General features: G+C 38.7%; 8 protein-coding genes and 1 pseudogene across 14 annotated transcripts; 6 read left to right on the plus strand and 3 right to left on the minus strand.

The window, feature by feature from the left end:
- Positions 1 to 819: 819 nt before the first annotated feature.
- On the minus strand, positions 820 to 5,103 carry nudt9 (nudix (nucleoside diphosphate linked moiety X)-type motif 9). Its single transcript, XM_052132406.1, has 8 exons — positions 4,960 to 5,103; positions 4,465 to 4,689; positions 3,443 to 3,532; positions 3,240 to 3,326; positions 2,848 to 2,959; positions 1,719 to 1,865; positions 1,561 to 1,645; positions 820 to 1,477 (listed from the first exon to the last, which is right to left on the minus strand). Exons 1-8 carry the CDS (start codon positions 5,049 to 5,051, stop codon positions 1,332 to 1,334), a joined length of 984 nt encoding a protein of 327 aa, XP_051988366.1. The 5' UTR covers positions 5,052 to 5,103; the 3' UTR covers positions 820 to 1,331.
- A 2,577-nt stretch (positions 5,104 to 7,680) lies between these two features.
- Positions 7,681 to 19,545, plus strand: mapk3 (mitogen-activated protein kinase 3). Its single transcript, XM_052131833.1, has 9 exons — positions 7,681 to 8,102; positions 13,422 to 13,604; positions 14,250 to 14,439; positions 14,533 to 14,649; positions 14,735 to 14,849; positions 15,374 to 15,505; positions 15,895 to 16,004; positions 16,155 to 16,283; positions 16,956 to 19,545. Exons 1-8 carry the CDS (start codon positions 7,891 to 7,893, stop codon positions 16,272 to 16,274), a joined length of 1,179 nt encoding a protein of 392 aa, XP_051987793.1. The 5' UTR covers positions 7,681 to 7,890; the 3' UTR covers positions 16,275 to 16,283; positions 16,956 to 19,545.
- A 5,477-nt stretch (positions 19,546 to 25,022) lies between these two features.
- Positions 25,023 to 31,266, plus strand: gdpd3a (glycerophosphodiester phosphodiesterase domain containing 3a). Its single transcript, XM_052132471.1, has 11 exons — positions 25,023 to 25,644; positions 25,788 to 25,974; positions 27,911 to 27,953; positions 28,703 to 28,838; positions 29,216 to 29,261; positions 29,361 to 29,479; positions 29,625 to 29,714; positions 29,868 to 30,001; positions 30,109 to 30,168; positions 30,284 to 30,335; positions 30,979 to 31,266. The coding sequence occupies exons 2-11, from the start codon at positions 25,836 to 25,838 to the stop codon at positions 31,105 to 31,107; spliced, it is 948 nt and encodes a 315-aa protein (XP_051988431.1). The 5' UTR covers positions 25,023 to 25,644; positions 25,788 to 25,835; the 3' UTR covers positions 31,108 to 31,266.
- A 2,361-nt stretch (positions 31,267 to 33,627) lies between these two features.
- ypel3 (yippee-like 3) lies at positions 33,628 to 38,179 on the plus strand. Of its 3 annotated transcripts, none has more exons than XM_052131981.1 (5): positions 33,628 to 34,272; positions 34,936 to 35,054; positions 35,154 to 35,197; positions 36,846 to 36,954; positions 37,104 to 38,179. In XM_052131981.1, exons 1-5 carry the CDS (start codon positions 34,239 to 34,241, stop codon positions 37,191 to 37,193), a joined length of 396 nt encoding a protein of 131 aa, XP_051987941.1. In that variant the 5' UTR covers positions 33,628 to 34,238; the 3' UTR covers positions 37,194 to 38,179. The 3 variants fall into 3 exon arrangements, with proteins under 3 accessions (XP_051987941.1, XP_051987940.1, XP_051987942.1); XM_052131982.1 differs by having other exon boundaries at positions 33,742 to 34,105; XM_052131980.1 differs by having other exon boundaries at positions 33,741 to 35,054.
- Positions 38,180 to 40,921: 2,742 nt separating this feature from the next.
- Positions 40,922 to 50,839, plus strand: si:ch211-11k18.4 (uncharacterized). Its single transcript, XM_052132513.1, has 13 exons — positions 40,922 to 40,978; positions 41,074 to 41,210; positions 41,766 to 41,877; positions 42,489 to 42,582; positions 42,937 to 42,991; positions 43,070 to 43,210; positions 43,367 to 43,527; positions 43,620 to 43,718; positions 45,120 to 45,265; positions 45,699 to 45,870; positions 45,955 to 46,067; positions 46,207 to 46,291; positions 50,330 to 50,839. The coding sequence occupies exons 2-13, from the start codon at positions 41,093 to 41,095 to the stop codon at positions 50,384 to 50,386; spliced, it is 1,353 nt and encodes a 450-aa protein (XP_051988473.1). The 5' UTR covers positions 40,922 to 40,978; positions 41,074 to 41,092; the 3' UTR covers positions 50,387 to 50,839.
- Positions 50,840 to 52,515: 1,676 nt separating this feature from the next.
- LOC127647513 (rab GTPase-binding effector protein 2-like) lies at positions 52,516 to 71,633 on the plus strand. 2 transcript variants are annotated; one of them, XM_052131783.1, is made up of 13 exons: positions 52,516 to 52,838; positions 53,659 to 53,811; positions 62,063 to 62,151; positions 62,320 to 62,688; positions 62,826 to 62,921; positions 63,268 to 63,366; positions 64,523 to 64,642; positions 64,780 to 64,858; positions 65,108 to 65,119; positions 65,631 to 65,686; positions 69,346 to 69,444; positions 69,548 to 69,664; positions 71,004 to 71,633. In XM_052131783.1, exons 1-13 carry the CDS (start codon positions 52,793 to 52,795, stop codon positions 71,106 to 71,108), a joined length of 1,440 nt encoding a protein of 479 aa, XP_051987743.1. In that variant the 5' UTR covers positions 52,516 to 52,792; the 3' UTR covers positions 71,109 to 71,633. The 2 variants fall into 2 exon arrangements, 1 of the variants encoding a protein (XP_051987743.1); XR_007971070.1 differs by lacking the exons at positions 69,346 to 69,444; positions 69,548 to 69,664; positions 71,004 to 71,633 and adding exons at positions 66,754 to 66,930; positions 67,058 to 67,588 and having other exon boundaries at positions 64,780 to 65,119.
- Positions 71,634 to 71,769: 136 nt separating this feature from the next.
- atp2a1 (ATPase sarcoplasmic/endoplasmic reticulum Ca2+ transporting 1) lies at positions 71,770 to 88,175 on the minus strand. Of its 2 annotated transcripts, none has more exons than XM_052131781.1 (24): positions 88,054 to 88,175; positions 87,775 to 87,913; positions 87,192 to 87,209; positions 86,607 to 86,689; positions 84,943 to 85,047; positions 84,366 to 84,504; positions 82,322 to 82,402; positions 82,114 to 82,199; positions 81,504 to 81,801; positions 80,293 to 80,459; positions 79,882 to 79,970; positions 79,633 to 79,735; positions 79,394 to 79,525; positions 79,096 to 79,221; positions 78,772 to 78,990; positions 76,803 to 76,914; positions 76,246 to 76,469; positions 75,726 to 75,946; positions 75,417 to 75,619; positions 75,069 to 75,154; positions 73,722 to 73,855; positions 73,490 to 73,607; positions 73,096 to 73,213; positions 71,770 to 72,311 (listed from the first exon to the last, which is right to left on the minus strand). In XM_052131781.1, exons 2-24 carry the CDS (start codon positions 87,890 to 87,892, stop codon positions 72,274 to 72,276), a joined length of 3,018 nt encoding a protein of 1,005 aa, XP_051987741.1. In that variant the 5' UTR covers positions 87,893 to 87,913; positions 88,054 to 88,175; the 3' UTR covers positions 71,770 to 72,273. The 2 variants fall into 2 exon arrangements, with proteins under 2 accessions (XP_051987741.1, XP_051987742.1); XM_052131782.1 differs by lacking the exon at positions 71,770 to 72,311 and adding an exon at positions 72,678 to 72,703.
- An 11,796-nt stretch (positions 88,176 to 99,971) lies between these two features.
- On the minus strand, positions 99,972 to 104,337 carry LOC127648138 (heat shock 70 kDa protein-like; annotated as a pseudogene).
- Positions 104,338 to 105,256: 919 nt separating this feature from the next.
- On the plus strand, positions 105,257 to 112,964 carry LOC127648461 (coenzyme Q-binding protein COQ10 homolog, mitochondrial-like). 3 transcript variants are annotated; one of them, XM_052133142.1, is made up of 6 exons: positions 105,257 to 105,405; positions 106,033 to 108,724; positions 109,881 to 110,033; positions 110,200 to 110,392; positions 111,028 to 111,129; positions 111,915 to 112,964. In XM_052133142.1, the coding sequence occupies exons 2-6, from the start codon at positions 108,627 to 108,629 to the stop codon at positions 112,071 to 112,073; spliced, it is 705 nt and encodes a 234-aa protein (XP_051989102.1). In that variant the 5' UTR covers positions 105,257 to 105,405; positions 106,033 to 108,626; the 3' UTR covers positions 112,074 to 112,964. The 3 variants fall into 3 exon arrangements, with proteins under 3 accessions (XP_051989102.1, XP_051989099.1, XP_051989101.1); XM_052133139.1 differs by lacking the exon at positions 105,257 to 105,405 and adding an exon at positions 105,582 to 105,727; XM_052133141.1 differs by lacking the exon at positions 105,257 to 105,405 and adding an exon at positions 105,583 to 105,769.
- The last annotated feature ends 2,360 nt before the right edge of the window (positions 112,965 to 115,324 follow it).

Below are 115,324 nucleotides of genomic sequence, written 5' to 3' on the forward strand. Positions count from 1 at the left end.
TAATTCTTTCTGTTTAACAGTTAATTCTTAAGGAGTTTACTTGTTGGTTAACAAAATACATTGCTACTTTGTTTAAGATTTTTTTAATCTAGATGTCTGAGTATATGATGAAAATAAAAAGTGCTTCAACCACTTTCAATTAATTGACCTTAAAATACTGAAACATGGCATACCTGGCAAAAGGTAAAATAATATGCAGAATGAGTGTTTATTCCTTTGGTTATTACAGAGAAATGTCATATTTAAGCTGACCATATTCTTACTAGGGGAGTAGTGTTCAGTGATGAGTAACAGTAAGAATTTTATGCCTTCATTTACAGTCCTCATACTTTATAGATTTTAAGAAAGTGCACAAATATATGAGTAATAAGTAACCCATATTGGGTTTCAACTTCAAAGCAACAGGGTAGGGTTGCACCAGCTGTGCGTAAGGTCTCACTTAAGTTGAGACGTAATGTTCACACTTAAGGCTTAGTAACAACTAATTTGTTTGTGCTTAATTTGGTTGCACCGCCTGTTCTTAATGCAAAATTTGGCTAGTAGGTTGTAAGCTCTCTGTAAAGTAATGTGTAGTCACATAATATGACATTTACCTGTATTTATCCAATAAGCAGCCTTCAAAAAACACAGAACATTTAAAAAGCTGGGAACTTTAGTTTGATCATGTTACGGTTGAACTGCTGTAATAAATGTTATCCCCATTGAAATACAATACGTAATAAAACAAGACTTAATTAATAGTATATTTAGCTTATGTAAATAACTATATTTGATAACAGTAGAAAGGAACAATAAATAAATACAACAGGCTGGAAAAAATTGACATTTATTATTTTTAATATTTTATATATTTCGTATATGTTGAAACTTGACACTGGGAGGAGTACACAGGAAAGTGCACCATTAGATCGGTTTAATCCTGAAGAGGTTTTTTACATAATGTTTTCTCCTGTAAATGTAAATGAGTGTAAATGCCAACGTCATCATATATGCAAAAGGATTGAAGACTGTCAGCCAAAACATGAACTCACTGATGTCATTAAATAAGTATGCTTTTTTATTCCATCCATTACTCCTGGTCAGAGGCTTCGGTAAACATTTAGTTTATACATAGGGTTATGTCCTACCTAAATATAATGGTGGAATGCTCATTTACTCTCATCAAGTGCCCATTTACAACCACAACTAGGCTAAGTTGTAATGTACGTATACCTGGTGAAACCGGCCCCAGGACCGGACTGATTTTCTTCACATTAGGCTTCTGTTAAATAAGATTTCCCTTCAGTTATTTCCTGACAGAGGACAGAAAGGCACTTTTTAAAATTTCCTCTTTACCAGTGGGCATTTTTTTCCTTGGCAACTGTCTCCAAGAAATGCGAGTGACTTGCATAAAGGGCCAGGGATGAGTCAACGTCAATCCAACTCACTTGACCTGCATCATCGCCTGCTTGCAATGGAAGCTCACTAACACTATTACCTAGGTGAAAATGGTTTAATTAAATATCTGGGGAAGAAGAGCATATTTTAAAAAAAAATCAATATACTGTTTTTGACAATTACCTGATTCATCATGGAAGTTTACTGCAACTGTCTCCATCCAAGCATTATCTGTGTTTCTTGGATCATCTACATAACCTTTATACACCTAATGGGAAAATACATTTTGTGTTTTATAGCACATAAACAATTTGGGTTTTCATAATTTCACACAGTCTCACCTGAAGACCGGGTGAGTTGAAAAGCTCAGTGATCTGCTTTTGGATCTCTTGCCTATTACTTGGAGATGCTTGCAGAGAGTTCATTGCCTCTTCTGAGAACTCCCGCTGCAATGTTTGAGAAATGCGCTCTCCAGGGTCCACCATACCCTGAACACAAGATAACAAATGTGATAACCATAACACGAAGCATATAAGTCAGACTGATTCAAACTGATAACTAGTGAGTCATTTTGAGCCATCTGTTAAAAGAACCAGCTCATAAGTGTCAGTTTTCCATGATTGAAACAACACTAGTTGCACATAATCTTTGTTTTAGAGTGCAGCCAGTAAACACAACTTAATAGAAAGACATGTTGGCATAATTTCGTGGTACACACTTTTTCTTATCTCGTCACATTCAATTCAGACTGCAAGCTCGCAACTTTGGTAAAACAAATTTTTGCCATGGTGGTGGAGATTCAGTAGCGGAGGAGCACTGCCATAAATACATGTCTGGCAATGAGCACTCCATTTTATACCAGAGCCCTTTACCAAGGGAAGCCTACAAAGTTAGCAATGCATAAAGCAGCAGTCCCATAGACATTATATGGGTGGTACACTGGCAAGGAGACACGAAGCCATTTTGTATTGGATGTCTATGGAGGAGATGATTGAGTGTGCTGAATAAACTGCTTTTGTGAGGAAACCGCTCATCACTAAATAAGTCGACCGCCTGTCCGCTAATCTTCAACGTGTTTCACACTAAACAATCTTTCTGGAATGAACTATGTGTGAAGTTTACGATGATAAAATTGCTGGTTGATAAGAGAAGACAGATTTTGCAATAGGTAGTTGTCATTTTACAGCTCTCACAATTAATTTGCGTGGTATCCACAAATGGTGACGCTAGTTGACCGTTACACTCTCTCTTAAAGTAAAAACATAGAAGTTGAAGATCTTTGTTTATACTGCCCTAAAGCCAAAATGCTGTAACTATGGCAACACTGAAAGTGAGAAAAATGGCTTTGCAGTTCTTTGAATGTCCCCTCCAGCCAAATTTGGAATATTAATTGTCACAGTCTGTTTTCACAAATCAATTAAATAAATTGTGTAGTTACTGCGATTTGCTTTTATATGGCAGTATACTCACCCCTGGGATGGCCCATTCCCCACAGTCAATCCTCTTGATGGACACAAACTGAAGCAAAGGTAGCTGAGAGTTAATGTGGTGGACAGGCAGTCCTGCAGAGTCTCTCTTCCACCTGTAGGAGTCCACAGGAAAGATGATAATGTAATGGGTTTATGAAGAGAGCTTAAAGTGGGAGTGTTTGAAGCATCTAATCCTAACCCATTGCACAATGAGTGCCTGGCATGCATGACTGCATACAAGGCTTAAAATACAGAAAGCAATACATGGAATTAAGTTTGGCCGGTCCCATGGGAGAGTTCCAGGTGAAAGGTTACAGAATATCAGGTAGGTGAAATGAGTGTGAAAGTGGAGCCTACCAGTTTTACTATGCATAATGTCACACACTTCAGTACCTGGTAACTATTGGGTCAGCAGCATGGTTAGGACCCCACCTGCCCAATAGTCCTCGGCCTTCTAGTCCAGTTCTTCCATGTGGATTACTGAGAGTGATTTGCATTGAATAAAGACACTAATAAGAAAGGCAGTAGGTTTATAGTGTAAATGTTATAAATACTCAAATAACTGGGATGACATGCACTATTAATGTTTCACTCACAGTGGACTGCCATTCTTTATACGATATGGGCCCTTGTGGCTTTTCCTCTCGACAGATCCATCCAAAGAATTGAACTGCAGGGAAAATGCCCTTAAGGAAGTGTAAATAGGTTAATTGATTAAACAATTTTTTTTAATAAAAAATATATGGTCAACCACTATCGTTATAGGGTACGACAAGGTTAAAGGCACACCTCAAGGAAAATTTCATTTTTTTCTAATCACAAAGTTTATCAAGATTCAGGAAATACATTTAGTCTTAATGTTCATATCAACCATCAGAATGAGTAAAAAAAAATATCTCCGCATATTTTATCATGTGGCTTGTTGAGCGCGTTACGGCGGAGACGTAGCACATGTGGAGGCTTCACGCTATTCTCCGCGGCATCCACACACAACTCAACGCACGCCCCAACGAGAGCGAACCACATTATGGCGACCACGAGGAGGTTACCCCATGTGACTCTACCCTCCCTAGCACCGGGCCAATTTGGTTGCTTCGGAGGCCTGTCTGGAGTGACTCAGCACTCCCTGGATTCGAACTCGTAACTCCAGGGGTGGTAGTCAGTGTCTTTAATTTAATATATATTGACAGAGAGTACATTAACAAATTATAATATGTATTTTGTCTCAAAATAAAATGTAATCATTTCCAGGATATTAATGAGCTACATAAATTTGCAACATTTTAAAAATGATTAAATATTAGATTATATTATCTCAAAATCAAACTTTAGACATTGCACGCAATGATCTCATGGAACAGAACAAATTAGTAGTGCATAGTGACACACAGGTGTTTAGGAAATTGCTGTGGTAGTTGTTGATGCCATTTAGTCTTTTGGAAGAAAATAACATTAACAGTGCCTTTTACCTCAGGGGCCTTTAGCCCTATTGTACCCTACTTCTGTTACTTGTTGTGCACATCTAGTGTATTCTTAAATTAGTAAGAAAAAGTGCAGTCCAATGTAATATTTCACTACGGGTGTTTTTACGTTTTGTCCTATAATACTTTTTACTCACCCAATATCTGGGTCAGCCCAAACAGGCTTATTCAGCACAACTGGGGCGGTGTAGTTAACAGGGTTATACTGGGGCCAGTCTGTCTCCCAGTCCACTTTGTCATCAGGGACTGGAAAGCGTCTTGTGTCTGAGCCGGGATATACTGGGCAACGAGCCTTGATGTGCGCGGCTGAAGACATGAAGGCAGATCTGGATGCACAGAAACTGGAAATGCTGTTTTTCCAGCTGAAAACAAGTGTAAAGAAACTATACATTTAAACCTGAAGGGGAAATTGCACAAGATATATAAGAAATCTACTACTACCACCACGGAACCTGCCTGTCACTTACTCTACAGAAGAAGAGTAGTCTACCACACGAGAGAGTCCAATAAGCGCGAATATTAAGAACAGTCAAGCTATTTCGCGAATACACCTGCCAATCTCGATGTCACAGTGTTTTATTACTACTACAGCTTCAACATTGAACTGAATATTTAAACATGTATTTACATACCAGGTCCCACTTGTGCCAACGGCGTATGGAAGCCCAATAAGACTCAACGCTAAATGCACCGACGCAACCCAGTGCTGGGAAAGCGCTTTCATTCCAAATCAGTCCACAACACATTCAAAGCTGCAGCAACCAGGAAGCGAGCGATCTCTGCCCAGCCTTTGCAGTGACGTAATGCATGCGACCAGATAATGATCATGAGCACTGGCGTAACAGATTTCGGCAACGCTTTAAAATACTGTCGCATTTGTTAACATGAACTGACAACGATATTGTATATGTTAAAATCAGTTAATGCGTTATGAACTAACAATGAACAATTGTATTTTATTAACAAACATCAACAAATAATAATAAATAGACCTACTGTAAAAAAAATCTATTGTTCATTGTTTGTTCATGATATACAGGGTTGTGAGGGTTACTTTTGAAATGTACTCCACTACAGATTAAAGAATACATGCTGTAAAATGTAATTTGTAACGTATTTCATTAGATTACTCAAGGTCAGTAACGTATTCAAAATTATGATCCAACGTGAATTTTCTTGATAAACAAATATGACTGTGTCTGTAATATGTGCATGTAAAATGGCTAGAAATAGCATTTTAGCTTAGCGTAGAGCTGACAATTTACACCTATTTCTTCTGCTCCAAACTTACTTCTCTGTCTGCTCGTATGAATGTAACATCATAAGAAAGTGTTTCACCTCTGTTCAAATTCACTTTGGATCGCATCATTTATATGGATAAATGTTTTCCATCTGAAATGACTAAATATTAAATTAAATAAATTACAATAAAATGCAAAGTAATCGCTTCAGTAATCAAAATACTTTTTGAATTTAACTGTATTATAATTAACAATTATTTAAATAGTAATTGTAGTGGAATACAGTTACTTATATTTTGTATTTTAAATACATAATCCTGTTACATTGTATTCCGTTACTCCCCAACACTGATGATACCTAACATGTTTTCTAATGTTAACAAATGTAAACTTATTATAAAGTGTTATCCATATTTCTTACCTGCTTGTAGGCTGTAAGCTTTTGGAATAACAGATTGAATTATACAAAATGGAAAGAATTCTGGCTTCTTCGGAAAATGTTTCTTCTGTAGTTAGAGTCTCTCTTAAGTTTATTTGTAATGGTTAAACTGTAAATTACTAACAAAGTTAAATGACTTTTGGATAATTGTTCCTTTTGTCATCACTATGAAGTAACAGTTGACCACTTATTTTGTATTGACTTTTAAAATTTTGTGAAAAGGAATATATCCCCAAACTTCTGTATCAGCCCAACATTTGTATTTTTTTTTGGTGATTCTGTAAAGTTAGACCCTTTTTATATTAGTTTTACAATTTATTATTATTTATAATAATATGTTATATTGTCAAATATATGTCAAAATGTTATATTGATACCTGTAAATTCTCAAAGAAAATCTATTTTCAAGAAATATGTTAAATAGTAATTAAATTCTTAAAAAAGATAGTAATACTCTTTTATGGTGTATTATATAAGATAGAATATGCTTAATATTGCTTAATGTAAGAGCACTGGCATAAACTGTGAGAGGTCATGATTTGCAATCTCACTAGTAGATGTTTATATCTCTTGTGAAGTCAGTATACTGTTGTAAACATCGGCCCCAAATAATGGATTTTGTATAAACCATGACATGCATTGGTGCCTAATGCAGTACTTTCAGTCGGAGAGTCCTATTTTACTCCATAATAATAATAAAAAAATTTAAAAATATAAGTTATATTTAACATATAAATAATGAAATGGCGCAAAATTGGAAGCCGTCGCCAAACTCTACTTCTAAATTCATTGAAACATCCCAATCATGACAGTTATTCATAATTTACCCCCAACTCTCATTATGACAATGTGAAAAAATTATAGATTATACAAATTGTGAATTATTAAAAAAAAAAAAAGCAGTGCTCTCCTGGAATTTCATTTCTTTCTTTTTTTTTACCACTACAACAGAATCTTTTCTGTAGTAAAGTAAAAACAAAAATGAACGTGTTACAGTAATTACAATCATTATTTAAAACAATGGGTCTGCCTCATTTTTGAAGTCAAATTCCAGATGCGTTACGGTAATGAGAATTGGTGGGTAAATTTTACATAACTCATGTCCTGAAAATATTGCCTCAACACAAAAATCTTGTCTAAATGTAGGCTTTATTTTCTTTATGCAAAACATAATTTCTTATATAGTATATATATATATATATATATATAGATATATGGATTAGAGGTTAAATACCCAGCATACCCTATGTGTGAATATATCTATACGTATTTCATGATATAGGCCTAGCCTATACATGAGACAAATGAATTAATAATTTGGCCCTATAAAAAAAATGATATAACTAATCTTTAAAGTAAATTTTTTTAAACAATCATAATTGTAGTATGTGCAGTTATTAACTACATCGTTTTTGTGTCTGCTTTATTTTGTTCCAGTGCTTGCCGATTTGGAGTATTTATCTTGCATCTTCAACATGTACCCTCTTCTTCCTATTGTAGGTTCCAACCACAAACTGTAAATCACGGCAGAGGGGCTGTAACCGTGGGAGGCAATCTGCACACCCACTCCAGCATTTCCAGCGCCTCTCGCTGCGCGCGCTGTGTATAAACGCGTCTGCTTTTGGGCCTGTCACGCGCGCGCACACGAATGTTGCACAGGACAAATGCGCGCTCGCGCCCCCGATCCGTTTGCATGCACTCTCGATCCGCACTCAGTCGCATCCAAAAGGGGGCCCTTAACTGTCTACTCTTCGACTGTCAGGGAAGTGCAAAGTAAAACGGCAGCTTTTGCTATCCGATAAACCTGTCGTTGATACGACACGCGATACGAGCCCCCCTCCCCCTCAAACTGTGCGAAAGCGACTGATTTTTGGACAGAAACGATGGCGGAATCGGGCAGTAGCGCGGCGGTAGCCGGAGCAGCGGGCTCGAATAGCAGCGCCGCCGGAGCCGGAGGAGCGGTCGCGCCCGGGGGAGCGAATGGAGCAGCGGGATCCAAGCCTGGCCTGGAATCTGTGAAGGGACAGAATTTTGACGTCGGCCCCCGCTACACCGATCTACAGTACATCGGGGAGGGGGCCTACGGGATGGTCTGGTAAGAGAAAACTGTTTGTGTTTGCAGTCGTACTCTTTAGTTGTGACACTGCTAGATCAGGGCGATGTTTAGTGGGCTGTTCCCGATTAGCGCCTCCGTAGTATAGAAAAAAGGGTGTTGATTTGATGCTCTCATGCCCATTTCAAAGATGACAACATGGAAGATATAAACGATGTTTTTCAGCGCAACATCAAAGCAACAATAATTTGGTCGGCTCAACAAGTTTCCTCCCTGCATATCCTTCCCAGAATCTCAAGTTGGCAACAAATTGCGAGTAATAGACCTTTTTTCACCGACTGTGATGACGCGTTTCCGCCTTTATCTATCAGCGTTAATCTCGCAATTTTTTTGAATATTAGCCATTTTTTAAATGTATAGTGTAAATTTATAACATTATGCTTATTGTTATATTAACCGGGAATTAGTTTAAAAAAATTAATTACCACAGCTGTGAGGTGGTTTCGATGACAGTTGCTGAGAGAGTGTCCGTAAATTTGGCATCTTCTCCCAACGTAAGTCTTCATCCACTACTCTCTCTATTTTTTTCCTCTTCTGGAAAGTCATTCAAACGTAATAGTGTATTTCTTTCTTTTGGTCTTTGAGCAAATGGGAAATGAAAATACAGGTCCTTCTCAAAAAATTAGCATATTGTGATAAAGGTCATTATTTTCCATAATGTAATGATAAAAATTAAACTTTCATATATTTTAGATTCATTGCACACCAACTGAAATATTTCAGGTCTTTTATTGTTTTAATACTGATGATTTTGGCATACAGCTCATGAAAAATTAGCATATCATGAAAAGGGTCTCTAAACAAGCTATTAACCTAATCATCTGAATCAACTAATTAACTCTAAACACCTGCAAAAGATTCCTGAGGCTTTTAAAAACTCTCAGCCTGTTTCATTACTCAAAACCGCAATCATGGGTAAGACTGCCGACCTGACTGCTGTCCAGAAGGCCATCATTGACACCCTCAAGCAAGAGGGTAAGACACAGAAAGAAATTTCTGAATAAATAGGCTGTTCCCAGAGTGCTGTATCAAGGCACCTCAGTGGGAAGTCTGTGGGAAGGCAAAAGTGTGGCAAAAAACGCTGCACAACGAGAAGAGGTGACCGGACCCTGAGGAAGATTGTGGAGAAGGACCGATTCCAGACCTTGGGGACCTGCGGAAGCAGTGGACTGAGTCTGGAGTAGAAACATCCCCGCATTCCCCAGGTCAAGCCACTTTTGAACCAGAAACAGCGGCAGAAGCGCCTGACCTGGGCTACAGAGAAGCAGCACTGGACTGTTGCTCAGTGGTCCAAAGTACTTTTTTCGGATGAAAGCAAATTTTGCATGTCATTCGAAATCAAGGTGCCAGAGTCTGGAGGAAGACTGGGGAGAAGGAAATGCCAAAATGCCTGAAGTCCAGTGTCAAGTACCCACAGTCAGTGATGGTCTGGGGTGCCATGTCAGTTGCTGGTGTTGGTCCACTGTGTTTTATCAAGGGCAGGGTCAATGCAGCTAGCTATCAGGAGATTTTGGAGCACTTCATGCTTCCATCTGCTGAAAAGCTTTATGGAGATGAAGATTTCATTTTTCAGCACGACCTGGCACCTGCTCACAGTGCCAAAACCACTGGTAAATGGTTTACTGACCATGGTATTACTGTGCTCAATTGGCCTGCCAACTCTCCTGACCTGAACCCCATAGAGAATCTGTGGGATATTGTGAAGAGAAAGTTGAGAGACGCAAGACCCAACACTCTGGATGAGCTTAAGGCCGCTATCGAAGCATCCTAGGCCTCCATAACACCTCAGCAGTGCCACAGGCTGATTGCCTCCATGCCACGCCGCATTGAAGCAGTCATTTCTGCAAAAGGATTCCCGATCAAGTATTGAGTGCATAACTGAACATAATTATTTGAAGGTTGACTTTTTTTTTGGTATTAAAAACACTTCTTTTATTAGTCGGATGAAATATGCTAATTTTTTGAGATAGGAATTTTGGGTTTTCATGAGCTGTATGCCAAAATCATCAGTATTAAAACAATAAAAGACCTGAAATATTTCAGTTGGTGTGCAATGAATCTAAAATATATGAAAGTTTAATTTTTATCATTACATTATGGAAAATAATGACCTTTATCAATTTTATTTTATTGGAGAAATTGTATTTAATCCAGCATGGCTGTTGCTCGGAGTCTGCGTGTTTGGGCATTATAGACGCGTTTGAATGCTCGATAAGTTAAAGAATGGGCAGCACACTAGGCTTGAGACTTGGCCACTATCTCCACTACACGTGAATCCGTGTTACCGAGAACACTCGTTCAAAGAAGCCCGTTTGATGTTGAACGTCACACGTGAATTTAGGGGGAGGGGTTCGGCGTTTATTTGAGTTTGTAGGCTGAAACCGCATGCTAAGGCTGTTAGCTTCACCACTAGCAGTCTTGACATCTCAGTCCGAGCAGCTCATAAAACAGGCGTGGTTAAGATGCGGCCAAATGGGGCTGCAAAATTTCGGCGGTTTTGAACTAACACTTGCTAACCATTTTCAAGATGCACTGTCTACTGATAAAAAGATCTGAAGATGGGCGGTTAAATGATGGTAAACAGAGTAGATACGCTGCAAAATTACGAGCTGAGAGCTTTGCTCTGTCCTACATCCTCATGATGACTGTCAGGTTTAGCTAGAGAGTGTAAACAAAGCCCCCAGTAATATTAATAATAAAAAGGGCCATCTGTGGTTAGACAAATGTTTAACAAAAGGATATTAGGCATGTACAAAACACTTTGCATTATTTACTTATTGCGTTCTTAATGTGATATTTCACCAGTCAATTACGTGCTCTCATCATTTACTCACCCTCATGCTATCCCAGATGTGTATGAGTTCTGCTGAACACAAACTAAAATCTTTAGAAGAATATCTCAGCTCTGTAGTTCCATAAAATGCAAGTGAATGGGTACCAACATTTTGAGCTCTAAAAGCACATAAAGGCAGCATAAAAGTAATCCACACAACTCCAGTTGTTAAATCCATGTTTTCAGGCGCGATATGATAGATGTTGCTGAGAAACAGATCGATAAGTCCTTTTAACTATAAATTCTCCTCCCTGCCCAATAGGTGTCTATCTGCACTAAGAATGTGAATCACTGAAAGCAAAAGAAAAGGGCTGAAACGTTTGGTTGACGTTATCGTCAATATAGATGTCGTTTAATCTCATTTAACGTAAAATAATATCATATGAAACTCTAATGATGGTGTGAGAGGAGCACGTCAGTTCGTGCCTGACTGTGGAGAGGAAGTACACAGCTCACATTCCAGATACACTCCAAACTTTCCAAACAGCTTCAGGTGATGTAGATCGCATGAGAGTACAGAAGCACTCTCATTGTGAAATGAAGAAGAGTAAACAAGGAAAACCCCAGTGTTATATCTTTAATGCAGCCTTTATTAAGCAGGTCATGTAAATAAGTATAAACTCTTAACTGGCATTTCTCTGTGCGCACAGTCACGTGAAGTGACCCGATCTAAGGGGAGAGAGATTGAAACTGCACCCGGCTGAGGCACACTGGGGTGGGCACGCTCGTCCATTGCGCGTACACTCACTGCAGCTAGATTATAACATGATGGCTTGTGAATTATTGAATAAGTTGCAACTTATTACATAATATACAGTATGTGTCATTGTGTGTGTCTTATCAGCAAAGGGCAGCTTTATTAAGAGCATTTTTGTGAGTTAAATATGGGTCAAAGTGAACAAGGAGACAGTGTAGTCTTCTCCCCATGTAACTTGCAACAAGTTACGTTTTTGAAATATCTTAAACTCCTTAAAAGATTAATTCACCTGAGAGCAGCATTTAAGATTGCAGAGATTTCAGCGAATATATTATCTTGAATAAAAGTATATTTTATCTTTAATGCACTTGCAGAAGTATAACCATGTGAAAAAATACACTTGTATACAAAATACATTTATATTTAAGAAACGTTCTCTTAAACCAATCTAAATATCTTATGTTGCTTAAGTAAAATATATCTTGTTTGAAAGATTTGTGGACTATTTTAAATGGAAAAGACAAACACTTGATAACAATAACTTTTATGCAGTGAATTTTTTTTTTTACAGAATTAAACTTGGTGTTTTTTTCTTCTTAAATTCAATTATATATTTTAGATCTATTTTTAAAAGATTTTTTTTTCCTCTTTATTGTTAGTAAGCACGTTTACAACCTTTTAAGTTGGGGCACAAGATGAATAGTCGGTTAAGAGCAAATGATTCATCGTTGCAATAATTGACGAATAATCGTTCTAATAATCATTAGATTAGTCGATTATCAAAATGATTGTTATTTGCAGCTCTACAAAATTCTTCTAATACAGTGTCCTAACCAGCTGTGACGCACAAGCGACTGGGTTTTCTGTTTTTGTAATGGTTTCCATTTCTGTGCCACGCAGCCAACAAATGGGTCTAAAATTTTCCTTTTTTACAGTATATTAAAGCCACCATATCACTAACCGGCTCAGAACAACTTGATTTTGGCCGAGGATGTCGCACACTTTCCGAATGTTGTGCTTGAGGTCTTGTTCACTTCACTATGGGCTTGCAGTAGAAAGCGTTATGGTGCTTTCTACTGCAAGATGCATTCAATAAACAGACTTTTCCATCTGTGATTGCTCAGTTTTCTGGATTTTATTGTCAATTATCCTCATTTTAGTGTATGAATATCACGGTGTTGTGTCTGGTTAGGACAAAGTGTAAAATGTTTGTGTTCAGCAGATTAATTAAAGTCATACACATCCATCTGGGATGACATGAGAGTGAGTAAATGATGAGAATTTTCATTTATGGGTGAACTATTCCTTTAAGAATGCTGTCTTTCTCTTTTTAGCTTATATATTTTTTTAATGAGCAAATATGGTGTAATATATTTAAGCTAATGCACATGATATGAACTTTAACTGAACATTTACTTGAAAAAAATACTCATTCACCAATAATAATTTAAAACCGTCCTCCTCACAGGACAACAGTCCTCAACTGACTGATGAGGTACGTAGTTTATTGGGCATTATGTACTAAATGTTATACTCTGCATTATCTATTTTGTTGGAAGTATGCAGTCTTCCTTTTGTTAGCTGAAATCAGCTGCAGAGAAATGTCTCAATATAGCACAGTTGTTTGCAGTTTAGGATCTGTTTCTGATTTTTGATCCTTTTAAATTTTAATTGTTCAACATTATTCATGAATTAGCTGCAAAAACAAGCTTGTCTCCATTGATTTTTTTTACACATACTTCTTCCCACTGTTTCTCATCGCTGCCTGCAGCTCCGCTTTTGATCATGTGAATAAGATCCGAGTGGCCATTAAGAAGATCAGTCCATTTGAACACCAGACCTACTGCCAGCGCACCCTGAGGGAGATCAAAATTCTCCTGCGGTTCCGCCATGAGAACATCATCGGCATCAATGACATCTTGAGAGCACGCCGCATCGATTATATGAGGGATGTGTATCCTTAAACATGCACGCCAATAGGCCCATAATTTACTATGATGAATAATTGCATACACCAATGCATTTTGTAGGCAGTACTAGTGATTGATGGGTATATGATATGGATTTTTTTTTATGTAAGGTATCTAGAATGCAAGGTTGCTGATATATGCATATCCTGAAATATAGATAAAGCACATGAGACGAACATTACATTTGCTAAAATTTATTGAAATCTTATTTTACACAATATTTACTCAATTTACCAAAAATAGCTAAAAATTGCATTATCAAAGATTTTGGAACTGACGGAAGGGAAAGGAAACTCTTCCATGAATTAACCAACCAGGCCATTATTAGTCAATAGCAATAACCCGAAAATGGCCATATATTGGCAAAGATGCATCGTAATAAATTCGAAGTCTTTGAAATGGACAGACTTGTCTCTGGATTATCTGAAAATAGGATTAAAAGACGGGATGTATAGTGATCGACATATTGCATGAAAAAGGTGGTGTTTGTTTTTGAGCTAGTGTTTTTTTTAAATGGCAGTTGTCTCTGAAACTAATGTGGGTTCTTTACAAGCCACTTTTCCAATTTCAACCCCTTTCCATTTAAGATTTGTTCTGTGAGGTGTTGTAATTCTTTAACTGCACTTTAGCTATATCGTACAGGACCTGATGGAGACCGACCTTTACAAATTGCTGAAGACACAGCAACTCAGCAATGATCATATCTGCTACTTTCTGTACCAGATACTGCGAGGGCTGAAATACATTCACTCTGCCAATGTGCTGCACAGAGACCTGAAGCCCTCGAACCTTCTCATCAACACCACTTGCGACCTCAAGGTCAGAATCAAGGCCTGGAGCCAGACAGATATTTTTCTTGAAATTGTGTATTGAGTGTGTATTTGAAGTGTAATTTTTCTTCCTCATGCTTAGATCTGTGACTTTGGACTGGCAAGGATAGCCGACCCAGAGCATGATCATACCGGATTCCTTACGGAGTATGTGGCTACTCGCTGGTACCGTGCCCCTGAGATCATGCTTAACTCCAAGGTGTGTCCACATATTTGATTGTGTCTTCAGCATTTAAAGTCTTCACTGAATAGGTCTCTTGACTTTCTCTCTCTTTATCTTTCAGGGCTACACTAAGTCCATTGATATCTGGTCCGTGGGATGCATCCTTGCTGAGATGTTGTCAAACAGACCCATCTTCCCGGGGAAGCACTATCTGGACCAACTCAACCACATATTGGGTAAGTACAATGGGATCGCAGGAATTTCCGTTTTGTAGCATCTACACTGATGTCACTCTCATCCTCAAATCGCCATAACTTAAAGCATAAAAATTAAACTCCTGTATTTAGGTGTCATTTTAAAGCACAGTCCTGGTTTATTCTGACCTAAATAAGTTGCTAGAGTGTAGACAAGCCTGAGATGAACACAGCCATTTAAATATCTTCAGCCTTGTGTTATGACAAAGTGGCATGCTGTATATCAGTAATGGGAGGAAACTATGAATGGAGAATGAATGGATTAATGGACTTCGCTTCTACGGCTTGCAATGTCCTTATCAGCTAACAGCCTTGAACATAATCAGCCTAGGTTCAGAAATAATGCAACATGGTATACTTTCAAAAAAAAATATTTTACATATAGAATGCACATATAAAAAAAATCATATTTTGTTAAACTTTCTGCAGCACATGTTCATTGTAGCATTATGTGTGTGCATGTTAATTGTGGAATTCTGTGTTCATTTTCTTGCACAACTGGACAGGTATTTTGGGTTCCCCCTCTCAAGATGATCTCAATTGCATCATCAACATGAAGGCTAGGAATTACCTTCAGTCTTTACCCCAGAAACCAAAAATCCCATGGAACAAGCTGTTCCCCAAAGCAGACAACAAAGGTAAATGCACAGATTGGGGAATTAGGATGTGTAGGGTTATGAGAGGGGAAATTATATGTAGAGTACACACAGTGTGTGTGTGTGTGTGTGTGCGCGCGTGACCGTGTAGGAGTGTGGAACAAATGTGGGTGTGAACAAATGGTCTTCGATGGTCTGGCTGCGTTATGCAAGTATGTTCAAACAAAATATTGACAGGGAAATCAGAAAAAATGAACTCTTATTTTTCTGTTACATCTTGCATATCCTGCCTATACACATCTTCTGTGCCTATGAAATTGTGTTTTGAAATGTCTATTGTGCCTGATTGTGTGCTGTACTTCTGAATATAATGTGTCATTGTAAATTCAACATAGGAGTGTTAAACTTCTGCATGTGCTCTGCCTTTACAGCTCTGGATTTGTTGGACCGTATGTTAACCTTTAACCCCATCAAACGTATAACCGTGGAGGAAGCACTGGCCCACCCCTACCTGGAACAGTACTTTGACCCCTCTGATGAGGTATGTCTCTCTCTCTCTCTCTGTCGATATCCATTCATCTCTCGGTTTCCTTGAGTCTTTATCTCTCTCACACCCTGACCAATCTATCAGCTGTAAAATTCCATAACTTTTGTTAAGCCTGACAGTGGTTTACATTGTTTGCACATTTAGCCAGTTGCTGAAGAACCCTTCACTTTCAACATGGAGCTGGACGACCTTCCTAAAGAGAAGCTGAAAGAACTCATCTTTGAGGAGACTGCACGCTTCCAGGCCAACTACCAGGGATCCTGAAAGAGACTGGTACAAAAAACATATACACGTAGCTCTCAAAACTTTATATGATAGATCAATATTAGTGTGAGGGGCTCACCAATATTGAGTATTTTTTTTTGTACAGTTGAAGACAAAATTATTAGCCCCCCTATGAAATTTCAATTATTTTTCAAATATTTCCCAAGTGATGTTTTACAGAGCAAGGGGATTTTAACACAGTATTTCTTATTATATTATTATTATTATTATTTATTTCAATTTGCCTGGAATCAAATAATTATTTAAAAAAGGTCAATATTATTTGCCCCCTTAAGAAATTATCGGTTTGATTGGCTATGGAACAAAACACTTATCCAATGACTCACCTAATTAATACCCCAAGCCTTGAAATTGCACTTCAAACTGAGGATTAGTATCTTGCAAAACAACTAGTGAAGTAATATAAAACTGTCATCATGGCAAAGACAAAATTAATTAATTAATCCCATTAATTTAAGTCATAATATTTGACTGAAACCCTAAAACTAAGATCCTAACATTTTCAATCCCAGATTTTCCAGACTTTTATACCTCACTGTAATGTTTTCTGGTTTGAGAAGTTAGACAGTGTACATGAATTAGCTCTGGAATTATCTTGACAAGTAATGTCCTCTGTACACAGTTCAGTAATCCTGAATCTTTTTTTCATTTTTTTTTCAGCCATCACGGAGAATGACCAAGCAGTGTGAAGTCTAAGATTACGATAACTACAGGCAACCTGCGAAAACATATATACATTACAAGACAAAAATTATTAAAAAAAAGAATTTACATTTAAAACTTCAGCTTTCTATTATCTGTCCATCTCTCTTGCTGGGAAGCTGTGTACTAGTTTGGGCTTATAACCTCTTATCATAAATCCATTAATGGGGGCTGTCAGACTCTCTATTCTCATTGCATACTGCACAGCTCCTACTCTCTGAAACAATTGCATCTTTCACCCTTTCTGTCGAAACCCTCTCTCTCTCTTTCTCTTAATGTCTCTCTAGAGGGTGTCTCTTTACTGGTCTGTGTTGTTCTGGGTGTTTTTTTCATTCCATCAGAGGTGGAGAGAGAAAGAGATTCTTTACGATAGGCACTGACTTGTGTGTGTGTGTGTGTGTGTATATAAGTGGTTTTGAATTTCATTGGAGTATTGTACGTTTGAGATCTGTTTGTACACTGTAATTTGAATGTTACGATCAGTTACAAATCGTGTTTTGTAATGTTGGAAATTTATATTTGAATATCTTTTGAAAATATGTCATTGCTTGTTTCATTTTTTTTTTTTATTAATTCAAAGACAAATGTTACATAATGAGCTTGGACTTTTTATCTTTTTTTTTTTTTATTGTGAGAAAGAGGTATTGTTTTAATTATTGATGATAAATATTTCACGTTAAAGAGAAATGGCAGGATAAAAAGAGGAAAGATTGCCAGTTATGGAATAATATCCCGGATATCATCTGCTGTAAAATATCATGTTCTGTGTTAGAACTGTGACTTTTCTTGGCAGTGCTCTTGGAAAATTAAGCCATCCGTATCATCTTTTATATGCTGGCTTTCTTTCCCTCTTTCTCTCTTTCTTCAACCTGTTAGATGATTTCTCCTCATTTGTTCATTTCATGGTGGCTCTTTGCTGTGCAGACCTTCATCATGCATTCTTTTCCCCTTTTATTGGGGGGGGGTGATACTGATTTCTTTGAAAATAACAATAGTTGCCATTGGTTACTATGTCCATGGCAACTGTTGCCATGATTCCTTTATAATAAGTCACGCATAGCTCCCCACCATCCATCTTTGTTCTTATTGCAAATATTGGTCCCTCACTCTACGTTAAGACTGTTCTTTTTTTTGCGTCATCCTTTGTTCTTCACTTGTCCTGGATCAATTGAGGAATCATAGCCAAGCTTAACTCTTTCAGAGCCATAGAAAATTTTTCTCATTCCCTCCCTGTGATGTCAGAACTTTTCAAAGGGCTTTTCCACAGGGCTTGCTGACCTCATGCCTCTCTTGCCTGTGATTGGCTAACCTTGTGTTTATCTAGTCTCCGATTGGCTGACTCTGCATGCATTGCGTCACAGGTAAAATCAAATTTTTTTCTCCCTCTTGCAAAAATGACTTGGCTTTCTTGCATTTTTAAGTAAATAACCCCCCCCCATACTGTTTTTTGCAAAATCCCCATTGGCCAATCATGGCTGAGAAAAGCATGTTTAAGTGGGAAGAGTAAAAATTGCACAGTGTGAACCTGTTTTGCATAAATACAGGGTGTTATTTGCATAAATTAATGCACCCCCCTGTGTAAAATCCCATTGAGTCGAGCCCTGACTGCAGAGCAAGTTCACCTGGTGAAAGCACTCGCACGTCAATCATGTGAAATTACTCAATCAGTGCACCTGCTCTTTGTGTCTCCATGACCAAACTTTTTGTTTCGGTTTTTAGTGCAATTTCGTTCTGTTTCTGTTATACCTATTCCTGTGTCAGGGGTGGACACATTGTTATCCTCCCTTTCTGTCCGTTTTCTTTCTATGCTTCTGTCTTCATCTTTTTCCTCAGTCCCCCACCTCACTTATTATTAGGGTGATGTGTAACGGACAATGATGGTCATTTGCTTCCCATGCCTGTCTGTTCCAACCTGAAGCTGCTCTTCTCTGCTTCCCCATGAGGAGGGAGATCATACCATTCTTTGACCTGAGGGAAACAATTAATTACCAAGGCAAAGGTTAATTATATTACTGTATTCTTGGCAATTGCTTATGAATGGACCATGGGGACCGTAAACAGTCTTATTACACAGAAACACACTCGTGCACACATACATGCTACTGATTTACACAACACATTTACGGATGTATTTCTCACATGTAAACCTGCACGCATACAGTATATGATTTGAAAACCTACAAAGGAGGCAGATATCATAATGTCCTTTTAATGGCTGTTATTATGATTATTGCTGGTGTTATGTTGTTGTTTTTTTTTAAACTGAAAAGGGATTTCGAACTTTTGTCCTTTTTAAAGTATGTTTTGCGTTTCATTTTTTTTTTTCGCTTTGGGTGTGAAAAATAATTGGCTGTTATCTCTTTCTGAAATCTATTTTTCCCTGAATCTTATAAGGAATTATTTTACAAGATCATTAAAATATATGGCTAGATTGTCAAGAGAAATGAGCTATGGACGGTTTTAGTCTATGTATATGCTTATGGTATAATAAATTAAACAATTAACAAAAACAGAATTATATGCATATATATTAAATAAAATTCCTGATACTGTAAGACTTTGTGTGTGCTGTTTCTTTTAATACTGTCTGAATGCTTTCTTACTAAAAAAGAAAATGCTATATCAACAGATATTCAGCTCAATGCATGGTTGAAAAGCAGATAGATTAGTTAAAAAGGTGGAAATTGCACATTTTGCTTAATCTAATTTTCCACATGCCAACTTTAAATCTGCATGACTCATTACCAGAGCAATCTTCCATCTTTTCACTGTGTGCACATTTACGACAGGAAATTTGTTGGCTTCATTTGGATTTTTTTTTTTAGCACTGAATCAATTATTAGCTTCAGTGTTTCTCTCACAAAGTATGTTAATGATCTGTTTGATAGATAATTATGACCTCAACTTGCATCAGTCTTGAAAGTAGCTTTATGGCTCATTCCAAACATTATACCTGTCCATTAAGAATAAATTAAACAGCCACAGTAACCCTTGCCTGCAGTCATATTCCCATTATTTATTCTTGGAATCATATGAATGGAGTTGCTATGTTGTTTCCTGGCAAAGGAGTTGTAATGGCAATAAAAGATTTCTTAATTTTCCTTGGCACTGAACAAAATAAAAATGTCATCAAGTACAAGTATAGTCTTTACAAACTTTACTGGAAAGTTTAATTATTTTATTTTTAATGAATGGACTTTGTAGATACTTCAGATCTAAATTATATAACTTTTTCCCATGTTCCTGTTTCATGGGAAAATTTTCTCTAGTTTACAATTAGCCGAGTTGCCTGTCCAGTTGGACCAGCAGAACTTGTAACAGCATGGACTGAGAATTCTTCTGCCAGGCATTCTACTTTTAAAGACACTGAACGGTTTAGGTTGTGGGCGTGCTTGCATATAGTCTCATACGAAACTAAACTCATAAACCGTGAAAGCTGTGTTCTTATAAAAACAAATTATATTAGATTGAGGTGATCTAGTATTCTGAACAGTGTTGGGAAAGATCCTTCAATACTGTAGCTTTCTAAACTACAAGCTACTCATTAGTAGCTAAGCTACAGTCAAACTACTAGTACGAGTACTACAAGCTAATAACAAAACGTAGTTAACTACATTTAAGCTTTTTATAGAAAATATTTAAAGAATTAAATATTGTCTTGTAGATTAGTCCAAATTGACTTAAATAGGCAGGGTTGGGGAGTAACGGGATTACGTATTTAAAATACAAAATATAAGTAACTGAATTCCACTGCAGTTACAATTTAAATAATTGATAATTATAAAAGTTCATTCAAAAAGTATTTTGATTACTGAAGAGATTTCTTTGCATTTTATTGTAATTTGTTTCATTTAATATTTAATCCTTTCAAATGGAAAACATTTGTACATGATGCGATCCAAAGTGCATTTGAACAGAGGTGAAACACTTTATTATGATGTTACATTCATACGAGCAGACAGAGACGTTTGACGTAAGTTTGGCACAGAAGAAATAGAAATAAACTTGTGTAAATTGTCAGGTTTATGCTAAGCTAAAATGCTATTTCTAGCCATTTTACATGCACGTCTTACCAGGCACGATCATATATTTTTAATCAAGAAAATTCAGGAATCATAATTTCTTTTTTTCTAGTAAGACTTTTGATATTAGCACAAAAATCATATTCTTGATAATAATTTTTTTGTTGTTTTCATGTAAAAATATCTAAAAAAAACATTAAAACAAGATTAATTTGATTTTACTTGTTTTAGAAACAACACTGCATAAGATATTTCGGTTTATCAGAGAAAGTATTTTTAACATGTGTATTTTGTCTTACTGTACTGGAAAAGTTTTTTTAGTCAAAACAAGTGAAACAATCTACCAGTGCTGAAGAAGTAATCCAAAGTATTTTGAATACGTTACTGATCTTGAGTAATCTAATGAAATACGTTACAAATTACATTTTACAGCATGTATTCTGTAATCTGTAGTGGAGTACATTTCAAAAGTAACACTCCCAACCCTGTAAATAGGCCTATAGTAATATTTATAGTTTTCTATCATATTATAGTTAAATATTTAAAAATTATCTTTATTGCTTTTGTGCCACACACTGTTCTGATTCTGAATAATTTAACTAGAAAACATCCTACTTTATATAATTAAGTAGAAAACGTAGTAATAAACACAAGCACAATACTAAATATTTCACTTCAAAACAGACATTATTTAGGCTGAGACTGATCACTGGTGTTAAAGGTGTCATGACATGAGGAATCAAATATTCCTTGATCTTTTGATATACAGGTGAAACTCGAAAAATTAGAATATCGTGCAAAAGTTCATTAATTTCAGTAATTCAACTTAAAAGGTGAAACTAATATATTATATAGACTCATTACAAGCAAAGTAAGATATTTCAAGCCTTTATTTGATATAATTTAGATGATTATGGCTTACAGCTTATGAAAACCCCAAATTCAGAATCTCAGAAAATTAGAATATTGTGAAAAGGTTCAGTATTGTAGGCTCAAAGTGTCACACTCTAATCAGCTAAACACCTGCAAAGGGTTCCTGAGCCTTTAAATGGTCTCTCAGTCTGGTTCAGTTGAATTCACAATCATGGGGAAGACTGCTGACCTGACAGTTGTGCAGAAAACCATCATTGACACCCTCCACAAGGAGGGAAAGCCTCAAAAGGTAATTGCAAAAGAAGTTGTATGTTCTCAAAGTGCTGTATCAAAGCACATTAATAGAAAGTTAAGTGGAAGTAAAAGGTGCACAAGCAGCAGGGATGACCGTAGCCTGGAGAGGATTGTCAGGAAAAGGCCATTCAAATGTGTGGGGGAGCTTCACAAGGAGTGGACTGAGGCTGGAGTTACTGCATCAAGAGCCACCACACACAGACGGGTCCTGGACATGGGCTTCAAATGTCAAACGTCTTACCTGGGCTAAAGAAAAAAAGAACTGGTCTGTTACTCAGTGGTCCAAAGTCCTCTTTTCTGATGAGAGCAAATTTTGCATCTCATTTGGAAACCAAGGTCCCAGAGTCTGGAGGAAGAATGGAGAGGCACACAATCCAAGATGCTTGAAGTCCAGTGTGAAGTTTCCACAGACTGTGTTGGTTTGGGGAGCCATGTCATCGGCTGGTGTTGGTCCACTGTGCTTTATTAAGTCCAGAGTCAACGCAGCCGTCTACCGGGACATTTTAGAGCACTTCATGCTTCCTTCAGCAGACAAGCTTTATGGAGATGCTGACTTCATTTTCCAGCAGGACTTGGCACCTGCCCACACTGCCAAAAGTACCAAAACCTGGTTCAATGACCATGGTATTACTGTGCTTGATTGGCCAGCAAACTCGCCTGACCTGAACCCCATAGAGAATCTATGGGGCATTGCCAAGAGAAAGATGAGAGACATGAGACCAAACAATGCAGAAGAGCTGAAGGCCGCTATTGAAGCATCTTGGTCTTCCATAACACCTCAGCAGTGCCACAGGCTGATAGCATCCATGCCACGCCGCATTGAGGCAGTAATTAATGCAAAAGGGGCCCAAACCAAGTACTGAGTACATATGCATGATTATACTTTTCAGAGGGCTGACATTTCTGTATTTAAAATCCTTTTTTTATTGATTTCATGTAATATTCTAATTTTCTGAGATTCTGAATTTGGGGTTTTCATAAGCTGTAAGCCATAATCATCAAAATTATATCAAATAAAGGCTTGAAATATCTTACTTTGCTTGTAATGAGTCTATATAATATATTAGTTTCACCATTTAAGTTGAATTACTGAAATTAATGAACTTTTGCACGATATTCTAATTTTTCGAGTTTCACCTGTACAATGGGTCATTGTCAGGCACAGCTCCTCTATATGGGTATGTAGGGCAGAGCCCCACCTATATGTTCATCCACTTGTAAACATGGATCCATATTATATACTGCTAGTAATGTAAATTGTAAACCAGTAAATGTGTTCAAAATACTGACATATGTAATAAAAACAGGCATAGTATAATTTTTCCCCCACTATTTTTAAGTTGTAATGTTGCCGAAAGCTACATTACACTGTGTTTGATATACGGTAAATATACATGCATGTAGGTCAGGGAATCATCTGTCCTCCTGAACTCCACAGCACCCATTATTTTTCCACTGGAAATATGTGGTCAAGTATGGTACTGCAATAAGCCCTCATTGAGACCCATTGGGACAGAAATGAATCTGCCCATAAACTTAGAGCCAAACCAAAGGTAACATTTTGCCCCACCTATTTCTGTGATCACAAGCAGCTACTGGTCATTGTACTATAAAAACATACTGTACGTTTCAGAACTCAAAACTTCCTCATGACTGCAAATAGAGTATTTGTTGAAACCAAGCTGCCAAAACGACTCATTCTCTACATTCATTATTGCTATGTCACACTATGGTAGATATTTGCATCTGACCACCTTCACAGCAGCACATCAACATCTACCTTATCACTTCCGTAGCCCCACCCAGTATTGGTGAGCAGTGAGATGGCAAGGAGAGAGCAGGTGCAGGTCATAACATTGGACCTTAAGTCTTAAAGGAGCAGCACCAAAGCAGAGCTTTTCTGACAGAGGGCCAGAATGAGGGTGTAAAATGATCATGTTTTACAAAGACCTGACTTGACATGACTTTTGTTAAAAAAAAGCTTTACTTAGGACTCCACGACAGCACATCCCTCCTCCTTCCTGGGTTCGGCACTAAAGCAACAGGGTAAGGTGGGCAAGAAAGAGGCGGGAACTGGCTGAACAGTCAAAGTAAGTTTTAATAACATATATTAATTCAAATCAACTTAAACACAAACACATAGAAACACACAGTGGCTGCTTGAGTCACCCTCTGGCTCATCTTTATCCCCCTCCTGGCTGATTAGCCCAATTCAGGGCCAGGCATATGTCCTCACAGCCCTGCCCTGCACTTTTCCTCGTCACAGTCACTTATTCAATTTAAGGTTCCTCAAACAAAACTATTTTTAAGGGTTAAATCAGGAAAAAGTGGCAATTGCAAAACAATTTACCACATATTAGTCTCTGGCTCTCTCTGTCTTTCACACTTACCATCTGTCTCTGCCTCCCTTTATGTTAGATAACAGTCTCTCAGCAATTCTATACAACAGTAGAACAATAAGAAACAAAAATGTTCTGCTGACAGGCAAGACCAACACAGAATTGTGTGCATGTGTTACTGTGAGCTCTCATCTATCCAGCCACAAGCTTTTGTGGAACACTTAAAAGTGTGAAAACATGAATATCTGCCAAACATCAACTCATGTACCAGCTGTTGCACTTGCAATAATACAGAAACAATAAACGTGTTTTGTGATTTCCATCCCACTCTGCTGATTCTCCCTTCATCTCATCCCTATTTCACACTTGTTGCTTCATGTTATTATTCATGAAGCGTTACTAGTAATGTCTATTGTAAAATATGTATAGTACATATTTCATGCTCATGAAAAAGACAGTTCAATTGGTCAATCTTGAAGGACGTGCAGGGTAAAAGCATCTAGTGCTGGGAGGGGACTGAAAATTCAAGTTTAAACAGTTTAAACATGCACAGAGCCAAAAACATGCACACCGAAGGTCTGGCAAACTGCATTCCAAAACACTCATTCCTCATCGACAGTCACAAAAAAGGAGGGGGATTTTGTAGTAACCGTGAGTGCAACTACCAATGACTGATTACCAAGAACCTGTGTTACATTAACGGCACACACCTAGAGAAAGAGGTGATTGTAGCGATTGGGGCTGTTTCTCTATTGCTTTTGCATAGATATTGGAATGAAGGAAGAGTGAGGAACATTTATTCTTGTTGTGTGATTATATCTCATTCCAGTCAATCTAGTTGTTCTTTTCTTTGGAGCTCATCAGGATCATTGGAACATTTCTTGCTTTGAAAGTTGATATGTAGGTAAGGCGAAGGAAGACAAGGGTGTGGCTGACAGACAGACAGTAAAGTTTTCAGTGGAGAGAGGCACAAGAGTAGGAAAAGATAAGACTTGTTAGATAAGCACTTTTAGGCTGGAAGTGTCGGGAAGTGTATCTGCTTTTACTTGGAGCCAAATCTGGATCACATCTCTCAAGACAGTAAAGAGGTAAAGGGAAAATAGCATCCATAATAGCCTGGTAAGTCTTCTTTTATTAATATTTTATTCAGGTATCACAATTTTTTTGTAGAAAAAGGTTAAGGGGATGTTCACAATATATATTTATAAATACATTCTATTCTGTTTTTCTATTAATGTGTTCAGTTTCTTTCTTGATTCCAGGTCAGATTTCTGTTGCTGTGACCTTATCTTCCCCTAATAGTGGGAATCATGGCAAGCTATCTATACTACCTGCTCCCAGCAGTAGGGGGCTATGCTCTCACGTCACTGTACTTTCTGAAGAACCCTCATATTCTACACAAGAAGAAGCAGACAGCCTTCCATTGCACACATATCTCTCACAGAGGAGGTACAGTATCTGATGCTCAGAGTTAATGTTAAAGTCAATGACATCTTGTTTGGAGATTTGTGTTACTCATCTCTGATAAACTATGTTTGAGTTTCTTGTCTTTGTAACAATATTAGTCACATTAAAGGGACTGTTCACCCAAAAATTATAATTCTCTCATCATTTACTCACCCTTACGTTGTCTCAAACTCATTTTCTTTCTTCCATGGAACACAAACTTAGATATTTTGATAAAGATATGATGTCTGTTGTCAATACAATGCAAGTGAATGGTGACCAAATTTTCAAGCTCCTAAAATCACATAAATACGGCATAAAAGTAATTTAAAAAAAAGAAGAAGACGACGCAGACTACACTGGTTAAATGCATATCTTCAGAAGTGATCTAATTGTTTTTGGATAAGAACAAACCAAAATGTACCTTCTGTTTTACTTTAAATCTTGACATCAGCAATCTCCTTGGCGATCACAATTTCAAGCTCAAATAACACTTCCTAATACCATCTAGCGCTCTGCGCATGCATCAGGCACTAGGAAGTGTACTCGAGCTTGATATCATGATCGTGCCTACAGACTGCAATGGCAAGGTTTACAGTGACAAAGGAGTTACATTTTGGTTTGTTCTGACCCAAAACGGATTGGATTGTCTCAGAAGACTGATTAAACCACTGGGGTCTTATGGATCACTTGTATGCTGCCTTTATGTCCTGTTTTGGAGCTTGAAAATTTGGTCACCATTCACTTGTTTTGACAAACAATACATCATATCTCCATTAAAATATCTTTGTTTGTTCCACAGAAGAAAGAAAGTCACAGTAGTTTGAGATGACATAAGGGTGAGTAAATAATGAGAGAATTATCATTTTTGGGTGAACTAACCCTTTAAAGGTTAATTAACTCTAATAACACTGTAATTAACTGTGAAATCAGCAGAATCTTTTGTTCAACTGCTTTGATGACAGATGAAGTAACAGATGACCTATCATACCACATTGAAAGTTATACCAAGTTAAAGGGATAGTTCACACAAAAATGAATATTCTGTTATGAATTACTGTTCCAAACTCATTTATTTCATCTGTTGAACACAAAAGCAGATGTTAGAACGTTAGTCTCACCCACCATTTACTTTCTTAGCAATTTTTCCCCCATACAATGTATGTAAATGGTGAATGAGGCTGTCCTTTTAACATCTCTTTTGTATTCCATGGAAGATATAAAGTTATAGTGGATTGAAACAATATAAAGGTGAGTATATAATGAGAGAATTATAATTTTGGGGTGAAATATCCCTTTAAATGAAAGCAGTAAGTCACAAGAGGCCATGCGTCACAGTGGTTTTACCACAGTATGGGATGTTCTAAGGGAGTTCCAAGACCACCCTTATACCTGTGATAAAACCACTAAAGCACAGACACAAGTGGCTCATTGCTATTTTAAAATGTTTGGAACAGCAATATGATAAAAGATAAACAATTATCAGAATAAAACACCTAGTCCGTCAAGTAACATAGTTAATTATCCTATCTGTGGGCTGTTTACTTTTGCCAAGCAACACTCCAATTTGGCACATTAATATTGAAAGTACAGTCGGTATAGCAGCAGCGTCAGAACTATCTGTTTCATGACATGAATTTTGACACGTATCTTAACACACACACACAAACAAAACCAAAATTGTTTTTTAATTGCATTAAAGGTAATTATATGTTTAGAATGGTATGGGATTCATACTGTCATTCCATAAAACTGCCAGTGAACAGCCAAATCTGCAGTGTTTGTGACAGCATATGCGAATGCTTTCCTCATTCGCATTGTATATAAAGTGTTAGCTAATATGTGACTGAGTGAGTTATTACCTCTGAGGAATGTTTATGTCCGTGTGTGTATGTGAGATCTGGTCCACATTTTCTGACCTCCTGTTCTCTGTCCTCAGGCTGTGGTGAAAGGATTGAGAACACTATGGAGGCCTTTACACAGTGAGTGGGAGTCTGGTCTCACATCAGTTTAGCAGAGCTGAACAGTGACCCCAAAATATATTTGGACACTTAAGGAACTGTGATTTGGGGGCCTGGGTAGCTCAGCAAGAAAAGACGCTGACTACCACACCTGGAGTCGCAAGTTCGAGTGACTCCAGTCAAGCTTCCTAAGCAACCAAATTGGCCTGGTTGCTTGGGTGGGTAGAGTCACATTGGTTTAACCTCCTCAAGGCTATAATGTGGCTCTCACTCTCGGTAGGAGGCGTGGTAAGTTGTGCATTGATGCCGCGGAGAATAGTGTGAGCCTCTACATGCATTGGTCTCCACTGTAACTCGCTCAACAAGCCACGTGATAAGATGAGCGGATTGACTGTCTCAGATGCGGAGGCAACTGAGATTCGTCCTCTGCCACCTGGATTGAGGCGAGTCACTACGTCACCACGTGGACCTAGAGCGCATTGGGAATTGGGCATTCCAAATTGGCAAGAAAAGAGGAGAACCTATTTTATTGCATAGATAACACAAGAGCTAACCAATTGGGATTGATACATATGGTGCAATCTGTCTTTAAATGCTAAAAAGAGTGTCTAAATACTTTTTGGGGCCACTGTATCTTTTAGTATTTTATGTTTATGCTGATATTTTTCTGACTGATCAATATAACTTTGCCTTTCACAGTCCATTTAATACCCTCCTTTTCTTTTTTTCTTTTTATCTTAAATTTCTTTCCATTTACCTTTTTCTCTCAGTGCTGTGGAGGTGGGCACAGAGATGCTGGAGCTGGACTGTCACTTAACTAAAGATGGTCATGTGATTGTGTCACATGATGAGAACCTCCTGCGGCAGACTGGGCATGATGTCACCGTCTCCTCCTTAAACCTAGAGGTCAGAGGTCATGGTTAACACCCTCCTGGCATGCTATACTGTTCTACGTAGTACAAATAATACTATAATTAAACTTTGTCATGAATCGCTAGTAGAACTATGACATTGCCATATGAACAGGCCTGCACAAAATCTATGCTCGCAAAATTACACAGAAACCTCCCCAAATTTCCATAGAATTGGCATGCCTGTTGCACATGCAATCACTGGCATATCTGTGTATAAAATAATTTGGCTAAGTTGATCATGCTTTCAGCTCCCAATAAGAGTAGAATCAATGCAGACTCAATGTTTGCATACCGTGTTGGTCAACTTCAACCGAACGTTCTGGTTAATGGATTGTTTTGTATTTTAATACTTCTTATTACACTTTTCAGGAGTTGCCACCTTATAAAGAGACACTCGAGGTTACCTTCAAGACAGGTGTGTGTTTTTACAGCTGGAAATCAAACACACATATTGATCTTTATCAATGCATAATGATAAAGCATAATTAGAACTTTTAGTTTTCTCCTTGCACAGGCCACTACAGCACTGGGACAGACAAAAAAGTTGCTTTGTTAGAGGATGTGTTCCGCAAATTTCCTCACATGGCTGTGAACATTGAAGTGAAAGAGAACAACAGTGCACTGATTGAGAAGGCAAGGGAGGGATCATCATTCTCATCTAACTCTTCAAATCCTGAGCCACATAACTGCTGCAAATAAATGGAACCTCCAGCCATCCCTAGCCCTGCATGTATTTTATTTTTTAAACACTTCATATTTTATTCACTGTCACTTTCAGATTTCTGACCTTGTGAAGAAATACAACAGAGAGGGCATCTCAGTTTGGGCCTCTGTGGAATCCTCCACCATGGCTAGTTGCCTCAAAATGGTGTGTGTGTTTGTGTGTGTGTACACCCCTCACTTAATTTGTCAACGTGAAAGAGCTCTTTTAATAACAACTTTTCAGTATGCATTGCTAAAATTGCCCTCTACTGCCCATTCTTTGTTACATCTCTGGTTGTGTCTCCTTGTAAAATGGCAGAACTCCTCCATGCCCTATATGTTCACAGTGAAGCGCGGATTACTGCTACTCCTGCTGTACTACACTGGCATTCTGCCATTTGTACCACTAGGTGAAAGTTTCCTGCAGTTCTATCTACCACAGATATTCAACAGGTCTGTATATTCAACTAACTGCCATACTCTGTTGTTGTTATTGTTTTATTGAATTTACTATATGCATAAGATACTGCTATCTATCTGAACTGAACTCATCCCTGCAGAGCATACATACCAGACTCATGGATTCTGAGAAACAGTTTGGCTATCTATTTGATTGAAAGGTAATGTAGGGGAAAAGACTGTGAACATGATCTCAGTAGTAGTAGCATCAGGCTAAAACTTCTCAACGAATTTGTTTGAAATATTTTTGTGTGCTTTATTTTTTTGCCATTGCAGATTGACTTTGAGAAAAGGGATGTTCAAGCACCTTAAAGACAGAGGAATTCAGGTTTGTGGCCATGCTATGTCATGACTTATGTCTTGTCCTGATAGTATTAAAGTAAATTTTTAGTTCACCCAAAAATGAAAATTCTCTCATCATTTGCTCACCCTCATGCCATCCCAGATGTGTATGACTTTCTTTCTTCTGCTGAACACAAATACAAATATTTGGAAGAATATCTCAGCACTGTAGGTCCATACAATGCAAGTAAATGGTGACCAAAACTTTGAAGCTCCAAAAAGCACATAATGGCAGCATAAAAGTAATCCATACGAAGTGTAATCCACACTTTCAATTCCACGTTCTTCTTTTGTTTTTTGGAGATTCACAATCTTCAGGCCTGTAGTCACCTACTGTCTGGGCTGTCAAAGGTGGATATTTATAGTAAAAAAGGATTTAAATATTGAGCTGTATCTTGTGTTCTGCAGAACAAAGAAAGCCTTCTGGGCTTCTGGGATGGCATGAGGATGAGTAAATTATTCATTTTCATTTTTGGCTTAACCATCCCATAAAGAAATAAGATACTGCATTGAGTGCTTATATTTTCAGCAAAGAAAATGGTCCCACAGTGGTTACACAGAGTGCACTTAGATGTCTCAGAATGGAATACAACCAGTATTTCTCTCTATCTCTCTCTGTTTTTATTTAGATTCACCTCTTTGTGTGTAACGAGGAAGAGGATATTGAGGGTGCATTTGCCGCTGGTGCAACAGGAGTCATGTCCGACTATCCCACAATGTTATCAAACTATATTCAAAGGCACAAACAAGCCATGTGATTAAGAACAAATGCACAGAGTGTACCTCAAACACTATATGTCGCTTCTTGCCAACAATACCACTATTTGCTTGTAAACCTTGGCAATGAACCAAGCATACTGTAGTCTGGATCTTGGTACTGCATGCCTCATTTAAAGAAATAAATGGAACTCATATATACTGTATAGGTGGATTGTTTTATTGTCCCTATACTGTATAGTAGCCCATCATACTGCAAGCTTATTGTGGTTTCAATTTAGTCTGTTGGTTTAGCTCCTCCCTGCCAATGCTTGCAAACAAACATTATCCTTGGTTGTGCAAAGTGCAACTATGGCCAACATGGAATCAACATGCATCAAAGGTTGATCACTATAATGCTATTTAGAATGTAACTTTACAGTATCATTGGATCAAATCAGCCATGCCTTCTAAAATATATATATATATATATATATATATATATATATATATATATATATATTCCAGTGAAACTTTAACTAAATATTTTTACATCCTTTTTTATGACACAAGTGCATAGCAGCCAGGGGACACGTGGGGGACACGTCCACTAAATTCTTTAAATAAGATGATTTGGTCCTACACTTTTACAAGCTAAACCCATACCTATTCCAAATGGTGAATTTGTATACAGCATTCTTTGTGTTTTGTTACTTTGGGCTGATTGAGCAACCATCCAACCGATCACATGTTAGTTTCATGAGCCGAAATAACCCTTACGTAATAGGTCGTCAGTCAGAGAGTCTAATCAATGCAGCTCCATTCATTTATACAAAGTTGCTTTCAACAATGCTCATTTATCTATGTTCTTTATCACCATTGATGTTGATCCATCCATCCATCTTCAACCGCTTATCCGAAGTTGGGTCGCAGGGGCAGCTGCTCCAGCAGGAGTTGATATAATTAAAAAATCTAGAGCTGAGGAACACACAAACAAGAGTTATTAATCTGCATATTGTTATTGATTGTGAAATGCACTGCAGAAAAAAAGGAAAATCCTTCTTTAAGCACACATTGTAAGGGGAGTTTATTTCAGTTCCTGAGTCTTCATAAAGTTATATTGTTTGTGAGGTATGGGAGACCGGGGATGGTAGTAACACTTTGTTTGAGCATCAGTAACTCGATAGTAGCTATATCTCTCAAACTTTGATACATAGTACCCTTATTTGTCTGCTACAAATAAAACTCACTTGAACGTCTACTACAAAATCACAGGTTATGTGAGTTAATGTCAAAAACAAAGAGTTCCCTTGTTACAACCCACCCCACTACTGGGGTGAGAAATAAGATCCACACTATTCAATTTATGCAAGAACTTTATTGAAGAATAAAGAAAAACAGTTTTGAATAAAGTGAACAATTTAAACTGACAAAACAATAAAAATAAAAACATATTTCTTCTAAAACTTTAAATTTAGCACAAAAAGAATTGCTGTGTGTGTTTGTGTGAGTGTGCATGTGTGTGGACTGTATGCCTGAATGTGCATGTGTCACATAAGGGTTCAGTCACTGTCATGGATGTGGCAAATGTAGGTGGCTGCCCCTGGGGAGCAGGCTTTGTGGGCCCAGAACTGACAACGTACACACTTGACCAACACTTCTTTTGACCTTGAGTTTGCGAAGTGTTCCAAGCAAACAATGTAGAAATTCACATCATCTGAGGTGTCGGAATCCTCTTGATCATTTTTTGCTTGTTTACATTGTTTTCTTCTTTTGCCCCTTTCCAGATGGCAGGTTTATTCCCTCTTTTTCAAACTTCTTTACCTCTTTAAGTGCCTGTTTCGCACAAACTCTATGGAAATTATAGATTTGCTTTGTTCTTACAATGCATAAAACCTCTACTAAAATCTCTTTGTAGGTCTGTAGACATATTAATTTTAAAGGAATACATTTTCTTTTGATCATTGATTCAGTGACAAACTCATTTCACACAAGAACTCACCAGGTGGGATCTCCAGAAATGGTCACTGAACGAATCATTAAATAGATCTGAATAGATCATCGTCAAAACACTCGAGCCACTTGGATACATTTAAATCCCACAATACACAAGCACAGAGTAAAAATATTTATTGTGCACATGCAATATTGCCATTCCTGTCATTAATTAAATTATTTATTCAAGGACCAGCTTGTGCTCAGTCTTTTATTGTCATTTGTGCTACACAAGATCCCCTTTCATTCATTTATTGCAATACTTGAATCTTTAAAATATTACAAATACTACAAGTATATAATTTCATATTTATTAATATAATACTTATGTCATACTTGTATATTAATATATACTGTAATATATAAATACTGCTCTGTTAAGTGTTAGTTAGGTCTGTACGAGCCACCTACTGATAGTTGCCCCCCCTTTTTTTAAAGTCACTGCTACGCCCCTGTGACGACAGCCTTCCTACATAATATTGTCCCGCTAACCTATTAAATAATCCTCACACAAACAACCAAAAAGCCACTTCTAGTGAAGAGATAAGATGAAGATAACACAAGGCACGAGGGCTTTGTTGTTCTCGCTCTTTTAACTCAACTGAAATATTCAGGAGACTTCAAACGCACGGAAGCCCTTATCTGATTGGCTGACCTATATTCCGCAAGACTCTTTCTGGGTTCTGATTGGTCTATAGAGGGTTTTTTTTGCGCCACATGACGTATAAGATAACTTCCTCGGTAAATACTGTAAACAAATCAACGAATACTTTTTGGTTGCGACGTATCTTGAACAGTGGCCTTGCTAGTTGATGTTTGGAAATTACGTTAACGGCACACATTTTTGGTGTAAGCTCAAAGCGTCAGAGGAGACAAGAAGGAGGGAAGCGTAGTAAAAAGCGCAGCGTGTCACACGTTTGTTTAGTTGAATGCTCGCGACTAGTGAAAGCGGAATATCTACACAGCGGTAGACAGACCCTTTCTCATGCATTTGAGTTGATCACGCTTCTCTTCTGGTGACAATACTACAACTGCGTTTGTCTTGAAGAAATCATTAATATTTAGGTGAGTCCATTCTCGTAGTTACGCATTTCGAATGGCGCGAGCGCACGAGAACCCGTTCTGTTTTGAAACGTGCATCTCTAAATCGCTGCAAAGTCCTTTTACAGTGCTGCGGTGATATTCTTTGAAAATCGAAATGTTTGCTCGAATATGTAGGTGCGGTAAATCAGGTAAGTGGCAAACGAACAGCTAGCCGCATGCGTTGGTGTTATTTTTCAGCTGCAATGTGTGGTCCATAAACTGAACTAAAATCGCAAGGATGTCTATGCACATGATTAGGTAAATTTTCAAAGATATTGCATTTGTTGTCACAACATTTACTTAAAAACTCTGAGTGACAACATGGCGTAGTTATCCATTACCTCTCACCCCTGTTTACCCTCCCTCGTGCCTGTTGTGCCATATTTGGGGTAACTACAGTGGGCAGCCAAGCAAAGTAGGTCAGTTGGATGTTTCCTTTTTTCCGGGTCTATCACTAAAGCAGGACAGGGGATGTCAAATTTGGGCGATATTATAAAAAAAACTATGCACTGCGAGATGGCCAATAATGTCAAGTCCAACATGCTCAAATGTCAAAGTATTTAACCTGCTATGAAGTTCAAGCAAAACCACTGGTTGTTGGTGTCGACGCCATGCTTTTCTAACATCATATAAATGCATGACTGTTTGTCAATCCTGCTATGTGCTTTTGTTGTTGTCGTCGTCAAAGCTGCTCATAAGTTATAGCCTTTGCTGTTTTGTTGTCATGGTCAAATTTAGACATAACAGGAGGGGGGCAGGGGTTGTTATCCTTGCTTGTTTGGTCTATTTTTGTTTGTGTGTGGTTTTCAAAGACATGGTGAAGCAGACCAAGGCCAAAACATTCCAGGCCTATCTGGACTCCTGTCACCGGCGCTACAGCTGTGTCCACTGCCGCGCGCACCTGGCCAATCATGATGACCTCATTTCTAAGGTGAGAGCTCGTTTGAGTTAATTGTGAAGCACATTTATAGCTAGATTTATGAACTGCCTGCTATTTGCAGTAAAGACTCACCTTTTGTCTATTTTTCAGTCCTTTCAGGGCAGTCAAGGACGTGCATACCTGTTCAATTCTGTGTGAGTATTACTGCTGACAAATCTCAGAAGTCTCTGGAGCAGGGAGGAAATGGCATTTCTGAAATAGTTTTGCATTCCCTTGCATTAGTTTGTGTTTCCTTGCAACATATCAATCCTTTAAGAAAATTAACAATGGCTTTATTACATTAACTTCTTACAGTAAGTATTTGTATATAAAAAAAAAAAAATAAAAAAAAAAGTTTTTTCTACAGTAAACATATTTTAACCATTATATTTGTGGTAAAACCATAATAGAAATACAGGAAAACAAAAAACTAGGGCATTAAAAATCACAATAATTCTGCCAAAAAACTTGTTTAATTTTACTACAATAGCACCATGGTTCATTTGTGGTACATGTAACATGGTTTTTAAATCCATGATTTGTTATTTTTATTTATTGTTGTTTCATTACTATAATTTGACTAAAAATAGCATTATTAAAATATGGTTTATGGTTGCATGGTAAATTGTGGTTATTGACCCCATTTACACCATGTATTAAAGAGGCATTTCGGGTGACCAGATCTCATGTGGGCAGTGCTAAATGCAGTTCTAAACGTCCTCTACAACATTTTGTGATCGGAAGACAACCACATACGAAGGTAGTTAAAAATGTATGTGATCGCTTCACAGTTGAGGTGTAAAGGCTAACCTGTCCTGAATGTGTCCTGGACAGCAGTGAAGCTCCACCCCTCATCTGCCAATCAACAGCCATGCTTAAACAAGAGTTTAAACTTTGTCGGTTTCAAGCGTCTTTAAAAGGAAATAGCCATCCGATTGGAAAATTTGAAAAAGCTGATGCATACACAAGCACGAGAACTTCACAGATCTTCTCCAGTGTGTCTGAAATCAATATGCAGGGACACTTGTGAGAAGCACAAACATCTGCAGCTCCGGTTAATACAGGTAATCCACTAAAATAACAGATAATTATGCAGAAATGTTGCTTTTGTGCTTTGATTGAAATTCGACTTTGAATTTCAACCCAATCTGGGAGAAACGGCGTGCATTTATCTTTTTTTATTTTTTTCTGACTTGCACTTTAATATCATGGAGTAACAAACTGACATAGTGAATGATGTGTGTCATCATGAAATCAGTGACCCTCCTCTTGAAATCAGAACACAAGTGGTCACAGGAGACATATTTGGTGACTAGGTATAAACGGCGATGTGTCTTTTCTGACCAAATGTGATCGTATTACCTGAGATGCATTTTAATACCAGGTGTAAACATGGTCATTGTTTCACTACAAATACTGTAGTTTAACTATATTAATTGGCTATATCTCTCTATCTCCTCTCCACCAATAGTTTGTGTGTGGTGAGCGTACTGGCACACTATGTCTGCCATCACATCGTCCAGGTTGATGCTGCACACTGGTGGTTGTTGTGGAGAGTCCCCTGTTCACCAGTGTTGTGTCAGAAAACTGCTTCAGACCATTCATTCATATTTACTGTAGTAAAACCATGGAGTTTAAATGGTTTTACCACAAATCCTGTAGTTGAACTATGGTTAATTTTGGTAAGGGATAAATGAAGATATTGCAAGGAACCCAAAATAATTTGGAGGGAATGCACAACTTATTGCAAATGCAAAAAATAAATAAAATTAACGTTTCTGAAATTTGATTTGGTGCTTTTAGGGTGAACATAGGTTGTGGCCCAGCAGAAGAAAGGCTGCTACTGACTGGTCTTCATGCGGTGGCTGATATTTACTGTGAGAATTGCCACACCACACTGGGTTGGAAATATGTAAGTGTGTTCAAATGTATTTTTTTCCTAAATGGGGCCAAAAAATACAGCAGGGCACATTCCTAAACGGCTAGATTTACACTATTGCCAAATCTGGAATTGTATTTTTGATCTGATTATAATTTATCTCGCTCTCACACTGTCTACAGGAGCAGGCATTTGAGTTAAGTCAGAAGTACAAGGAGGGGAAGTTTATCATCGAATTATCTCACATGATTAAAGATAATGGCTGGGACTAAAGCCTTAAGTCTTTGCTATAACTTGCTGTCACCGCCTGCAGCTTCTCCAAGAACAGCATGAGAAATGCTTCCTTTTACATCAATCTCCATCTACGTTACTATTGTGTGCAACTTTTCCCACACGGATATCCCAGTGCACCAGTTTTTCAGAAGAGGTGGGGTGTCTGGTCTGTACAAATGTGTTTGGGGGGTGTGCTTTAAGCTTGTGTGTAAGGGATGCTTTGGTGTGCTTGAGAAGCTGTGCCTGAATTCTCATCAACCACTTCAATCCTGATACAAAGAATGATTTAATTTTGTTGGAATTTTGACTTAAGCCCTCAAATTCTCCTGATTAAGTGCAGTTTAGATTTTTTTGGACAAAATTTGATCATAATGTTAAGATCCAATGCATTTTTATTCAGTTAATTTTTACTTTAAACAACGAGAAATATTTGTGTGAAATTTTACCGTTTGTAAATGATGTGAGTTTTATTGCGTTTGAGAACTTGGCTTGGAGAGGATTATGTGCAATATGAGAGTGTGTGTGTGTTTGCATGGAAAGGAGAATTATTAATGTCTCCAAATTCAGTACCTTTTTTTTGTTAAATTCATCTTTTAAATGACCAAGTCACAGAAATCCCAACAAATGAACATCTGCTCATAAGTGTTTGTGAGTGTGAGCGAAAAGCAACTGCTGGTTTATTGGAGTTAGAGATTGTCCAAAATTGACTGACTTTAAGACACTTCAATTACAGCTTATGAATTTAAGATTTAATTGGGATATTCATTTTTAGGTTTTGTCTTGTTTCTTGCCTTTTGTCCATGAGAAATGTTGTAAATATAATCTAATATTGAGCAGAATGTACAGAGACATTTATCTGATCATGTTAGAGCAGACCTGCCATGCAAAATGTGTTTTTGATTATGTAGCAAAATATTTTTTGAATGCTAAACCATTAAAGTGTATTACATTAACCTGATTTCTTTACATTAAAGTATGGGGTAAATGAAAGTAATTGTGCTTTTCTCTTCATTATTGCTTCACACAGGTTTTGCACCATCAAGGGTTGGCATAAATGTTGTAAAATTGGGTCAGGGAGTAATAGCCTTATTTTTAATGCAAAATGGACTAACAAAAATCATTCAAATAGATTTGTAAATCAGTTAACAGACACAACATAAGCTATTAAATCTGTTTGGTGTGGATTTAAGTTTTGGCCAAAAAATTCTAACGACTTAAATTTTGGACTGTTCCTACACCAAGCAATCATATGACTTTGAAGGACTTGGTATATAGGATGTGAACCATAAGGACTGGCCACTTCTATGATATGTTGATGATGCTGGTTTTTAGAAGCTTGACAGCTGAACATACTTGCATATTTCCAACCCAGTGTGGTGTGGCAATTCTCACAGTAATTATCAGCCACCGCATGAAGACCAGTCAGTAGCAGCCTTTCTTCTGCCAGGCCACAACATACGTTCACCATAATAGCACCAAATCAAATGTCAGAAACATTCATTTTATTTTGCAATAGCTTAATTTATCGCTTATGAAAATAGACCATAGTTCAACTACAGGATTTGTGGTAAAACCATTTAAACTCCATGGTTTTACTACAGTAAATATGGATGAATGGTCTGAAGCGCTTTTCTGACTCAACACTGGTGAACAGAGGACTCTCCACAACAACCACCAGTGTGCAGCATCAAGCTGGACGATGTGATGGCAGACATAGTGTGCCAGTACGCTCACCACACACAAACTGTTGGTGAGGAGGAGATAGAGAGATACAGCCAATTCATATAAACTATAGTATTTGTAGTGAAACAATGACCATGTTTGCACTTTTGTTATATGGAAAAGAGTGGCTGGAATATTCTTCAAAAACCTTTTTAACCTTTAACCTTTAACCTTTTAGAAAATTAAATGAACTATTGAACTATTCCTGTCACCCTAGTCTGTAGATATTGTGAAGTAACATGACAAACAATACACACTCAGGTAAGAGTTCTGCATTAGGAGCTGCATCACACAGAACTGCCCATCCACACTTTTTTTTAAAATTGCATTCCTATGAAAACATGCCTTTAACCTTTGCGCTGCATCTCCCACAGGAATGCTGTGTTCCATTTAAAAGGAATTTCAAAACAGTTCACCCAAAAATTAACATTCTGTCATCATTTACTCACCCTCATGCCATCCAAGATGTGTACGACTTTGTTCTGCTGAACACACATGATTTTTAGATTAATATTTGAACTCTATCGGTCTCCACAATGCAGGTGAATGGTGATCAGAACTCAGAAGGCCCAAAAATGACATAAAGGAGGCATAAAAGTGATCCAAAAAACTTCAGTGCTTAAATTAATATCTTCTGAAATTATATAGTAGATGAGGGTGAGAAACAGATCAATATTTAAGTCCTTTTTTACTGTCACTCTCCACCTTTCACCAGCCCAAACCAGTAGGTGGCTGAATGTGAAAGTGAATGTCACTTCCACACCAGAATATAGAAGTGCAAGTGTAGATTTATAGTAAAAAAATAAATAAAAAGGACTTAAATATTGATCTGTTTCTCACTCACACTTATACACCCACTTCTGAAGAAATAAATGTTACCACTGGAGTCTTCTGGATTACTTTAATACTTTATTTTGGGCTTTCAAAGTTCTGGTTACCGTTCACTTGCATTGTAAAGACCAACTGAGCTGAAATTTAATTTTTTAAATCTTCGTTTGTGTTTTACGGAAGAGAGAATGTCATGCACATTTACTCACCCGCATGCCTGGGATGGCATGGGGGTGAGTAAATGATGAGACAATTTTCGTTTTTGGGTGAACTATCTTTTTAAAGGAATATTCTGGGTTCAATACAAGTTTAGCTCATTTGAAAGCATGTTTGGCATAATGCTGATTTCCACAAAAATGTATTTTGACTGTATCTCCTTTTCTCAACAACAAAAAAAGCAAAAATGGTGCTGTGAGTCACTTACAGTACAATGGAAGTGAATGGGGAAAAAAGGCAAATGTTAAAATACATACTATTTCAAAAGTTTAGCCACAAGACGTAAACAATATGCATGTTAACATGATTTTACTGTGATAAAATAACTAATATTTCCTGTGTTAAATTATATCCAATTTAACCACTTTGTTTGCCATTACGATGTTACAAATTAAAACCCTAACGCGACCATAAAAAATTTTATTTAATGTATTTTGCAGACCTAGTAATAGCATACACAAGTTTTATTAAAATAATTAATGTAAGTGCTTTTATAAAATTATAAGCTTAAAATTACTGTTTTAAATTATCCAAACATTTACCCATTCACTTCCATAGTAAGCCTCACTGTAACCTAGTTTTTTTGCTTTTTAAAAGAAAAAGTCGAAAAAACGTTTTGTGGTAATCAACATAATTTCACAAATGCTATCGATTAAGCATTGCTTGTATTGAACCCATAATATTCCTTTAACAATGTGACTCGAATCTCGATACACCCTGTGGCGCTGGGTCTAGCTTTTTTATTTGATTGCGGAAGAACGCGTTTGGTGTGAACGGCCCCTTAAAGAAGTTACGGCGCTTTTCATTGATTTCTAAAATAAAGAACACATTCCCAATAATTAAGGTTAATAATTATACAGAGTACGTGGCTAAAGATTGACAAGGCGGAATCAAGTAACAGCCGTGAGCGCGACTGAAACACAATTATAAAGACTACAACTCCCACAAAGCTTTGCGAACACCGGTGACGTGGCCAGCGCAATTCAACAGACCGGGGTGGTTTGAACTTAATTTGGATGTGAGCAGTATTCAGTTACAAATCAAGATTTAAGTCCCATTTTGCTTGGTGATTTTAACTTTGAACACGATAAAAGACATCTGTTTTTATTGCAGCCCGTAACTTTACATTACGATGTCCGGGAAAATCAAAAGCAGGAGTGCTGCAAATGCCGAATCAATAGCGAGCACTGTGTCCTGCGACGAGCGTATCTTACGGGACTGCCATCAGATTTATACCGATCCGGATAGCGGTAAGAGACCTGCCACTGTGCTCTTTTGCTAAAATGTTATTAATTTATATTTATTTTAATAAAAGGGGTATAATATCTGCTGTGGGCGTGGGTAAGAGTCGCTAACGGCAGCCCTAAAGCTAAAATGCCGTTTGGTATTTGAACAGTTCCCCTGTTTACACTGTCAGTACTGTATAGTCATAATTGTATCCCTGTTGCACTCATTGCCGTGTATTAAAAAACTGCAATTTCCTCATGTCGCTCCAAATCCATATGACATTTCTTCAAAAGAGGAAGGTAGGCAGTAGGCTCAGTCACCTTTCATTTTCTTTGCATCTTATTCCCCCCATATAATAAAAGTGAATGGAGACTTGGGCTCTGATTGCTATTCTTTTGTATTTAAAACGTTTGGAATGACCCGAGGGTGTGTGAATAATGATAGAATTTTAATTTTTGGGTGGTCTATGCCTTGAAGTTGTTCTACTTTAAATGACAGTCTATGGGTAAAGATTTAGGTTGGATTAAAAATGATGCCTTCGGTCCAGTCCAGGTTCTGTAACTACTTCTCACTTGTAGGACTGATTGCGATAGCCCAGTCTGTTGGGGTGACCCTGCTGCCTCCCCGGAAAAAGATAACTGTGATGTTGATGGGGAATCATTCGGCTGGAAAAAGCACCTTTATCAACTGGTAATCTGAATAAATTACAACCATTTTTACTCTGATTTGTATGAGCGAGTGAGAGTGAAACCCTAAGCTTATGCCCTTTGTGTATTTATTTAGAAAAGAAGCTATGCAGTTACTGTGGTTTAGTTCTGTGGGTAGACAAATTAAGTTTGTTTGAACTGTCCTTATTCACACCAGCACCATCTTTGATAAAAATGAGGGATGGGCTTTCCATCTCTTCTGTCATGAATGGTATAAAGTTGTATAAAGCTCCTAGCACATCTTATTTTCCACATCGTGTTGTCTGGAGTTTGTCTACTAAATGTTCTTGTTAAGCTATATTTGATATTTTTTTTCAATGTTTTGTCTGCGGAACGATCCAGAAACCCTAAACTGCAGTACAGCCCATTGAAGAGACTACATCTATCCCTCACAGCCTCTTTGTCATTCCCATTAAAATGAATAGGTTCCACTGATCATGGTATAAATATTGGAAGGCCTGTACTTGCTTGTTTTGATTATTGGGGGGGGTGGGTGGGTGTTACCTCCCCATCCCCCATGAAATCTGTGCCCCTGATTCAGGAGTATTAAGTTAATTGAATGTTAATTATTCTCATGCAATTATTGCTTTGTAGGTATGTGGAGGAGCATATCCAAAGGACAGGGGTTGCTATAGAGACACAGGGTTTCAGCTTTGTTACAAGCGGGCGAAAGAGAGAATCGCTCACGGTAAACATGAGCTCACACATGTGGCATGAAAGTCATGTGATTATGTTTGGCTATGAAATTTGGAGCGTTGTTGATATTAGGTCTGCACAATTAATCGAAAAATATAATTGAGATGACAATTACGTCTGATGCAATTAATTGTGAAAAGTGTCAAATACAGAATTTCTTTTAGATCTACTCCCATTGATTTTAAGTTTTGTTTGTATGTAAATTCTATTAATAGAAAGTGATAATCATGATTTCAATATCACTGGAAATAATGTACCATTATGTCATCATCATGCAGCCCTAATTCATTTAAAATTGATGTAGTATTGAGTTTTTTTTTTTTTTTTTTGGTCTTTCTGTTTTCAGGGAAATGCTACACTCCACCTGTATCCCCACTTCAAACCACTACAGGACTTTAAAGGTATGCCAGCACATTTTGCAAGTTGCATGTAAATTTTAATTTATCTGTATTTCACATGTAATGATCTTTCAATTTCAGGACTGTCGGAATACCTTAGCACTGAGATTTGTACTTCACGCCAGAAACGTTTCAGTTTGGTGACTTTTGTGGACAGTCCTGGACTTGTGGATGGAGATATGAAGTATCCCTTCGATGTGGACCAAGCTATCCTGTGGCTTGGTGTGTGATTGTCTGTCAAGTGGTTATTTGTGTTTGTTTTTTTTCTTTTGGTACTAGTGTTTTGCTATTATCTGTTTTTTGGCTGTGCACTTGAGTGTTATATGTATGATGAATTTATTGTGTATGTATGTGTACTATTATGTCTGCATGCTCCAGGTGAGCTGTGTGACCTGATCCTGGTCTTTTTTGACCCGATGGGACAGGCTTTATGCAAGCGCACACTCAACATTGTGGAGAAACTGAATGATGAGCAAGGAGATCGCCTTCGTTTCTATCTCAGCAAAGCAGATGAGGCTGGAGGAGAATCTGACCGACAGGTAAAATGTATACTTTCAATTTTGCATCATCTGCATAGATTCTACACTAAGATCTTCTATATCAAGCTAATTGCTTTGATTGGCTGTTTCAGAGAGTTATGATGCAGATTGTGCAGGAACTTTGCAAGCGTCCTGGACTCAACAAGTGTGGCTTTGACATGCCCACCATCTACGTTCCCAACCCAAATAAGGTGCTACCACAAACCTTTCCACTTGTAATGTTCTCACAAGGGATGCACCGATCCGATAAATGTATCGGTTCTGATACTGATGATTTTGGATCAATCGGGTATCGCTCCGATGAGCCAAATACGATTCTGTGTGTTAGTAATGTTCGTTACTGTCAAGATACAAAAATGACCTTGGAACAGTAAAAGCACTAATAAAACAGTCTATATGACTTTTGCATTTTATTCAAAGCCATTTGAAGACAAGTGATAGCTTTGTGAACCGCAAAAGGCTACGTTTAATAAGTACGTTTGCAATATGTTTTAGTGAATGACGCTGCTCTGACACATACATGGTACGTGCAGGCTGGTGAGGCGATCGCGGCTATTTTTGGTCCTCAGATCTTGTGGCTATTTTCATATGTGAACGCAACTCGCAAACAACATCTAAGAATGTGACGTGCACAAAACGGGGGTAGCACGGAATATTAATGAATTAATGACGGGCATATTAATGATGGGATACAGAAAATAACATGAATATTAAAAGAAATGAAGAGGAAGTAATATAAGTGCCAGTTATATGAGAGATGACCGGATGAAGTAAGGGAGCTGAGATGAGAAGGTGAAAAGAGGGATGAGACAAGAAAAATGTGTGCGTGTGTGTTTTCCAATGTACATTCTCAATAGTTCAGTTCGATTATAATATGCATTTATAATGGCACCAGAGGGCAAGTTGAATACTAAGTGAACTAGCCCTCATACAGACACTTTCCAGGAAGTCCTGTGTGTTCCAACCATCAAAATAAAAGCCAGAGGTTAAAGGTGCACGACTGAAATATATGACTATTATATTTTAAAATTCTATGTCAATAATTTATTATTATCATTGTTTACAAATTACAACAACATTTAAGTTGAATGGGTTCCAAAAAATAACTGCATGAAAAGGTGGATTTGTATCCTATTACAACTAAAGTGGACAAAAGATGGATCTGAATCCTTTTAAAAGTCTAGATACAAGTTACAAAAATTGTGCAAAGAAAACTGTCGTCTTTTCTACTGAAGACAGACTGGAATTACTGTTAATTTTGCTGCTACATTATCCAGCATTTGAAGTTTTTCTTAATAGGCTATGTTTATGTAATGTGTAGTTAGGGGTTTTTCACACTGTGCTTTATCCTGGGTTATCTTCATTCTAAACCCTGCATTTAACCCTGGGTAAAGCAACGTTTCACACGTAATTTAGCACCGCTTTTTACCTCTGGTTATAAATCCCCACATTTGCGGAATCGGATTGGAAGAGAAAAAGTGGTATGTGTGCATCAACAATGCTGACCTCCCTTTTGTGTGCAAAGAAAACATCTTGTAAATAAAGAATATTAGTGTCTTTCTTATGGACCTCTGCCTCCATGTGTCCATCAGCCCAGCCGATGTGTCAATCAGATTGAAGAGGTGTGCCGGACCATAGAGAAGACCATTAACCAGACTGTACAGAACACCCTAAACTCACTGGAGAAGGATTGTAACATCATCACCGAGGCCATTGCTGACACACTTCATAATGACAGGTAATGCATTATTTACAAACCATTTTTACAGCTCTTGTTAGGCAGACAAACGGGTGTTTAAAGTGTAACCACAGACTTTTTATCAGCATCAAAAGTTTAGGTATGAATGGATAAAGAGAAGGGAAAGGGTGTAGTGTATGCAAGTGTTTATTTATTTGTATCACCTGTTAAACATCTAGTTAATTTTAGCAGGTCCTAAGCTGACCTAAAATTAGTTTTTAAAAGTGAAAAATATATTGTCCCCTTCGTAAATTCTGCATACATAAAATAAAAATAATTGTTGTGTGAAATGCTGTTTAAAATAGTTTTGTGAGCATATCAGGTCACACTGCAGGACATTATACATGTCAACTACCCATAGATAATCACTGTTCAGATGCAAGTGTTTGTAGATGTATTTATTGCAGTTTCTATCGTGCTTTTAACTTTATAGGCAGTGCAGCATAGAGAACCGTCGTGCACGCTTTAAGGGATGTGTGCTAGGGATGCTGGGTTTCACCGTGCCCCTGCTGCTGCTCGCTGCACTGATGCTTGGCAGCCTCTCCAGAGAAGTACTGGAGCTCATGCTTGGTGATAATGGCACAGAGGCACTCTCCCTTTATGTGGTTCGTATTTGTATAAAAGATTGCATGTGTAAATGTATATTGGTATGCAGCGATCTCTGTAGATACTGATGTATGTGTGTTCAGGCTCCTGCAGTGAAGGTGTTTGAGTCTCTGACTGTAGAAGTGCAGCTGTACAGTTGTGTTGGACTGGTGCTGTTGTCCTTCATCCTCCTCCTCCTCGCTCGCTTCTCTTTCAGGTGACAAGAGCAGATGATTAGACATGCAGTGTATTATACTCACAATTTAACAACACCGCACAGCCACATATGTTTCACTAATATTTTTTTAGTAGATTTTCTTTTTTTATGGTAATGTTTTGTTCCTTTCACTTTTTAGGACTAAACCCACACTGTCTGGAAAACAAAAGAGACAAGTTCAAGAAAAACTGGATTATGTTCAGGAGGTGGTCAAGACCAAAAAGGTACAGTATGTGTACTGCCTTACTGACCCAGACTACACCTGGTATGAAGAGTCATTTCAGATTATCTTATCACAAGTGGTCAGCGCTAAATACTGGTGTAAATGTGGTCTAAAACGCTGTGGTCAGATCACAAAAACCACATACAAAGGTAGTCAAAAATGCATGTGAACAATGCTTTTGAGGTAAATGCTAATCCGTCTTGAATGCATCCCGGACAGCAGCGAAGCACCACCTCTCCCCATCAATCTACCTCTGTGCTAAAACAAAGAGTTTAACCTTTTCCTGTTACAAGTAACTTTAGAAAAAATTAACCATCCGATCAGAAAATGTTAAAGTGCTGATTCATACACAAGCACTAGAACTTCATGGATCTTCAACAGCCGTTTTTCAACCATCAGGCTAACGGTTATAGTAGCATTTCCACTTGAGTGCAGTTCGGCACAGGATGATCCTAAAACGTTCTCAGACTGGAATTTATCATCTTCTAAGCCCTGACTTAAGTCTTTCTGACCACTCCTACCTTAGCAACTGTTGCTGCACGCCGTTTCTCTGACAAGCGTTTACTTTTTCCCAATGAGAGTCTTTGAGAGTGTGTTTTGAGTAGTTTTAAGCAGAATAGTAGTAAACATCTCGTCTTGCTCTTTGCTTTTTGCGACATGGGACGTGCATCTTGAATAGAAAAGGACTGTCTACTCGTTTGTCAATTATGTATTGTGCTAAAATAAAGGTTTTACATTTTTGAAACATTTGGAAAAGTGCATGTATATGCATACAGGTGAAACTCGAAAAATTAGAATATTGTGCAAAAGTTCATTAATTTCAGTAATTCAACTTAAAAGGTGAAACTAATATATTATATAGACTCATTACAAGCAAAGTAAGATATTTCAAGCCTTTATTTGATATAATTTTGATGATTATGGCTTACAGCTTATGAAAACCCCAAATTCAGAATCTCAGAAAATTAGAATATTACATGAAATCAATAAAAAAAAAGGATTTTAAATACAGAAATGTCGGCCCTCTGAAAAGTATAATCATGCATATGTACTCAGTACTTGGTTTGGGCCCCTTTTGCATTAATTACTGCCTCAATGCGGCGTGGCATGGATGCTATCAGCCTGTGGCACTGCTGAGGTGTTATGGAAGACCAAGATGCTTCAATAGCGGCCTTCAGCTCTTCTGCATTGTTTGGTCTCATGCCTCTCATCTTTCTCTTGGCAATGCCCCATAGATTCTCTATGGGGTTCAGGTCAGGCGAGTTTGCTGGCCAATCAAGCACAGTAATACCATGGTCATTGAACCAGGTTTTGGTACTTTTGGCAGTGTGGGCAGGTGCCAAGTCCTGCTGGAAAATGAAGTCAGCGTCTCCATAAAGCTTGTCTGCTGAAGGAAGCATGAAGTGCTCTAAAATGTCCCGGTAGACGGCTGTGTTGACTCTGGACTTAATAAAGCACAGTGGACCAACACCAGCCGATGACATGGCTCCCCAAACCAACACAGACTGTGGAAACTTCACACTGGACTTCAAGCATCTTGGATTGTGTGCCTCTCCATTCTTCCTCCAGACTCTGGGACCTTGGTTTCCAAATGAGATGCAAAATTTGCTCTCATCAGAAAAGAGGACTTTGGACCACTGAGCAACAGACCAGTTCTTTTTTCTTTAGCCCAGGTAAGACGTTTGACATTTGAAGCCCATGTCCAGGACCCGTCTGTGTGTGGTGGCTCTTGATGCAGTAACTCCAGCCTCAGTCCACTCCTTGTGAAGCTCCCCACACATTTGAATGGCCTTTTCCTGACAATCCTCTCCAGGCTACGGTCATCCCTGCTGCTTGTGCACCTTTTTCTTCCACACTTTTCCCTTCCACTTAACTTTCTATTAATGTGCTTTGATACAGCACTTTGAGAACATCCAACTTCTTTTGCAATTACCTTTTGAGGCTTTCCCTCCTTGTGGAGGGTGTCAATGATGGTTTTCTGCACAACTGTCAGGTCAGCAGTCTTCCCCATGATTGTGAATTCAACTGAACCAGACTGAGAGACCATTTAAAGGCTCAGGAACCCTTTGCAGGTGTTTAGCTGATTAGAGTGTGACACTTTGAGCCTACAATACTGAACCTTTTCACAATATTCTAATTTTCTGAGATTCTGAATTTGGGGTTTTCATAAGCTGTAAGCCATAATCATCAAAATTATATGAAATAAAGGCTTGAAATATCTTTGCTTGTAATGAGTCTATATAATATATTAGTTTCACCTTTTAAGTTGAATTACTGAAATTAATGAACTTTTGCACGATATTCTAATTTTTCGAGTTTCACCTGTACATAAGACTTCGCAGTCTCTAACTTTTGATTTACAGTGGATATAAAAAGTCTACACACCCCTGTTAAAATGCCAGGTTTTTGTGATTTTAAAAGAATGAGACCAAGATAAATCATGTCAGAACCTTTTACACTTTTAATGTGACCTATGATGTGAACAATTGAAAAACAAACTGATCTTTGTGGGGGAAAAAAGCAATAACCTGGTTGCATAAGTGTGCACACCCTCTTATAACTGGTTAATTCTGAACACAGCCACATCCCCAATCACATTCAAACTCATGTTAAATAAGTCATTACACACCTGCCATCATTTAAAGTGACTCTGATTAATCACAAATAAAGTTCAGCTGTAGGATTTTCCTGACATTTTCTTAGTTGCATCTCAGAGCAAAAGCCATGGTCCGCAGAGAGCTTCCAAAGCTTCAGAGGGATCTCATTGTTGAAAGATAGCAGTCAGGAGACGGGTACAAAAGAATTTCCAGAGCATTAGATATACCATGGAACACAGTGAAGACCGTCATCATCAAGTGGAGAAAATATGGCACAACAGGGACATTACCAAGAACTGGATGTCCCTCCAAAATTGATGAAAAGACGAGAACTTGTCAGGGAGGCTTCCAAGAGGCCTACAGCAACATTAAAGGAACTGCAGGAATTTCTGGAAAGTACTGGCTGTGTGCTACATGTGACAACAATCTCCTGTATTCTTCATATGAATGGGGTATGGTGGCTAGATGGAAGACTTTTCTTACAAAGAAAAACATCCAAGCCCGGCTGAAGTTTGCAAAAACAAACATCAAGTCTCCCAAAAGCACATGGGGAAAATGTGTTCTGGTCTGATGAAACCAAGGTTTAACTTTTTGGCCATAATTCAGAAAGGTATGTTTGGCGCAAAAACAACACTGCGCATCACCCACAGTGAACCATGGTGGTGGCAGCATCATGCTTTGGGGCTGTTTTTCTTCAGCTGGAACCGGGGCCTTAGTCAGGGTGGAGGGAATTATGAACTGTACCAGGTAATTTTGGCACAAAACCTTCAGGCGTCCGTTAGAAAGATGAAGAGGAAGTTCACCTTTTTAAGCATGACAACGACCCAAAGCGCATCCAAATCCACAAAAGCATGGCTTCACCAGAAGAAAATTAACGTTTTGGAATGGCCCAGCCAGAGCCCAGACCTTAATCCAATTGAACATCTGTGGGGTGATCTGAAGAGGGCTGTGCACAGGAGATGTCCTCGCAATCTGACAGATTTGGAGCGCTTTTGCAAAGAAGAGTGGGCAAATATTGCCACGTCAAGATGTGCGATGCTAATAGACTCCTAGTGCTGTAATAAACTAATACTTTGTTGAAGCACCTTTTTGATTTTAAGGGGGTACACACTTATGCAACCAGGTTATTGTGAGAGGGGGGTTTCTCCCCTCAAAGATTTCAGTTGAATTGTTCACGTTATAGGTCCTGACATGATTTATCTTTCTCATTCTTTTACATCACAAGAACCTTGGGGTGTGTACACTTTTTTTTTTTTTTTTTTTTATGTCCACTGTACCTGACATCAATATGAATTTAATTGAAAATTGAAGTTTGATCAGTATAGGAGCTCTTATAATAACTGATCATTCCTCTCAGATGTTACTTTCAAGAATATTGGTAGACTTCTCAGTAATTGCTTCAGTGATGGCTCATCTTGTGGTTCCTTTGTGTGTTTTCACAGAAAAAACTCTATGAGGAGTACCTGCGTCAGAGTGTGGGTGATCAGGACATGAACTGAGAGAAAAACAAAGACTTCAAAGATGTGAATAGGAAGAACAATACAGTACACACCTGAGCTATTTCATGGGCACTTTAGTTACACGCTCCTGCAAGCTCTTAGAAGTCTTCCCACGTTTAGCACTAATTAATGATGGAACTGTGGACCAATACTGTTTTTGTGTATTATCATTGCAATATAACATTTGTACTGTAAAGATAAATTGAAGAGCCACATTATGTGACTGGACCTTATACTCTGCATTGGGCTCTTGTTGGGCATTAGCCATTTTTAATGTCATTCTCTCTCTGCTTTGTACCCTTTTAATATTCAATGAATGAGGAGCCCTTCATATAGAATAAGATGTTGTAACAAATCCTGGAGCTCTGTTTAATTACATCTTGGTCAATTTTAATAGAAATATCAAAGCTGTATTTTGCATACCACGGTTTCCTACATTGTTACATCAACTGTTCCTGCTATTATGATAATAAAATTAATAAAATATACATGTCTGTTGGTTTCATTATAATGGGAGATCTAGGAACTGACTTAAATCAAGGACTTGAGAGAGGACTTTTAGTTAACACTCAAATTCTCTCTATAATTTCAGTTAACAGCAATATAATGCACTAGAGGAAATGCCTCACTTGAACACAATGACTGTCTCAGATTAAAAAAAACTATGATGTACTAGCTAATTTATTGATTACACTTAAATCAATTACAATATTTGTGCTAGCCCACCAACCACTTGGCAGAATAATTACTAGTTTGGAGAAACAAATTCAGTCAGATTTGTGCCAGTTGTGAATTAATCGTATAATCTGCATCAGATTAAAATGCAGTCCACTGAGCAACACTTTGTAACATTAATCTCGGATGTGTCTGACTTCTGCTGAACAAATATTTTTAAGAAGAATATTTCAGCTCTGTAGGTCCATGCAATGCAAGTGAATGGTGGACAGAACTTTAAAGCACATAAAGGCAATATAAAAATATTGCATAAGACTACAGTGTTTAAATCAATGTATTCTAAATTAATATTTAAAATTTTTGGTGAGAAAAGACTAATATATAACTCCTTTCACTGTTGTACATCTTGCCACTGTAGGCACGATCATTTCAAGTTATATACACTTACACTTCCTATTGCTTGACACATGTACAGAGCGCTAGATGGTGCTAGGAAGTTTGAAATCATGATGAAATCATGATGACCAAGGACACTGCTGATGTCAAGATTTATAGTGGGAAAAAATTGAATTATATTTTGGTCTGTTCTCTCAAAATTAAAAAGATTGTTTTAGAAGATATTGATTTAACCACTGGAGTTGTATGAATTACTTTGAAGCTCCAAAAAGCACATAATGGAATCTTCAATGGTTTGATCACCATTCTTTTGCATTGTGAGGACCTACAGAGCTGAGATCATCTAAAACTCTTCGTTTGTGTTCTGCAGAAGAAAGTCATACACATCTGATGGCATGAGGGTGAGTAAATGATGAGAGAATTGTAATTTTTGGGTGAGCTATAGTTTTAAGTGGTTTGGAGATCACATTTAATTTATTATGCTTTAATAGCAATAACATTACTGTGGTAACTGGTGGTTACCATGTAAATTATATTCTAAGGGAATCCTACATATAATTAAATCTATAATCAGTTATTGATAATCTCCTATGTCACCGTTTGTTTTTTTACTTCACAATAGATTATTTTGTTTTTAAATTCCACGATCAACCATAAGCTGGAAAATATTAAAAAACATCTATTTGAATTTATCCTGCGACGATGGTTGCATGAGATCGAATGGATCGTCCACGCCCCATATAACTTGTTTTGAAACCTAAAGCGTCCCAAACGGCATTTTTGCGCCCTTGAAGTGCACTTCGAGAAGGGGACGCCATTCGAAGTGTCGTTCCAAACAAAAGAAATAAAGGTAATTATGTCACAAATGGCCCAATCACCACAATTTTTTTCGACCTTGGCATAGTGTGCTACTGGGTTAGACCTTATTGTCGGCTACATTCAAACGGTACTGAGTGCTCAAATCAACAGCTTTGCGCTTCGTAGTTAGTAGGGTATAGGGATGATCACTTTCTATTGGTGTTCGCCCAGGGCTAGTGAGCTGCCTACGTATACGGCATTTGTGGGCTTCATAGGCGCGTTCCAGCTCGCTTATGTCTAGACCCAAAACTGCTGTCTATGTAGCTAGCTCGCTAGGTCTTGAGACACGGACTGTGTGTGAGCGACTCTTGGGAGGATGGTTAGGTAATAAACCGGTAAAAGTTGTTTCCTGAACTCTTGGTGCGGTTTGTTGAAGGCCAGCCCTGCTGCAGCTCAGACAGGAAAAGGAAGACAGATGTAGGGGAAGGGAAAAACAGCGAAATGAAAGGAAAATATCGAGACAAATGACGTTCAACCATGGAAGTGTCGGAGAAGCCAGCATCGCACAACGATGATAACGGTGGTATGAGCAACCAATAGATAATTAATTGAAGCATATATCTATCTGTCTATCTATCTATCTATCTATCTATCTATCTATCTATCTATCTATCTATCTATCTATCTATCTATCTATCTATCTATCTATCTATATATATATATATATATATATATATATATATATATATATATATATGTGTGTGTGTGTATGTATGTGTGTGTGTATATATATATAATATGTATATGTGTGTGTGTATATGTATATGTAGAAGGTTGTGTTAGAAAAACACATGTTGCGCAGTTATTCCTGAATTGTTTCGGTTAAGTTAGTAAGTAATGGCTCGTTGAGCTCAGCTAGCAAACAAATGCATTTACTTAGCTGTCAAAGCTAATAATACATACTGTAGTGAACTTCATTGATCATTGTTTTCTGTTGGGAAGAGACACTTACAGCACAACTGATTTCCCAACAGAAAACAATGCAGCAGAAATCAACAGGTGTTTTTTTTTTCTACTGCTAGAATTAATTTAGGACTTTTTGTCTAATTTGTTATTAGGTTTAAACTTTGTGATTGTTTTCCTGTTGGGTTGTACATTTGATAAATAACATACTCGTAGCTTAAATCTACTTTTGGCAAGAACTTAATCCTTTGTCCATAGCTCTAATTTAATATAGATTTAACTAATGTAGAGCCCTGTATATCAATGTTCTGTCATGCACTGGTTTTCATATTGTGAACCTGTTCACTTGAAATCTTGTATAATTTATTAAAGACAGTAAATGAGAAAGGGGCGGGTTGTTAAAGAGTTTCAAACATCCTTTTGTTGTTTCACTTCGGTAGAAGATCTGCAGACCCAGATAATCGAGTGCCGAGCCCAGCTGGAACACTGGCAGGGTGTGGCGAGGATCTGTGAGTTTAGCAAACAGGAGGAGCTGCAAGAACTGCAAAAACAGTTTGACCAGGAGGTTCAGTCATTGCACGAGGCTCTGAGAGGTATCAGGATTATTGACTGGCATTTGCATTACTGACAACACCTGATATTAAGATACGTTTCGAGTGATTCGATCACAAGTGATCAGCGTTAAAAACATGTTCACTGAGACCACATACATAGGTAGTCAAAAACACATGTGACTACATTGCATTTGAGGTGTAAAGGCTAATGTGTCTGATGTTCTGTCGAAGTCTCTTTCCCCTGCTTATCCTTAGGTTAGTGTTCCCCATAGGAACTTGGCTAGACATTAACCTAAGGAGAAACATGGGGTGAACAGACTCTGACACTAACCTTAGGGGAATACACAGGTGGAACAGACTTTGACAGCAGCATTAAACATAGGTGTGAAAAATTCGACACTAACGTATCGGTTACCTAACGTAACCTCGGTTCTCTCTAGATGAGGGAACGAGTATTGCGTAAGCTAGCTTACGCTACGGGAAAGATTAATCGTTTCTGAGATATTGAAGCCAAAAAATTATCCTTAATTTTTGTATCCATTGTCAACGCAGTGCGGCAGCTGCAGACCTTGAGCGGGCTAGCTAGCGAACTCATAGGTTGCTCTGCGGCAACTGCTGCAGCCTATAGACGAGCTTGGGCGAACTCGCATCCAATGATGGCAGGTCTTTTGGCGCGTATGCAGCAGCAATAGCATCCACTATCCATCTAGATAGTGTCTGTTTCGAGGCGGCGAGACCTTTGGTGCGCCCTCCGAACGAAACGAAAAGCTGCTCAGAGTGTCTGAAAGCGGCGGAGCGCGCAGTATACAATCTCAGTGCTCTGACCGGGCAAAGGAGATTGGCGTCGCGTTCGCTATCGGGTGCTGGCAGCGCCAACAGGGAAATGACCTGTGCTCTGAAAGGAGTACCGATCACCTTGGGAACATAGCCGTGTCTAGGCTTTAAAATGACCTTGGAGTCACTTGGTCCAAACTCAAGACACGCAGCGCTGACAGACAGCGCGTGAAGGTCTCCCACACGTTTGACTGATGACAGGGCAGTCAGAAAAACGGTTTTGAGTGAAAGGTATTTCAAATCCACGGATTGAAGTGGTTCGAAAGGGGGGCTTTCATAGTTTCGAGAACTATAGAAAGATCCCAGATAGGAACCGATGGGGGCGCGGGGGTTCATCCTTCTAGCTCCCTGAGGAAGCGGATGACCGGCTCGTTTTACCCCATGACTGGCCGTGCAGGGGTTCAGCGAACGCCGCAACGGCCGCCACATACACTTTGAGCGTGGATGGGGATCTGCCCTTATCCAGCAGCTCTTGTAGAAATACGAGCAGCGACGACACCCCACATGTCGGCGGGTCCAGGTCTCGGTCGGTGCACCATTTTGAGAACACAGACCATTTTGACGCATAGAGTCTTCTCGTGGAAGGGGCTCTAGCGTGTATGATGGTGTTTATTACTCCTGGCAGAGCGACGGGTAGTCGTTGATCACCCACGCATGCAGCGCCCAGCGCTCTGGGTGGGGATGCCAGATTGTGCCGCGAGCTTGAGAGAGGAGATCTGCTCTCACTGGGATGGGCCATGGCGCTGTCAGTGACAGCTGCGTAAGCTCCGGGAACCATGTCTGATTCTCCCAATGCGGGGCTATGAGGAGCACCGAGTGACGCGTTTCCCTGATCCTCTGCATTACCTGTGGCAATAGCGAGACGGGAGGGAAGGCGTAAAGCGGGCGCCTGGGCCAGTCCTGGGCCAGCGCGTCCTCGCTTCGAGAAAAATATTGGGCAGTGAGAGTTCTCTTTGGACGCAAAGAGGTCTATCTCTGCTCTGCCGAATAGGTGCCATAACGTCTGGACTGTTTGAGCGTGCAGGGACCATTCCCCTGGGGGAATATTGTCTCTGGACAGTCTGTCCGGGCCATCGTTCAGGTGGCCTGGCACGTGCATCGCCCTCAGCGAGCGCAGGTGGCACTGGGACCAACTCAGTATGCGTTTCGTCAGATGGAAGAGGTTCCTGGATCTGACACCGCCCTGACGGTTTAGGTAGGATACCACAGATCTGTTGTCCTAACGGACCAGGACGTGGTGACCCTGAATGACCGGGAGAAAGCGCACGCAGCGCGCACTCGACCGCTATCATTTCCAGACAATTTATGTGAAGGAGCTTTTCCTGAACTGACCATAGGCCGAAAACCGGAGAGCCCTTGCAGACCGCGCCCCAACCCGTGTTGGACGCGTCTGTCGAGATGACTTTTCGGTGAGATACAGCTCCCATTGTCACTCCCCGCTGATACCATTCGGCCACTGTCCAGGGCTGCAGAGCTGAAATACAGGTCTGAGTCACCTTGATGGGCTGGCGGCCTGTGGCCCAAGCCCGGCGAGACGCGCGGGTGTTTAGCCAATGCTGAAGCGGGCGCATGTGCAGTAAACCCAGCTGAAGTACTGCTGCGGCTGAGGCCATGTAGCCTAGCACTCTCTGAAATTTCTTCAGAGGTGTGAGGCTGTTCATCTGAAATGACGTGGCTAGTCGCTGCACACGGCGCGCGCGCTGTGTAGATAGGCGAGCCGTCATTGCCACTGAGTCTAGTTCTATTCCAAGGAAGGAAATTGCCTGACTGGGCTGTAGTGAGCTCTTGGTCCAATTGACTGCAAGGCCCAAACTGTTCAGATGACTGAGGAGAACTGTCCTGTGAGACAGAAGCTCCGTATGTGATTGTGCCAAAATCAGCCAATCGTCCAAATAGTTCAGAATTCGCAAACCCTGACTCCGAAGGGGTGCGAGCGCCGCGTCCATGCACTTCGTGGAAAGTACGGGTGCTAAGGACAGGCCGAACGGAAGGACGGTGTATTGATAAACCTGGCCGTCAAGGCTGAATCTCAAGAATGGCCTATGACTGGGATTTATCTGAATCTGAAAGTATGCATTTTTCAGATCGAGAGAAATAAACCAGTCCCCTGGCGCATCATGCGCGAGGAGTTTGCTGGTTGTAAGCATTTTGAACGGTCTTTTGCAAGCGCTTTGTTCAAAACCCTGAGATCTAATATTGGTCTGAGGCCGCCGTCTTTCTTGGGGACAAGAAAATAACGGCTGTAAAACCCCGACTCGCTCAGGGAGGTGGCACTCTCTCTATGTCCCTTTTGCACAGAAGGTTTGCTATTTCTGAACGAAGCATGCACGCTGCTTCCGTGTTCAAAGTAGTTTCGAGCCGCGCTCTGAAGCAAGGAGGACGGCGATCGAACTGTAGCAAATAGCCCTGTTTTATTGTGCTTAACACCCATTCGGATATCCCTGAATATCTTCCCACGCTTTGAAGCGTAATGTTAGAGGGTGAATGGCCAAATCGCTCTGATTGCCGCACACAGCGCGCTGAACAGAATGTGTGAGCGCGCTTACTGTGCTTATGCTGGACTGCTCGCAGACAGCATGGACAGGCTGTTCTGTGAGTGACTTCCGATTGAGGTGAATGGGGAAAGAGTCACGTCTGTTAAGTGATGCGCAAGCATAGCCACGGGCACGGGACTTACATACAGAGAAGTGTTTGCTGGCCGTGTGACAGAGCGGGCAGAGAATGGGCGCCGCGACGTATTCGTGAGCGCATTTATTGACTCTAACACTCGAGTGGTTCGTGAACCGCTTTTGAGTGTGTTCTGATGGGGACACGGAACGTGTAATGCTTGTGTGTAGAGGTGAACACTAGATTGTGGGCACATTTTCTACACATAAGGCTGGTCGTGTGACAGAGCGGCCAGAGAATGGGCGCGCGACGGATTCGTGGGTGTGTTTATTAACCCTAACACTCGAGCGGGTCGTAACCGCTTTATGTGAGTGTGTTCTGATAGGGACACGGGACGTGTAATGCTTGTGTGTAGGGGTGAACACTGAATTGTGGGCACATTTTCTACACATAAGGCTTTATTTTGGGTCGCCGTGGAAACGGCGTTTGAGTGCAGGCAAGCGGGTAATATCACCGGCTTGTTGGCTTCTGAATCCACCACTGCAGTAGCCTGAGAGAAGGGGACTGACAGGGGCGTACGGGACTTACATACAGCTGGCCGTGTGACAGAGCGGGCAGAGGAGGGGCGCGCGAACGGGCTCGTGGGCGCGTATTAACTCTAACACTCGAGCCGGTCGTGAACCGCTTATGTGAGTGTGCTCTGATAGGGACACGGGATGTGTAATGCTTGTGTGTAGGGGTGAGCACTGGATTGTGGGCACATTTTCTACACATAAGGCATGTTTACTCTTTACAAGATTTCTTTGGGTCGCCGTGAAAACGGCGCTTGAGTGCAGGCAAACGGGTAGTATCACCGGCTTGTTGGCTGCTGAATCCACCACTGCAGTAGCCTGAGAGAAGGGGACTGACAGGGGCGAAGCTTTGGCGGTGGTCCGGCCGTGGTGGGACTGAGCCGTCGCTTTCTCAACAACGCTAGGAGGACTTCGGTTGCTCAGGTTTCAGTACAATCTTAGGCCGAGGCCCGCAGGGGGCGGCGGTCTGCGGCGGCTGTCTGAGCGCTGATCGAGGGCGGCCGCCCTGTCGACGCTGAGAAGTCTGGCTTGTTGAGCTGGGCGCTGTGAAGAGGCTCGTGCAGGAGGCTGGTCACGTGGGCGGCCTGCAGAGGAGCTAGCGCGACAAGGCAGAAAGAGATTCATGGCTTGGGCTTCGAGAAACGGTCAACAATGCCACTCACCGCGGAACCGAAGAGACCGGACAGAGAGAGTGGCGCGTAGTGCGCTCAGCTTCTCCCAAGTCGGCTAGTCAGATCTGAAACAGCCTCTGTCTGTAAGACGGCCATGGAATGCAGAGCAGATGCGGCTTGGCCGGCGGCGGTATAGGCGCCGCCAACACAGGCGGAAGTAGTTCTGCAGGCCTTAGACGGGAGCACCAGCTTAGACCGCCATCTCGCGGAGGGCGGGCAAAGGTGCGGCGTGGAGTCTGTTGGGAGCCTGCTCAGGGGCGGTGACCACTCGAGCCCGAGGCGGTCGACGGCCTGTGTGAGGAGGCGCGTTAGTTCCCCTTCGACCCGGCGCGGGTCCTGCTGGATTCCTGGGCCGAGGAGGAGGCGTGTGAGCCTGACCACTCCTGCTGTCCGAAGCCATGATGGAACAGCCCTTATCCTCCGCTTCTCGTCCGAGATGGCAGCAGAGCAGCCGCCGGCGGCAACTGCGCGTCCCAGGTGGGCAGGGAGGGTGAAGGCGATGCTCGAGGGAGGGGCTCCGGCGAGGCAATCGCTTCTACCACTGGTTCCGGCAGCCTTTGAGAGCGGCGCTTTTTACTGCGCGGCTGAATGGAAGGCGGCGCGGCGGCTTCGGTCCTGAGCGCTTCGAGTCGAGCCCGCAGGGTCGACATCGGAAGCTCCTCGCAGAGATCGCATCCGCCTTCAGCGAGGGCGAGCTCTGCATGCCCCAGTCCCAGGCAGCTGAGAGGGGCGCGGCATGAGGCGCAAGTGGAGCGAGGCATCTTTAAAAAGACGCTACGTACTCTTTTGTGAAGTTCATAAGAACTAGCTTGCTTTAAAAAGGATACGTCACCGGATGGCGTAGCTCGCAGGACGGCTGAAGGTGGCGAAAACGGCCGGCTTCTTCGAGCACTGTCCACGCTTGCTTGATGCCCCTTGAACGGCGACGCGGCTTCCAGTTCAGAGATGCGAAGAGCTTCGCTGAAGAGATGAAAATCAGGGTTCCAGCCTACGAACTACGCTTATATGCACTCTAGTCACGCCCATTTTGGCGGGCTTTGTTGCAGTGAGCGCGCGGTCGCCTCTCATTGGATGCGAGTTCGCCCAAGCTCGTCTATAGGCTGCAGCAGTTGCCGCAGAGCAACCTATGAGCTCGCTAGCTAGCCCGCTCAAGGTCTGCAGCTGCCGCACTGCGTTGACAATGGATACAAAAATTAAGGATAATTTTTTGGCTTCAATATCTCAGAAAAGATTAATCTTTCCCGTAGCGTAAGCTAGCTTACGCAATACGAGAGAACCTCTCGTAAGAGAACCTAGGGAGAAACAAATGGGGAACAGACTGCGGCAGCGCCATTAAACATAGGTGTAAGAAACCTCGACTCTAACCTAAGGAGAAACATAGGGCAAACAGACTTCGAGAGAACACTGGTACAGCAGTGAACCACCACCCCTCACCTGTCAATCAATTGCTGTGTTTAAACTTCGCCAGTTTCGAGCAACTTTAAATGGAAATAACCATCTGATCAATAAATTTGTAAAAGCGGATATATATACACAAGCACGAAAACTTAACAGATCTTCTTCAGTGTGTCTGATATCAAAAAGCAGAGACCCAGACGACAAGCACCGACATCTGAAGCTCCTTTAAGTCAGGCACTCCACTAAAATAACGGTCTATCTTTTATTACTATGTTGTTACACTAACATAGTCATTGATGCACACTCACTGAGCACTTTATTAGCAACACATGTACACCTACTTATTCCTGCGATTATCTAATTAGTCAATCCTGTGGCTGCATTGCATAAAATCATGCAGATACGGGCCAGGAACTTCAGTTAATGTTCACATCAACCATCAGAATGGGGATTTTTTTTTTATCTCAGTGATTTAGACAATGGCATGATTGTTGGTTCCTGAAGGGCTGGTTTGATTATTTCTGTAACTGCTGATCTCCTGGGATTTTCACACACAACAGTATCTAGAGTTTACTCAGAATGGTGCCAAAAACAAAAAACATCCAGTGAGTGGCAGTTCTGCGGATGGTAGCGCCTTGTTGATGAGAGAGGTCAGCGGAGAATGGCCAGGCTGGTTTGAGATGACAAAGTCTACGGTAACTCATATAAACCCTCTTTACAATTGTAGTAAGCAGAATAGCATCTCAGAATGCACAGCACGTCAAACCTCGCGGCGGAGGGGCTACAACAGCAGAAGACCATGTGGGGCACTTTATTAGAACCATAAAGTGCTTGGTAAGTGTATGTTGTCATGAAATCAGAGACCCTGCCTTCAAAATCCAAACACTTGTGGTCACAGGAAATACATATGAGATGTATGGTAATACTCGGTTGACCACATGTGATTAAATCACTGAAAACGCATCTTAAAACCAGGAGGAATCCGGGCCAAAGAAGTAGTAGAGAATAGGGATGGGCACGAGGACTCGGGTACTTGGAAAACGATGATTGATAGAGATCACGCATGATGTGACTTTTCACTTAATTCGAAATCCAGTGACAATTGCCTGACAACTAAACACAAATGTGTCAAAGAGGGAGATTATTTTTAATTTTGAGATTGATTAGATTGTGACTTCGAGGTGTACATTGATTATCAGAGACTTCTCAAGGCAAACAAACTGATATGACGCTGCGACGCTATCGTTACAATAATCAAAACAAAGAGAGTGTAATTAACCGTGTTTTGAAAACCTGTCTCTGTAAAATGTTTGCTAAACATACTTTATTACCATTTAATTTAAGAACTTTGACTCTTTAATGGATATTATTTAATAAAAGTTAATGACCGTCACTGACTAAACCTCCCTGACCTGTGACGTAACACACACCTGCATCTCAACTAAATGATTGAAGATTTCCGTTTGAGTATCCAAGTTAGATATCTGATATAAAGTGTCATTCCATTGAGCTTTCCTCAGTTGAAAGGTGGAAATTCAGACTCTCCGAGTTGAATGGAATGCTTCATGAATCACAGCAACAACAATACAGAGCATCGCGACTTTCCTCACAAGAGCGAACATTTGGACACACACACACGTGTGGCACGTGTGGCAGTGTACAGCAGAGGAGAGTTTCAAACAGCTAGACAGAGCGCAGCTAAATGGAACACAATGCAGGATCTTCAAAACTGAACTTCAATTTAACACACATATTAAAACGTAATGGTTATGACATCGTCTGTTATTTGAAAATATACTGTTCAGACAGTCACTAAAAAAACTAGTATTGTGTGCTACTAAGAATACTATGGTAACCTGAAAGAAGAACAACTTCTTTCAGAGTTGAGCAGCGAATCTTCACATAATGACAAAATATGATGCATTATATTTTGATTATGCAATCTTTTGTACATTTTGTAACATACTATTATATAACAGCCTATAATAATGAATAGACGATACACTGGAACAACAAGATGCAATGCAGCAGCCATAGACGTTTGTCAGACATGTTATTATATACTTTATACAGTTATGAACATGTAATTGCCCCTTGAGTACTCGAGTAGACAAAACGCTGATCCCTAGTAGAGAACTAGTTTAATTTTTACTCTCTTGCCGATCTATATCCACTCACATCTTGTTTTTCTGTGTTTCGCTGCTTTAGAAACAGCTGCTCAGTATGAGGCAAGAATATCTGCTCTTCAGTCAGAGCGAGCGCAGTGGAGGAGAGCAGCTCTGCCCCATAACGGCAAGGTTGGTGTGCCATGTCTCCATTTCTCTTTCTCTTTCTTTTTTGCACCAGCCTCATACGGAATTTGTGCCCACATAACTCCAGAAATTGAATACTTGTCATGCACCAAGTTCTACTTCAGATAATCTCTTATTCCCTTCATCAGTTCTCACTTCTCTTTGTGCATGCAGAGATATGTTAAAAAGGGCAAGGTGGAGGGTACCTCTCCTCCCACTGGGAGAACACAGGGCAACTCTTCTCCCCCGAGGGGGGCTGAATCTGAGGGCTCCGGGTCAGACTCCGATCCACTAGAATTGTTGGCAGAGGTGTCAGATTTAGAGACCACAGGCCTTATGATGGACTACTTTCCCCAGCACTGCGACTCTGCGTCACTCTCATCCTTCTCTTTGGACACCCCCTCTTTGCCCAGGCATCCACCCCCTCAGGATGACACTGCCTCCCTGATTTCTACAGGAACGCTGGTACCTGAAGCGATCTACATGCCACCACCCGGTCACAGACTGGTCAATCATGCTTACTGGAACCAACTGCAAGCACAGGTTCGTATATTCAACTTCAGCTGAAGTCTTCAAGCCTATTGTTTGTTGTAGTCAGTGAGGTCATTGCGACTATTGAGGGCAATGTCATTATGTCATCTATCAACTAACCTGTTAATGTGGCTATGTGGCATTTTCAGCTTAAAGAGTTTCAGGAGGAGGTGACAGAGCTTAGAAAGCAGAAAGCTGAGCTGGAGAAAGTATTGCATGTGCAATCCACAGAGACTCAAAAACAGGTACAGAAACTCTGTTAAACAAAACAAAGAGCCCACTCGTGATCAGCTCAGGCTTGTTTATGTTCCTGTATTTTACCCCAAAGTTCCTTGTGACAAGGCACATAAACAACTGATTTGCATTATCTGAATACTGGTCAACATTTTATTTTGACCTTGATAAATAATTAAAAGTATGTTACACAACTACTGGCAATATGAGCTAAGGAGGTTTTCAGACCAAAACATCCAATGTTTAGCAAAATTGCTTTGATCAAAACCCTTGACCCAGAGGAAGCGCATTTTCAAATGGTTCCTTACAAAGAACAGGTTTGAAGTTGTTGATGTGTTTGTGTGCATGTTTTTGCAGTTGTCAGTGCTTCAGTCTCAGGTGCACACATCTGAGGCCCTTCTTCAAGACCTACAGAAATCTTTTAGCCAATCTCAGAGTGCCGTTCAGAGCAGATTGGTGAGTAGCAAATAAATGTTTTTTGCCAACTGGCTGCATTAGTCTTCTAACTCTGTGAGCTAATAACAAGAGGCCTAATGTGACCTCAAAACAAATGATGTATCTTTAACAGTCTTTGCATTTTTGTTAGAGGTAGACCGATATATCGGTTTAACCGATTAATCGTGCCAATTGTTGCTTTTTGTAACCATCGGCTATTGTCAATAATATATTTTTATAGGCTATAAGATGCTTTATTTGGTAAATACTTTGGTATAGATAATTTTAAAGGATTCAAGTCTTGGGGGGCCTGGGTAGCTCAGTGGTAAAGACGCTGGGTACCACCCCTGGAGTTCGCTAGTTCGAATCACAGGGCATGCTGAGTGACTCCAGCCGGGTCTCCTAAGCAACCAAATTGGCCCAGTTGCTAAGGAAGGTAGAGTCACATGAGTTAACCTCCTCGTGATCACTATAATGTGGTTCGCTGTCAGTGGGGCACGTGGTGAGTTGTGCGCGAATGCCGCGGAGAATAGCGTGAACCCTCTACACGCGCTATATCTCCACGGTAACGTGCTCAACAAGCCACGTGATAAGATGTGCGGGTTGGTTGAGATTCGTCCTCCGCCACCTGGATTAAGGTGAGCCGCTACGCCACCAAGAGGACTTAAAGCGCATTGGGAATTGGGAGGGGAAAAAAAGTCAAGTCTCATTCATTTCTGAATAAGAATACCTTTTGTGTTTTGGGCTTCTTTATAGTTAAATGTCCCACGTTATGCACCATATCTTACGTTTTTTCAGAATCAGAATGAGCTTTATTGCCAAGTGTGTTTACAAATACAATGAATTTGTCTTTTTGACTGAAGCTTCCAGTGCTCAAACAATACAACATCAAGACAGAGATAATAAAATAAAAAGCGATTTCTGGTTATTGTTGGGATTTTGGTTGAACAATAAACTGCGTCTGGGATTTTATTAATTTAGGACTCTTGTAGACTCTGTCTGAGCCTTTCATAGTAAAAAATAACTTTCTATAAAAAATGTAAACTATGAAAATCATCTAAAAACTATGGGCCGATTAATCGGTTATCATCCTTTTCCATCATCTTATAGTATTGGACTATCGACAAAATCCACTGGGTCAACCTCTAGTATCTGTGTGTCTATGTTTCTTACACAGACAGAACTGTCTTACTCTCAAAAGAGAGTTTGTAATGAACTCTCGAAGTTGAAAGGCAAAGACACTGAGGCGGATGAAGGAACAGAAGATGCTCTTCCACCCCTCAGTCCAAAACAACCGGTACAGCTGTGTGCGTGCGTGTGTGCGTGTTTACAGATGGATTTGACTAAATGAGGCCTGAGATGTGGAATAATTGTAAAGTGTGTGTGTGTATTTCTGTTAAGGATTCATTAAGTCAGTGAGTGTTTTTTATGTAGGCAGCTCACTGTGAGGAGAGACTTCGTATTGAAATCGTGAACCTACAGGAGCAGCTGGAGACGCGCACAGAAGAGAGCGGTGTGAACATCTCTTCATTCTCCTCGCTTCATTCTTCCTCTTATGATTTTTTTGACCCCCTCCATGTTTTTATCTTTCCTCTTTGTTTACATTTAAATTTTGAATAATTAATTCCATATCTTTTGTTTCTATTATGTTACATTATCTTATGAAGTCTTCTATGTTATCTGCATTTTCATTGCAATGACCATGTGTTCTCCCATCTTGCCTTTTCTCCTTCTCTTTCTTACATCACACCTGCTTCTTCAGAGATTTTAGAAGGTAAGTCTTTAACATAAAACACACACCTCATTCTTTATTAGTACCATTTACTATATTTTAGAGTCATAGTAAAGTCATAAAATTGAGTTATGCAGTGACAAAAAAATTGAAGTATCCAAGTATCATTTCAAGTATTTAAGTATCAAAAGTATCTTCTATTCTAGCTTCAAACTGGCCACAGATTACAGCTCTGGGCACTCTGGCCACTCTTTCAACCTACCTCCGGGGATGTTTTAAAAAAAAATTATAAAGTGCCCTTTACTTCACTTTGCAGTCTAACTTATCCAGTTAAAAAAAGATTCAAATATAAATTTATATTCAAAATAAATTTTCAAAATTTATATTTATGCATAAGCCTTTAGAAAAAAAATTTGTCCAACTTTTGCCTGGTAGTGTAGAAACTGGCTGCTAAATGCTGAAAGATAGCGCTTTATTAACATGAATGTATTGCTTATAATGAATAGGTAATTTTTTTTTAGCAGTGTGTGATTTTAAAATCTCTCACTCTCAGTCAAGCTTGCCAGCCTGAAGGTAGAGACGGACCGCATACAGAACCAAAAAGAAAAGGTATGTGTGCCTGCCTTCTAAATTAATATTTCACCCAAAAATGAAAATTCTCACATTTACTCACCCTCATGGCAGCCCAGATGTATATGACTTTCTTCTGCTGAACACAAATGAAGGTTTTAGAAGAATATCTCAGCTCTGTATGTCCATACAACGGAAGTGAATAGTGGCCAGAACTTTGAAGCTCCATAAAGCACATAAAGGCAGCATAAAATTAATCCATAAGACTACAGTGTTTTAATCAATGTCGACTGAAGCGATCCAATCCGTTTTGGGTGAGAACAGACCAAAATATAACTCCTTTTTCACAAAAAAATCTTGACATCAGTGTCCTTAGAGATCATGATTTCAAGCTTGATTACACTTCCTAGCAACATCTCGTACTCTGCGCATGCATCAAGCACTATGAAGTGTAACTTGAAATCACGATTGTGCCTAGAGTTTGCAATGGCAAGATATACAGTAATAAGTATATCTTAATGACTACTTTTATGCTGAATTTAAGTGGTTTTTGGAGCTTCAAAGTTCTGGGCCCTCATTTATCAATGGTGCGTAGAAAAGGTTCTATATTTTGTCCAACGAATGAAATTTAGAATGTGCCTAAGTACAAGAAAATCCGCATTTATCAAACGTGCGCACGCAGTTCTTACGCACATGAGTAAGCAATCATTGTTGATAAATACCACATGTGCGTAAGTACCATGCTCGTTCACATTCATGGTCATTAGCATTCGGAAACGCCTCCAATTAACCATATATGGTGACAACACTTCCCTTTAAAAATTACGTGATTGTGTTTTTTCCTCACTGCAATAATGGCAAAGAGAGCAAAGAAGAGGAACTTCACAAACACAGAATTAGAGATACTTGTAAATGAAGTTGAATCCAACGAACAGATATTGTTTAGTTCATTCACTGCAGGAGGAATTACAAATAAAAGAAAAAATGCTGCATGGGAGAATGTCACCAATGCAGTTAATTCCGTTGGGTCTGAGGAGAGAACTGTCCCAGAAATAAAAAAAAAAAATGGTTTGATATTAAAGTATTGGCTAAAAAACGTTTCACAGCACACAGACGAGAAATGTCCGCAACTGGAGGAGGACAGACAACAACGGAACTTTCCCCATTGGACAACCGCAAAGCCTGCATCATCGGAGACACGGCTCTGTCCGGGATTACTAAGGACGGTGACACTGATGCTCTTGCGACAGAACAAACCGGGCCATCTAACACCCAAAGTGAAGGTAAAATAAACCAACTGGAATAGGATATTGTGTTTGCATACATTTTATTTCAATTTGTAAACTTTTAATGAAATCATTCATAGGATAAACTCAATTAAATTAATGTGAACATGTGTTTCCTTAATAGCGACACCCGTTGTGCCTGAGGAGCTTGAGGAGCCGGGCCCATCCATTGCCCCTTCCATGCGCCGTGCGCCAAGAGTGCTGAGTGAGGCGGTGCTACAAAATCAAGAGGAAACAACAAAATCCATTAATGACCTAAAGGATCAACTGAGCAACATAACGAATGTATTGATTCAAATCAACGAGTCTCTGAAACAGATTGCCTCTTGCACAAATACAATTGCTAATAAACCATAAACCGCTGACTAATGTGATTTCAGTTATTTGTTTCCACGAAGCTGCAAAACACAAAATGAAATCGCTGTAATGTTTCTGCACTCGACCAATGGCCAGACTTACCTAAAATGTCTGTATGATCCTCTGTCTTGTCTGAATGCTAGCGGCATTAGGAGGTGGCAGGGGCACTGCATCGGGCATAGGGCCGTCTGGTCTTGGGGGTTCCTGCAGAGGGATGCCCTGTCTGATGGCCAAGTTGTGTAGCACACTGCAAGCCATTATGATTTTGCATGCTTTTTCTGGCTGATACTGCAGTGTCCCTCCCGTGCTTGACAGACACAGCCATCGTCCTTTCAGCAGGCCTATTGCGGCTCAACTGTGCTCCTTGAGCCGCATGGGCACGGTTGTACGCCTGTTCCTGCTCGGTCCTCGGGTTGGTTAGGGGGGTCATTAGCCATGGCTTTAGCGGGTAACCTTGATCACCTAATGATGAAATAGTTTTAAGTAATTGTACATAGCCCTACAATAGCATTTTAAACATGTTGTAGCCTTAAATTGACCAATGAGCCAGCCATCCTCACAGCGTCTTCTTGGAGACGCACACCCACAGAGCTATTCTGCAGAACGAACGAGTCGTGTGTTCCTCCAGGCCACCGCGCAACGACGTTTAATAACAACAAATTTGCATCACAAATTATTTGCACGTTAACAGAATGAAACCCTTTTCTATTTACATAATTAAATTCGTTGGTTGATGGTGCTTTTATGGCGATGTGGGTGCAGTCTATAGCTCCAATTATGTTTGGGAATCTAGCAATGGCATGAAAGTCCCGTTTTATTGCGGCTTGTTGAGGATTTCGATAAGGGAACTGGATGTAGGTTGGGGCCAAGGAAATAATTGCATCCAACACTGCCGGCATGATCCTACTCACTGATGGCTGGGATATACCACATATGTCTCCAACCTCACGCTGAAATGTGCCAGTAGCTAAAAATCCAAGGGTGGACAGGAGTTGGATGTGCACGGGAATGTCTTTCGTGCGATTTGTTTCTCTCTCCAACACTGGTCCTAAATCACGACACAAATCCAGCAGTACATTTTTGGGAAAGCGGTACCTACTTAGAAGCCACTCTGTGCTCTCGCCAAGCAGATCAGCTGATCTTGGAAAAGCGCTCTCTGCGGAGCGCATTGTTTGCCAAGTCTTCCAATAACGCAAGATAAGCCATTGCACTGAGACGAATATATTTCACATCTGTCTTTTATAGGGTTTGACACCAATTAAGCATCGTGTTTAAAACTAGACAAATTATAAATTGAGTGTTTTAAAGGAAACACAGGACATATGTGGATTGCTTAATGCTTACTGTGACACTCTTAAATGCTTTTTATGTGTAGTGTCGCTATTCTACCACTAGATTATCTGCGTAAGCATGCTCAGAGGTGTGCTTATATTTACACACATTTCTATGTATAAGTACAACTTGGTGAATCCCACACTTTGCGTGAAATTGTTCTTACGCACTCACTACGCACAAATCTGTCCGTACGCACCATTGATAAATGGGGGCCCTGGTCACTATTCACTTCCGTTGTATGGACATACAGAGCTGATATAGTCTTCTAAAAATCTGAAAAAAAGTCACACATCTGTGATAGCATGATTGTGAATAAATGATGAGAGAATTTTCATATTCTGGCTGAACTATCCCTTTAAATCGTCATAGTTTTCCACTTGTTACACTGGCTTGCCTATAGATTTTGCTTATGTTGCTTTTCTGCTTATGAGGTCACAGTTTTTTCCTTTTAATTTTTCCGAATGTCAAATCTCATCTGCATGTGTGTAGGCCTACTTTAGAGACTTTGTGATCTGTAGGATTTCTTAGTTCATCTTTTTTGCTTTTAGTCCAATATATTCCAAAAAGAACCAGGTTACAGTTCATGAACAGGGAAGGCCATTTGGTTTTATGTTCTGTCATTATAAACATGATTTGTGTGCTGCCACTAATGGAATCAGATTTTCATGTTGCCTTAAATGAGTTGTTGTCATCTGTGTGTTAATCTACAATTTTCTGTAGTTGGAGGCTAGGCTGCATGAGTGTCATACAGAGGTGCAGGGCCTTCGGGTGGCCCTCTCTGATCTTCAGAGAGAGAACAAAGCACACTTCCAGGAGAAGGTAAACTTTAACCAATTTATGTGTTAAAGGTGTATATTTTCAACTGATTGAGTAGTAGTTGTTTTCATGTTGTTTGTGTTACATTTCTCTCCTTCCATCCCAGACGCTGTTACAGCAGCAGTGTTTAGAGTTGCGTAGTCAGGTGATCAGTCTGCGCACTCAGCTAGACACTAGTCAGGCTGTACAGAAGGATTTTGTGCAGCTGTCGCAGTCACTGCAGGTACATTGCACTATGTGTAATTTAGGATCAGTATAGAATTCTTACTCTTCTTTATACATCCTATATAAACATTACAGTCTCCGTTTTAGGTTCACAGCATCTACCAACTATTGATGATATATATATATATATATATATATATATATATATATATATATATATATATATATATACACTACATGGCCAAAAGTATGTGGACCTGAACAACACACCTATATGTGCTTGTTGATATTAATTTAGAAATCATCGGCATTAAAGGAATATTCCGGGTTCAATACAAGTTAAGCTTAATCAACAGCATTTGTGACTATGTTGATTACTGCAAAAATGTATTTAGACTCGTCTAGAGGCTATTTCCAGTCATAACAGTGCAGCTCCTATCTACTTGAATGGGGAAAGTCTGCTCAAAAAGCGGTTGGTCAAGATTACAATCAAAGAACATATTTCAAATTAGCAGTAAATTTTATGACATTGCAATCATAAATTGTGCTTCTTTACCTCATATTATGCTAAAACACTCCGTTTTCCCGTCTTGTATAGCTAATGTGCATGCGTGTTAGTGAGTTGATTGGCAGGCGATGTCTGCATCTAAAAAGCGAGTGCCTCTTTTACCTGTAAGGTGTGACTTCCTTTCTACATCCGTTGATCGTTGGCCAGTAAATCTGCTTGGTTGGGCGTTCCAATTTCTCCCATTCAATTAAATAGAATTGGCCGTCTCTGCTAAATGGTCTCTGCTATAACTTTAGAAAAGGTTAGTGATTTTATCACACTCAAATCATGTTTACATGCTTATTGTTTACATCTTGTGGCAATACTTTTGAAACCGTGAGTATTTTAACATTCAAAAATTGGCCCCATTCACTTCCATTGTAAGTGCCTCACTGTGACCAAGACTTTTGCTTTTTTTAAAGAAAAGGAGGGACGTGTCAAAATATATTTTTGTAATAATCACCATTATGCAACAAATGTTGTCGAAAGAGCTTAACTTGTATTGAACCCGGAACATTAATGGGTAAGCAGATCCAGTACAGATGCATTGTCATGCTGGAACAGAGAAGGGCCATTTAAGTATGTTTGTTTGCAGGAGATTGCATGGCTGTATGCTTGATTTTATGCTCTTGTTAATAATGCATAGAGCTGAAATGGCCAAACCATTGGGCAAAGTGTTTACTAGTCTTTATGGTCATAATGTCAACTTGTCTTTTGTTGTTGTTGTTGTTAATGTACTGTTTGTTCAATATGCGTTTATTATTTTCTGACATACACTCTGTTTTTAACATTCTTGTGGAAAATGAAGATCTAAAGCTTTTTAAAACTTTATTTTTTCATATATTCTCAGGTGAAATTGGAGCAGATTCGGCAGGCAGAATCATTGAACCAAGTCAAGCAAATTCTAGGGGAGGAGATTGAATATGACACTGATTCACCTGCAGATACCACATGAAACAGTAGAAGAACAGATTACTTTTTGCAGACCTAAGTGAAGAGACTCTGGTGGGCAGAGAGGTGGTCCTCAGAAAGGACTAAGCTGAGGTGGACTGCCCACATAAATATATACAGTGAACTGAAGAGGTAAATGGCCAGTCCTGCTTTATGGATCTTAAATGCTTCAAATAAACTCAAACCATTCAGGATAAAGTTGATTCCTTTTGAATGTGGACCAACACTGCCAATAGTTGAAATTTGTAAAATGCTAATACACTGACTACTATCTACACTAGACTTAATGCTACTGCAGTGTAATTTTTCTCTCCTTGGTATAACGTTGGCCAAATCCATGTTAAGGATTTACATTACTTATAAGCAAATGACACCAGCCAATTTAAAAAGCTATACAATAAAACAATACTAGAATGATTTGTGCATTAAATTTATGGCCAAAATGACTTTGCTGGAAAGATCCATGATTTCATTATGAAGTAACTGGTGCCTGAGGCCAATTAGTGGGGAAAGATCATTATTATGTTAATGATATAATAAACCCCTAAATGTGTTTGAATGGGGCTAATAAATGTTTTAATTTCATGTAAATTTAGCACAACGATGTTAAAATCTGAGTACATTAGGATTTAGTTTAAACTAATGGAAGGAAACGGATAACGCTCCTTTTTTAAATACACATCTTTATTTTAAGAATAGCATCATCATTAGAATATACTGTTTATAACACTATATACAGTGCTGTGAAAAAGTATGTGCCCCTATACTGATTTCTTCTGTTTTTGTGAGAGCCATCATCTCCAAATGGAGAAAACCTTCCTAGAAGTGGCAGGCCTTCCAATGTTCCTCCAAGAGCACAGTGACAATTCATCCATGAAGTCACAAAAAAGCCAAGAACAGCATATTATATTTATGTTATATTTTAAAACAATTTAGTATGCAAAATAGACAAATCAGGAAGGGGGCACATTTTCACAGCAGTGTATTACATTTTTGTTTAAACACTTTTTACTTTTAAATAGTTTTTTTTCCCCCCTCATGGTTTAACAATTTATTGGGGATTTTTTTTGCTGGTTCACAGTTGTTTTCTGTATCACTCTTGGTGTTTATTTTTTTCCCTTTAGGAGTGATGTTTTTCAGTTCTTCCTCATCTTGTCTTCTCTTCTCTCTCAGTCCCACTTTTTGGACACTAGATTTTCATCTTTCTCTGTCCAAGAAAAATAGATTAAGTGAGAAAGGATGGCTTGAAGAGGTTTCAACTTGGTATAGTCCACAACACTACTGTAAAGCTTAATGTATGGAAAATGTCGGTTAAACATTTTGTATAATTGATTGTGAAATATTGTTTAAATTGTTATGATTGAACAGAATCTGTGCTGCAATCCTTTTTTCTAAGCACAAATCTACACAATTTCTTTAATTCAGAGAATGAATTCAACATTTGACATTGAGACTATCCACTTTTCATTTAGTAGCATTAAAGCATTCACATATCACAGTTGTTTCATAAACAGACACAGGGATTCAGGAAAGCACAGAGAGAGTGGATTGTGGGATACCTGGTTTTGTTACAGGAATATGGAGGGGAGCAGGATTAGGCTGGAATGAGATAAAGAGGGTTTGAGTAGGGGATTTGAGTAAGGTGAGAGATAGAAAGTGAGGGGAAAAATGGAGAATTGTTAAAAACCCTGTGAAAATGGGGTAGAGATAGGAGGGTTCCCAAAAAGGCCATTGAAAGAGTGGAGCAAAGATTTAAAATGGGAATTGGTAAATCATTATAGGAATGTTAATGTGCATATTAGCATTTAGTTAGCGAGTCACAGTTATTTATACAGTAAGTTGTTGTTGAAATTGTTGACTGTTATTTAAGTATGCATACAATATCCAGGAACTGTTATGTCAAAGAATAAAATATGAATAATTTGTAAGTCTTAAAAGAAGAAAACGAGAAATGGTCTGAATTAATCTAATATATTCAAGAGGTTTCTTACGCTCCAGGTAGTTGCGAGCGACAAACTTGAGCAGCTCGTCAATTAAGATGACAGGAAGGGAAAGCTTGAGCACCACAATCCACTGTTCCAGGCTGAGATGGGTAAGCTTGAAGATCATCTGTTGGAGAAAAAATATATAGATATCAGCAACAAGAGCAATGCAACCTGATCAGGCAATAAGAATGATCTGACTTACTGGGTTTAGCTTGGTAAATTATTCACCATTATATATTTGGTGAATATATTATAATATAAAGGCCTATTAGAAAATACTATTGAATTAAGCTGGGCTTGGGAAATTTCAGAGATAATTGCTTATGTGTCTCAAAAGGATAAATCCAGCACACAACACGCACTGCTGTAAATCCGACCTGAATTTAAGCTGGGTACTTACGGGCAGAGGGTCCACATAGATGATCATGAAGTGCAGAGACATGGAGAGAGTCATGGCTCCCACCAACCACAAGTTGCTCCATGGAGGCATACGCAACAGAGACTGATTCTCAGACAAGCTGCACACATACACACATGTATGTTACAGTTAGCATAAATCATCTTTTATGATATGAGAAAATCTGGCAGTATATTTGGATATGGAGTTATATAGAGTGCTGTTGCTCTCTAACCTGTTGAGGGCATTGCACATCTCAATGGTGACCAGCACAGACAGAGCCATGGTCATGGGTGGAGCAGCCTCAAACACTTCACACTCAATGCCTGCAAAGTCCTCATTATCAGCAGTGCACTGCATGAAGTGGGACTAAAGGAAAAGATAATTGTTATAGTATTATTACATGAAACAGAATTGTTACTGCATCATAAGCTTGGCTTCTATCTGATCGATTTGCATTAAGCACATTTCTGGAAATTCAGCTATGAGAAAGCAAAACGTTGAATGAAACGCCAGCCACTTTTGGGCAAGGCCAAATGTGCCCAAATGGCCAAAACATGTAATTGTTTTTGAGAATAAATCGTTTATGTCACCTTAATGTGCATTTTGACTCTGTATTGCAATACTACAGCAATCCAGTTTATGCACATATCAAGCATTTCCAAAAAACTGCATAAAACAATTGGATGAAACCCAGCAATATGTATTTACATTCCAATCACAGCATTCATACAGTTTATCAGCTAGATAGTCCCAAAGTATCAGCTGTCTGTAGTCAAACTAGGTTTTATATATTATATGTGTTTTCCAGGATTTTTCCTTTAAATCGCCACTCTCTCGTCTACTACATACTTGTAGTATTAGACTCTAGAGGTACAGTACTGTGCAAATTTTTTATTGGAAAATAAAATAAATATGAATAAAATAAAAACCGTGGTGTTCACCATTGAGAAAGAGATACTTATGGATATAAAAACCTAAGATGTTCTGCATAATCGTGCAATTGGTTAATTAAACAGGAAAGGAGGACTGATTTTCACTTCAAGCAAACTGATAAGTGCTGTTTGCATTGTTATAGCAACATAAGGAGTTTTCTAAGTGTAAATTATGCTGCTTGAGCATTCAGTATTTTGAAAAGTAACCTCGTACCCTGACGAAACAAATTTTATTGCAAGCTAAATTTTTTGATTTTCTTTATTAAATATAAAGCATTGTAGCGAAGTCAAGTTTCCGTCATTTCAAAATAAGAGTCCGGAAATAAGTGTATTTCGGGCTTGTTCATCATCATCCAAATGCTCCAAATCTTTTTTTTTTGGTCTTTTTTCTTTTTTTGGAGATTGTTATTGGGATTTTGGTTGCACAATAAACTGCATCTGGGATTTTTTAAATTATGGAATCTTGTAGCTTCTATGTCTGTGCCTGTCACTGTAAGAAAAGGCTAATACATTTTGGAACGGCCTTTTCCACCACCTTAGTTATAGGTATCTGCAAAAATGACTATCGGTCAACCTCTATTAGATTTTCTCAAAACATTTGAGACCTTTGCAATTTCAAGTTGAAATAATGGACCCTTAATCCTCACCAGTTGGTAGAAGGAGACCATGGGGCCATCTTCAAAGTACAGGAACCACCAGGCAGCAGCAGCCACGGTTGCAGCACCAACATAACCTGAAAGGGGGACAAATGTGTTTAGAAATGGATGGAAATACAGACAGATTTTTTTTTTAGTAATGATGCAGTATAACTGAAACAAAGTTGGACATTGAATGGATCAGGAATGAATCCAAGAAACTCTTCATGAGTAATGAAAAGAGTGTCATTATTGAAAGGGTATATAAAGATGGAAAATAAGTAATGTAAGCTGGAAGTCTTTTGTTGTGTGCTTATGCTATTGTCTTAGGTTTTACACAATTGTCAAAGGTAAGTTTACCGCCAATGGCCAGGTATCTGAAGAAGAGCCAGCCAGAGATGAGGGGCTCTTTAGGGGAGCGGGGAGCCTTGCCCATGATGTCCAGATCAGGGGGGTTGAAGCCCAGAGCAGTGGCAGGAAGACCATCAGTCACTAAGTTCACCCACAACAACTGAACTGGGATCAGAGCCTCAGGCAGACCAAGTGCAGCGGTCAGGAAAATGCTAAAGAAGATGGAGAAAATAAATAAGGGTTAGAGGCAAGTTTTAGTTCCTAAAAGTGAAGTTACTGAGCAAAAAATGGATATGTGTGAGATAGATTGCCACTCACCACACGACCTCTCCGACATTGGAGGAGATGAGGTACCGGATGAACTGCTTCATGTTGTTGTAAATGGCTCTGCCCTCCTCAACAGCAGCCACAATGCTGGAGAAATTGTCATCGGCCAGCACCATCTCAGAGGCTGACTTGGCAACAGCTGTGCCAGAGCCCATGGCAATGCCAATCTCTGCCTTCTTCAGGGCAGGAGCATCATTCACACCATCACCAGTCTGGTGTAGGTTGGAATAGATTAATAAAACGCTAAGACTTTGTTTTGAAAAACAACAACGCAAGCATGTTAGATGGTCATCGGAAGGTTGTGTGGCGTTATTGCAGAATTCCCTCTAAATGTAATGTTTGACTCTAATCTAGGATTTATCGGACAGGAGCATATATCTCACTTCAATTTAGGAGTGACAACAAAAAGGATTTTCTTCACAATATTGAATGTATAATTACATTTTTGATAGTATACAAATATAAATATGGTCTTTGGTCCTATTTTATCTGCTCTGTTCAGATCTCTTACCATGGCAGTGATCTCATCAAAGCCCTGAAGAAACTCGACGATCTTGCTCTTGTGGGAGGGCTCGACACGGGCGTAACAGCAGGCCTTGCGCACAGCCTCTCTCTGCTGGGCCAGAGGCAGGTCATCAAACTCGCGACCAGTGAAAGCACGGCCAGTCACATCCTCATCATCACTGAAGATGCCAATACGACGGCAGATAGCCACAGCGGTACCTTTGTTATCACCTAAGAAAGAGGAGGAACAGTTGGGAATGCTGTATTTTCAGTATTTGTTCATTAAGCTACAGTATTTTGCTTTATTTTCAGATGTTCTGTCAAGGAACAGCCTGGAGGATTTAATGTTAATGGACATTTACCTGTGAAGTTAACATCAAAGTCACTTTTTGCAGGAGTTAATAAATACTGTGTGATTATGTATGGTGCATACAGTACATATGCTAACATTATAAGTGAATGATAGTTTAATTGGAATTGTCAGCAATGACACATGGAACGATATAAAAAGAACACAACAGGTAAACAAATGAGAGTTTTCCATTAGAAATGAACATGTCTTACCTGTAATCATGATCACACGGATGCCAGCAGCTTTGCACAGTTCAATGGAGCCCATGACTTCTTTGCGAGGAGGGTCCAGCATACCGACACATCCCACAAAGGTGAGATCAGTCTGTGAGAAAAGGAAGAGGGATTAATGCCTATAACATTTTCCACTAGCTTGCTTTCTTGTTACTCTGTCATGGATGTTGTTCACTCAATCAAAATTCTGTTAAAAGAAAAGTTCACCCAAAAATCTTGATTCATCATTTACTCATACTTATGCCATCTCAAACTCTTATGACTTTCTATCTTGTGCGAAGCATAATATTCAACATATGATGTGAATATAACCATACAATTCAAGTCAATGGGTTCCAACACTTCCAAGCTCCAAAAAGGACACAAAGGCAGCCTAAAGGTAACCCATAGGACTCCAGTGGTGTGATTGCTGTCATGATCACTCAAGAAAACATGGATTAAACCACTGGTGTCTTATAAAAAAAAACGTTATAATAATAATAATAATACGTTTTATTTGTAATATGCCTTTCTTGTACTCAAAGCACTATAGTACATTGCAATCACAATTTTACAACATAATATACAATAACAAAAATCACAAACAAATTAACAAGAAAAGACCTGATTAAAAAGGTAAGTTTTAAGCAGTTTCCTAAAACAATCAAACAAAGGAGCATTTCTTATGGAAACTGGTAGTGAGTTCCACAACTTAGGATCAATGCCAGAAAATGCCCTAACACCCATGGTTTCAATTTATAAAGAGGCTGACATAGAGAGATAGAACCAGCAGAATGAAGAGAACAGGAGGAAGTATTCGGTGTTACCAAATCACAAATGTAAACTGGGGCCAGCCCATGTACTGCTTTATAGGTTAACACAAGAATTTTAAAATCAATACGAGATTGAACTGGCAGCCAATGTAATTGAGAGAGAACAGGGGTAATGTGCTGATGTGAAGATGTGTGAGTCAGGACACAAGCAGCTGAATTTTGTATGTATTGTAACCTCTTAATTGAGTTGGTCAGCAGACCTACAAAAAGGGAGTTTTTGTCAAGCCTGAATGTAATGAAGGCCTGAATAAGCCTTTCTCCATCAGGCAGTGAAAGAAAAGTCCTGATACGGGCAATATTTCGAAGATGGAAAAAGGCAAATTTTGTAATGTTTTTAAAGTGAGTGGTAAAAGAAAGCTGTGCATCAAAAAATACACCCACATAGAGTTCCAAATTGTTACATATACTCACAGAATTTGGAGTGCCAATTAGAAGAAATTCGGTTTTGGAACAATTCAGTTAAAAAACAATTCGGTTTTAAACAGGTTGATTTCTTGATTTCTAACAAACAGTGTGTGGAAGATGCAAATGAACAGTCTGGCAGAGTGCTGATATAAATCTGGGTATCATCAGCATAACAATGACAACCCAGCCCAAATTTCTGGATAATCTGTTCAAGAGGCAACATATAGATACTGAACAGGATGGGACTCAGAACTGACCCCTGCAGAACCCCCTGTTGCATTGGAACATTCTGGGATCTATTAATGCCAATATAGACAAATTGTGAATGCTCAGATAGGTAAGATTTAAACCAATTGAGAACAATCCCAGAAAGGCAAATCCACTTGTCTGTCCAACAAAATAGTGTGACAAATGGTATCAAATGCAACAGGGAGGTCTAACAAGACCAAAATGCTACATTTATGCTGTCTTTATGTACGTTTTTAGAGCTTGGAAGTTTTGGACCCCATTGACCTCCATGGTATGGATAGATTCACATCAAATCTCTATCAAAATTTTTCCAGAAGAAAGTTGTAAGAGTTTGAGAAGGTATAAGAGTGAGTAAATGATAAAAGAATTATAATTTTTTATTTTCATATATATATATATATATAAAATGTTAATTGGAATATTGATAATGTCCAGTCACTTTTTATAGAAGATTCATATCTGTCTCTCTTTCACACAGATACCTCATACTCTGCAAACTTGGTGGAGTCTTCCAGGTTCATTTCATCCGGTCTCAGTGGGTTGTCATGGGTTGCCAGGGCCAGGCAGCGGAGGGTATCACGGCCAGTGCCCCACTCCTTGATCACAGCCATTATTTTATCCTTAACAGGTCCAGTCAGTGGCACACGTGTGGTGCCAACACGCACATAGGCACATCTGTCAATCACACCCTCAGGAGCGCCCTAAAAGACAATGTGCTTAGTCAAAAGGAAGGTTTTTGTGCTTCTTGAGATTCTCTTTTAATATATAATTGTTTTTTTATAGAGAATTTTTAGGATGAATCTCACCTTGATAAACATCTTGTTGCCAACAGTGGCCTTCGAGGCCTTGGCAGGGGAGCAATAGACAGACATGGACTTTCTGTCACGGGAGAACTCAAGAGTGAAGTCTTTCTTCATTAGTTGCTTGACCACCTAGAAAACCAAGAGAAGTGAGTAAACTGGTTTTATATGATTATCTCTATTATAGATCTCTATTAGTATTGGATTGGCAATGAATTCAAATTAAAACAATGGAACTGATCCATGTGAACTCCTGATGAAGCCCTGATGAAACAATGATTTACTCTGAAGATGTAATACTTACAGAGCAGCATGCATTGGCTCTGTCCACCTTGGACAGGCCACGGACATCAGAGTTGAACACGTTCATCTTTTCAACCAGGCAGGACAGGGCAGTCTCTGTGGCCTCACCCACTTTCTCATAGATACCTTTAGACTAAGGAAAAAAAGAGAAAAGCTCAGTTATCACTCCACAAAGTGAAAAGGAGAGCAAAGAGCATTTGAGATGGAAATGGAGATCGACAAAGGAAAATGTTTATTTACCTCATTGTAGTCCAGAGAGGAGTCATTGCACAAGGCGCAAATGGTTGCCAGCTCAACAAGTCCATCATACTGGCCACACTTGACAGGAAGTCCACCCTTAGAACTGCAAGGTAAAGTAAAGGGAATGATGAGTCTTTGTGTGTGTGTGTGTGTGTGTGTGTGTGTGTGTGTGTGTGTGTGTGTGTGTGTGTGTGTGTGTGTGTGTGTGTGTGTGTGTGTGAGTGATCTCATATATATAAAATTACTTACACTTCTCCCTCTGGTGTGTACTTGGAGCCAGAAATGTCATACTGGTCAAGACTCACAAAGTCACCCTCCACCTTCTCAATGATGAACATCTAGACACAAAGAGACTGAAACTTTAAACAATGTTCAGGTTTATGTTACTACTGAGGGGCAATTTAAAAAATAAATCCTCACTAATATTCTGAAAGGTATTGGCTCGTTAGGACATTTGAAGTGGTCCTCAATGTTTGAAATGCTCATCAATGTGCCAAATCATGTGCCAAACCATCTGACATCTGTTTAAAACCAGCTGATGTTGTAACTGGATATTGGTATCGGCACAATTTCTTTTTATCAGTGCATCCCAAGTTCACAGATATTTTTGTAATTTTTCTTATGATTGTATGTAATTTTGTAGTTCTGTTTCTCACAAACCTTTGTAACACACATCTGGTTGGTGGTGAGTGTGCCAGTCTTGTCTGAGCAGATGACAGAGGTGCAGCCCAGAGTCTCTACGGAGGGAAGAGAACGGACAATAGCATTCTTCTTAGCCATGCGGCGGGTTCCCAGAGCTAGGCAGGTAGTGATGACAGCAGGCAAACCTGTTCAGAGAGAGACAGAACTGTTTAAGTGACATAGAAAATACATATAAGAAAATACACTAACAACCATCTATATTAATTAAAGGAATAGTTCAACCAAAAATGAAAATTCCAGATGAGTATGACTTTCTTCCTTCTGCAGAACACAAACAAAGATTTTTTAAAAGAATATCTCAGCACTGTAGGTCCATACAATGTAAGTGAATTATGATCAGACCTTTGTAGCTCCGAAAATCATATAAAGAAAAAGTAATCCATAAAACTCCAATGTTTAAAGACATATTTTTAGAAGCAATACAATATGTGTGGGTGAGAAGCAGATCAAAATGTAAGTCCTTTTTTACTCTCCACTTTCACTTTTACATCTGAAAGTCACATGTGGTGCCTGTTTAGTTTCTAATCTGAAAATGAAGGTGAAAGTGGAGAATTAGAGTAAAAATTGGTTTAAATATTTATCTGTTTCTCACCCACACCTATTACATTGCTTCTGAAGATATGGTTTTAACCACTGGAGTCTTATGAATTACTTTTATGCTTCCTTTATGTGATTTTTGGAGCTACAAAGGTCTGGCCACCATTCACTTGCATTGTATGAACCTACAGAGTTGAGATTTTCTTCTAAAAATCATCAATTGTGTTCTGCAGAAGAAAATCTGGGATGACATAAATGATCAGAGAATTAAAGTTTTTGGGTAAACTATCCCTTTAAATTCATCTGAAAATTGTTGAATGTTAGGTATGTTAGATCTGCTTGACTTGGTGGCCAACATATTAACTTTATGATGTCTACAATAAATACTTTACAAAGTGTTCCTATAGCTCATGTGGCACTAGCTAAGATGGGTTTGGTTCCAAGGAAACAAATGTACATATAAAAATGCTTACTTAGCTTGAAATTCACTTTAATAAAAGCATCTGCTAAACGCATAAATGTATTCTATATGTCTACACCAGTGTATAAAAAGCTGATTATGAATCCTGTCCATATTTTACTATTGATTTTATCATTTTACTCGGATTTCATCATGACTGCTGTAGTCTCACCCTCAGGGATGGCAGCCACAGCAAGGGCCACAGCGATCTTGAAGTAGTAGACAGCACCACGGATCCAGGAGCCACCATGGACGGGGTCGTTGAAGTGGCCGATGTTGATGAGCCAGACAGCCACACAGATGAGGGAGATGACTTTGGAGAGCTGCTCGCTGAACTCATCCAGCTTCTGCTGCAGAGGGGTCTTCTCTTGCTCAGTGGCAGCCATCTGGTCACGGATCTTACCGATCTCAGTGGAAACACCGGTGGCAACCACAACTCCAATAGCCTTGCCAGCAGCGATGTTGGTGCCCTAGAATTGGAGAGAGGAAGAATGGTACATTGCCAGGACTGGAGAGAGAGGAATTTCTGCTGAAAAAACCCAGCTCATCCAGCATGCAATTCCCATGCTGGTATAGGCTGTTTTGGTGCTGGTCTAGCTGCAGGACCAGCAAATCCATGCAATTCACTGCAGTTTAAGCTATTCTAAAAGCCTTGTTGGAACACCAGCACACCAGCATCCATTGTTGTGGACCAGCATTGGTATATTCAGCAAGGTTGTTTGGAATGAATGAAATGGAGATGATCGACAGAGAAAAAAAGGGTTGAAGTTAAGGAAACTCACAGAGAATAGCATGTTCTTCTTGTCCTGGTTGACAGCCCTGGGGTCAGGAACAGACTCTGTGTGCTTAATCACACTGACAGACTCACCTGAGAAAGAAAGGTTCGAGTGATCAAGAGGAGGGAAGAGTTACCAAGACAGAAGTACAAAAATATGCTCTGTTCTTTGAGAGTTTGAAAGGTAACTATTCAATGTTAGTTTTGAGACTAACCAGTGAGGATAGACTGGTCCACACGCAGAGTTGTGGAGCGGATGGCAGTGATTCTGATATCAGCAGGGACTTTGTCACCAACTACAGAGAGGGGGGGAAAAAACATATAATAAGGAGACAGTAAGACTGGAGCAGCACACTGATTTGGATCTCAGAAGAATTGTGCTTGATTTTTCTTTTTCTTGGGGGTTTTCTGAAAATATTTCAAATATTTTATTTTAGAGGTACACTACGAAAGTTTTTTCATTGAATATTTGTTAGAAATTATCAAAATACTTTATTGAGCCAGTACTTAAAAAATCTGTGTTCAAAATTGCATTGTTGCCTTATCGACTCTACAGTAAGCATACAGTAATGATTTTACATTCAGAGCTGACAGGTTCGATTTGGCAGGAAAATTCAGGCTACCATTATTAATCCCGTAAAGAAAGAAATGAAGGTCTGCCTACTCTGGTGCGTATTGTGCTACTAATTCTCTAAGATGACATATTTTTCAGATATACTTCTTATAGGGCTTTCTAGTACATTCAGTGACTCTTGGTGTTGCTAGACAGATCCGCTCTGATATGGTGATCATAGGCAACCATGGCTATACCTTGAAAATACAGATTCATCCTCTTTGAAGAGTGATGTAAAAAAGAAACCAACAACAACGTTCCTCCGCAATTAACTTGAAATTTTATGTTTCAAACACAAATGTCAATAGAGAGCCCAGAATTCCATAGTGTAACTTTAAGATTTTCAAAAATCTCAAATTTGGTATATTTAAAGCTTCTCGAGTATATCGATCTGATTGTTCTTTTGGTTATTTTAGTTAATCTAAAATCAGTTAACTTTAGTTAACTAAAGATGATGCCACTATTGATATTATTTCCTAGTCATGATGAAAGAATGAAGAACAAGATGGAGGGTTTTGTCAAGTCAAGACAAATGCTTGAAAAAATAAAGAAACTGGAGACCAAGGACAAATTGACCCTCAGCAAGCTATAAAAAACTAGCTTGGAGAGAAAAATGAGTGATGAGGAAGGAACAGGTGGAAGAGGGAAAGAGACGGGGAGAGGGATAGAGTGAGAGCAAGTAAAAGACAGGTGCTTTGTTGTATTTATATACAAGCTTTTCTTTGCCTGTGCTCTTACAGGATCTTTCAGCCTTTTCTGATCCCATTACTCTTTATTCTTCCTCTCGCTGTCACACACACCCAGTAATTACCTTAAAATGATGCTCACACTTTCGCAAAGTCATAATCATTATAGTTCTGTCCTTCCTACACACAAATGCATAGACACACAGGCTTGTGCCTCATTACTTGCTTCATTTGAACCTTGTAGCAGCACAGCGTAACAGTTGGCTTGTAGGTTTCGCTTACTCTGCATTTCCATTCTATGACTATTGTGCTAATCTGGTGTGTAGCATTATGGGGTTGTTCTGTACTACGAATGGTCTACCAACACCACCCATTTGCTCAGATGCTCAAGTATTGTGGAGACTTGGGACCATTTTAACATTTAAAATTTCAAATTAATATTCTCTTGTCATTTACTCCAACATAGACCTTCGTGTTGTTCAAATGATTGTTTACTTGAAACACAAGAAGTGTAAAGTTGACACTGCTCTTTTTTTTTCCAACCAATGAAAGTGAATGCTGACTGAGGCTTACAGTTCCTAACATTCTGCCTAACATTTCCTTCATCTTCCATGAAAGAAATATAGTCATATGGGTTTGGAACAACATTTAATAATAGCGTATTTGTCTTTAAACCTTTATTTATTTGTTTTGAAAGTATAAGCCCTGCTAAAAAAATCCAGCAATGCTGGTCACAAGCTTAAGTTGTGTTTTGTGTACTGGTCCCCCAACATGGCATGCTGGTGACCCAACCAGGCTTTTTTAATTAGCTAAACCAGCTTCACCTGAAAGACCATGCTGGTCAACCAACTTCACCAGATGGGTTTTGCTGGTGAAAAGAATTAAACATATTAGACCAGCATGGGAATTGCATGCTGGTGAAAATGGATTTTGTTTAGCAGGGAGTGGCTGTTGGTATACCTGAGATCTCCACAATGTCTCCAGGGACAATCTCTCTTGCTTTGATCATCTGTACGCTCTTTCTGTCAGAGCGGTACACTTTGCCCATCTCTGGTTCATACTCTTTCAGAGCCTCGATGGCGTCCTCTGCATTGCGCTCCTGTGAAAACAAATGTCTCGATCAGTCCCTGTGCCCCTCAGGACTTCACACTTTGAAGCCCCTCTTCTTCCAAGGGTGTGCATTCTTTCCAAATGACTGCTGTCTCATTCCCATGGACCATTGATGAAACCTGATCAGCCCCAAGTATTTTTGCCGTAGAGGCACTTAGAGTGTATAAAGCACTGCTGTACTGAACCTTTAACCTCTGATGTAATTTTCACTCTTTCATTATACATGCATTTGGCAGGCACCTCTATCCAAAGCAACTTAGAGGAGTGCATTCAAGGCATCCATACAGTGTGTTCCCTGGGAATCAAACCCATAACCTTGATGTTGATAGCATAGTGATCTACCAGTTGAGCTACAGGAACAGTATACTCACTCTCACTTGTACATTCATATACAGATATGTAAAACATTGTGGATGTACATATTTACCTGCCATACTCCGACCACAGCATTGGCGATAAGGATGAGAAGGATAACAAAAGGCTCGACAAAGGCAGTGATGGTTTCCTCGCCTTCCTCAAACCAGGCCAGTACCTAATGGACAGAGAGAACCAGAGTATGTATGAGAGAAACATTTTAAATTAATATCTACAATCCATTGATTATTATAGAGTCAGAATCTTCTCTACCCTATAGCCAGTTGATGTTAAAAAGTACCACCCAATCTTTGGTGGAGTTTATAGGATAGATGCGTCACCAGTATGCTTATGAATAGAACAAATCATAACACTGAATATGGCGGCTGTAGGAAATGAAGTCCCTTACAGTTAAAAGATCCAATCACCTTTTTGAGTGAGTCATCACCTGTCAGTTTTCATAGAGAATGTGCATGCACGTTAGTTGGATCAGCCTGAAAAATAGCATTTTTTCCCCATGATTAGAACTAATGAAGCACAATTTATGATGTCATTGTTGTCAGATTTTATTACTGATTTGAAATATGTTGTTTGATCATAATCTTCAAGTTAAATAGTCTTCAGGTAAATAGGAGCTATACTTGTATCACTAGAAATAACTAGCTGTCCAGAATTCTCACGAATATGGTGACTTGCCTTGTCCTGTTCCATTCTGTCCTGACCTATCTTGTCCTATCCTATCTTTTCCTATTCTGTGTGAATCTGCGAATGTGTGGGACTGTTCATACATTGTCCTCTAAGTGCGTTTTTGAAAGTGCCCCCCTCCCCCACCATTCTTCTTCTGTACATGGAGTTATGGTGCCATTGCACAGCTGATCCTCTTCCAGTAATTCTCACATGTGTGCACACGCTACTCAATTTATGGAACGTTAACACCCGCTGTCTGTCTTTCTCTTTCTCTCTCTCTGTCGCCTTCAATTTTGTGTCTCTCCACTGAGCTGTCTTTCATTCCTTCAATGTGTGGATGGATTCAGTTTCTTGCACTGGCTTAAGACCACCTTAAAATAACACTCTTTTACTCTCTCTGTCTTAATCACTCTCTCTCTCTCTCTCTCTCTCTCTTTTTTCTTTATTGCTTTCTTTTTTTCACTGTCCTTGGTCCTCTTCGAAGCTTCTTTCCTGTCCTTCTAAGGCCATAATGACAGCTGTGATGTTATAGGGCTGAACAGCAGAACTAAAGCTATTTGCTTCATTTATTCCAAAAATATTTAAATAACCATGAATGAATGAACAAGGAAAAAAGTAAGAGAGGGAGATGGAGAGAACTGGAGTTTGATGTGCAGACTCTTGTTCATTTTCAGATTGATGTGTACTCAAATTTCAAAAGCCAGGGCAAGAGCCTCATGGTAGCTGTATTGTTTCCCAAAACGACTGTTTCAAAGGGTCCATACTACACTACGTAGATATACAGCTGGATTATACTGTACATATTATATACTCAGGGGTGAAGGGTTAGCATTTAACTTGATTGACAGCGACGTATGGGAATGTGCCAAATGTGTCCTTGTCCTTCACATTCATATTATTAATCATTGTCTGCACCCTGTCCACTCATTAGAATATTACACCTCTATGACCTTAGACCTGTGCCTTAGTGCCTACCTATCTCATTTCAGACAGAATGAAAGCAGTGCATTATTTAATCTTCTATACATTAAAAGGTTTCCATTTACTTACAAAAGAGATGCAGGCAGCCAACAGCAGAATCCTAACCAAGAGATCTTCAAACTGCTCAACTACCAGCTCCCAAATGCTCTTACCTGAGAAAGAAGGGATTTCATGAATTCAGGTTTGCATTAATAAATAAATAAATAAATGAATAAACACATTGAACATGGCACATTTTTGTTGGGCCTTTTAAAACTCGTGCTCAACAATTCAATGTGTATTTCACCCCAAAATTATTCTGTCATTATTTACTCACCATTATGTTTATCAAACCTTCATATTATGTTTTTTCTTGTGTGGAACACAAAAGGAGATGTTCGGCAGAATGACAGCATCAGTCAAAATTCACTTTCATTATAAGGAAAAAACATGGGATGTAAGTGAATGGTGACCGAAGCTCTCAGACTCTAACATTCTGATTTACATGGAAAAGCAAAATCATATGGGTCTGGATCAACATGAGGTTGAGTAAATTAAGACAGAATTCCCATTTTTAACGATGACTAAGAAAAGAACATCCATGAAATATGAAACATTTTGTCAATCCTAGGTGTATTGTCACATACTGTGCTAAACAGTAAATCAAAAACGTACCCTCCTCGGCGGGCAGCTCTGTGATTGGTCAGTGTGGTCCAGTTGCCAAGATGTTGGATGTGCGTGAAAAAAGAACAATTAGAATCAGCCATTAAACTGTTATCCTTTTCATTAACAATCACCATGACACCAATTTCATGAATTGCAATATATTGTTAGTATAAGATTGTATAATACTGTTACTGAAATGAGCCAAGATCACTCAAGTGATACATACTGTAAGTATTCCATTACAGTAACACAATCTCTCAATTTGCCCTTGTTTGTCCTTCTACTAAAGGCCCTGTATGTTCAAAATGGCACCTGTCTTTCAGCTGTTAAATCTTTTTAGCATTCTCTTATTTCCAATACCTCTAATTGTATCTCCTTCTCTCTCTCTGCTTTCTTCCCTATATCTTATAGTCTTGTTTTCAGAACAAAATGTTGTTAACAGCATTGTTAACCCTTCACTGAGAGCTCTAACTTACCAGAAATCTGTGCAGTTCTTATAATTAAACTAGGTTTGCACACAGATTGAAGATTTTAACAAAATGCTGTAAAAGTCCCAATCATGTTTCCATACATTTGCCCATGCTTTCCTCACCATTGAATCCATACTTGGCCTGGTTTGTCTTGACCTGGTCTGGAGAGAGGCCTGTGCTCTCACTCACACCGAAGTAGGCCAGGCATTCTGCGCTTTCCTTAGAGTGTGCGTTCTCCATCTCGTCTACTCAAAGGGGAGACTTCACAAAAACAACAGAAAAGATAAAACTTTTAACTCCAACTCCAAAAGTCCACTTTTAAGTTTTTTTTTGTTTGTTTTATTTTTACCAGAAAGCTACCATCCCAATAAAAAAAAGAAATAGTATTAGAGAGTACCCACCAACACTTTTAAAAGTGTAGGATAGGGACAAAATAGTTGGCCCCTTGATTTTCTCTCCCCTCTTTCTTTCTCTCCCGGCTCTCTCTCCTCCCTCTGGAGTGCAAGGTTGACAGAAAGTGCAAACTTCTGACCATCTCCATAGAGTTTTATAAAGACACCGGACAGACCATCACCCAGGTGACACTCAGAGGAGGCCACCTATTGGCTGAGAAGAGACAAATATGGAGAGGAAGGGGCATGGCCTTGTGAGGAGTGACGAAGGGGTGTGATTGGGCAGCAACTGCAGTGGGGGTTAACTGCCTTGAAAGTGGGGTTGAAAATGGGGTCTGTTTTTGGAACATGCACAGTCAGGAGGATGGAGCCTGAGTGAATGGGGAATTGTGGTGTTGTTGGGACTGGGAGGGGGCTCGGATGAGTGATAACTTAAATCGTTTTGGGATGTTAATAGGCAGTAAGGGTTGGGGTTTTGGGGGGATTAAAAACTCACAGACCTGTGTCATAATTACATGGCATGGGATTAAAATATAATCTAACCATTTTATCAGAGGAAGGGACGGTCAAAGTAAAGGTGCAGAATTTTAGAATATATAAAGACGAGCCCCTATGGAAAAGTGTGTGAGGGTAAAACAGTACATCGGACATGGTAGACGTGTTGTAAAATAATCTGAAGAGGGATTAATTATCAAGAGTGCATAAAGAGGGAGAGAGAGGCAAGGAAAGGAGGAAGGAAGGGGGCTAGTGTAGTTGGGGTAAAGATGGGGAGGGGGAGGGCTGAAGCACTTACATCACACTGAGAGAAGCATTAATAGAATCTGAAGAGCTCTAAGTTTAAAATACTTTCATCTTCTTGACAGATAGTTTGAATGAATAGACAGAGATGGATGAAAGGTTTGGGGAAATCAGGGACAGAAAGAAACCATTGTGTGATTGTAGCCTGATGCTAATACAGTGCTTTGGAAAAGCATTTGCCACCATCCTGATTTCTTCTGTTTTTGAGAATATTTCATGCTAAACTGTTTCAAAAATTAGAACAAAATCTAACATAAAACAAAGGCAAACGAAGTAAACACGAAATACAGTTTTTAAATGATAATGCTATTTGTTTAAGCAAAAGGTTATCCAATACAAACTGGGTCTGTGGGGAAAAGTATTTGCACCTTAGTTATTAAATCCTAGCTAAAAGGTCTCGCCCAGTAGCACACTATGCCAAAGTCGAAAGAAATTCCAGAAATAATGAGGAAAAAGGTGATTGAAATGCATCAATCTGGGAAGGTTTACAGAGCTATTTCAAAGGCTCTAGGATGCCAAAGAAATGGGCAAAGAAACCTTCCTAGAAGTGGCCGACCTTCCAAAATCCCTCCAAGAGCACAGCAAAAACAAATACATCAAGTCACAAAAAAGCCAAGAACAACATACAAGGAACTGCAGGCCTCTCTTGCATCAATAAAGGTCAATGTTCATGACTCCACTATCAGAAAGACACTGGCCAAAAATGCCCTTCATGGAAGAGTGGCGAGGCAAAAACCACTGCTAATCCAGAGGAACATTAAGGCTCATTTTGCCAAAACAAAATTAAAGTAAAAAAGATATAAAATTTGGTGTACTCGTTGGAAAAAGGAGTAACAAAAATACTTTAAAAAAGAGAAAAATCCAAGGCACTCCTGCACCCTATCACTCTCTGATATGGTGCACTTTGTGACAGCCTATAGACGTGAAGCAGCACAAATAAAACAAATAATTAAATCTATCTGGACTATTGTCAACCGTGATAGTGCTCTTCGTGCTGTCATTCAGGAAATGTTATATGTTAGATACAGACGTGCACCTACTATTAGGGATAAAGTTGTTCGTTGCTATCTCCCTGAAAAGAGAACATGGTTAAGGCCCTAAGCAGGCAGTCATATTTGTGGAGATTGTAATCACTTCAGTAACATGGTGAACTGTACTGTATTGGTGAAATGTACTGATGTTTTCTCAAACAACATACACTCAATTAAGTCTTTTATCAGTTGTGATTCTTCCTATGTTGTCTATAATTTGGAGTGTGAATGTGGCCGTTTTTACATTGGTCGAACAAAAAGGAAGCTCAAAATGAGAGTGGCCGAACACAAATATGCCATTTGCACTTCCAATTTGGTATAGCCAATGGCAAAACATTATAAGGAAGCTGGCCATTGCAGTGATAGCTCCCTTAGAGTGACAGGAAGAGATTAAGATGTTCAATAAGAGGTGGTAATACTGTAGATTAAAACGTCTACTTCAACAAGAAACTTTTTGGATATATACACTCCGTGCCAACAAGTTACTAAGTGTTAATGAAGAAATAGATTTTACACCTTGTAGGTTCTTATAAATATTTATATAAATTAACGTGTGTTTGATTTTTGTTGCTGTTGTTTTAAGTGTACTACCTGTTGGTTATTTTTTATTTCATCTGAATATTTGGCAACCTTACAGCTAGTTTGTGAGCCACACCCACTTGTTGATCAACTGTTTATGTTTTCACTGATGGCCAATACTACATATTGTGCCTCTTTGTACTGGGGAAATGTACCCTGATGAAGGCTTTTTTAGCCGAAATGTGTTGGCCATTTTTAGATGTTGTAGCCTGGTTAAATAAAGGCGTTTTAAATCATACCACATGAGTGCCTTGGATTTTTCTCTTTCTCTTATTTTCTTTTTTAAAAATAAAAAATTAATAAATAATTGAAAACTGTATTTGTGTTTACTCAGGTTGACTTTGTTTTATGTTATATCTCTTTTGAAGATCTAAAACCATTTAGTATGAAAAATACACAAAAACAGAAGAAATCAGGATAGGGGCAAATACTCGTTGTGTATACATTTATGAAAATCAAACTAATGTGCAGTCCCATGTGCATTGCACACACATTTACTGTCTTAATAGGGACATACAGTACCAAAGGCCTCAGTTATTTTTATATGAAGCAAATTACATTTTGCTACTGTAGGCCAAGGGGCCGTTCAGACCAAACGCGTTCTTGCACACACACACACAAAAGCACACATGGTGCAATGAATGGAACAGAAGTTAATTTTAACTTGACACATCATCTAAAGAAAAAATAAACTGCTCATGCGCAAGAAACTGAAAAAACAGCAAGACGTGGCGCAATGGTCAAAGATCAGCTGCTGCTGTGTGCTTTGATCTTTGGATCATATGGACCGGCCTGTTACACTGTAGTTCCCAGCAACAGTAACTTTGTAGCATTTAAGTATCTTCTCTGTCTATCCCCATAGAAATGTTGTTATTTAAATGTTACAATGGATCTGTGGAGACTGTTGGGGTTTGGTGGTCATTTTGATTCTTGTGTAACTGTAGATTGAGGAGCAGTTGTGTGCGTCCTGTATAAATAGATCTGAGTGACACAGACCAGCAGCAGCTCAACACAATTGTTGGATTTTTGTGTTTATTTCAGGGATGGTGAGAGGGAGGTGACCCTCACAGCTCTTGAAGCTGCAGTGTGGATAAAAGAGAAACAGAAAGTATGAGGGCTACAGCAGATATTTAGCCATTCCAGCATTTGGTAAGTGGTGGGGTCACAATTCACACATAAGCTTGAGACATCTGTTTTGTTTACTCTTCAAAAAAAATTTTTTTTCATTTGTATTCATTTACTTCTTTCTTTCTTTTCATGTTTCTCAAATCACTCTTGCTTTTTATATGTAACTTTTCAACTGTGACCCCTTGGCCCCTTTCTGACCCCAGCCCCTTCAGGTGCTCTTATGTATCACGACTCTGACACCCCTGTCACTACGCCTCGCGGTGCTACTGGCATGTCTGCACTCATGTTGCCATGCTAAAAATGAAGTGGATGATTTGTTACCGTTCAAAGACATATATTGAAATCTTTGCTTCTGACATTTACAATTGTGAAATAATTGATATATAAAGATTTCTGCTTTTAATATATATAATCTTTATTTTTATGTAAATAATTTAGAAAGGACTTACATTTGATCAACCACAGTGCATCAGATTGTTTAGGGTTGCCACATAAATAATAATAATACATTCATTTAAAGGCACACTGAAATTGAGTACTACAAAAACTTTCTTTAATCATAAGTATATACATTCTGAAACATACTGTGCCGGGTTTAAATAATGTAGCGCTTTAGGGTTAACATCGATAAATAACTATTGGAACTTTGGAAGGCTGTAAACACAAATGTAGGATTGCACATAACAGTTTAAGTATCAAACATTGAAAAATACTTGTTCTCCTCAAATTTGAATTTTTGTGGGTACCTGGGAATTTCCAGGTTCAAATGTTACTGTTTCCTGAAAATTACCTAAAACAGGTCAATGGTTGCAATAAATTATATCCATCCAATATTTGTGAGGTTGAACAACATAGAAAACATCAGAAATGTAATTAAATGTCATTAATAAAGCCGACTGACCCTTACAAAAAAAAAATCTAAATTTGACGCATAGACCGCTTGATATTTTCACATGCAAATGAGCTTGCTATTCATCGCAGTTGTTTTGCAGCTCTTCATTGGTAGTGGTGAACCACCTGCAAACCTTTGGCAATAACGGACAATTTGACAAAAGTTGACCACAAAGCTAATTTTTGGTCTGAAAATGATCTGTGACAAATTTACGGCAAAATTGCGGCAAATTTGAAGTGAATTCTCAATTTTTGTAAGGGGAATCAGAGATTGGGCACTTGAGGCACAAAAGATGGCAGGCCGAATTTGGCTATGGCAGAAATAGTAAGAGATGTATATATATATATATATATATATAGAAACCTATACAATTTCCATGTTTCCAGTTCATTTTACAACCACACAAATTATTTAATTCAGTGGTTAACATTAAGGTTAAATGTGGTCCTACAATGGTGATGATCTACTGGTGGGGTGATTGACAGGGTAGAATGAGATCTGTTGTTGTACTGGAATAAGTTAGGACACATGAAAAAGACATGTTAGTGCAGGGAAATCTCATTTTGAGTATATTTATCCTTCTGTAGCATCATCATTATGTACTGTATGTGTACTGAACATGTCTTCCTTTTTAGGTGTGCACTTGCCGCAGGGCTTACACAGTGCCGTGCTGATGACAGGAAGACGAATCTAGGGAATGAGGAAAGCCAAGATGCAGGGATGAATCTGATGGTTAAATATACAGTGGAGAGGTCTCTTTCTTTCTCTCTCTCTCTCTTTCATATCCACGCATTCACACACTCATGTCAAAAAGCACATTTCATATGTACTGGCAAACATAGAGCCCAATGGGTGTTTGCATGTGTGGACAGGGTTGGGAGTGTTACTTTTGAAATGTACTCCACTACAGATTACAGAATACATGCTGTAAAATGTAATTTGTAATGTGTTCCGTTAGATTAGTAACGTATTCTAAATACTTTGGATTACTTCTTCAGCACTGGTAGATTTTTTCATTGTTTTGACTATAAAAACTCTGCCAGTGCAGTAAGACAAAATACACATGTTAAAAATGCATTCTCTGAAAAATTTTAATATCTTATGCAGTGTTGTTTCTTAAACAAGATCAATCAAATGAATCTTGTTTTAAAGATTTTTAGATATTTTTACAGGAAAAAAATAAAAAAATGATTATCAAGAATATGATTTTTGCCCTAATATTAAAGGTCTTACTAGAAAAAAGAAATTATGATCCAACGTGAATTTTCTTGATAAACAAACATGATCGTGTCTGGTAACATGTGCATGTAAAATGGCTAGAAATAGTATTTTAGATTAGCGTAAAGCTGACAATTTACACAAGTTTATTTCTATTTCTTCCGCTCCAAACTTACTTCAAACTTACTTCTCTGTCTCTTGTATGAATGTAACATCATAAGAAAGTGTTTCACCACTGTTCAAATGCACTTTGGATCGCATCATTTATATGGATACATTTTTCCATCTGAAATGACTAAATATTACATGAAATTAATGACAATAAAATGCAAAGTAATCTCTTCAGTAATAAAATACTTTTTGAATGTAACTGTATTCTAAATACCAATGATTTAAATTGTAATTATAGTGGAATACAGTTACTTATATTTTGTATTTTAAATACGTAATCCCATTATATGTATTCCGTTACTCCCCAACCCTGAGTGGGTGCCAAACAAGTGTGTGACAGGTGTTGGACAGGAATGTGTTAAACTCTCAACACTGTCCCAATTTGAATCTGTGGCTCCAAAGTATGGTTCCATGATCCAGTATTTATGACTAACACCAGTATTTATATACACACACATGAGTACATTCATAAGAAGAAGACTTGCACTTTACTTTTAACTTTGTTTTGTTGCATAAGATAATATAATATTTCACACACAATACTATATACAATCACATTGGTAAATAATGTATTGAATGCATTAAAATGTTTCTTTGGCCGGTACAATGTAAAACTAAAAAAAGTAAAAATGTTATTTAATAACATATTTGATACATTTTATCATATTTAATTTTGTTTTCATATTTTAATTTATAACAATGTGGATACATTAGGTGATATCAACAACAGTTTAAACTTTTTACAGTGTTCCCATCCACAGAGATATTCACTAATCTTTGACTTTGTTTTTTTTTTTTTTACCTTAAAAGATGTATAAATATGTTTAAGTTTTATTATTTTTAATTTAATTTGGTTAAAAGATTACTCAATGAAATATATATACAGTATATATATTTTTTATTTATTTATTTTTTTTCAAAATAGTTTTAGTTTTAGGACTGCATGGTTGTTCAGTGGTTAGCACTGTTGTCTCACAGCAAAAAGGTCCCGGGTTTGAGTCCTGGCTCAACCGGGCCTTTCTGTGTGGAGTTTGCATGTTCTCCCTGTGTTTGTGTGTGTTTCCTCTGGGTGCTCCAGTTTCCCAGTTACATGCAGGTTAAGTGAATTTGGAGACTCTAAATTGCCCCATTTGTGTGAGTGAGATTACCCCTGTACACTTGCATCAGGAAGGGCATCTGGCATAAAACCTGTGCCAAGTCAAAATATACAGATCACGGATGGTCCACTGTGGTGACCCCTAACAGGAGCAGCCGAAAGAAGAAGAAAACATTTATTTTATATTATGATTTTTTTTTTCTTTTTTTTTCTTTTGTTGGCTTAAAACAATTTGAATCCCTGATTTTTTATGTGGACTATATGGACATTTGAACAATGCTGAATGTGTCCACAGTGTAGAACATAATCTTTATTAACATTGTCCATGCAGCAATTTTTTTTAAAACTTCTCCCCTCATTATGTAATTTGAATGGAAATCATAACAGCACAATTTATATAATTTATGATTTAAATGTGGTTTGACAGGTCTATAAAACAAATGTACCAACCGTCACAAAGGCAGGGACTAACTTTATTAATGTGGATGGTTGGAAGCACATAGCTGTCAGATGAAAGATAATGTTCTGAAAGAGTATGTCAGATGTCACACCTGTGAAAAACAGTTATGAGCTTTCACAGTGAAAGAACATTTCTTCTAACGGCCTCTAATTACAGTGAGGGTTGTCCATGTGTATTCTTGAAAGAGGAGAGGCCAGAGGATATCCCATAGAAAGTCTCAGCCTCTCTCTCTCTCTCTCTCTCTCTCTACCCCAAGTTATTTTTAGCCAGGCTTTAGGGGTGTCGACCTCTTGCTCTGGTGCAGGCTCTTGCCATACAAGGCCCAACCACAATTACGGTTGCTTAGCAACCCCTCCTGTTTACACCTATGTGGAGGGGTTCACCAATCAACCCCACTGTAGCAGCGAGCTAATCATCATGATAATCTCATAATCATCCACATCATCAGCATGAGAATCACCTTCAATGTCATTAGATGTCCTATGATAAAGTATTGACAATACTTTACAGTACTTGTTTGTTTTTTGTTTTTGCGATATGTATATTTCAACAAAAACTGTAAAAATAAACGTTCAACAAACATACAACTAACTGGACAGAGATTAGCACATTATGGACTTCTGTAAATACGGATTAATCAATAATTCTAAGGTCAATTCCACAATAATATTTTTTAATTTGAAAATGCACTGATTCTGCTATTTTTTTTTAAAACATTCTCCATTACCGCATACTCTGAAAAAAGATGATGTTAGGAAAAATGCAGATAAACACACATATATGAGCGCACATTCTATATTAATTCAACAAATGTTTTAAGTTTCACACAGGAACAGTGTTTTCCTCCACCGAGACTTTCGAAAATGCTCTTTAGTATCTAGTACTTTGGAAAATGATAACGTTAGGAAACAGAGCTTTCAACCGAAAGCTTATTAGAGTGGTTGTGGCCAAAGGCTAATTTTCTTTACTGTTGGCAGAATTGTTTATTCCGATTGCTAATTTTGATAATTGTAATGGTTTATTGTAACAATGTATCTAAGGCGACATCCACACTCATCCGTTTTCGTTCAAAAACGCATAGATTTTTCCTACGTTCATGCCTCTCATCCACACTGAATTGCTGGTTTCCCCACCAAAAACATGGACTTTAGAAACACTCTACATAAACGCATACTTTAGAAAAGGAAGATGTTAAGGAACTGAAAACAAGTTTTCAAACTTAAACGGATTAGTTAGGACGTTACCTATACAGTGGGTAACTATTCCATTTCACCTTGTGCTTGAGAACATCCCTTACCTTTGGTAAATCTCTGTAAAGCATGGCCTCTTGTAATGTATTGTTTTATTATCTCATAGTTATTCATTCGTTCCATTTACTTTTGTAAAAAATAAAAATGTTCCTTAACTTTAAAGTTGCCAGTGATGAATATAAAGTTTGTACATGTGTGTGAGAGACAGAAGAAGAAACGTGAGAGGACTGAAAGGAGACATAAAGACAGAGGTCTTGGAGGCAGCTGTCACACGCTTGGCTGATAGGCATTAACTCAGACATGCATGCATATGATCTGTGTCACTCATTGACGTAATGCAGTCCTGCTAGGATCCAAATAGAGTTATCATCTTGTTTCTGTTTAAATTTGTGCACATTCATTCCATAGCAGCTGGAGGACTCAATCGACAAACTTTCTGCTTCAAGATGCGTGGTCATTTTTATCTAAGTTGTTCAGTTTTTGGACAGAACTTTGGAGAAGAGCCAGGTATTTAGTCCAGTTGTTCTGTGAACTAAATGCACATCTAGTATGTAAAATGTAATGAGAGCTAATGGATGGTTTACGATAGTAAGCATCTACAGTGGCCCCAAGCTGTATTTGGATACTTAAAAGGACAGCTCACCTAAAAATTTTAATTCAGCATTGACTCATTCTCATTCTATGCCAGATGTGTGACTTTCTTTATTCTGCTGAACACAAACAAAGATTTATGAAGAATATCTCAGCTCTGTTGGTCCATACAGTGCAAGTGAATGATGACCAGATCTTTGAAGCTCTAAAAAGCCTACAAATGCGGCATAAAAGTAATCAATTTGACGCCAATTCATGTCTTCAGAAGTATAGGTTTTTTGAAAAACAAAAATGTTTTTATTTACTATAAATGCATGAAGCATGCGAATCACCAAAAACAAAAGAAGAATGTGGAAGTCAAAGTGGAGATAATAAAAAATAACTTATTATTTACTAATTTTCTCAACTTGACCTATCATATCATTTCTGAAGACATGGATTTAAACACTGGAGTCTTATGGATTACTTTTATACTGCCTTTATGTGCTTTGTGGACCTTTAAAGTTCTGGCTACCATTCACTTGCATTGTGAGGACCTACAGAGCTGAAATGTAGGCCTACTTCTAAAAATCTTTATTTCTGTTTAGCAGAAGAAAGAAAGTCACACACATATTGGATGGCATGAGGGTGAGTAAATGATGAAAGAATAAAACAAAATGTAACTATTCCTTCAAGCGACACTTAAATATGTATGTATGAAATTAACTGAATAGATAAAATATCAAACAAAATGGCATCTGCAAACCAATGATGCTAGACCTTTTCTCAGAATGAACTTAAATAATTTTTGTGATTATTAGTGGATGCATGAAGCAAATTTCCCTCAGTTTCACACAAATGTCCTAGCATAGTAACCAGAAGAAAGGATCATCTTTAATCCCGCTCAACTTTTGATAAGGGACTTTTATTGTTCTTCCCTTCTTGAGGCTGTTCTTTTTAACTGGCGTGCTTGGCCCCAAAAGGGAAGGCCCCAGCATGCCAGGGACATCGATTTAAACCTAAGATGGAGAGAAGTAATGTGAGTAAGAGGGGCTGAAAAGAAATACTTCACACGTGGTAGCCTCACACGCTTCCTAACACTCACACACATGCACATGTGGCTGGCTGCAGTCACAGAAGAGAAGCATACACCTAATGCCAACATAATCACCCTGATCAACATCTTAAATCAGTGCGCATTATAAATCATCAGCAACTGTTACAATGACAGTAGTTTGATTGTGGATTGTGTTATTGATGACTAAAACTACTGACTAATATCCTCTATTAATCTATTATTGGTAATAGATACGCAAGTTATGTAGCCTAATAACTTTTGCTTCAGTTAAATTAAAGGAATGTTCCGGGTTCAATGCAATTTAAGCTCAACTCACAGCATTTGTGGCATTTTGTTGATGATAACCACAAAAATTAATTCTGACTCATCCCTCCTTTTATATGAAAAAAAGCAAAAGTCAAGGTTACAGTGAGGAACTTATGATGTAAGAGAATGGGGCCAATTTTGTTAATTATTTTTCTTATGTAATGTGTGTATTATTTGAGCTGTAAAGTTGTTTAAATTGTTGTTTTTGCGTGGACTACTGTTCTAGGCAGATTAACTTTTACTTATTAATCACATATTTTATGTAGTCATGGAATCAAAGTTGTAAAATCGGATGTAACTTTACACATGAATGGTTAGTAAGTGATTTTATCAAAGTAAAATCACGATAACACGCATAATGTTTGTTTGTCAGCCTCAAATGACACTAGATGTTCACAATTAATGTATTTCACTCATAAGCATATATATATATATATATATATATATATATATATATATATATATATATATATATATTTTATTATTCAAATGGTTTGCATACTAAACAAAACAATTTCATAAAAAGATAAAGTTATTTTCTACAATGGTGGGCAGCACCCCTCTCTTGTTTTAGCCTTGGGCATGTATTCAAGGTCAAATTCATTTACAATAAACCATGCAGAAAAGATAATTCCTTGACATTATCTGACACTTGATCAGTGAAGTACGATATGAGGACCAAAGTAGGGGTCACGCCCTGTACTCCAATCTTATCTTCTTATCTTATGGTGTTTTGTGTTTGGAAATCTCTCCTGACACTCAATATGACTTTAACAACCGCATATGATACTGTGTGTTTAGCTCCAGATGAATTGCATTGTAATCATCTTATGCCATGTACAGTGTGTGTGTGCATGGAATTAAGTGTTTATGTGAGTGTGTGGTCCATATAACGAAGCCAACTTATTAGTGTTGGAGAAGTGTTGGGATGGGGTGTCTGATTATCTAAAGCCCAGGAAGATATGTGTCACGATCTCTTGTTGCTGTACTTAAGCCAGGGCTCAATAAATTAGACCTTTCAAGACACAGAAGTTAGTAATTTGTTTTAAACAGGAAGGACATGCTGACCTCTACTGTATATGTCAGGAACTACTATATAAATGCAAACTAGGATTTTATCCCCAAGTCACAGTGCTACTGCACCTTCTATCTAAAAGTTACCATCTATACATTCTGAAGTATATCTTATGTGCTATTGTGTAGCATCTACTGTTTTTATCATTATTTGAGGGGAAAAATCAAATAAATGTACATATTTTTCATTGCTGTAGTATTAATTACTATATTTTCTTATTGAAGACTACAAAAACCCACTTTAAAATTAATATTCACATTTTACCACAACAATTATCAGACTTTCTCTAGTTCTTTCTGCTGATGTTCGTATTCTTCCCTCTCAGCCAGCTGGTTTGTCTCTAGATGACCTGGTTGCACCTTTCAATAACTTTCTTCTTGTCATCTTTGCTGATCTTGCCTTTCAGGTTCTCATCCTCCACACTGTTCTTCATGTTGAACGCGTAAGACTCCAGGGAGTTCTTGGCAGCAATCTTCTCTCTCTGGAGATGATCTTCTGCTTTGTACTTGTCTGCTTCCTGCTCCATCCTCTCAATCTCCTCCGAGCTCAGTCTGCCCTTGTCATTGGTGATGGTGATCTTGTTCTCTTTGCCGGTGCGTTTGTCCACCGCTGACACATTCAGGATTCCATTGGCATCAATGTCAAAGGTCACTTCAATCTGGGGGACTCCACGAGGTGCGGGTGGGATTCCCGAGAGCTCAAACTTCCCCAACAGGTTGTTGTCTTTTGTCATGGCTCTCTCTCCCTCATACACCTGAATCAGGACACCGGGCTGGTTGTCTGAGTAGGTGGTGAATGTCTGGGTCTGTTTGATGGGAATGGTGGTGTTGCGTTTGATGAGGGCAGTCATAACTCCACCAGCTGTCTTGATGCCCAGGATTAATGTCAAAATTCAAATTCTAAATTAATTCAAAACAATGAATCTGAGGGTTGTCCATCTTGGCATCTCTCAAGGCTTTCTCTACAGGCTCAAGTGTTCCCCAAAAGAGGTCTGAGCACATTTCTTCAAAGCACGCTCTGGTGATGGATGTGTAGATGTCAATGATCTCATACAGGCAATGGAACTCAATGCTGGCCTCAGAATTGGAGGAAAGGGTTCTCTTGGCTCTCTCACAAGCTGCACACAGCCTCTTCAATGCCCTCTTGTTCTTACTGCTGTCCTTATTTAGATTTTTCTTGTGTTTCCTCTTTACACTTTTTTTTTTTTTTTAAGTTGAAAGTTATATAAAAACTGATTAGTAAACTAAGAGCTATAAGGCAAAACTATTAAGTTATGGTTTTGGTTTGTAATATTTCGCACAGAAGGCGTGTTAGTTGTAGGTGATGGTTGCTTTTGAAAGTGAATCAACGTGGCAATTTACTGGATGCTGGCATTACACCAAAGATCTTACTTTACCTTGTCAATTCAAAATAAAAACAATATTTTTTACTCCAAAAATCTAAATACTTTACTGTGTCCACAGATCCCCCATTAACAAATAGACATAAAAAAAACTTTTAACATGAAAAAAATTCAACATGAATGTCACAGATCACTATTTAAAAAAAAAAAGATAATTTAATCTACAAACTGTTTGGATGGAATAAATCACACAAATGTTGATATTCAGATGAAATATTAAATAAAGGTGAATACTACATGCAAAAATCTCATTAACCACCCTTTTAGTGGATACTTTCACTCATGGGTTAAAATAATCATAGATAACAATGAAAAGTGAATTTCTACAATGCCACTGGTGACTGAAATCTATTGCGTTTGAATGATGCTGCATCCACACCACTAGGTGTCAGTGTAAATCCAAGATATATACTCCTATTTTGAATAGTCCTATTTTTCAGAATAATTCAGACTAACTTTAAGCAGATAATAGGACACATAGTACATATGCTTTTGACTGAATTAACTGGTTGCTGTAGAGTTAAGTGCTCTTCTGTTCTTTCTGTCTCGCTCATCTTTCTGTTCATGAATCACTGAATTCAGATAAAAATCTCAGAGGATGCTTCTGCAGTTAGTGGGGGTGCTCTAGTAGTTAAAGAGAAAATGCATTAAAGCACCAACATTATTTATGGTGCTTTTAAATCACAGCACAATGTGTTATCATTACTGTTTTCTCTCAACCTCCCAGCAACCTCAGAAGATGATTTTGTTTACAAGGCAGTAAGACAGCTCTCTCCCTTTCCTCTGCAGCTGCAGGGCAAAAGAGTGTGAATCCAGAATGTTTACCCCGAAATGTCCTTGTGATAGTGGAGAAAGTTAAAACACCTACTGAAATCTGAGGCACAGCAGTTAGAATGGCCAGTTAACCTCTCAGCGTTCATCTCTTTGGTGCTGTTGTGGACCGTTGTTTTATTGCCCCAATGGTGCAAAAGTTTCTCATCACTGGGTGCTCTCCAGGGATTGGACTCAGCCTTGCTGTGCAACTTGCATCAAATCCTTCCAAAGTGTATAAAGATAACTGATATGACAATGCATTAGAGATTAGAGAAAATTAGAGAATACAATTCCATGTTTGTCTAAAAATTGCTTAAGTGTCCTTTATATGTATAGTTATGTTATTCCTTGTTTAAAAGTTATGTAATATTAATTGATATTGATGTTGTCATTAAGTCTGCTAAGACTAGCTGTCTGTGCTTGATACTAAGAGGAACATTACCGAGCACAGAGACAACATATTGGGTAAAAGTGAGAGACAAGGAGGAGGACAGACAGATAGATCAAAATCAAAATGGAAATAAAGAGAAAAAAGAGATTATCCTCTTTAAAGTGGGACAATGGGAATAATTAGCTCCCCCTTGCTCGAGGAGGAGAATTCTGCTGCTAGATCCATCTTAGGGCTGTTCTTCTGTGACGAGGCAGGCGAGGAATGAGGATCTATACATAGCTTTATTAAAATAAACACAAAAGCTCAGAATAACACCAAACACAGGGAACCTGGCACAGAGCATAACAAAACATGCAAGAACTGACACAGGAAACAGGGAAACCAAGGGCTTAAATACACAAGGGAACAAACAAGGGAACGAGTAACACCTGGGGAAACAATCTAAACTAACAGGAACTAAACAAGACTTTCAATATAAAAGTACAAAAACAAAAAACAAGGAATATGACACTCAGTATATTCAAGCAATGAACCAGCTCTTCTCTCCACCCTGCACAGATGCACAGATATGATGCTAATACACCATGTAGTAATATTGTCAATAGCCTTATATAATCATACATTTACAAAATGTAGTATTGACAGTTTACTGTATCATGTGTTTGAACTGGACTAAAAATGCTTATAGTGGCAGACCTGGTGAAAAAACGGTTTTCGAAATTAAGGCTTTGGTATTTGATCTACTGTTCTGTGTTGCTATTTCTCATGTTTGAACTCTGTGCAGATATTCAAGGACTGTCTGTGCCATCCAACCCCATCAGTGTTTCACATTTTTGTTTACTAAGAGAACAGAGAGTACTGAGCACACTGAGTCTTATCAAGGTCATTATTTTGCTCTACTGAGTGTCTTATGTGAAGACACTGAACCTGAAAAAGCCACTAGCAGAAGTCACTGATGTCTGACTTGGTTTAACGCATTTACTGTAAAACACGTTGTCTTATACAGTATATACAGGGGGTTTCTTCAACCTCAGGCACTTTTTTAGTACTCTCTTTCTAAAGTCTAATTAGTTTATTACATTTTTCTACAATGTTTAAGTGTATGTAAATACCCCACAGTAAATGTAACTTCTGTCATTTTATTTTAATATTTTCAACACATTCTGAATGGTTTAATAGAATTAAGTGGAGGAAATTATTTTTTTTAAATAGAATGACTGACTCCTTTCTCTTGCTAAGGCTAATGTCATATCTAACATTTTATGTATCTTGTATATAAATACACAACTATGTGTTTTTATGCTTTTTAAACAATTTGGTAAAATTACAGCTTGATTGGAAATGACGGTCAATAAAAATAAGTGGTCACTAATGTTTACCTTAAATTTGTATTGTTTCCTTCAAACATTATTGGTCTCATATTTCATTTAAATTCATTATATTACTCACACTTTTGTTGACTTAGTAAACAAGTATACTAACTTTTTAAACATATTTTCATTCTTTTTTTTTTTTTTTTACAATTTTAAACATGTAATAGTTTGTATTTTTATCCTGTATTTTCACAGTTCATCATTAAAAGTCTGGGAATGGGAAAATGCTGAAACTGTCAAATCTATACAAAAAACATCCCATTACTCCCAGATCATCTCCTGGTGGTGGGGTAGCGGGTAGAGAAGTCTCCCTTGCCACCCCAAGCAGCTGGACCCCCTGGAATGTCAGTTGCCTCTCGTTCTCGCTCTCCCATCAAGACACTCCTCCTTTCCCATCAAGACAAACCATACAAGTAGGGAAATACATGTCCGGTCTCAAGGAGGTAATAGCAGTCTCAAAAGGATATTTTAGTTGCTGGCGAAAGTCGACCATCATTGACTAATCACTTCCATGTACCAGGATTTACCTTTTCTCCCTCCGTGCCGTGCGGCACCTCTCTTTTAACAAACTCAATGTACTTCCTCTGAGGAGCATGATGGCATGTATTGGCCTTTATTCTACACACCTCTACAGAACCTGATAATGCCGCCACCTGTACCATCCTTGTGCCAAGGCGGTCTTGCACCCAGCCAAAATGTGCTGCAGATTTGCTCTTGGGGCATCGCTTTGGGGACAACACTCCTCTTTATATATCATTTCAAATATACCAATATGTACCATGGAGACTGATTATCCTAAATCAATCATTGATTTAGGATCCATTTTCCAGGCTGGTGTTAAAAGGGTCCGTTAGGACGAGCTGCTGTCCTAGCAGAGAATGTTATTTGCATTTTCATGAGGTGACATCTCACAAAATGTAATAGAGTTATTACCATATCTTTGTATTGTTATATCAGTCAGCAAAAAAGTTCCCTGAAGGAACTAGAGATCATTGATACAGTGATGTATCTCTATAACATGTACACATTGACGTCCAAATTTGTGTAGGTAAAATTGGTCTATGTTACAGTGTTCTTACTGTGGACTGTGTCCGGTCTTAGGCACTCTAATCAGAAACTGTTTAGTGGGATAAGATCTAACATGAGAGATCGGTTTTGGAAGACAGTCACATAAACAACTTAAGTCACTTAATGCATGGATCAGTCATTGCAATGCATATGGGACTACTATATTGCCATGGGTTAGTTTAAAATTACAGCTTGACACTTTTAAGGTAAAAAAACAACTCAAATTCAATAAAGGAAATCCCGCACAAAGACTATGTACAGTACAGATGTCAGATCTAAACTTAGAGCCAATGTACTTGTGCAAAATTAACCCATACTGTAATGCAGCTGTGTATGCTTTCAAGCCAATGACTTATAACAAGTGTGTAGGGCACTCAATGCCAGCATACCTCTCTATATCACATGCACTGTTCCTCTCTGCACTAAGTAAGCTGATAGTATAAAGTACAGATGTGTCATTGACCGTGACTATATATGTGTTTGCCATGCTAATTTTGTGGACCACAGCTCCAACTCATCTGCAGTTTTGGACTTTGATCTCAGTGAGGCAGGGGTGGATCTACCGGCGGGGTGGCATAGGGTAGCAAATGCCACCCTAAGGAAAAGTAATGCAACCCCATCTGCCATTCCAACATAAGCATCCAAATGTTTTAAATATAAACGTAAGTATATTATAGATGATGTTGACATTGTGTAGTGGTTTATTCATGTCAGACTGCCTAAACTCTCACCAAACGCACAAGTGACTACAGACTCATAGCATGATTGATTACAGCAGCGACCAATGCCGTGATTGTTTACAGCAGCAGCAGCGGCCAATCACAACATCAATCAATTGTCTATCTACTATTGCAGCACTTGTACAGTGTTTGGGCTCTTGTGGGTTGATTAGCATATTTCCTCAATAACAATGACTACATGGACAAATACATGGAAAAAAAGATGATTATTAGATACATTGCCGTCAGTTATGGGCTGAGACAGGTGAGATGTGTCCTCACCACTTTTTGAAATAGTTTTCATCAGGTATGTATATTATCCAGATGGAACATTGTCAGTTATTGACCAGGAGTTTCTATTTCATCTGTGTGTGTTTTGACTGGTGATCTGGTGAGTTGTTTTGAATGTAATGATGTGTTCGTTGCAGCTGTTATCAGTGTCGTTTAGTGCTGGGAGTTTTTCCGCAGCTTGCGCTCTTTTCTGTGTCCCCCACTGTGATGAATTTCTTGGCCATTTTGAGTGTGTGTTTATTTTTTGTCTTTCTCTCCTTCTATCTTAATCGCTCTCAGGTGTGGGGCATTCTGGTGAGCTGATGTTGATGGGGCGCACCGGTGCGCAGTGTGTTTCCTCCCTATATGACCCCTATATACGAGTGTTTCATGGCAGCGGACATGGCAAATGACTTATTCCAGCCGTTACAAAGACGATAGGCCTACAGGACTTTATTAGCAGAATTACATGGGAATTGCATGCATTTTCCATCCATGTGTACATTTAACACAATAAAAATAATTGGCCTGGATAAGGTGGTGACATTTAGTCCAGATTGCCAGTTCTATATGTGAAGCATAGAAACATTTAGAATTTGTATATGTGTTTAATAGACAATGTCTTGGTGCTCTAATGATATACATTTTGCTACTTATTTTTAATTATGCAAAAAAAATAGCAAATTCATGGACATTTGTAATGTGATAGTGACCCCAATGAATGAACTAGTACTTGTTGCAATGAAGCTTGGTACCTTGATCCATAAGAACTATGCATGGGCGCTTGCTTTGTTGCGGTCACCCCTCATAGTCTGCAAGCCACCCCCTTGCCACTCCATAAAAAAATTCTAGATCCACCCCTGCAGTGAGGGACCTAATTTTTTCCATCAAGACTGTCATTCTTACAATGTCATGGCTGTAGACCTAGTTATTACACAACAGAAATGATAAGCTAACCGTTTTCCCATGTACGGCCCAGTAAAGTTGCCCTTTGCCATCCTTTTATGAATGAAAAGTTGAAATGAATGCACCCCTGTGACATCATCTAAATCCCACCTACTGATGTGCCTTATGTCACAGTCAGTGCCCTACTGGATAATTGCTGTTCCCAGACTTTAACCTTTTTATGGGTTAACAAAATGTTGGGTCAGGCTCAGATATAAGCACATGATTCCTCCTTTATTTTAAGCATGTATCACAGTTCAGATATTTGTTGTCCTTGTTGCCATTGTTCTTGACATGCTGGGTAGTAATGGATTATCAGGATTATGTAATCAGATGATTACATATAAATCAGGTAAAGGGTAATAAGTATAATTGTTCATAAGTTATGAATCCCTCTAATTCTTCTTTTGATTTGTGACAGTGATTCAAAAATATAACTAGTCTGATCTGTTACCACAAATGAAAGGTAATGCAAACATTGCAGGAATCAGAACATTTTAGTGCTTTTTTATTTATCTCAGAATTAGACAAATAGCAAGTAACACACACACACACACACACATCATATTGATTCTCATATTTTGATCCATTCAAGAGATAGTTAACCCAAACTGAAAACTGTATCATTATTTTCTCACCCTCATGCCATCTCAGATGTGTATGACTTTCTTTCTTCTGCAAAACGCAAACAAAGAGTTTAAAAATAAGAAGAATATCTCAGCTCTGCAATTGATGCAATGCAACTGAATGGTGGCAAGAACTCCAAAGCTAAAAAAAGCACATAAAGGCAGCATAAAAGTAATCCATAAGACTAGTGGTTAAATCCAAGTCTTCAGAAGTGATATGATAGGTGTGGGTGAGAAACAGAGCAATGTTTGAATCCTTTTTTTTTTTTTTACTATAAATCTCCACTTTACTTCCCCATTCTTCTTTTGTTTTTTGGTGATTTGCATTATTTGTGCAAATCACCAACTAGTAGTCTTGGCTGGTCAGAGGTGAAGATCTATAGTACTACAATTTTAGTCATGTAATTTTAACTCAGTACCAGATTACAATTCAGAAGTAAACTATCCAGTACAGTTGAACGGTTAAGTGTAATGTTTTTTTGTGAAGCATTTGAATTGTTATATTAACAAACAATACACATATATAGGCTACACCACATCAGATAACTGATGCCATTAGTCTTGAAACTAAGAAACTGATATGCTAAAGGACCTATAATGTAACATAAATAACTTTTTTAATCTTCAAAGACCCATATAGCCAACTCAAGAGCAATATATGAATAGTTTTTGGAAGGAAAGCTGTTGTTGTTGGATGCAATTTAGACTTCACTAAATCTCTCTACAAAGACCTGAAGCGCATGATTTCTCCTTGTTCTAGTCTAAAGTGAAAGCCCTGAAGGTGTGACCACTGTACTAAGTGCATTCATGATGATTAAGTTTCCTGAAAATATATGCTCCCTATCAGGATGTGCTACCAACTATTCCCATAGTTTTAGGGTTGGGGTTAGGTCTTACAGCCTCACACCATATCACACTATCTGATAGTTATGCTGGTAGCACAACCTGATGGGTATTATCTGCCTGACAAGAAGTGTTACCTTTTTAACATATTTCATGCTGTTGTAGTAGCCTAGATAGCCTACAGACAGGTTCTCCCGTTACTCCCGACATGTGCTACCCATGATTTAACTTCCCATAACACTGCTTTTTACTGCTGGTAGCATCCTGAGCAGGTAGCACAGATTGTCAATCACCTGCCTGGAGCCGGTGTTGTCAACTCCACCCCTCTTTTATTGCGTCACTCAGTAAGTTTCTGTGTACCGCTTCACTATCGGCCGCAGTTCCCGCGGAGCCCCCGGTTGCACATATTAAAACAGATACCATCGTGAAGGGCACTTTGGAATACCTTCAGCTGGTTTACAAGCTCTGAAAAAAGCACCTATGGCAAAGAAGGCTACATCGCTTTTTCTCCGGGCTCTGGAGATCTCAGAAGGACAGTCGTGTAATGTCTTGAGGAGAAACTCAAATTCGACAATCAGGTAAGAACGCATCACTCGACCCATGTGAACGAAACAGTGACGATTTTCCTTCATGAAAGATAATTTGCTTGTTGGTAAAGTCTATTAGGCCTATAATTTGTATGTTTTTTTTTTTTAGTTTTGATCAAATAAGTCAGCCAATTAGCGAATGTTACGTTTTAGCCTACCATATGTTTTTAGCATTTAAAAATAGAATTAATAAGTTCCACTGCACTGATTATAAGAATGTATCATATCTGAGCAAACGTCCAATAATCTGTCAAATTAATTGTTAGTTAATAAAAAAAAAATACTTTTGGTTTCAGTTGCTATTTGATTCAAATCTGTGTCCGGTGTTTATGTAATGGGTTGTAATTGTGAAAACCTGTGGAATTTGGCGACTATGTAAGTAATTGTTTGGGAATTGTTAAACAAAGCAGAAAAGCAGCTGGTGCTGAAATAAAATAAATCACAGGAGTGTGAGAACTCACGATGGGGGGCGAACTAAGCACACATTTCCCCCCAGAGTGTTTAAACACTTTTGCTGGTTTACTATAACTTACCACTTTACAATAGCATAAACTGCTCGTTGGAAAATTTGTTTTGTATTTTGAGGCTTTGAAGGATTTTTCAAGACTGAAAATAATGAAAGCGAATGCGCGTTGGAGGCCGCTCACACCGTCCGCGCTGTCTTCAGACGATTTTATAAGTAAACATGCGCAATACAGACGTCTTTTAAACGCAATGTCAAGTTAAAAAGAACTTCAATTTTTAAAAGTGCGTTTCGAGACACCTTTGTTCTGTGCCATTCGTTGCGCTGCTGCTAGCGTTTTTTAAGCGCATGAACAGTTTGAACGGCCCCTTAGTGCCTCGTTTGAATAATGCAGTTCCAGTGAGCGCCAGTTGGCCGTGTGCCATACAGCTGTGTACAATGGCATGGCCTGTAGACTACTGATCGACTCCTCTTCACTACTTACTAGAACCGACGTCATGTTACCGGGTCAACTCAGAAAGTTCAAAAAACACTGCGTCATTGTATTTGTATTGCACGCATGTGACAATACACATGTTGCAACCCTTAGAGACACACAACAAAACTCTAGTAGCCTAGTAACATTCAGTTCTACTGCTATTGAAAAATTACTCAGTTAAATGAATAACTAAACTTCTTTTTCAGGCATCTGAGCTCATGCGGCATCCTTGCTACAAGAGGAGGGAGCTTACCTCCCCATTCAGCATCTTGTCAGGTTGTGCCTGCGCGGAGCTTCATTAATTTATCAGCCAGTCACATAACACGGAGAATGGCGTATTCAGAGAGCCGGACCCTGAGGTACACATGCACAACACACACACACACACACACACACACACACACACACACACACACACACACACACACACACACATTAAGATCAGGTGATAAAGTAACCATTCACACTCTTCTATCAAAATCTTTGGTAACTGCTGAATAAACTGAAGCTTTTCCCCTCCCTCAGTTACTCACCTGAGCAGATGTACAACGTTGTTGCCAATGTGGGCCAGTACCAGCAGTTTGTGCCTTGGTGCAAGAAGTCAAAGGTCACGAGGGGTAGGAACGGGGACATGCAAGCTCAACTTGAAATTGGGTTCCCGCCCGTAGTTGAACGCTACACCTCTGAGGTCACGGTTATCCCAAACCACCAAGTCAGAGTGAGTATACAAACCAGTCAGAAATGAGGTAAAGACGTTTCAGTTATGAATATACTGGGAAATTTGATCCTTACCATAAAGCAATTTCTTCATATTAAAAGAATATTCCGGGTTCAATAAAAGTTAAGCTCAATCGACAGCACTTGTTGCGTAATGTTGATACCACAAAAAATTATTTAGATTTATCCCTCCTTTTATTTAAAAAAAAATAAATAAATAGAGCAAACATCTGGGTTACAGTGAAGCACTTACAAGTGAATTGGGCCAATTTTGAAATGCTACTTAAAATAAAACGAAAGTATAGTCACATAATGTAAACAATATTCATGTAAACTTAATATATAGCTTCACATTTCTGCCTTTAAACCCACCACAAATTGGCCCAATTAACTTCCATTATAAGTGCCTCACTGTAACCTTCATTTTCACTTTTTTAAAGAATAGAACTGATGAGTGGAAATAATTTTTGTGGTACATTTTGTCAACATTATGCCACAAATGCTGTTGATTGAGCTTAACCCGGAATATTGCTTTAATTGGTACTGTGATTGTGGCAACAGAACATAGGAAAGAGCCTTGATGTGTCAGATTATGGCAAAGTGTACTGTCTGTCTAAATGTGTACTTGTATTTCAGGCAGTATGTACAGATGGCACACTCTTCAGTCACCTTGAGACATTGTGGCGATTCACTCCTGGGGCTACAGGCCAAGATGATACCTGCAATGTGGAGTTTTTTGTAAGTAGTGTAATTTACACTTGAACAGCACATTCCCTTAGAAGGAAATTATTTGTAACACTAATGAACCTTTTTGTCGAAGAGTGTAGATACAGAGACACAAGTAGTTATGTATGCAAGGTTCAAGACTTTGCACTCTTTTACAATCTACATTCTTTGGTTTGACACTTGTTAAACTCCTGTCCCTTGCTCCTCTTTGATTGTTTAATCCCATAATTCCTGTTCAAAATGAGTACAGGTATTAGACCAGATTAGTGGCTATTTTTACCACATGTGGTTTGCCTTCCTTAAATGGCCAATGACAGAGACATGATAAATATTCCAGAGCTGGAGGACACTCCACAACCTGGTGTGTGAAGATAATTCAACAAGCTGCATCCAAACTTTTAAACAATAAAAAAAATAAAAGGAATTGTTCACCCTCATGCTGTTCCAAACTCGTATGAGTTCTTTTTAAAGTGGAACACAAAAGGAAGTTGTTTTCAGAATATCCCAGCCCCTCTTTTTAGTACAATGGCAGTGGATAGCGATCCCACAGTAAAGCTTCAAAAAGGAAAAGTATCATAAAAGTTTGGTGAGGAACAACACAAAATCTAAGTAATTATTCAGTGATAATCTTGTGCATTCATAAGCATGAGAGATGCTCATTCACTAGAGAACTTGCATTGTTTAATCCTGCAGTAAAGCTATTTGTCTGATACATTCTTTTAAATAATTAGTGAAGTTTACACTTTTGGTAGAAATTTATGCTAATTTAATCAATGTCACTGTCTTCTCTACTCTAGGTGTCATTCGAGTTTAAATCGTTGCTCCACTCACAATTAGCAACAGTATTTTTCGACGAGGTGGTCAAACAGATGGTTAATGCTTTTGAGAAACGCGCAGCTAAACTCTACGGCACCAGCGTTCATCGATTGCAGACCCCATTCAGAAGATTATCCTGAGAACATTTCAGAATTGTTTTAAGTGGACATAAAGAGTAAAGAACACATGCATTGTTATAATGTGTCAGCTCTGGAGAAGAACAACTCATCTTATTTTGATCCAGTTTCTTGGATTTTGGATTGTTAATAACAGCACCTACTGTATACTAGTTGCTGAAACAAGAACACGTTTGTAAATATATATTTATTCAAATCATTAGATATATAATTTATTGACATGAATGTGAATATCATTTGATATTTATGAATGCAGAATGCAAGGAGAAAAATGAATGCAGTGAATAGATTCAAGTGTTTGATATTTCTGTGGAATATATATATTTACGATGATTATGTTCACATGCTTGACCACAGGAGGTGAAAAAAAATCTGCTTAATTATTGTTGAATGCACTTTTTCCACACTTTTAATAAAGAAAATAATGTATTTTCTTAATCTGCTGTCCTTGCTGCCATCAAAAGGTTGCTTTGAAATGACTTCTCAGCACCTCACGTATCAAAAGTTAAGCCCTTCAAAGATCTACCTCTGGGTTACAAAAATTAACCTTGACCTTTTTAAGGTTAACCTGGGTTGCACATTATCATTTTTATCCACTTCTTTTTTGCTGTGGGTTAATTAAAAACCTAATTTGCCTCTGCCAGCATTTGCAATAATGTATGATCTACTTCAAACTGATCTTAGAATTCATACAATGCCATATTTTTGCATAAATCCCAATGTTTACATATATAAGAAGACCTCAAGACATGACTTAACAGGTATGCAGCACTTCCTGTTCTTGCCTATGTTTTGTACTTTAATTCTGTTAAAATCACTGGCCAATATATCTGCAATGTGATTTTCAATCAGTTGATAAATTCTTTAATCATGCAGAAACTCTGCCTGAAATAAATCTAATCTTCAGCAATCTTCAGACAAGTCTATTTTATGTGCCAAAGGGGTGCAAATACTTGATTGCACATTATAATGGCGTTACGTTTCTCAGCCTCACAGTATCAAGTTCAGAGTTTAGTGAGAAATCTTGAAGATGTTCCAAGAATCTCACATGTTTTCATGATCACTTACATAAGCTCTGAATGCCCAACAAAGACCACACCCCTGTTTAAACGGACAAGTCCTCCATTTCCTTCAACTTAATAAACAATCACAGATGAGCTGAGAGCAACTCCTAAACTTACGACTTGTGAAAATATGCACAGTGGTTTACATGTCCCCTACACCCTCAATGCAGGTGCATCCAACAAGATCCAGACTGGCAGGTTGCTGTTCTATAAATCAATCGGTTGACCAGACGTCACTTTGCAACGTATGCATTTTGCATTTCAAGGTATATCCTGCCATGTGCCCTGGAGTCACACAGTTCGTCACAAAGGAGAGCACCATAATCTTCAAATGTATCTTTATATACAGTATGCATTTAATGCACACACCTTACTCATACAACTGTACATATGCACATAGACTAAAATACATTCCTACTTATCCCACGGTCACTATCTTCTTTATTTTATATTTAATTGTATTTAAGTATACATGAACTGCTGTTCCCTTCTTATACTTAATATATTCCTTATTTAATGCCTGTCCATTGTCAGCAACAGCAAAGTCAACTTGCATGTAAGAAACCTATTCTTATTCAGAAATCCCTTTGAAAAAATGACCATAAACAAAATCTACAAGTTTTGTTAGCAACATATTCTTTTGCTTTTCAACATTGATTCACAGGGGCTTTGGGTCTTCCATAATGTAGCACCCTGGATTGCTGTCTGGCACAGATTGCAGAGGAATTTAGTCACACGATAGCTGAGCTTGGAAGTTCAGGCTGGCATCTCTTTAATTGATGCTATTTCTGTTTAGTCAAAGGGCTCTGACATAGTAACTGGAATAAGTGAATCCTCCACTACTGCTAAAATAATACTGGGTACAGTATGGCCTTGCACATTTAATTAATGATCACTTCCAAATAACTGCTTTTATTTCAGCTACCTGAATAAATACATAAATAGATTTCTACATTTTAAATTAAAATTATATACATTAAGATATTATTCATATGTGCAGAACTATGTGCATCTGTACAGCCACAAATCTAGGGAGTTTCTAAAATCATGTTAACAAGTACAGTTTAACATTGATTTTAACGCTTATTGACTGACCCAATTCACTTTCATCTTACTGTATTTTTTTTAAATTTTTTTAAAGATGGACACATTTTTTGTGGTAATCTACATTATACCACAAATGCTGTTGATTGAGCTGAACTTATATTGAACCTGTAACATTCTTTTAAGGTTTAGATTAAGATTCAACTTTGTCTTGTGCAGTGTACAGAGCCAATGAAATGCAGTTGTTTTCACATATCCCAACTAAGCTGGGGTCAGAGCACAGGGTCAGCCATGAAACAGCGCCCCTTGAGCAGATAGGGTCAAGGGCCTTGCTCAAGGGCGCCAAAAGTGTTATCTTTGTGGTGCTGGGGGCTTGAACTCCGACCTTTCGGTCAGTAATCTAGAGCCTTAACCACTGAGCCACCACTTCCCTTATAAGGCTTCCATTGAACAGAGTTATTAGATGCATTAGAAACTTTTTGATTTTTGAAGCCAATTGTCAAAATAAATCTGTCATGTTAATGGATAATGTTTTTAACTTAAAAAGAAAAATACTTTAGTAATTGTTTTAGCATTGATTTAAAAAAGGACTTAAATATATGTTATGTATTCATAGCTAAGAGGAACAAACTTTGCCGACACATTCCAGTGTAGTTGCAGACGTTGCAGTTGCAGAACACCCAAGCAATGTCTTGCAGCATCTGTTCTTATTTTGGGCTTGTCCTGGGGTATACTCCGGGTTAGTTGTAGGTTGGTGGTGTACCCGGATACTGTGACATGCAAGGACAGATGCATGGTCTGCATGTCTCTCCCTGCTTTGAACAGAGTCATCTTTCTGACCTGCTGGGTCATACGATACATGCACCTAAACTTTTACCAGTATCTAATTACATAGTGGTATAGAATAGCACAAGGAATAAATTTTACTGCAAAAATGTAAGTGAATTTGGTCACAGAATGCACCCGAAAACAGTGGTTTATGGTGCAGGTTTTGCTGACATGACTATGACATGGGTTGGTGTGGAAGTCATCCCTCCTCAAAGCACAAATCTACTTCTGCTGTTTCAGGTCTAATCACAGCTAATTATAACAGTCTATTGAAGTCTGAGACCAGTGAAAATGCTTTTATTTTTCATATTTCTATTT

The sequence above is a fragment of the Xyrauchen texanus genome, chromosome 8, assembly GCF_025860055.1.
Source record: "Xyrauchen texanus isolate HMW12.3.18 chromosome 8, RBS_HiC_50CHRs, whole genome shotgun sequence".
Classification (NCBI taxonomy): domain Eukaryota; kingdom Metazoa; phylum Chordata; class Actinopteri; order Cypriniformes; family Catostomidae; genus Xyrauchen; species Xyrauchen texanus.

Bases quoted from the DNA above. Each gene is read 5' to 3' on its own strand.
- LOC127647513 (XM_052131783.1), top strand. From the start codon at position 52,793: ATGGAAGTGTCGGAGAAGCCAGCATCGCACAACGATGATAACGGTG. The intron at 64,643-64,779 runs GTACAGCTGTGT...TTTTTTATGTAG, and splicing joins CCCTCAGTCCAAAACAACCG to GCAGCTCACTGTGAGGAGAG. The intron at 65,687-69,345 runs GTATGTGTGCCT...AATTTTCTGTAG, and splicing joins TACAGAACCAAAAAGAAAAG to TTGGAGGCTAGGCTGCATGA.
- nudt9 (XM_052132406.1), bottom strand. From the start codon at position 5,051: ATGAAAGCGCTTTCCCAGCACTGGGTTGCGTCGGTGCATTTAGCGTTG. The intron at 1,866-2,847 runs GTGAGTATACTG...TCTTGTGTTCAG, and splicing joins GGGAATGGGCCATCCCAGGG to GGTATGGTGGACCCTGGAGA. The intron at 1,646-1,718 runs GTGAGACTGTGT...TTTTCCCATTAG, and splicing joins TCAACTCACCCGGTCTTCAG to GTGTATAAAGGTTATGTAGA.
- ypel3 (XM_052131980.1), top strand. From the start codon at position 34,761: ATGACTGTTTGTCAATCCTGCTATGTGCTTTTGTTGTTGTCGTCGTCA. The intron at 35,055-35,153 runs GTGAGAGCTCGT...TCTATTTTTCAG, and splicing joins ATGATGACCTCATTTCTAAG to TCCTTTCAGGGCAGTCAAGG. The intron at 35,198-36,845 runs GTGAGTATTACT...TGGTGCTTTTAG, and splicing joins GCATACCTGTTCAATTCTGT to GGTGAACATAGGTTGTGGCC.
- mapk3 (XM_052131833.1), top strand. From the start codon at position 7,891: ATGGCGGAATCGGGCAGTAGCGCGGCGGTAGCCGGAGCAGCGGGCTCG. The intron at 14,850-15,373 runs GTAAGTACAATG...ACAACTGGACAG, and splicing joins CCAACTCAACCACATATTGG to GTATTTTGGGTTCCCCCTCT. The intron at 15,506-15,894 runs GTAAATGCACAG...CTGCCTTTACAG, and splicing joins CCCCAAAGCAGACAACAAAG to CTCTGGATTTGTTGGACCGT.
- si:ch211-11k18.4 (XM_052132513.1), top strand. From the start codon at position 41,093: ATGTCCGGGAAAATCAAAAGCAGGAGTGCTGCAAATGCCGAATCAATA. The intron at 43,528-43,619 runs GTAAAATGTATA...TGGCTGTTTCAG, and splicing joins GAGGAGAATCTGACCGACAG to AGAGTTATGATGCAGATTGT. The intron at 46,292-50,329 runs GTACAGTATGTG...GTGTTTTCACAG, and splicing joins AGGTGGTCAAGACCAAAAAG to AAAAAACTCTATGAGGAGTA.
- atp2a1 (XM_052131781.1), bottom strand. From the start codon at position 87,892: ATGGAGAACGCACACTCTAAGGAAAGCGCAGAATGCCTGGCCTACTTC. The intron at 79,222-79,393 runs GTAAGTATTACA...TTGGTTTTCTAG, and splicing joins GAGCCAATGCATGCTGCTCT to GTGGTCAAGCAACTAATGAA. The intron at 73,608-73,721 runs GTTAGAGAGCAA...GTATGTGTGCAG, and splicing joins ATGTGCAATGCCCTCAACAG to CTTGTCTGAGAATCAGTCTC.
- LOC127648461 (XM_052133142.1), top strand. From the start codon at position 108,627: ATGGCAAAGAAGGCTACATCGCTTTTTCTCCGGGCTCTGGAGATCTCA. The intron at 110,393-111,027 runs GTGAGTATACAA...CTTGTATTTCAG, and splicing joins TCCCAAACCACCAAGTCAGA to GCAGTATGTACAGATGGCAC. The intron at 111,130-111,914 runs GTAAGTAGTGTA...TCTCTACTCTAG, and splicing joins CCTGCAATGTGGAGTTTTTT to GTGTCATTCGAGTTTAAATC.
- gdpd3a (XM_052132471.1), top strand. From the start codon at position 25,836: ATGGCAAGCTATCTATACTACCTGCTCCCAGCAGTAGGGGGCTATGCT. The intron at 27,954-28,702 runs GTGAGTGGGAGT...TTTTTCTCTCAG, and splicing joins ACTATGGAGGCCTTTACACA to TGCTGTGGAGGTGGGCACAG. The intron at 29,262-29,360 runs GTGTGTGTTTTT...CTCCTTGCACAG, and splicing joins CGAGGTTACCTTCAAGACAG to GCCACTACAGCACTGGGACA.